Raw genomic sequence first — 139,426 nt, forward strand, 5'->3', positions numbered from 1 at the left:
TGCAAAGTAATAAAAATGAGGAGGCTACTAAAGTGGTTCAAATGCAAAGCCTCCAGAAATGTGGCAGTGTCAATTTAGCACATTTATTCTGTATCTCTAGATAGCAGATTAGAAACCCATGAGGTTTACTTCCGGGGACTTACAAACCACGAATAAATAGCTGGAGTCTCTTTCCAGGCTGTTTCTCTTGAGGCGGGACAGGAGTTTGGGAAGAGCACCCCTGGTGAGCAGATTGCTGGAGGCTGTTCCTCTGCTCCTTAGCTCAGGTCCTTAGAGAAGCTGGCAGTCATCAGGACTAAAGTCTGTGCGAGGATTTGTAGAATGTCACTCAAAATCCTTTGCATTTAATTTTGCACACAGCAGAAGTCGTAAATGAACGTTGCCTTTTATTAACACTGAAATCCGTGCAAGGAATTTTCACGCTAAATATGTGAATACATTGCATTTAGAACAGCTAGTGTGCCCTCAGATCCCAGATCCTTCGAATTGTGCTGTAAGTTCAGGTGGCTTTTTATTGGGGGTGGGGTAGGGTGGAGATGGTGAGAGAGAGAGGCTGATTTTATTTGTGACTCCACCTGGCGTAGGGAGTCTGGGTGTGGCCCCTGATCAGTGTTTCATGCAAATCTCTTATCTGTTCCTGTACCCAGAGAAGAGAGTCTTAGCTCTGCCCACAACGAAATAAGTGATCAGCTCTGGTGGTGAACACTCTTCTTTTCACACAGTGTGGTTGGCTGGCAGCTTTTGCCACTGTCTTAATATAACACAACAAGCTACAGGCTGAGCACAGCTACAAGCCTCATCCAATGTTTTTAGCAATAATCTATCTATCTAGCTATAAATATAGATAGATACCTAAATATATACATACAAGAATACACGACACAGGCAAGCCCTGGCAAAACACACAAATTTTAAAGATTGTTTCCATAGGCCCATCGAGAACCTCTAACAGTGACAAAAGGACATTTTCAACCTCAGGCTCCAGGCTGAGACCTGAAGACCTGAAGAGGCAGTTTCCAGAGTCAGGGGCCAGCTGGGGTGAGAGGGTGCTGATACCTGATTATGGCGGAAGGGAGACGGCCGGTTAGTCAAGCTTGAAAACCCCATCTGCTCTTCCTGGGGCACTTCTGGGTACTGGGGTTGGTGGCTGGGCTTATATGCACTCATGTTCTAGAATCAGAAACCCCAGGGACCTGACTGGACAAATCCACAAATCTAGGGGCAGCTGATTAAAGGGGAACTAAACTGTGCTCACAGCCTGATCCAGGGGTCTCCTCTCACACTTGGCCTCTGCATTCTTCTTCTTCTTCTCATTTTCTTGTCGGCTCTCTTAAGAGTTCTGGTGTAAAACAGAGCCTCCCTGAGAGCTTCTGATTTCTGGGTACAACACAGACAGCTGTTTCAAGGGGTTGAAGCTTCCTGTCACAGTGACGAGCTTTCATGGACCCATCCACCCCCCTCCAGTGGGATCACTGTGACGATGCCCAAAGGCACCAGGTAGGGAAGGAAGGACCTGCTGACCACCTGCTCTCCTTGGTAATTGTATCTGCCTGTGGGGTGGAGGGGACTGGAAGTTTGCAAGCTCTCTGCGGTTGATTGTGCACGGCACAGCACAGAAGTTCCACTTTGCTGGTTGACCATGAAACCCCTGTCTCCTTCTGGTCACTCACCGTGCAGGTGAGTCACTCTCTATAGTTACCCAAAGAACCCGCTCTAAACCTTGGAGTAAAACTCCTGGGTCTAAGAGATGCTTGATCTTGTGAGAGAGCCTAAGGATACCTGGGAACCAGTGTTAACTCTGCGAGTTGCTGGCTGTTTCTTGGGAGCACTTCGTTTTGGCTTGAGGGACTCTTAATGTCCAGGGACCTCTCTGAGGGACACATCTTTAGTTCTTTTTTGCTGTTAACAAACCAGGCTACCTGCTGCCAAACAGCTCCACTGCCCTCACCACTGTCATCCCAGGCGCCAGCTAGGCTTGCTCTGACTGGCCCGAGCTAGCTCATGCTTTCTCTCTCTACCTGCAGTGTTACCGGCAGAGACCTCAGGACATCACCGCCCGTTTCTTCACTCTTGTGTGCTTCCCCTCCAGGAATCAGAACAATCGGAAGAGCTCCCATTGGGAAGAAGTGCGCTGGAGTTTGGGAGTGGGATCCATGGTGCTGTGCACTGCATTTGGCCACAATGGGGACTGCCCCACTGGCCATTTTAGACACACAAAGGTCATAGATGCTCTGCTGGTCAGGCAAGGGCAAAAATCACCCTCCTACCAGCCAGCAGTGCTGGGAGCCCAGAGTATTTCAGTGCCTGGCTGTAATTTTCCCATTAAGAGAGTTCTGTTTCAGACCTTTCTGTCCTTCAGAAGCTTGAAAAGAACCCTATTCTCTTTGCTGCATTATCTTTTTACTTTCTCAAATTCTGATACGATTTCTCAAAACCATAGCTATTCCTTGCCTTGTTTATGAAGAATACATATAGATAGCCGAGGTCCAGCATGTTTCCCACTTTGATTGTTACCATCCTCACCAAGGATAAACCATGAAACATCTGGAAAACCTTCAGCCCAGTGTTTGGATGTGCCTGGTTATTTGCAGACTCCCTACCCCCACCTCAGGAGGCCTTGTGTTTAAACTAACTTCTTTCTTCGGCAGCATCCCGGTGACATGCATAAAAGGATGTGACTAAGTGGAGACTGTGATTTAATATTTATTTGCTGATGATGTTTTTCACTTTGAATGAGGGTAAACTATAGGTTTTCACTTGAAATGCTCTTCAGAAGCAACCCCAACTCATCCCTGGGACAGAACTCCCTTAAAACCAGATTAAGTTTGGGAGCCTAAACTCTCTGCCCCAAGAACTTCCGGCAGAGCTGGGGAGATGCAAGCAACTTTCCAGGTCAAGGTCTTACGCATAAAGTCCCTCTCTCCCACACCAGCTTCCTCTATCCCAATCCTTCTGGAGGCTTTGCTTTTCAACAGAATCCAACTGAAGTTCCCTGCTGGGTATGTTTCAAGAAGCCCTCTCTCCACCTTGTTTCTCTTTAATGGCTATAAAAATTCCAGCTCAGAGGAGGAAAAATATTAATCAGGCAGGCCCAGCCTTTGGAGGTACTTACTGGCACTGACAGAAGACCAGGCCAGTGAATACAGTGGACACGAAACGTGCCATTGGAATGAAGAGCCCGCAGGGTAGACGTGGCCATGCACAGCACAGCTCGCCAGGCCCAGGCTGGGCCGCAGTTGGATAAAGCCCGCAACACGGGCAACACACGTGTTTGTTGCAGAAGTACTGGTTCTCAGCAGAAAGGTCAAGCTTGGGTAGTGAAGCCTAAAAATACGATCTTCCCACAAGTTCTTTCTTGTCTCATTTGGCTTTCTTCTGATGCCAGCATGCCAGTCAGTGGCTTGCCAAAAGGGCTGGGAGCAGCCAAAGCTGTGTTTTAACAGATGGACAGAACTCCTTCTTCAGACTTCCAGAACACAGAAGCTGGGGCAAAATATGCTGAATCCATAGCCTTGAGGACCAGCTCTTGAGTCTATGGACCCTGGAATACAGCAGCCCCAATCTAGAGCTGGGTTCTCTTGTGTCATATGCAGGGGCGCTAGGTGACCAGAGTAGGGCATCTGGCTGTCTCCAGGTGGGAGGGGACCTCTGAGGCAGCTACAGAGTAGACCGTTGAGAGACTCAGAAGGGGAGACCCCTGGCGTCAAAACAGGATGAAATTAGGTTATTGCTCCTTAAAAATTCAATGTGGTTGCTTCTCTGCCTCCTGCTTCAATATTTGGGATGTGATGGCCAAACTATAGCTCTGGCACCACAGACCATGGGCTCATCTTCCCAGCCAGGGTGTGTTCAGAGGAGGCCAAGGAAAGTCACTCCTCTGCTTTGCTTTGACTCATGTTTTCCGAGGTCCCCGGGTCTTCCTTCCAAGGGAGACCTGGCGCTCTCAGCACTGCTCGGCCTCCACGAAGCCCTCCTTCTCGTGGCCTGAGGGCTCAACTTCTGTGTAGGTGGAGTGGTTGAGGTGGTTGCGGAACTTCATGGCCGGCCAGTGGCGAGGTCTCCGCTGCGGGGACACAGACGCGGAGTCAGCGGGCGCAATCCCACCCCCGGGACCCTCCCCACCCTCTCCCCCTCCCCCCGGCGGACGGCTCTGAGCACTTTCCAAAGGTGCCGGGGGAGGGTGAAGTTTAGGGCCCTCTCCCCCAGAAGGCTCCCGGCTGTGATCCTTCGCCCCCTGGGAAACCTGCTGGGAGCCCCAGGAGTTGGGAAGGAGGAGGTCATTTTCTTCCTCGCCGCGTGGACTGCAGGACGCAAGGTGAAAAGCTCAGCACAACACTGAGTAGAGTCCTGAGACTGTGGAAAGTGAGGGAGCGGGTAAGGGATGGAACGATCTGGGAGGCTCTGGAAATGCTAAGATAACCCTCCAGACAGTACAGGTCCTGCATCAGAGCTGGGGAGCTGAAGAAAATGCAGATTCCCAGGCCTGCATCCGACCTCTGGTCAGCAACCCTGTGGCTGGGGATCTGCAGGTTCCCCGGGTGAAACAAGGGTGGCCTTAGCCTCAGTAGGTCTTAATCTTAACCTAAGAATGACTGGTTAGAATTCATAAGAAACAGGGGGCATCTAAACAGAGAGGAGGGAACGACCCAGGCCTCTGGGTGATGAGGTCGGGGGATTGTGACCCATGTGGAGGATTGCAGTCCCAGAGGCCCCATCACTGTAGGATTCAGAGAGCTGGTCAGATGCCGAGAGTGGGGGGCTGGGGCAGAGGCTGCTGAGCTCTGTGGCCCAGAGTGAAGGGGCCCAGGCCTTACTTCCCATGCTGCACCTCAGGCTGGCTCTTCTGAATCCTGAGATGTTCCAAACTGCAGCATCCTCAACAAAAGCTCCCAGACAGAGCAACTCTTATGATTACTATGGACTGTCAAATCTAATCGAAAATCCCACACAGCAGGCCAAGAGGCAGAGACCTCAGTTCCATTATGGCTTTGAATAAGCACCAGGCCTGGAATTTGGGTGTGAGAGACCATAAATCATTAGGGATGGTTGCACAACACTCAAGGGGCATGTGAGGCATTTTTGGCCTCTTTCTTTCCTCTGGGGACTGTTCTGATTTCACAAATGGGAGCTCAAAACCAGAGGCTGTTCAACAGGACAAGAGGGCCGGAGGAGTCCTGAGGGGTCAAGCCCTGGGGGGTTAGGGACTCAGAGGGTGCCCGCCAGTGCAAGATGTGCCTGGATGGAGTCGATGAAGTCCCTCAGGTGGAAACAGGAGGCTGGCATGTGGCGGGTGAGGGATGAGATGGGGAGAGGCAGGTACTGAAAGGCTGGGGAAACAACTGATGCAGATGCAGACGCCAGAGAGGCGGCCCAATCCTGCACTGACCTCGATGAAGAAGAGCGCAGCGTTGGAGGTGGGGTGGCCATTGATATAGATCCCGGCCAGGATGATGGCCGCCAAGAGGAGGATGGCCAGCACGATGCCCACGATGGTGCCCAGGTGCAAGGGGGGGCCCTTTGTCTTGGGCGACAGGTTGTTCTGAAGGCCTGTGGAGAGACCATTAGGTCAGGGGAGCAAGGAAGGTGGGGTCATGGGGTCCTGGGTTCTGACAAAGTCTCAGAGATGAAAGCCGACTGAACCTTCAGGTCTACTTATCAAATACATGAAAAGGTGGAGTCGGTGGGACCATTATGAGTATGACATTAACTTTGTTCTTAGCACGGTTCAGGTGGTTTTCCAAAATCACTTAAAAGTTGCCCAAATGTCTACTAAGGATCATAAAAGTTCTCTCCAGTACCCATCCCATATAAGTTCTTTTAAGGAATTCACAAAGGGCATGTGATGGTTAAGAGCTGGGATCTGGAGTCTGGCTGCCTGGATTCAAATCCAGGCTCTGCTACTTAATGAGCTGTGTGACCTTGGGCAAATTATTTAACTTCTCTGTGTCTCGGTTATCATTTCTGTAGCACAAGGATAATAATGTTAAGTACCTGGTAGGGTTATTGAGAGGGTGAAAATGAGATAATTCATGTCAACTGCTGAGGATCACGGCTGGTATCTTGGACAACTTTACTAAGTGTTAGCTATTATGATAGCAAAATGACCACATTTTTATCTGTCACTGCCCACTACCAGATTGTGACCTCCTGTAGGGCAAGGACAGTGTCTTATTCATCTCTGTGCTTTCAACTCTTAGAAAAAATGGCAGACCCATCAGAGGAACTCAATAAAAGAAATGAACTAGACACTCTGAGGGCTAATAAACCAGCAGACACTCTTTGAGAACATTCCAAGCATTTGAAATACATTCCCCAGGAGAAGACTGGGTATTTTCCATAGACTGTCGAGCTGGAAGCTCATCCAGTCCAACCCCTTTCTCGTACGGCTGAAGGAATGGAAATGCAGAGAGATGAAGTGATTTGTCCAAGGACACAGTTAGTGCCAGCCACCAAGAAACCTAGTTCCCTGATATTACCTGGGGTGGGCTTTTGCTCCTTCTCCCTACCCTAAAAGGATGTGGAGATCACGACATAGAGAAGACAGATGAGCATGTAAGCAACACAAATACTGAATCCATTTTACATCGCTGGTGGGTGGAATGGGAGTCAACAGGGGGTAGAGATTTTTAATAAGATGTTGTGTGCATCCAAAATCATTATGTTCCCTATCCCCTTTTCTCTGTCAGCAAAAAAAAAACCCAGGAGAGAAACTATCCTGGGGCACTCCTGTGCATGGTTCATGCCTCTATCTGCCAAGAGCTGGGGGAGCTGCGATGACACGCCCCAAGCTGGCCTCTCCTGAGCTGGCCATTAGACCTCTGCCTTCAGTGACCCTATGATCTGAGGGGCAGAGCTTGGGCTGATGAGCACATGGTGCAGAGTAAGGGGAACGTGGCCCAGGGCCCCCTGCTTCCCCCCAGCCCAACAGACACATGTGTACACTCACACCCACAGCCCACAGAGCAGCAATGGTTCCGTCTCCGGTGGGAGACCCCATCAAGATGTGCTGCGTTAATAGCCCCTCCTCTCCTGCTGGAGCCCAGGTAACAGTCTCCCAGCCCCTGGGGCTGGAAGGCTCTTCCATCTCCCCTTTGTGGTAGTTGCAGCAAGGGCTTGAGCTGGCTCTGGGCAAAGGGCAGGGGAGGTGGGGTCACCCCATGTTCCCGGAGAGGAGGTTATCCCCCAGGCAGTCCTGGGGAAAGGGGACCCCACCTTCTGGCCCCCTGTAAAAATTGTGGTGGGCAACGTTTATGTACTCTCTGCCAAGCCAGGTTGGGAATCAAATGCCACTTGAGTGAGAGAAGCTGCTCTCCACCCCTCACTGGCTGGGAGGCCCCTGGGGACAGAAGCCAGGGCCACAGGCCCACACAGCCATGCCTGCCCTAGCTTAGCCCTCACTTCCTCCTCTCACTCCTATCAGGGAAGCAGATACTCAAGGGCACAGAGGCCGGGAGAAGAACCACAGGAGGTTCCTGGCTGAGATGAGAAATGTCTAGATGTCGATTTGCTCCTTCAGTCTAGGGGGTCTCTTCCCAGAAGCCCCCTGCCTTCCCACCCAGCAGGAAGTCTGGGAAGCACAGGCTGCTGTTGTTTCCCCCTCCCCCACTCAGAGTAAAAGCAAAGAGGCCAGGTGACGGCTGCACCCTCTTCCGGGTTGGGTCCAAGAGGCAGTGGTGTGATGAAGAGGGGCAGGCAGTTCTGTACTCACCCTCTCCTTCTGCATAGGGATTCAACTTGGTGTCATCTTCAAAGGGAAAGGAGAGAAGGCACAAGATTAGTGGAATCATGATGGCCTCTGTCACTAGGTCTGGATGAGACTTTAAGGAGGTTCAAGTCCAACCCTTCATTTTGAAGGCTGGGAAACTGAAGCACAGAGAGGGGAGGTGACTTGCTCAAAGTCACACAGCAGTGTAAAGGTAGAAGGCCACAGACAAGCCAACTTTTCATAGTGTTCATTCGTTCAACAAATATTTACTGAGTGTTCACTAGGAGTTGACTCCGACTGGGGGCCTCGCCCAGACAAAGGGAGTCAAGAAGGAGTGATGAGCTATGGGGCTGGGAGAAAAGGTCCCAGACAGAGGAGAGAGCGGGGGCAAAGGCTGGAGTCAGCAAGAACTTGGCCATTTGAGACAAAAAAAGCAGTTCAGTGCAGCTGGAGGGTAGGGAGGATGTGAATGAAGGGTGGTGAGAGTGAAGCGGGGGGTGGGGGGATCAGCTGTCTGGAAAGGCAAGTTGAGGGCCTAAGGGGCAGTCTCCTAAGGGGCAGCGGGAAGCTGGGGAAGGATTTGAGGAGAGGTGTGTGTGTCACAAGATCGAATCTGCTTGGAGACCTCCCAGGGTACAACACACTCCCTCTACACCTCAAGGAGTGTATCTTGCAGCCTCTTAAATAAGTTCCAATGGTTGACCCTTCCTGTGGTTCTTCCCCACAGATTCCTATGGGGAAAGGACAGCAAGAATTCCATGTCAGGAGAATGTTCTAGATCACTGGAGATTACTGCTTCAAGCATCAGAACGTTAAACCACAATGTAGGGCCTGCAACATGCACTTCGTTCCTCCTTCCCCTCTAGCACCTCCACCATCCTCCTCATTTTAAAGGCTTTCACTGGCTCCCCTTTGTTCACAGATGTTCAAGGCCCTTCTCAGTGTGTCCCAATCTTCTTTTCTCCTGCCACTGGCCACAACTCAACAGCATGTCAGTGTCTGTGACAAGCTACCCAAGGCTCTCCAGACCTTGGAGCCCTCTCAGATCTCTGAGCTGCTGCATATACTGTTCCTCCTGCAGGGGATGCCCTTCCTCCCCTTCTCTTTCAAAAGTCCCACCCCTGAAATGCCCCCTGCAGGGCTGGGGCTGGGGTGATACATGTGACACAGGGTCTGATCCTGTCTTTTTAGAATTTTTTGAAAGTTTGTTTATTATGGAATTTTTGGCATTAATTTTGATTTTTACAAATATTGCAAGAAAAGATTATTATCTTAATTACTGGTTTTTTTTTTTTTTTTTTTTTTTTGGTGCCTCCTTAAACTTGATACCTGCACGGAGTGCCTCACTTGCCTCACCCTAGTCCTGGTCCAGGCCCGTCACTTCCCGGAGGACAGATGGGTGTGTCCTCCCCTGTGTCCCATTGCATTTGGTATCTGTTTCTGTGGCATCTTGGGTCCCATTGATTCCATAGACTGTGAGCCTCTCAATACCCAGCTATTTACACTCCCAGTGCCTGGATGTGGCATCCTGCTCTGCTATACATTTCCAATAAATCTTCAAGTATCAAAAAATCACATTAGATAATGAAAGAATAAACCATAAGAAAATTTTTAAATGGTCCCTCATAGAGGAAAGAGGGAATAGGGTGGAGGGGAGAAAACTAGAAACTAATCTTCTTTGAATATAACTACTTTTGTAGATTTGACTTTGGAACCATGTTATCATTTAACTGTTACATAATTTATAAAAAAGTTAAATTTAAAAGGCACCCCTCGGGACTTCCCTGGTGGCTCAGTGGTTAAGAATCCGCCTGCCAATTCAGGGGACACGGGTTCGAGCCCTGGTCTGGGAAGATCCCACATGCCGCGGAGCAACTAACCCCGTGAGCCACAACTACTGAGCCTGCGCTCTAGAGCCCACGAGCCCGCGTGCCACAACTACTGAAGACGGCGTGCCTAGGGCCCATGCTCTGCAACAAGAGACGCCATCACAATGAGAAGCCCATGCACTGCAACGAAGAGTAGCCCCTGCTCACTGCAACTAGACAAAGCCTGCACACAGCAGCGAAGACCCAACGCAGCCAAAAATAAAGAAATAAATTTTTAAAAAATAATAATAATAGAATAAAATAATAAAAAGCACCCCTAAAAATTCAAAGTAAAACAAAACAAATAGAGAGTTGTAGGCATATAATAGAAAGATACGTTCTCTTCAGGAATTTCAGTACACAAGGTATTTATGTATGCCTCTGAGTCTATTTCGTTACTACAAGTTGAAATGAATTGGTTACTCAGCACTAACCAAAGTAACCCTAAACATCATTGGACAAATTAACTTGATTGGAATCAACTTGTTTTGAATCTAGACCATTGGAAATCCATCGTAGCCAGTCCACATCTACCCTTGGCAGACAAAAGGACACCTACAGCCAGTCCCTCCCACAAGGTGACTGAAGGTGACCACGCTGTGCCCGCAGCAGCTTTTCTCCCACTCACCCAGGGCTGGTTACCACCTGCCACCTTGTTGGGGGTCCACAGAATGCAAACTGATTCCCTCGTTACTGGATTGTTGCCCAGGCCCATGAAAACTCACAGAGAGAAGAAATGTATGTGACGTCTAGTGAATGAGTGGTCATTTTCTGTAGTTAGTGGTCACTTCTGGCTGCTACTAACGTGTTCTGTTCAGCTGCTCATCAGATGAGCCCTTATGTTGCACACAGTTATTCCGGGTCAGCGCCTGTCTGTCCTTATAATAAAACGCATGGGCTTTGTGGCAGCTGCTTGCCACGCTGAGGTCATTCTGGTTCACTTAAGTGGGCAGCATTTAAGCAAGTGAACAACTCTTACAATCCAGCCCCCATACCTCCTGCTCCCCTGGTCCTCTCCGCTCCTCTGGCTGGCTGGTGACAGAGGGCTCCACACACCCTCCAGCAGCTGCTCTCACTAACTTCTCTGCTCTCCACCTCTGCTCTGGCCAGGTGGGTCCCCCTGGCTGAAGTGCTGTATCCCCTTCATTCACAACATCTTCCTGGACCCCGAGATATACTCTGCCTCCAGTAAGTCTCCCTGTGTGGGCTATAATTGCACAGGCAGTGGGTGACCCAAACCTGTCCCTCCAGACACCTTGAGAGTTTGGGGTGGGGGGAAGTCTTTATCAATTTTTCTTTTCTTTCTTTCTTTTTTTGGCTGCACCACGTGGCTTGCAGGATCTTAGTTCCCTGATAGGGATCGAACCTGTGCCCCCTGCAGTGGAAGCGTGGAGTCCTAACCACTGGACCACCAGGGAAGTCCCCCCAGTTTTTTTCTTATAGAGGTAACCTAACAATCTCTACCACCCCCTCCAGGGCTGGAAGGACATATGTTTTTCTTTTGGGGACTATTACACAGCAAACAGAAATGACACATTCCTGGGCTGATAGAAGACAAACACATGATAAAACTGATAAGCAGAACACGCTGCCTCTATGTAGGGACAGATCATCAGGGCAATAACCCGGGAGAAATGGAGAATACTTCCAAGTCAAGATTTGAATCCAGCCCCCAGATGCCATGCACTGGGCTCTCCACGCCCACACAGCCATCCTTCTGGCCTCAGGCACTGTGCCTCATGCAGACGTAAACCTCTGAGGGAAAGGCTGGGTTCTGACCTGGAGGACGGGGTGTGCAGCCCCCAGCCCAACTCTGGGCTCAGACTGTGCCCTCAGTAGCACATAGGGTTAACTCAGGAGTGACTGGCCAGGGGTTCTTCGTTTTAAGTAGAGTTTCCTTTAACTGGAAGGTCACCCCTGGACTCACTTATTAACTCCCTGAGGGCAAGATCTCCTCCTGCTCTTTTTTCATTTGATTTATTGAATCTCCCTCAGCACTAGCCCAGTCTCTGCTCTCAATACCTGAGCTTTAACCAGTTTCTTGTTATTCCTGGGCAACTTCAGAGTGTTGGGACCCGTCTGAATCTGCCCATTTCTTCACCCTTCCCTATTTTTCCACCCATTGAATCCATGAAAGCCCTTTTCTATTTTTTTTCAGCACTGAGAAAGGCAGTGGGGTCGAGGGGCAAGATTGCTGCCTTTGGAGCTAGATGAGACCTGACTCCACCTCTTCCTGGCTGTGTGACCTTGGGCAAGCCATCAACCTCTCTGAGCCATAGTGTCTCCTCTGTAAAATGGGGATCAAACAGCATCAATGTACAGGATTGTTAGGAAGACTAAGTGAATATTAATGGGTACACAATGTTACCACCCTACGTGGCACATGGTCAGTCCCCTTAAATATTTGCTCTTTCTATCAACTGTTCACTTCCCTCCAGCCAGTTCCATGGGTTCCTGCTCTCCAGTCCTCTAGGCTGCATTTTAAAAGTCAGGGGGGCACCACAAAAAGAACATTCCACCACTGAGCAAACTACTTTGCTCCTTATGAGCCCATTTCCTTGTCTATAAAATGGGATTGTGGATGAATAATGTTTAAAAATATTAACTTTTTTCTCCTTTCCTGCTTTCCATTTGCCCCTTTCAAACAGGTAATCTCGCCCAGGGGAAGTGGTAAGAGCCCATAAGTCTTTCAGTCTTAGACTTAGGGCAAGGGTCTAAAACCTAGATGCCACGTACTGAAAAAGGATGAGGGAGGAATTTCTCAGAGATAGCCAAAGAATCCGAGGAGCCTGCACGGGGTTCCCCACAGGGTGGCTGGACCTCTAGCAGCTTCAATAAGAGCTCAGGCCTGGGTGAAACGGAGCAGGACCCTATGGTCCTTGCCCCCCATGTCCTCAGCCTACCTTTTGTCTGTGGAAAAACTTTAGCCAAAGAGTAAGTTTAATCAGAGATGTGAGAAGATGCAGAAACAAGGGAAAATAGTCCAATAAGACTGAATAATAATAGTCTAGGCATTAAGCATAGTCAAGGACCTTTAGTTCCTCTTCAAGGGCTATAGATAATATTCTGAGCCATATCATTTGAGCTGTCTTATAGATACTGAAACCCCCATCAGGTGGAAGAAGTTAACTACATGATGACCAGACTGTAGCCATGACATAAGCTGCCACAATTCTGAGAACTGGCCTCAAGGAAATGGGAAGAAACGGACCGTGGAACTAAAGACTGTGTTAGATAGCTAGTCAAACGTGAGTGGGTCCCGTCCCATCCTGGATGGGGTCATCTTTCCCTCCCCACCTGGACACTGGTGACCAGAACATGCCCAGAGATCCTCCCTTTTTGTGGTTAAGGAACGCTAAGTTTCCAGCTTTATCAGGACCAAGCAAGATATTGAAAACCCAACAGGGTTTTCCAAACCACCAGCACCGGTTGGCGCAGGTGCACCCAGACCTAAGAGGTGACTCAGACTAACCTGGGGTTCATTATGCGCTATTTATAATAAATTAGCATTGTGGTTCCCCACCCCCACCCCCATTTCCGATTGGGTGCTTATGGGTAAGTGCCTGCATACAAGGAGAAAAGTTGTATAACCTAAAGCTGTCAATCAACTTGTCAATCCAATGATGCAGGACACAGGGAGGGACTTTCCACGATTTTGAAAAACCCAACCCTACCCTCACCGCGGGGCTGCTTCTGGTGCCTCGACAGCTCACTGTCCTCCCTTCTTGAGGGTGTACTTTTGCTTTGCTTCATAAAACTCCTGCTCCTTAAAACTACTCTATGTCTCTCAGTTGAATTCTTTCCCTCGAGAGGACAAGAACCCAGGAGTCACCGTTCCACCGGTAACATGGGGATGGCAGAGAAGGCCCCAGGGACAACCAGGCCTGAAGGAGCAGAGACGGATCGGCAGCAACCCAAGATGGTCAGAGCTGCCCCACCCTACCCTCTGCCCACTGGATGGCACAGGACTGGGTAGCCAAGCCCCAGGACAGCAGGGGTGGAAACTCCCCACCAGGCCAGCTCGGCGAGGGGTGGGAGCTAGAGGGGGAGTCAGAAAAATTAGGCAATCTTTCCCTGACGTCTGAGTGTGTGGCCTGAGTTCATACCTGCTACAGGGCTGCTAAGACCGCACAGGTTCTCTAAGGATCGCTATTAAGATGAACCGAAATATTATATAAAATACCTGGCAGTGTGCTGGGACAGTAATCGTTCCCCTCGCCACAGTGAATTCCGTCCCACAGCCCTGATACGGGCGTGGAGTCTACTCGCTCTAAACCTGGCTTCTGCCACTCTTGGAGCCTCAGGTGTGAAAGGATGGAGCAACCCTATTCCCTGAGATAATCCCCATCAGGGGCAGTTGATGCTCCAGGGCGGTGGTTCCTCCCCACCCTTACCTTCCGTGGTGAGGCTGTCGACGAAGAGGGAAGAGGAGGTGGTGGTGAGGTCTCCGTCAAAGGGGCTGAAGGAGCTGTCGGGGGAGGACGAGAAGGAGTCCTCGTCCCGGAAGTCCTCACACGTCCTGCCCTCTGCCTGCAAGAGAGACCCGGTGCTGCCCTGGACAGAGGCCTTGCCGGCGGCTAAGCTGCACACAGGAGGATGGTGGGGCGCCTGCATCCCTCAGCGGCCAGAAGATTTAAGATTCCAGTGCGTGGCCCAAGCATGGTAATCTAACCAAAGCTGGGCTCTGAACACATTTAAGCTTTCCACTTTATCCTGAAAGCGTCTTATCTTACAGGGCAATTTATCTGTCAGCTGCTTCGAAGCCTTCCTGAAAGAAGGAGCTGAGATGCCACTCTTATATAAAGCGAATCTGTACGTTCACCAACAGCCAACGTCAGAAGTAGGCTTCTGGATGGACAAAGTTTTTTTTTTTAAGGCCAGAAACAGCTCACCCAGCCTTATTGATAAAACAGATGGTGGTGAGCACATAGCAGTAATTCTGGGGGTTCGCATTTAAATGCTGGGCCTGGCACCTTCACCACCACACCAGCTGTGAGCTGCAGGCCAAATCACTAAACCTCTCTGAGCCTCAGTTTCCCGCTCCGGTCAGTGGGGGCACTGGCCTCCAGCTCCCGGGGACCGTGTTAGGATTAAATCAGAGCAAGTGCAGGGCAGCACGCGGTGAAGTGCTGGGCACATGCGCTGTGCTTGCGCTGCAATGGAGGGAGGAAGGGAGGGGGCAAGGATGCATGGATGAAAGGGTCTGTGTCAGTATAAGGTGTGAGAATTGGGTGCTCCCCACCCAGAGTCAAAGTGTTGAGCATTCTGGAAAATTCCAGCAGTGAGAGGCAACCTGCATGGGATTCTAAATGGGAGGTGCCAGGAACAACCCTCCTCGTTCCCAGAACCACTGCCTTCCTCAAATGCCGGAGGGCTGGAGCCAGGTAGTCGCTTTTTGAACATCACCAGGTGCACAGCCTCCCGGAGGATTCCGCTGTGGCCAAGGCCACGCCCAACGTACCCTCTGTAAGGACCAAAAGAGCCCCTGGAGAGCTGCCGCTCCAGGCCAAGTCACCAGAAGTGCTTGTCTCAGGGACCCATCGAGCCCTCAGAAACCTCCCATGTGGGTCTAATTGGCTCAGAGCAGACAGGGAGACAAGCCCCAGGTGGAGGGGAGAATTTCACCAAGAGCCAGAGATGCCTTGAGAAGAGCTACCCGAGCTAGTAGCCCTGCTCCTCCCCACACCTGGCTCACTTAAGCCTCTCACCTCCTGGGCACAGCCGTAGGACAGCCACTCCTGGCGGTAGCGGTCAAAGCCACTGGAGCATCTGCAGGGGGAACCAAAAGGCCAGAGGTGTGATGGGATTGACAGAGAAGCCCTCCCCTTCACCTCCCCCTATGCAGTAACAGCTCTCCGATGATAGCAAGGAGGGGGCGTACCTCCCCAAGACCACTGGGCAGGTGCCGTGGGAGCGAGAGTCAGACCCTCCTGTCCCCTCTACTCCTTTCCCCAAAAGGAGGGGAAGCTATTTGTGGCATCTTCTCCCTGCTCCTGACCAAGCTCCCCAGGACAAAGGCCACATCTGCCCAGATGTGGTGTGTGTAGGGAGCTGACAGATTGCATGACCTCTGATGACCTTTAAGGTCCTCCTGACTCTGGGCGGCCATGAAATTGCTGAGAATCCAGGGAATTCACACACATGTTCTCATCTGGGGAAAGTCTTACTCGTTCACCAAGCCCCCTTTCTTTGTGCAGGAGCCTAAACCTGTCAAGGAGGGGCGGGGCTGAGGGTGGGCATCAGCCAATCTGGCCAACACCCCCTGTGTGATCACTGAAGGGCAGAAGTCAGGGTCCTGCCAGAGACTGGGAGAGATTAAACACTGGTTGACAAGGGTTTCCGGAGGACAATGAGAGCTCAGCTGGGCTGGAAGATGTCAAGTGCTTCCCTAGGGAAGGGGTGTGGTGCGAGGATGAACCAGAGAATGCTCTCCATGGCATCATGCTCAAAGTTCCGTTCTGCGCTCTTTGGTGCCAGGAGAATCCACCAAGCCCTACTTAAGCTCAGGAACCTCCGCATGGGAAGATAATATCCCAAGCCACCAGTGCTGCGAAAGGATTCGTGGCTGGTGAACTCTGCACCAGCAACTGCCTGCCCATCTATCCGAGACCTGGTGAGGCTGAGGCTTCCAGGCGCTGTCAGTCTTTCCTTCTGAAAATGCCTCTGAGCTGCTCCTCCTGCAGCAGGGGCAGCTGAGCTGAGCCATCCACACCCCCTCTGTCAGGTCCTCCGTGCCCCCTACCTTGAGGGATGGAAGATTAGGGGCATTGTTGGGGGCTGGAGACTAAAGTTTCTTTTAGGCCAAACTAACTGGTTCTTTCAAGGACTGAGCCTTTGATAAATGTCTAAGAGCACCCCTTTCCAAGCTCGGGGCCAACCAACCCAGATGCAAAGGAGAAGGGCATGAGAAATGGCCATTGTTTGAGTGCCTCCTGAATGCCAGGTGCTGCCCCGGTCACATGCTGCTCCGGCACTATCTCATGGGACCCTCATGACAACACTGTAAGACAAGGGTTATGTATGACCCTCATTTCCAGAGCCAAATCCTGGAGTCAAAGTCACCCATAGACTTCAGAGTGGGTCACTGGGGGGCAGTAGGGATGAAAGGAAAATACCTGCATGATATAAGTGAAATAATCTAAATCAGATCTGGCCCCAGCACGGGGAGGGGAAGCTCTGGGAGGCTGCGGAGGGCAGAGTAGGTGGAGGGGAAGCCGAGAAGCCATGTGGTGGTTTCAAGCAGCTGTTGGTGGGAGAGACCATGGTGGCCGGCCCCCTGCACCAGCTCTGACCTCTGGCTTTTTAGGAACCTGAAGTCAGCTCTCAGTTGAAGCTGAGGCTCCAGAGATCTGTCAAGAAGGGGCCCGTGCTCGGTGAGCCCAGGCCCACGGACATCCGGGAACAGGATCCCTGATGGAGCTTCTTTGTCCCGTAGTTGACATAACCCAGCAAAGGCAGTGTCCACACCCAAGGCCCTGCCCTCCCCCTGACCAACCCTTATTAAACTGTCATAGTTTTCTGGGTTTGGGCGTATGCATTAAGTGGGGGTGTATCAAGCCAGGGTTTTGCTTTCATCTGACCCATTTTGCAGTTCTCATGGCTCAGCTGTTGGTGGACACTGAGTCATGCGGTGGCAGCCAGCCCCAGCATTCCAGGGCTCCTCTGCAGTCATCTGGATTATCTCCCTACGCTCAGACAGTGACTCTCAAACTCGAAAGTGCACAAGATGGACCACACCGCAAAGCTCCACGCCAGGAAGAACCAACCTGGGGTGTACCCTGTGTACTCTCTCTGAGGCTCTCTGTGCCTTTCATGTGAAGGGCCCTGAACACTTTGCAAAAATACTATCTGGTATTTGAGGAGTTAAAATAACAGGCATGTTCCTCACCCACATCTCCCCAAATCACATAACCCCAGCCCATTTTACAGGGAGAACAAACTGAGGCCCCAAGAGAGTGAATAAGAGCACAGCTGTTGGGAAGAACACCTGGGAGGCCTGACGAGGACCCCTCTCTCCTCCCGGCCCAGAGCTGTGTCTTGTGTGCTAGGCAGGCTGCCTATAAAGGCAATGGCTTCTATTTCTGCACCAGGAGACTGGAAAGGAGCAAAGGAAACACTGACAGATTCAGGACAGCTGCAGAGAACTCAGAGCCTCTATAATTTGCAAATTTTCAAGATTGCCTTAAAGGCTCTTGTAGTTCATAGGTTTTCCCACTCTCATGGGAGCCCTAGTCCCCAAAGAAATTCTTTTTTTTCCCCCCTGCCTTTTATTTATCTTGGACAGGAGAACAGGGCTCAGATTCTGAGTCTAATCTGTGAGGGAATGATTTCAGAACAAGGAGAGGAAGATGACTTGGATTTAAGAACTTTATGCCTGAACCTGAATCTCATCCAGAATTTTCCCTGCTTCCAAAACCAAGCAAACACAGCTTTGTCACTTGTTCCAACTTTCCACAGACGCCTGCAATTTCCACACCCGTGGTTTTCAGGAAACCCTTCTGCAGCCTGAGAAAGATCTTGAGGTGCTAATTTGGGGTCATGGGGTTCTCTTTCAATGGCAATGGGTCTTAGGCTCATCCCGTCTCTGAGCCGGCGGATCTCACACTTGTTTGCAGATGAGGTACCGTGTTAAAATGCAGGCTCCTGGGCTTCTCTCCCAGAGACCTGATGCAGGGGTCCAGGGGTGGGCCCCGGGAATCTGCATGTTTAGCGCAAGCCCTAGGTGATTCTGGGATGCTCACAGCTGTGGACCACTCTTTGAGAAGGCCTGCCAGAGGATGAACCAACCCTCCCAGGTGTGAGGAGGGAGCTGCAGTAGCTGGAATCTCTGAATGGTCTTGCAGAAGTCTAGTGTCACCACAGGGTGACACATAGTCACCTTGATGGGTCACAAGCCTCAGGGAGACACTCACTTTCATGATATTCTTGTCCTACATGGCACAGTAGCGCTGGCCAGAGATACCCTCATGTTGGTAATGAGGCCTGAGGCAGGGAGTGGGGCCGTGCCACCATCTGCCCCCCTGCACAGTCTGCCTGTGGGAATAAGAGGGTGAGCCTGGTACAAACCTCTGGAGGACATGGCACCAGCTGCAGTTGAAGATCAGGTCTGAGGACATGCAAGTGTCGCAGCTCCGATGCTGCAGGCAGGCTGCAAGAGAGAAGGCAGCGGCCCCTCAGTACCAGCCCCTCCACAGGCCTCCAAAAGGTGCAAGTTTCCTGAATGCTGGGTCCTTACAGAACTCTGGAGGCTCTGACCAGCAGGGACCCTAGAAGTTTTTAATGCCACCCTCACTTGAGTCCAGCCTTGATTCTCTAATTCTCCCTCTCTACCCTCCCTCACTCCCACCCTTCTTTCCTCCCTCCCTCCCTCCCTTCCTTCCTTCCTTCCTTCCTTCGTTCCCTCCTTCCTTCCTTCCTTCCTTCTCTCCATCCTTCTTTCCTTCTGTCACCAGGGGGTCAGGCCCTGAGCTGGTGCTGGTGATTCAGCAGTAAGACCTGGTACTTTCTTGGGCCTTACAGTCATATGGAAAGACAGACCCTAAGCAGATCATCAAACAAAAATAACTACATAATTATCATTGTGATGAGGTTTACGAAGGAAAACTACAGGGCGCCATAAGCACGTACAAAGGGATTGCACCTAGTCTGGAAAGTTATACTTCTGGCCTATTGCCTACAATTACAGGGTTGCAAAGGATTTTTTTAAATCGAGATATATTTGACATATAACATCATGTAAGTTTAAGGTGTACAACATATGGATTTGATCCATTTATATCGCTGTATGATCGCCACTGTAGCATTTGCTAACGCCACCATCACTTCACATCAGTATCATTTCTTCCAGTGCTGGGAACAATTAAGATCGAGTCCCTCGGCAAATTTAGTGTTTACAGTTGTGTTGTCTACAATCACTGGAAAGGATTTAAGATGTCCTGGTTTGACCAGCTAGCACTCCCTGCTCCTAGGGACTGTTTGTGTGGCTGGATTGCCGTCAGAGGCCCGCTCTTGGCCTCTCCAGCTCCTCCCAGGGAAGTCTGGGAGCTGAGTTTTTGAGAGTAAACCAGGCCAGGCATACGGAATTCCATTCCTTTCCTCTCCCTCTCCTCTTGGAAGTGAGCTCTTCCCAGGGGGTGTGCTGACCTCTGCTCATCCAAGCTTAAATCTTCCCTGGAGAGTTACCTGACCTCTTGGTGCCTTGGTACCTCACTTGTAAAAGAGGGATCGAGATGCTGTCTGTGTGGCAGGCCAGCTGTGAGAGGGTTTATAACAGTGCCGGCCACACGGTGAGCCAGTGAATGCTATTTGTTATCGACTCTGGTCCATCATTCCCCTCAATATACCTATCAGGTGCTCATTCACTCATTTATTCTTTCAACAAATATTTATTGAGGGTCTACCACAGGCCCGGCACTGTCCCAATGCTGGAGATGCAGTGTGAACAGGAAAAGACAGAAGCATTGCCCACATGGAACCTGCAGTCCAGTGGAGGAGACAGCCAACAAATACACAGACAAACAGATCCACCCTAGGGTTGCCAGTGGTGAGAAGGGCTGGGAGAAAAGCGCATCAGATCAGGGAGGTGGAAGGACGGTGGGAGATGTGTTTTACTCAGGGAGGTTGGGGAAGGCCTCTCAGGAGACTGAGAGAGCGAGGAAGCCAGCCTGGCAGCCCTCCTGGGAGAGAAGTCCAAGCAGAGGGGCCTCTGTGTGCAGAGGCCCGGGAGGAACACATCCCAGGGGTGCTCCCAACAGCAGTCAGAACGCTAGCCGGCTCAGCAGAGTGGAGAGCTGGAAGGTGGTGGGAATGGGGAGGGGGGGCAGCTGGGGCCTAGACGGGCAGGACAAGGGTGGAGCGCAGGGAAGTTAGTGGGAGCAGCTGCTGGAGGGTGCATGGACCCCTAGCAGAGAGGGCCCGGGGAGCAGGAGGTATGGGGGCTGGATTGTAAGAGTTGTTCACGTGCTTAAATGCTGCCCACTTAAGTGAACCAGAATGACCTCAGCGTGGCAAGCAGCTGCCACAAAGCCCATGCGTTTTATTATAAGGACAGACAGGCGCTGACCCGGAATAACTGTGTGCAACATAAGGGCTCATCTGATGAGCAGCTGAACAGAACACGTTAGTAGCAGCCAGAAGTGACCACTAACTACAGAAAGTGACCACTCATTCACTAGACGTCACATACATTTCTTCTCTCTGTGAGTTTTCATGGGCCTGGGCCACAGTCCATTAACGAGGGAATCAGTTTGCATCCTGTGGACCCCCAACAAGGTGGCAGGTGGTAACCAGCCCTGGGTGAGTGGGAGAAAAGCTGCTGTGGGCACAGCGTGGTCACCTTCAGTCACCTTGTGGGAGGGACTGGCTGTAGGTGGCACTGTGTTCTTTTGTCTACCAGGGCTCTGCAGGCTTTGGAAGGGTGGAGGGAAAACCGTCGGCAGAAAATAAGCAGGGACCGACTTGGCCCAAGAATGAGAGCGCTCTGGCTGTTTTGTTCTCTGGTGCATCCAGAGGGTCTAGAACAGTGCCCAGCATGTGGTAGGCAGTTAACAAAAGTTTATGGAATTGATGAATAGTTGCTTTTGTTATCCCCATTTTACAGAGGAGGAAACTGAGGCTTGGAGAGAGTCACAGAGCTAAGAGTGGCAGGTCTGGGTTTGAACCAAGGTCTGTCTGAGCCGAGAGCCTGAGCTCCTAGTCTCGAGGTCCCGCTGTGGGAATCCCCCTCCCCAGCTCCCACCTTCACCCCAGGCCACCTTTTCATGAGTCTCTTCTAGAAGAGGGACCAGCCATGGAGTGCTATGGCTTGAAGCCAGTCCAGCCACACCTCTGGAAGAATTTTGGCTAAAAGTCCTCACCTACCCAAAGGTAAGGGAGAAAGCCTGGGGCTGTGGGGTGCAGAGTTCTCTGAGGACAAAGCAAACCGGCCTCCCGGGGGTTCAAATCACAGTCTTGGTAACACTGTCCCTTCCCCTACATGGGAGCCCATGATCATTCCCAGGGACTCTGGAGACCCCTTAAATGGCTCCAGTCAAACTGAGAAAAAACCCTGGGAGCCTCGTGGGATATTCATAAAACCCACTGACCTTTATTTCTCATCTGCATTTCAGATGTCCTGTGTGCTATTAAATGCTCACAAAATTCACTGGAGGGGTGGGAAGTGGCTTAAATGTACAGACAGTGTCCCAGAAACGCATTCCCAGGATGTTTCACTTCTTCTGCCGCAGCAGTTAGCCCTGCCCTTGGATGTCCTTGTTCCCAAATGCAGTTTATCCATTCCTGGGTTTGCTCTCACCAGTCCTTGAGGAAGCCCTGCCTAGGGGGAGGGCCACTAGGGTGGGGGCGGGGCTGGAACCGCAGGTGTCCTTGTCCTGTGACTAGGTGTCAGGGACCGTCCTCTTTTCCGGGGGAGGACACCTGCGGGGACATGGCCTAGCATTCTAGAAGACCCTTCCACCTCCTCTTCTTTCTTCACACCCTGCTCCCAGAACCTCCAGGGAAAAGGAAGTGGGGGAAAGAGAGGCAAGAAATGCCCCGGAAGGCAGGGAGAAGGCCGTGGCTTCAGAGGGAAGCTGGGAGGTACCATGAAACAGGAGAGGAGATTAAAACTTTCTTTAAAAATAGAACGAGAGTGCTGTCCTTCCCTCACTCTCCCCAGCTGCCCTGACCATATCCTGAAGAACATCCAACCCCGATCCTGCGGGGTCCGCAGCAGCCGCTGGGGCCCCAGCCATGGTGTGCCTTCAACGGCAGGTGAGTGGGGTACAGAAGAGGGACAGGACCAGGCCCCCTGGATCTCGGAGGCTTACTGGCTAAATCCCTCTACTGCCTCCTGCCTGTGGATGACAGCATCATGCCTCCTCTAAGGAAAATACAATGATAAACTTATGGACCCATTCAGTTCCTGGATTATCTTTTCTGGGAGCTCAGTCTAAGTTCTCAGAGGTACCTCTTTCCTGGGTTTCAATCATGTGTTAACAACAATAGCTGTCATGTATCAAGCACAAGCCACGCCCTGGGCCTGGGATGTGCCAGTTAATGTCTGAGCTTTCATTTACATCCTCAGCTCTACCTACTGTAGTTCTAACCCTTACTGTAGCCCTGGGAGGGAGGTGGTGTTAGGCCCATGTTACAAATGAGAAATGGAGGCCCAGAGAAGTTAGGTGGTGGTACCCAGACAGGCGACAGTGGTGGGCCTGGGATGGAGCTCAGTCTGACTCCAGAGCTCTTTCCAAGACGGTGGAATGCCTCCCCCCCATCAGTGGGAACAACCCTTAATTACTTGGTAATGGGGTGAACTCCACGGCAGATGTGCTGGTGACCTTGCTGGGGTCCAGCTCCACGCGGTGGTATTCGAAGATGGTCCTTCGCCGAGATTCTGAAACATAGGCAGAGCCTGTCATCAGGAGCAGCTCGTGGCCAGAGGGCTTCAGGGCCTGGAGCTGGAGCCTGACAGGTGGGCAAGAGATTGTAGTGAGTGGATCCGGGAGTTAGTGTGCAACCACTGAGGGCAGGAAGTAAACCCATCATCCTGGGATAATGGCGTTGAAACTGTGGGGAGACAGGAGAACAGGAGTTGGCCTTGAGGGGAGAGCTTTGTGTTATAAGCAGGTTAATAACGCAGAGGCCCAGCTGTTCCCGGGGTCAGGACACAGGGGGTCCACACTTTCCCATGCCTCTGTGACTTCACAGCTGCTGTTCCCTTGATCCATAATGTTCTTCCACCCTTTCTCTTCTTCTCCAGCTCACCCTTCCAGATCCAGCTCAGGGCCACTTCCTCCGAGCAGCCACTCTAGACCAGCTGCCTCTTATTACCCCCTCTGCCCTGTGCCCTCCTCTCACTGCACTTACGTTGTGTGGTCATTAGGGTTGATTTGGAGAGTGGGGACCATTCAACTATGATCATCTATCTGGTCCCAAACCTGACCCACAGTGAGCACTCTGCAAATGTCTGCAGATGGACAGGCTGACCTTGGAGAACCTCTCCCCTCCTTGATGGAGGGGAGAGCAAGGTTCAGGGCCTGGAGCCAGGCTTATGTCCTGCCTCGGTCCCTGCAGAAACTTCCTACAGGACCTCAGAGTCAAGAGCCCTGAGTTCTGAGTCGAGATCTGCTCCTGACAAGCAGGATAACCTTAGGGCCTCGGTTTTTTGTCTGTGAGGTGGAAAGACATTAACACCTGCCCCAACACCCTTGGGAGGAAAAAGCTGGAGTTGTAGATGAAATGACTTCTCCTAAAATGGCAGTCTGAGATGCTCTGATATTTCCCACCAAACCCCCATGTCCACCTAAGAACCGTGACTTGGGGTTGGTTTCCTTCAGCTCCAAAAGGCAGGCCGTCAGCCGCTGAGCTGCGTGAATGAGTTTTCCCATGAGGGGAAAGGGCCACTTAGTATTTGGTCTGCCCAGCACCCCTTCTTCCTTCTGGAAACAGAAAGAACTGCCCCCAGCCCCTTCCTACATGTGGTCTGTGCTGCATCTTCTTTCATGACCCTGCCTCCCTGGCCACACAGTGATTGGTCCAGGGCTGGGCATCTGATGAAGTCAGACCAATCAGAGACCTTCCCTGGGACTTTTAAACTATATCCAGAAGGCCCTTTGCTCTCCAGTAATACTGCTAAGACGATGCAAGCTCGGCGTCCGTGAATGGCCATGGTTCCAGTCTCATGGGGAAAGCCAGAGGATGAAGCCACCTCGTGGAGAGAAACTGGCGGCATTCCAGGCTCTGGAGTCCCCGGACCTGCCCTGGTCCTATCTTCCCAGCTGTTGGCTCTTCCTTAGGTTCTTTGGGCTACTTTAGTATCCCCAGTGCACTCCTTTTCACTTAAGCTAGTTTCAGTTGGGTTTTTGTCACTAGAAGCCCAGAGTAGGCGGGCTAAGTTTCTCACTCAGCTGAAGGTGATTTGGAGAAAAGTTTCCCGAGGTGGTAGCAAAACTCAGTGGGGGCATCCATGAAAAGGAGGGTGTCCTGTGCAACCGCTGGGTGGCCCATCCTGAATGAAGAATCTAGGGGAGCATCCACTGCTCAAAAGAACATCTCAGCTACGTTTCTGTCATTTATTTATCCTCAATTTTGGAACCGTTCCCTCCTACTTAACCCAGGATTGAACCCCAGGTGGTCTGACCCAAAGCGTGCTCTCTTCGCACCACACCCCACTGTCCTGCTGCAGAGCCTGGGGACACCTCAGCCCCTGAAGCATCTGCGACCACAAAATATCCTTGAAACATTCTGTGCAATGAAAAGGAAACTGCTCCGGCGCTGGTGGCCGCAGCGCTACCCCGGAACTAAACAGGAATCTGCAGTTCACCTCAGAGGCCTGTGCTTGAAATGCAAGCACTACCCACTCACAGGTGTGCGTGCGCGCGCACACACACACACACGCGCGCACACACACACACACACACACACACACACACACAGATTTTTTCTAATACAAGAAAGGCCCTTTGCCAAGCAGGGGTGGGTCTGAAGGAGATTGGGGTGAGGAAGGGCACTTTTCCATAATTCAGCTGCCCAGAAGAGGCACCAATTTTCAATTCACCAAAGGCCTATATGTGCTGCAGGGCCCTCCCTGTGTGACACCAACTGCTCTGTGAAGGTGGAGTGGGCTTTGAGTGAGCCTGCAGGATGTGAGACATTAGGTGGGGGATGGGGAAGTTCCAGGCAGCCCTTCACAGCTCCATCCCACCCACTACCCCCAGAAGCCATCTCTCCTAAAGAATTATCCCTTTTAACACTGAAATGGAATAGGATAAAAAATAAAGGTGAAACATCAGGTCTTCCGAGGTGCCTGAGGCCATGGGGTCTAGACTCTGCGTAAACATTTCTTTCTTAATCTGCCTTGTCTTTCCAGGCTCAGTTCAAATGACAGGCCCCCCTTGAAGACATCCCCCACCCTCGGGTGCAGTTAGTGGCCCCTCCTCTGAGCTCCACAACCTCCTGTGCACTGTCCAGTGTCACCTGTTTCACAACCATTTACTTTGCTGGTCACCTCCCCCAAGGCTATGAGCTCCCCGAGAGCAGAGCCTACAAGTTATATGTCTCTGTCCCCCAGCCCCTCGCGCCAGGCCCTGCACAGAACAGGGTCTCAAGAGATGACTGTGAATGAATGAATGGCTTACAAATAGTCAGGAAAATCCCAGCAACTTATTATAACTTCAGCCCACAGCACAAAGGAAGAATGCCCTTCCTCCTCAGCCCACCACAGATCATGGCCTTTCTCAAAAGGGCAGCTGCCAACGGGTCACAAAAAGCCAGACCCTCATGAAGTTAGAGCTCAAAGGAGGAGGAGAATTGGCTTTCAGGATTTCTCCACCTGCAAGGATACAGGGGAGAGCCTGCCCTCGGTCAGAAGGCAGGTGAAATAGGAGGACAAAGGGGGTCAGGGTTGGGGCATGATAGAGACACAGACTTGTCAAGGGAGTCGAATTCATGGATAGAGACACACGAACAGCAGCTGGGGAAGGTGGGGTTCCCAGCAAACCCCACACCAGAATGTAGGAATGGGTCTCCCCACCAGCCCACTGGGGAGCAGAGGTGGGGACGTGCCTCAAGTGAGTGTGCAGCCAGAGATGATCAGATATCCTCCAAAAAGCAACACAGCCCTACCAGCAAGGGTGGGGGAGATGTGTGTGGTAGGAAGTGGGAGGAGGGTGGGCGGGCAGAAACATATCTCTGATTAAAAATAGTTGCTCACGGGCTTCCCTGGTGGTGCAGTGGTTAAGAATCCGCCTGCCAATGCAGGGGACATGGGTTCAAGCCCTGGGCCGGGAAGATCCCACATGCCGCGGAGCAACTAAGCCCGTGAGCCACAACTACTGAGCCCATGTGCCACAACTACTGAAGCCTGCGTGCCTAGAGCCTGTGCTCTGCAACAAGAGAAGCCACCTTAATGAGAAGCCCGTGCACCGCAACGAAGAGTAGCCTCCTCAGCTCGCTACCACTAAAAAGAAAGCCTGTGCGCAGCAACGAAGACCCAAGGCAGACAAAAATAAATAAATAGATAAATAAATTTATTAAAAAAAAAATAGTTGCTCACTTCAACTGCCAACTTGTACTTTTTTAAGTGTCTGGTTTGGTAATACTTTTATTTCTTGATAAACAGATCCCTTAATATCCCCGCCTGTGTTATTTGCTTTTGGATTATCTCTCCAACATCTGGGGCTTGCCCAAGGACGATGATGTCCATCTGCATGACCAACAGATCCCTGCCGGAACCAAGACAGTGACCACCCCAGTGCCACATTTCTGGAAGTTTGAGACATGTTTTATCTCTGCTTCCATTCATCAAAGATTCAGAAACACTAAGATCCAGACATGGAAAGCCCTGCCATGCAATCAAGAGATGTTCATGGCTCAAAAGCAAGGTTGGCATGTCCTGTTCTGTTTCCACACCAGACACCAGCAGGGAGAGGGTTGGTTTGGTCAGAAGAAATCAGACTGACAGGTCCAGCCACAAACTTCCCTCCAAAACGGTGGTTACGATATAAAAAAATCTAAGATGGTGGCTCAGGAAAAAGTTTTCATTTACGCATTCACATCTTCCTTTGCTCATTTGGTTATTCTTTTAATAATCATGAATTGAGCCCCAGCAGGGGACCCCAGAGATAAACACAATGAGGGTCCTGTACCCCAAGGAGCTTTCAGCCCAGGAGGGGAGGGAGGAGAGACCTCCTCAGCACAGATGCAATGTAGAAAAGGGCAGAGGGAGGAGAGGAGGTGAGAAACGGCAGGGCTCAGGGAGCAGAGTAGAGGGAAAAACAGAAAAGAAAAAAAAAAGAAAAGTGAAAAACGGGGTGGGGGAGGGGGAGGGGAGGGGAGGGAGGGGAGGGGAGGGGAGGGAGGGAGGGGGGGGGAGGGGGAGGGGAGGAGAGGGAGAGGGGAGGGGGAGGGGGGAGGGCCCCAGGATGGATAAAAAGCTACAGTGAAGAGCACTGTAAAGGATCCTTTATCAGGAGCAGGGAGAAGACAAACCGGGCCTGATCTGGTGATGACACCCCCCCACCCCCACTTGGCTGCTCCTTCTCACTCCTCCGCAGCCAGTTCTGGGGCCTCCCCCTTCCCCACCCAGCTGCCCAGCACCAAGGTACAGCACAGGCCTCTGCCACATTTCTCAAGCCTGCTTTTGAAAGGAAAGGAAAGTTCTGGTAAAGGAGAAGGCCCAAGTGTTCAGGCCGTCCAAGGCCATTCTGGGGTCAGCCAAGGGGTGGGCTACAATTAATTAATGAATTAATACAATTCCATTAATTCAGAATCTCTGTCAGTTTTGACGCTGGCTGCCCTAAAGTTGCTTTTATACTGTCCATGAAAGAAAGGGTTTCTTAAACAAATGAATAGAGGAAATTATATTGACTTCTGGGGCCCCCTCCAGTCAAATAAAGAGTGTATCAGCTACCCTCTATGTTTTGCGTGCTTCTGCAAACAGACGCTGCTAATCTGAATCTTTTCTCTGCATCAAAGCGTGCTCTGCAGACTCTCTGCTCCAAAGCCTGCAGAGCAGATTCTGCAAGGAAGTAATGGTAAGAGAAACTCTGGTTGTTTTCAGCATTTTCTTCCCTCAACCCCAGGAATGAGACTGTGCAGAATTCCCTCCACCCTCAGACAGGGGTGGGAGGAAAGTGTTTGGAGCCTGGGGGGAAGAGAGAGTCCCCCAGACAGGGTTCAGGGACTGGGGGATTCTTGAATAGTGGGGAGAAAACTCCACTCCTCACAGGGCCGCAGGCAGGGAGGAGCCGAGCTTGGGTACAAGGGCAGTGACATCACTCATTCTGTAGGACAGATGGGTTGGGACAATGGGAATATTCGAGGTGAATATCCCGGTGATAGGGTCTGCGGACCAGAGGCCTCTACCTGAACTTCTATCATGGTTTTTTGGGATTTACTGTTATTTGCAGCTCAGCCAAATTCAAACAAATTCCCTGCTTGCTGGGTTGAATATCAGACCCAGAGGAATCTGATCTCTCAGCCACATAAAAGCCATCACTCTGAAAAGCAGAGGTTGTAGCCCATTTTAAAACCCAATGGAGGCCACGGATGCTGCCCCAGAAAAATGCATGCACGTGATATGCTCCACCCGTACCTCTATGTTCCTTCTAAAGTCCCTGCCTGCACCCCCAAGCTAAAAAATATCTGACAAAAAGAGATGCGATTATCAAAGCACTCACCCCCCAAACTCAGATGTCAGGTCCTGTTCTCACTTAGTGTCACCACAGGGCAGAGGACAGGGTCTCTGCTCCGCCCATTCCCGTCAGCACTCACTCTCGAGCTGCTACTCATTTTTTGAGCACCTGCCCTGCTGCAGGCACTGGGCTAAGTGCTGGGGCCACGGCCAGCCCCCAAGGAGCTCACAGCCAGTTGGGGAGAAGATGAATGAGCCGGACAGTGTCATGAGTTCTATATTAAAGCTTTTAACAAAGTGCCGGGGGGATGGAGGAGGAAGCCGTGAATTCTGCTGCATGGAGGAGGCAACATCTGAGCTGGACCAGTGAATGAGTAGGATTTGCCAAGTGGTAAAAGGACTTCAGGTGGGGGACATCTCATACGAGGAACTGCATCAGAAAGGTGCAGATAGCCCTTGGCATGTTTGGGGAACCCCGGGCATGCAGACCAGTGCTGCCTGGACAGAGTGGTGGGTGACAGGAGGGTCTGGAGATGAGCCTATAAAGGTGGGCTGTGACCATAACACACATGAGAAATATAATGAACACTGTTGTCTGTTACATACGGAAGTTGTTAAGAGAGTAAATCCTAAGAGTTTTCATCACGAAGGAAAAAATCTATTTTTTTCTATGTCTTTAATTTTGCATCTATATGAGATGGTGGATGTTCACTAAGCTCATTGTAATCATTTCGTGACGTATGTAAGTCAACTCATTATGCTGGACACCTGAAAGTTACACAGTGCTGTATGTCAATTACATCTCAATAAAACTGAAAGGAAAAAAAAAAAAAAAAAGGTGGGCTGTGCCCAGCATCAAAGGACTTTGAATTGATGCTTTGGGCAACAAGGAGCCAGAAAATGACATGACCAGATCTGTCTGGCAGTGACAAGAAGGAATGGGGGACAGAGGGCAGGGAGACTGGAGGCCGGGAGCCGCTGGGCAGAGTTTGGGAGTCAGGCGTGGGTTTCGCTTGGCGGGTGGACCCAGCACCTCCGAGAACAGCAGCTGGAGTCACAGAATCCAGCGGCTCCCACAACAGAGCCCTTGCGTCTCCTCCTGGTCTCACAGGACAGGTGCAGCTGCCCTCCTGTTATTTCAGGTGGGCTCTGCTTACTCCCCCGCCCCTCGTTACCCCACCTCCTCACATCTCCCTGGCTTGCTCTAAAACAGCCTTTCATTCCAGAATCACAGAGTAGCCTCAGATGCACACACTCCTGGGGGATCTGACTTCCTCTAATCCACCCTCATTCAACAGCTGGATCCAACACACATTTCCTGAGACTCTCCCACTGGGCACAGAGAGAGCCCTGTGAGCTGTGAGGGAGGCACAGACCCCGCCCCGATGATGCATTAATGCACGGGGAGGGGGGTGGCATGGACACCAAGAATGGTCCTTCCTGCAAAGCAGCCTGGGTGTGTGCACACAGGGCTGTGGGTGTTTGGGGAACTGAGGAGGAAAGGAGTCACCCCTCTGGGTGGAATGGGAGTGGGTCAGATTTACAAAGTCTCAATAGTGGACCCCAGGGTTTAAAAAACAGAAGATTTGGGTTTCAGTTCTACCTTTCATAGCTGTGTGAAAGCAAGTCAGGCCACCTCTCTGAGCCTCCGTGTCCTCATTTAGAAAGAAACAAATGTACAGACTTCATTTACAATGTTGCGAGGATGATCCAATAAGATACTGTAAAGCTCGGTGTCTAGGGATGGGATTGTAATCGTGTGGTAAGCAGCCTCTAAAAGGGCCCCAAGGGCTTCCCTGGTGGTGCAGTGGTTAAGAATCCACCTGCCAATGCAGGAGACACGGGTTCGAGCCCTGGTCCAGGAAGATCCCATATGCCACAGAGCAACAAAGCCTGTGTGCCACAACTACTGAGCCTGCGCTCTAGAGCCCGTGAGCCACAACTACTGAAGCCCAGGAGCCTAGAGCCCGTGCTCCACAAGAAGAGAAGCCACCGCAATGAGAAGCCCACGCACCGCGACAAAGAGTAGCCGCGGCTCGCCGCAACTAGAGAAAGCCCGCGCGCAGCAACGAAGATCCAACACAGCCAAAAATAAATAAATAAATAAATTTTTAAAAATTAAAAAAATAAAATAAAATGGCCCCCAATGATCCCTGCCTCCTGGTGTTCACACCCTGTGTAATCCTATCCTGGGTGTGGGCTGGACCTAGTGACTTGCTTCCAACCAGCAGAATATGGCAAAAGCGATAGGACCGCACTTCTAAGATGAGGTTACAAAAAGACTCTCGCTTCCATCTTGCTCACACTCTACCGCTGTCTTCCTTGCCTGCTCTGATGGAAGCCAGCTGCCACGTTGTGAGCTGTCCTATGTGGAGGTCCACGTGGCAGGAACTGAGGGGGACACTGAATCTTGCCACAACCACATGAAAGCTCTTAAAAATGGATCTCCCCCCAACAGTCACTGAGGTAACCCTGGGAAACACCTTGAGAACAGCCTGTGAAAGACTCTGAACCAGAGGACCCAGCTAAGTCATACTTTGTTTCCTGATCCACAGAAACCCTGAGATAATGTGTTTGTTGTTTTAAGCCTCTAAGTTTTGGCATAATTTGTTATGCAGCAGTAGCTAACTCATACAATCAGGGTGATACTGAAACTCTTTAGTAACCAGCTCAGTACAGGCATTAACCAATCAGAGCAGATGCTGACTGCAGCAACGGAGCAGGGTCTGAGCCACTCGCTAGAGCACTGGGAGGGAGTTCAGGGCGGGGACAGTGGAGGGGCAAGTGAAGTGGTGGGAATTAGTCTTATGGAAATACTCACACAAGGGCATAAAAGTACCTATTTGCAAGAATATTCACTGCAGTGTTATTTGGTGTAGTGAAAGATTGAAACAACTGAAAAGTCTATGCACAGGGGACTGGTTCAATTAAGGTACAGCCACACAATGGGCTATCACACAGCCTTTAGGAAGAATGAGACGTGTGCTGATACAGAATGATGGGCAAGATATACTTTGTTCAGGACCAGAACAGAGGACATCATATGACATCATTGGTGTTAAATATACGTACGTATACTTACCTGAAGGCTTGTAGCCCTAGAAATACCCTGGTAGCCCTGGTTGCCTCCAGGAAGGGGAATTGGAAGATGGGATCAGGGACAGGAGAGAAACCTAATTTTCCTGTCTCCTGAAACCCCCTGGGATGCTCCTTCTATCGTCTGGGGGTGGGGAAGCAATTATGGTTGTGTTCTGGGAGGACTCGTAAACCCTAATTTGGTGTCTTTGGAGATTTTCTAAATAGAGGGTGTGCTGAGTGGAAGGGCCCTGGTTCCCCTCCCCCTCCTCCACCAGAGCAGTGCCTCCCCCTGGAGATTTTATTGGAAAAAACGGTTCCTCTGCTTGAACGAAGAAAAGTTGGAACTCATTCTGCCCCTTTTCTTCCCTCAGTTCCCACTCAACTCTCCACCACCCCTCCACTCCCTGCCACTGCCATTGCCCCTGCCAGCCTGGCTCAATCCGAGCTGAGTCCAGCCCCATCCAGGGATCTCTGTGGATCCCTGGGGACTCACCTGGTACGTCCGGGGATGGATTGAGAATCATGAAGGCATCTGACAGGCCTGCTTTGACGGGGTGCTGGGACGAGCTGATTTCCAGGACGGGCACAGGGATCTGCAGCGGGAAGAAGAGGCTCAGTCTACCCCGCAAACGCTCTTGGGCCAGCTTAGACTTCCCCTCCGAGCTCCAGACCCATCTGCCTGCTGGGCCTTGCCTCTTGGAGGACTCAGACATCTCAAACCCAATGGGGCCCCATCCAAATTCCAAGTCTTCCCCACACTGTCTCCAAACACATTTCCTTTTTCTTTTCTCCCTCTTTGTGAATGGCACCTCCATGCAGGCCAGAGACCTGGGAGTCACCCTCAGTTCGCACCCCCCTTCATTTCCCTCCTTCTCTGTCTAATACATCTCCAGTCCTGTTAATTAGCTTGCTAACTGGCTCGCAAATCTATCCAGGTCTCTCCACTGCCCCCTCCCTACCCCAAGCTGGCATCACCTCTCTTCCACATCATCTCCCAGCATCCCCTCTGAGCCCCAGCCCTCTGCTCTCCACTCTGAAACAAGAGCGTCCTTTCCAAAGGCAAATCCGGTTGTCCCCCTGCGCCCCCCTTCTTGCCCTCACTCTCTCCCCTCCGGCCAGGCTGCCTTCTTGCAGAGCTTTGTACCGGCCATGCTCTGTCCTGCCACAGAGCCTTTGCATGTGTTTTCTCGCTCCTGGAGCACACTTCATTTCTTTGCTTCCTTAACCCCTACGCATTCCACAGATTTCAATTCTTTTCCTCGGGAGAGCCTTCCCTGACCCCTGTTCAGGTAAAGAGCCCCGTGAAAGGCTTTCCTGGCATCTCAATTTAGGAGCACTTGTCACAGTGGCAATTCTATACTTGTCCCCACAATTAACATCTATCCCTCCAGCCAGACTCTCAGCTCCACAAAGGTAGGGCCGTCAGCCATCTTAGGAACTGCTGTATCCCTGGCACCACACCCCATGTCTGGCACATCCCGGGCACCACACCCCATGTCTGGCACATCCCGGGCACCACACCCCATGTCTGGCACATCCCGGGCACCACACCCCATGTCTGGCACATCCCGGGCACCACACCCCATGTCTGGCACATCCCGGGCACCACACCCCATGTCTGGCACATCCCCGGCACCACACCCCATGTCTGGCACATCCCGGGCACCACACCCCATGTCTGGCACATCCCGGGCACCACACCCCATGTCTGGCACACTGGAGGATCTCGGCAGATAATTGCTGAATGAAAGAAAGGCCGTCTCTGCAGCTGGACCCCCTCACCTCTTTGTAGCCGAATACAATGCGGCCGTCTTGGTGCAGAGCTGCCTGGAAGGTGAAGCTGCCCCTGTCCTCCCGGTCCTGGAGGTAGACGTGGTCCCACTGAACAACAAAGACTGTCCCTGGTGAGGAGAGCAGAGACCTGGCTGGACAGGGAGACAGTGAGGGGAGCAGGGCCCTGCGGAAACGGTGGCCAATGTGGATGGGCCACAGCTTGGCTTCCTTAGGGATGATGGGGCAGTTTGCAAATTTGACAGGAGGCGGGAGCTGGGCAGCCCACAAACAGTCTGACTTTCAAGCTGAAGAGGAACCAGAAAACCCTTCTTCAGCTTCCCCATCCCCAACCAGGTACTGTGATTGACCATCTCCAACCCCAAGCACGCCCCTTCCTTCTTGCCTATCCCGACCCCTTGAGATGAAAAGGAGGAGAAATAGGAGAAACATCTGTTCTCCCGGGGTGGAAGGTAGGTGTTCAAGGGACAACCTGGTGAGAATAAGAAACAGTAAATATCTCTGATATTTATTTCACCTCTACTAAGAGCCAAGCGCTTTCATTTCATTATCTCATCAGGTAGCAGGCATTTTTGCCCCCATCTTACAGGTGAGGAAAAGGAACACAGAAAGGTAGGGTGGCTGTCTTGCTGTGTGACTGTGGGCAAGTCCCTTGCCCTCTCTGGGACTTGGGATCCTCTAAAGGGGCTGGACCAAGGGAGCCCTGGAGCTGGGTGACTTAAACTCTGAGCTCTGATCTCACCATTGTCGAAGTAAGCAACCGTAGAGTTGTCGGAGCAGCCAGGGTTGAAGTTGGCCATCAGAGGAGCCACATACTGAGTAGCCGTGAGCATCCGATGGACCACATCACCCATGAAGATGAAGCCTGGGGTGGGAAGAAGTGTAGACAAATCATCAGAGATGGCCCAGAAGGGTTGCTTCCTCGTGCAGGAAAGAGCAGTGTAGACGGGGCTGGAAGTGAGTCTTGGACCTCTGTCCACCAGCCTCACATAGTGGGCATGGGTCTGGCATGTATGGAGCTAAAGGGCCCCAGACCAGAAGGTTCTCTCTGCGCCTCCCACCTCTCTCTGCCCCTTGGAAAGTGCACAGGAATCAAAGACAGGCTGCTCATATCAACTGGAAGCCTGGTCCCAGGAAGCAGGCTCTCAGTGCAGTCTCCTCGCTCTCATTTACAGACTCAGAAGCACAGGGGCCAAGGGACTGCCCACAGTGGCCTGCACAGACCCAGAGCGAGAGAAACACACACACACACAGACACACACACACACACACACACAAGCAGGTCAGTCGATGTGAGGAAGCTGGGCTGAAACACTGATGACCTCTCTCCTGAGAGTGGGGTCCCAAGAGAGCCACATGTGGGACCCTCCCCAGTCCATCTGTAAAACCCTGTCTCCAGGGAACCTTCCTAGATAGGTCCCAAGTTCTGGCTGAAATCTCCACACCCTCTCCCAGTCCCACGGACAAGGCCTTACCTCCGGTTGCTATGGTGATCTGCCGCAGAGGATGCCCGTAGAAAGGGAAATCAAAGGACAAGACCACTCTCTGCAGGGGATGGGAGAGAGTCAGCATGGGCCAACCTTCAGGCCAGAGGGCTGGGTATCTACACTGCCCCATGCTTATCTGGATGGGATTGGTGGGGGGGGGGCACAGGCATGTCCAGGGCAGTACCACAGGAGGACACTCCAACTCTGGCAAAGCCCCCCAGGGTCCCCTGGAAGGCACTTCCCAGACCACAGACCTCAGGCCACAAGCCATGCCCACTGACCAGGTGTGGTGGGCTGGCCCCCAGCCTCCCAGCCCAGGGCAGCTCTGCCGGGGACTGGGGCACTCACCGAAGCCTGCCGGTGGGTGTTGGAGAGGATTCGGTGAACTTTCACTTGGCTCTGGTTGGCCTTGGCCACGTCCACCCACAACTCCCGGCTGCGGGGCTCGCTGGGACCATAGACACGGGACACGTAGTAGCTGTGGTTGTCCTCCTGTCGTTATCCAAGACAGAGCCCACAGGAGGCATGAGGAATCAGGATGCCAAGAACCACAGAGTCTGGATGCAAGAATTCATGGCCCTCCCAGGGGGCCAGGGTCTGGATGCAAGAATTCATGGCCCTCCCAGGGGGCCAGACCGTGGCTCAGAGCTGGTTTAGGCCTGGGAGCCCTTTGGCCCCAGATAGCTCAGTACCTGCTCCCTAGCCACGCCCCCAACAGCTCTGGCCCCCAGCTAAATCCATACCTGCTGTAGCCATGCTCCGCCCTGCCATCCCCAAGACAGGCCAGGAGGCTTTTCCTACAGCCCCTGAGTCCCCCGCAGAGCACACCCAAGGCAGAGCTCAACTTGGGAGGTGAGGGAGCAACAGGCAAGGCAGCCCCAAACACAGCCCTTGTCTTCAGGGAGCTCCCAGACTGAGGGGGAGACATAGCCCCCTTCCCTGGGGAGTACCCAGTTTAGGGGAGAAGAAAAAACTGGCTCTCAGAAGCCACCGGTCTAAAGATGAAGGCACACCCTTGATCTTGGGGCATTGCTAGTCTGATGGAGCAGGTGGGACTTATACAAACAGAATGCACAGACACAGACCCTCCAGCAGAGAGATAAGACAGGGCCCATATTAGTCACTAAAGGGTTGAGAGACGGGAGAGAAGCAGCAACGATGCCTTCAAGACATATTTTTAAGCTTTCCTCTGTGCCTGATGGGGACAAAGTAAAAGAACAAGCCCGAACCCAGAGGGCTGGGGGTTAACTCTGTAAAGCCTCTCCTGTACAGGAGCATTTAGGGGCAGGATTTAAAGGAGGCTGGAAATGGTCAGCAGAAAGTGTGGAAGAGCCCGGGGAGGAGGCAATGTCAAAACATTTCAGCCCATCTGGGAGCACCAGCCACCAGCCGTAGGAGGAGAAGAGGCAGAGTGGGCAGGTCCACTTGGCCGCTGCCACAGAAATGGAGCCGCTGACTCGTGCGGAGCCCTGGGCGTCGCGGGTCATTAATCGGGCTGTCCGGCAGCAGTGGCCGCAGACACAGCAGAGCCGACCATGTTCTCCCTGCCAAGCTGCCAGCTGCCCAGCCAGCCCTTGCCCTGGGCCCAGCATGAGCAGGGCCGAGGGATGCCTGCTCTCTCCACCCGCCCGGAGACAGACTCTGCTCTCCTGACAAGTGACACACTCTGGGGACCTGGGGTCGGGGCAGGGCTGGGGGGAAGATGAGCAGGAGAAACATGGGGTTGGGGGTAGATTTCCCACTGCCACTGCCTGGTTCCTCCCCTCCAGACTCTAGACTGCCGGCCCCTCCACCCATCCTTAGCACGGACGTCAAACAAATCTAAACAAATCTAAAACACATACGAGGCCACAGGCCTCTGCTCACAAGCCATCGGGGGCTCCCACTGCCCTCGAGACAAAATCCAAACTGCAGCCTCACATACGAGGTCTCACCGTGAGCCAGCCCCACCTTCTCTCTAGCTTCACTTCTCTCTCCCTCTCTCCTTCGCCTGTGCACCCTGGTGCACCCACTCACCAGACTGACTCCCCGACAGTCTGAGGCCACCAGTGGTCACTCATGCCTTTGCACACACTGGTCCTCCTGCCTAGAATGACCTCGCTTTCTCCCCCTGGCAGATTCCTACTTCTTCAGTGCACAGCTTAAACATCACCTTCTTATTGATCTTCTCCCCCAACTTGCCCAATGAGGACCTCCACCGTTCACAGAAGTCCTCAAGGGCTGACTCATGGGTACAGTTTGTGAATGTCATATGGGCCCATGCTTGTTGGCTTTCTGATTTTACTCATGAAGCCACCTGAGGGGGTCACCCTGATGCTACCACCTCTGGGGTGCCCATGCCAAGGATGCTGCCTCCCATTGCTGTCACTGTCATTTACCCTGGGGTCCCAGAAGATGCCCAGAGGAGGAACCGCTGCCCCCCACTTTGCCCATGGGCACCGGGGAAGCTGTGCTTATGCCCTGAGCTCACAGCTTCCCTCTGGAAAGCAGTCCCTTCAGCTTCTGCTTCTCCCCCACCCCTCAAGAGACCAGATGCCACGTCTTTTCTCCCTGGGTATCCATCTCTCCTATCTCCATCCATCTCTGCTGGGGTCCCCACCTTGACGGAAAAAAAAAAAAAACAACCAAAAAAATTACCTGCCACCACTATGGAAAACAGTATGGAGGTCCCTCAGAAAACTAAAACCAGAATTACCATATGATCCAGCAATCCCATTCCTGGGCATATATCCAGACAAAACTATACTTCAAAAAGATACACGCACCCTTATGTTCATAGCAGCACTATTCACAATAGCCAAGACATGGAAACAACCTAAATGTCCATCGACAGATGAATGGATAAAGATGTGGTACATATATACAATGGAATACTACTCAGCCATAAAAAAGCATGAAATAATGCCATTTGCAGCAACATGGATGCAACTAGAGATTATCATACCAAGTGAAGTAAGTCAGAAAGAGAAAGACAGGGCTTCCCTGGTGGCGCAGTGGTTAAAAATCTGCCTGCCAATGCAGGGAACACGGGTTCGAGCCCTGGTCCGGGAAGATCCCACATGCCACGGAGCAACAAAGCCCACGAGCCACAACTACTGAGCCCGCGCACCTAGAGTCTGTGCTCCCCAACAAGGGAAGCCACTGCAATGAGAAGCCCGCGCACTGCAACGAAGAGTAGCCCCCGCTCGTCGCAACTAGAGAAAGCCAGCGCACAGCAGTGAAGACCCAACGCAGCCAAAAATAAATAAGTATATTTTAAAAAAAGAGAAAGACAAATACCATATTATATCACTAATATATGGAATCTAAAATATGACACAAATGAACCCGTCTACAAAACAGAAACAGACTCACAGACATAGAGAACAGACTTGTGGTTGCCAAGGGGGAGGGGAGGTGTGGGAGGGATGCACTGGGAGTTTGTGATTAGCAGATACAAACTATTATATATAGAATGGATAAACAACAAGGTCCTACTGTATAGCACAGGAAACTCTATTCAATATCCTGAGATAAACCGTAATGGAAAAGAATATAAAAAAGAATGTACATATATGAATAACTGAATCACTTTGCTGCACAGCAGAAATTAACACAACCTTGTAAATCAACTGTACTTCAATTAAAAAAAGAAAAAATCACCAGCCAAGAAACAAAGCCCCTTGCACACAAACTCATGCAAAGACATGTGAACAAAGGTGCCCAAGAGAAGAGTCTGAGGGCCCCCAGCCTACTTCCTGGGAGTCACATGGTGAGCGGTTTTTATTCCACCTCAAAGCAAGAACAACAGGGCGCCCTGACCAACACTGTGCATCTGACAGTCTGCAGGACTCCAGCGCTGAAGCCAGTTTAGGTTCAGCTGCAACCACTTGCCACAGCCATGACTACAGCTCAACTCTTCTCTCCACTAGCTCCAACAAAGGAGTGGTTTATTAAAGGGCATCCGTTAGCCTAAAATTTTGCCTGAAGAAAGGAAACCAAGTTTAGATGCTATTCAGCCCGTCATTTAAATGTCTACTCCCACGGCCACCCCCAACCCCCAACTCTGAGCCTGTGACACATAGGGACAGGCAAGATCACCTCTGCACCCATGGCTCAAGGTCCCTGAATCCTTGATGCCTGAGAAGTGTTTGCCAAGGTGAGGCGAGGCCTGTTCTAGGAGCCCAGAACCTTCGTTTTGTCCTTTTATAGGAGAAGAAAGAGGGACCAGTGCCTGGCACAGTCAAAATTTTGTAAGTAAACCTGCCTCTCTAATTCCTAGGCTGTCTTATTATGACCTTGTGGGGGGGCGGGGGGGACACATGAGTGACCAACAGAGCAAAGCAGCGTCTAGGTGGCACTCTAGTCCTTTTGAACGCACAGAAGGTTTAACTGTGTCCTGCATAAAGCTATGTTCAAGTCCTAACCCCGGTACCTTGAATGTGACCTTATATGGAAATAGAGTCTTTGCAAATGTAATTAAGATGCGGTCATACTGGATTAGGGTGGGCCCTAAATCCAACTACAGGTGTTCTAATAAACGAAAGGAGAGGGAGATTTAGATACAGAGACACAGAGGGGACAACAGGGAAGAAGGCCATGTGACAATAGAGGCAGCGATTGGAGTGATGCAATTTACAAACCATGAAACACCAAGGATTGCCAGGGGCCACCAGAAACTAGGAATAGTCAAGGAAGGATTCTTCCCTAGCCTTCAGAGTGAGCGTGGCCTTGCTGACACCTTGATTCAGACTTCTGGCCTCCAAAACTGTGAGACAATAAATTTCTACTGTTTTAAGCCACCAAGTTTGTGACATTTTGTTATGGCAGCCCTAGGAGGCTAATACAGAGGTGTGTGTTGCTCTGCCTCAAGTGGGGCAACCCTGAATGTCTCCCCTTCCACGTCACCACCATGTTTAGAACATTCTGCGGCTTCCCAGCTGTACTCAAATTGAAGGCCACACTCCTCACCATGACCTACAAGGCCCTGTGGGGCAAACTCTAGACACTGCCTATCCAATATTCATTACCCCTCTTTTTTATTAATAGCACATTGATTTTGTAGCAAGCAAATTTGACTGCTTGTCCCTCTTGCCTTTGCCCTTCACCTTATTCCTGCCTGGAATGCAGATGTGATGACTGCAGCTTCAACAGCCATCTTGTGAGCATAAGGACAAGAGCCCCATCCTAAGGCTAGTGGAGTGGAGAGTTAGACAGAACCTGGGTCCCTGGAGGGATGCTTATTAAGTCCTCGGATTCAGCACTCTATTATACGCAAACATGAATTCTTCCTGATGCATGGTAGTCTGGCCCCAACCCACCACCTCTAACTTCCCCCTTGCTCTCCATGCTCCAGACCCGTTGGGCTTCTCTCAGTTCCTGAAATCACCAAGTGCTTGTCTGTCTCAGGACCTTGGTACTTCCTGTATCTCCAAACCTCTTTCTCATTCAGTTCAGAAGCTGACTCCTCTCTGTCCTTCAGACCTCAGCTCAGTGGTCACTTCTTCAGGAGTACTTTCCTGATGCCCCCGTTACACTCTCATTGCACCTCAGGCTTCTCCCTCTCAATGTGTTGTACACTTGTGATGACTGACTTGACTTTTTTTTTTTTTTTTTGGCTGCGCTGTGCAGCTTGTGGGATCTTGATTCCCCAACCAGGGATTGAACCCAGGCCCTCGGCAGTGAAAGCGCAGAGTCCTAACCACTGGACTGCCAGGGAATTCCCTTGACTTGACTTTTAGATTTGTTATCTCCACACTTGCCTTTCCTGTAAGACCATAACTTCCCCACGGGTAAGGTCAGCTTTTACCTATGGTGTTTAAATGATAATAAATGAATGACCATTCATAGTTTCAGAGAAGGACCATTCAAAGCACAGTTTGTTGAAAGCCTTCTCAGCCTTTGTTTTATTGCTACCACCATGCATTCTAGTGACCAGGATGGGACGGTATTACCAAACAAAGCAGGACAGCAGCTCATGGGGAACACGTACTGTCAGGTACAGTGGGAGTCAGTACAGCTCCCACCTAGGAACCTGAGAGGCCTATGCTTAAAACTGCTGCTTGGAGGCTTGGAAAGGGGTCCTGTTTCCATCACCTGATTCGTGGGACGCACCTGGTCAGAGCGTTCACCAAACCTCCAAGCGCTGGAAATGAGGGCCCCTGCACAGAAGCCACGCTCTGCAGTTGTGAAGCCCAAACAGACGTTAACACGTCTCTTGCTGCCTCATCTAAGAGGCAAAGGGTGGGGTGACTGGGGACGTTTAGCCCGTTGCTCTGAGTCCTTGGTCCCTGAAGGACAAACAGTCCACCGCCCCAGCCGGTGCCGCTCCGCTGAGGAGCCAGGCTGTGTGCTGTTGGGGGATCCTGGGACAGACCTGTCTCATTCTTTGGGTTCCCAAGGAGCCCTCCAATGGCGCCTCTTAACTGACAAAAAGTCTGCAACCGTGTTGACTCAAGGAGAGTCAGAAACTAAAAGAGCTGCTGCCTCTTAACTCCCAGGCACACGCTCTCTCCAAAGTGTCAGCAGATCCCCGGGTGAGTACGGGCCTCCGTACCTGTGGGTCCCCTGCTCAGGCCAGGTGGGCGAGGCTGAGGCTCTGCTTCTGGCCTCAAAAGTGCCAGGTGCAGCTGGCCTGCCAGGGGAAGGACTGCCTCAGAGGGCAGCGCCATGCAGAACTGGCCACAGGTCCCCAGCAGGCCCCAACAGACCACCTCTCCTGGCACGGGGTGACTCTGATTATCCCCAGGACAGTGAAGCCGGGAGCGGTATCTATTCCAAGCCCCGGCCTACGGAGGCTCCATGGTGATGGGTGAGGCCAAACTGCAGCTTACAGAGGAGGGGACAACTTGGAGCTGGGGTCACTCCTGGGCAGAGCCAAGAACGAAGCCCTCAGGGGTTGGGGGGGTGGTGAGGTGCTTGGGAAAATGGGAGGAAAGAGAAGGGAAGCTGGCCTTTGCAGATCTGCGACGGTTGTGCGTGACAACCCTGGGAGATGAGTGCTAAAATTAGTCCCATTTTATAAGTGGGGAAACTGAGGCCCACATAACTCTCTGAAACCAGGTCAGTCTCACTCAAAGGCAGTGACTTTTCCTCTGTCCACTGTTTCTCGGGTCTTTCAGTGACTGCCCCACTGGAAGGCGACTTGGGCTGCTTATTAGTGATTAGTTAAAATGTCTCACATCAGAAGAACCAGAGTGGAGCCTTTCTGGAGCACAGAGTTCAGGGACCGTGTCCCAATCCTCTCCTCACCCCTAGCACCTTCCCAGCACAGGGCTGGCACCTGGCACATGGTACGTGTTAGGGATCTGCTGTTGAATGAGTTCAATCACCAGGACCCCACGGCTGATGGTGCCAGAGACTGAGCTGAGAATGTGCAGTGTGACGCCAATAAGGACAGCATCCTCCCCCATCACTGATGGCAGGTGACACAAAAGCCATGTGTGAAGGAAGCAGCTGCCTCCTCTGGGAATCCAAGTCCGTGGAAATCATTCCCATAGCTGGGACATCCTGCCCAAAGGAATGCACCTCCAACGCCCTGTCTTCTTTTCCTGAAATGCTCGTATCATCCCCTTAGGAGGTCCTTCCAGTCAGAAGACCTGAATTGCTACAGTTGAGACTTGAAGCATGTCAGTTGCGCTGTATTCCTGTCCCGAGAGGGGCAGAGTAGGAGGAGTTTGGGATGCAGGGAAGGGGAAAGAAAAACAGTTCTCTGTCAAAGGAGGAAGGAAGGAAGGAGGGAGGGAGGGAAGGAGGAGGAAGAAGGAGGAAGTGTTAGCTTCACTTCTCCGAGGAAGTGAAGCTAACACGGGAGATGCTTTCAGGCCATGGAAGGAAACCCTGGCTCCACCTGCTCGGAGGAAGAGTACTCGATCGTGTGACTGAGAGTCCAGCAGGGCAGCAAGTGTGGAACACGGGGCCTCTGGTGTCATCAGGGCCTTGTCCTAAGTGTGACTGCTGGTCCACAGAAAGGAGAAGGAAGCCAGCCCTCACATCCGGCTTCAATAAATATATGCTGGGGACTTCCCTGGTGGTGCAGTGGTTAAAAATCTGCCTGCCAATACAGGGGACATGGGTTCGAGCCCTGGTCGGGGAAGATCCCACATACCATGGAGCAACTAAGCCCATGCGCTACAACTACTAAGCCTGCACTCTAGAGCCCACAAGCCACAACTACTGAAGCCTGCGTGCCTAGAGCCTGTGCTCCGCAACAAGAGAAGCCACCGCAATGAGAAGCCCACGCACCCCAACAAAGAGCAGCCCCCTCGCTTGCTGCAACTAGAGAAAGCCCACGCGCAGCAAGGAAGACCCAATGCAGCCAAAAATAAATTAATTAATTAATAATTTTTGAAAAGACCCAACGCAGCCAAAAATAAATAAATAAATTTATAATAAATAAATAAATAAATGCTGGGTAAGTAAAAAAGAGACAGAATTGAGGAGGGTGTCGAAAGACAGAGAAAGCAACCCTGGTTCCTGACAGCTTTCCAGGTCCCTGAGGTCAGGCTGTCCTTCATCTCCAGCCCTTCGATCCTGTGACAGGTCTCTGCACCCTCTCTATAAATCTTTCCCCTGAGACAGTTGGAATGGCTCCTTGGAACCAAAAGAGCCCTAATGAGTGTTTCTCACGGGGTGATCAGAGGAAGTACCTCCAGGGATACCACAGATAGTCCTTCACCAGCACAGACAGTGAGAATCTGCATGGGAAGAGAGAAATGAGAAACCAAATTTCTGGAAGAGTTTTTCCCTGGCAACACACTGGCCACCATGTTTTTTCTTCTGCAAAGTCAATCACCACTGGCTTCTTGACTTGGTGGTGGCTTGGAATTCACCACCAAGGGGGTGCTTGGGGGTGCTTCCCGTCTGCCACTGCAGGTCTCTGATCATGCTGCTACTGGCACCCGCAGTTTTGAAGGCGAAGTCCACACACAGCAGAGACTGATAACTGTCTCCCGATAACCACTCTCCCCTTCTTCCTTTAGTAGCAGAATCTTCCAGCTTTAGTTAGGCACGTGGGCACCGAGCTAGACTACGTTTCCCAGCCCTCCTTACAGCTAGGAGACATGACTATGTCTGGCCAGTGGAAGATGAGCAGAATGACTGTCCTCAGTAGGAACTGGGGGACTCTCACCTTGCCCAGTTCTCATTGGTTGGGACGCAGATGTGATGGTGGGAGCAGAAACAGCCATTTTGGACCCCAACATGCGAGGCACATGTTGAAGAGGGAAGCTGGCTCCCTAACACCATAGAGACACTACATCAACTCCTGCTTACTTATGCTCACACTATTACATGTGAGAGAAGAATAAACCTCCTTCATGTCTAAGTACCTTGTCAGTTGGGCATTTTTTTACAACAGCTGAATCTGTATCCTAAGCCCAGTCAATACGAAGACTTCTTCACATATTCCATATAGATATGTCTCTTGAAAAGGATTTAGAGGCCGTGCCTGGCAGTGAACTTGCCTGAGGAATTCACCCAATTCACAGATGCCACTGCATTTGACCTGCTGTCTGTGGGGCAGTCCTGATAACCCAGAGGGCAGCCCTCCAGGCACTGTGGACTGGAGGCTAGAAGCTGAGATGGGGTGACCTGACATTACAGAGGGTCAGGGAGCTTAGCACGAGCCAGACCATTTGGCAAGTCCGACAAAGGGAACTATGTTTCCCTGAAATGCCTGCAAGAAACCCCAGTCGATAAACCACATTCATTTTGGGAGGCAGCATGGTGTGGCTTTCAAACATTTTTGACCATGAAATCCTTTCTTCCAATTAAACTTCCATGGAGGTGCAATACATAAATTACATCAAAGTAAGGCCACTCTGTGGGAAGGAAAGAGAAGGGCCTGGAGCCCAGCCTGCTGTGCTACTTCCTTCCCCACCACCCTCCATCCTACAGCAGCCCATGGAGCACCTCTGGGAACCCTTAGGGTTCCGTGGAGTGCAACTTGAAAACCACCGCTTTAGGATCAAGGGCAGGGGCTGTGGAGTTAGCAGACCCAAGTTCAAAAACTAGCTCCACTGCATAATAGTTTGTGCAAAACATCCCTCTCCTCTCTGAGCATCAGTTCCCTCATCAGTAACCTTTCTTGCAGAGCTCTTGAAAGGATTAGACAAAACATAACAACATAAAGCTCTTAGCCCAGTGCCTGGTCCGCAGTAGGTGTTTGAAAAGTGGGAGCTATTAGGATGATTCTGTTGGACCTTTCCAGGAAAGGTCTTGACTGTGGAGGCTGCCTCCTCAAAACCATCCCCAGCCCCCTCTTCAGCACCTGCTGTTACAATGTCTTTTCTGCCTCAATTATTCATGCCCGGAGCCTGCCAGGCACTTCATTTCTGACAGCAGGGCAGCATTTACCTTGGCTGGGCTCAAGATGTTTCTAGACAGACACTCTGGCTAAGCTGTCACCATCAGCCCATCACCTGCCAGCCAACTGGCAAGTGGAAATGCCAGGGCAAGCAACCAAGGGCAACCTGCAGGGCCTATTGGAGATGTCTGGCCGGCCATGCTGGTTAGGATGGCATGCCAGGCAGCTGAATCCAACCCAGGACATGCTGAGGGGATTACTGGAGGAACGGGCATCCTATTCCCTGCCTCCACCGTTCTAGGAGGCTTCACAAGGCCAATAGGAATGTTTCCTAGATCCCTGCTACTCAAAGTCTGGCCCAGGGACCAGCAGTATCAGCATCACCTGGGAGCTCAGTAGAAATGCAGAATCCAGGGCCCAACCCCAAACCTGCTGGATCAAAATCCGCATCGGAACAAGCTTCCCAGGGGATTATTTTGCACAGTAAAGCTTGAAGAGCGCTGGTTAAGAAGCACCCTCTGTCTGGACCAACGCCATCACTCATTTTTGTTTCTGAGGACTCCAAGGACAGAAAGACCTGGGTTCTTGTCCTGGCTCTGCCACTCACTAGCTGTGCAACCTTGGGCAAGCACTTCACCTCTCTGTTCCCGGATAGTATTAGAAACACCTGCCTCCTGGGGTAGTTGGGTGGATGAAATATAAGGCCACAGAGTGAGGCCAGTGCTCAAGGAGGGCTCCTTTAGTTCCCTTACCTCATGCATCCACATAATGACCTCCATCTGCCCTCTGGAGGTATTTAAGCCTCAGGCTGAAATAAACCACCTGGAACACTTGTCATCACAGAAGTGCAGAAAACAGGTCCCCTGGACTAACCCGGGAAGTGAGGGACCCAGCCTAGACAAAGGGGTATTTGCATGGTGCTGAGGGCCTGGGGTAAAGAGGTGTCAGGGTGGGTGAGGCTGACCTGAGAAGGTCCTGGAAGTGGGGATTTGGACCAGGCTTGGAAAAAGGGTGTGAGCTGGCTTTCTAGACAAAGCATTTTTTAATACCCCTCACGCTTCATGGAAATGAAAGAAGCATCTTATCCTGACACTGATTCTACGTGTGGGCTTTTGGAGGATATCAGTCAACCAGAGATTTTGATAGCATCAATATATATCATATAACCACAGAGAATTAGGAAATAAGGAAAAACAAAAACAGGCCTCCCCCATCTCTCACCTCGTCCTGTCCTGCCATATTTCCTTCTAGTCTTTTTCATATGAATGTAATTTCACGTGGTTATAATCCTGCTGACTATCCAGTTGTGTGGACTGCTCCTGTCATGTTTCATGATATCTGAGGCGGTTTTTGATGTTGAACATGGTCTTTTAACCATCATTTGTAAAGGTGTCATGGCCATCTACTCAGAAGAAAACCCACAATTTTGTTAACTTTTTCCTTACTGTTGGACACTTAGGTAGTTTCCAGTTTTTTTTTTGTTTTTTTTGTTTTTAAACCTCCCCAAAGGAATCTTTTTGTTTTGTTTTGTTTTGTTTTTTAAATGTGATGATCCATTTATTTATTTTTGGCTGTGTTGGGTCTTCGTTTCTGTGCGAGGGCTTTCTCTAGTTGCGGCAAGTGGGAGCCACTCTTCATCGCGGTGTGCCGGCCTCTCACTATTGCGGCCTCTCTTGTTGCGGAGCACAGGCTCCAGACACGCAGGCTCAGTAATTGTGGCTCACGGGCCCAGCTGCTCCGCGGCATGTGGGATCTTCCCAGACCAGGGCTCGAACCCGTGTCCCCTGCATTGGCAGGCAGACTCTCAACCACTGCGCCACCAGGGAAGCCCCTAGTTGCCAGTTTTTATGCTCTATTTTTCTATTTTTAAACACTACTGTGATAAATTTGTTGATACACTTTCCATATCCCGGATTATTGGCCCTGCTTCAAAGCCTCTGATATAAAGCAGAACTTCTCAAACTTTAATGTGCGTACAAATCACCTGGGAATTAGATTCTGATGCTGCAGGTCTGAGGGGCCTGACCTGCATTTCTAACAAGCTCCCACCATACGTTGAGGAGTCGTGAGGATATGAAGGGTAGCCCCTGAAGCTTCAAGGCCAGGAAATCCTCTTTTGTTGCTGGGATCCCATTTTTGTACTTCCAGCTAAGATCTGGGGGAAAAAACACTACCCTTTTTTCCGAGACCTTTCTGGTTAACTTTTCAACCAATTAGCTCAACCGATTTTTATAACAACTCTATGAGGCATTCTCAGTCCCACCTTACAGATGAGGAAACTGAGGTTTAGAGTGATGATATGGCAAAGATACACACTATCTACCGTATTGGGACCAGAGTAAGATAACCAACTGTCCCGATGTACCTGAGACTGAGGGCTTCAGTGCCAAAATCAGGACCATCCTGGGAAAACCAAGATGGTTGGTCACCTTGACCAGAGCCTAATTCAGAGTCAGCTAATGTTAATCATTTCCAACACTGGGTGCCTTTATGTAGATTACTGTATGACACCTTTGCAAGTACACTTGGGCAATATAGCATCGCCATTTGACAATGAAGAAATGAGCTCAGAGGGGTTAAGAAATTTTCCCAAGACAAGGGAATTCCCTGGGGGTCTAGTAGTTAGGACTCCATGCTTCCACTGCAAGGAGGCACGTGTTTGACACCTGGTCGGGGAACTAAGATCCTGCAAGCAGCATGGTGTGGGCAAAAAATTTAAAAAAAAAAAGAAAGAAAAGAAAATTTCCCAGGACTTCCCTGGTGGTCCAGTGGTAAAGAATCCACCTTCCAATGCAGGGGATGCGGGTTCAATCCCTGGTCGGGAACTAAGATCCCACATGCTGCGGGGCAACTAAACCCACGCACCACCACTAGGGAGAAGCCCGAGCGCCGCAACGAAGATCCCGCATGCCTCAACGGAGAAAGATCCCGTGTGCTGCAACGAAGACCCGACTCAGGCAAAAAAATAAGGGAAAAAAAATTATAAAAAAAAAGAAAGAAAGAAATTTTCCCAAGACAAACAGTCCAATTTTTTAAATGGGCAAAGGACTTAAGTAGACATTTCTCCAAAGAAGATATACAAATGGCCGACAAGCACATGAAAAGATGCTCAACATCATTAGTGATTAGGGAAACACAAAGCAAAACCATAATGAGATACCAGCTCACATCCACCAGGATGCTATAATTAAAAAAAAAAAAAAAAGGAAAATAACAAGTGTTGGCAAAGATGTGGCAAAATGGGAACCCTCATACATTGCTGGTGGGAATGTAATATGGTTCAGTCACTGTGGAAAACAGTTTGGCAGTTCCTCAGGGTTAAACATAGAATTACCCTATGACTCAGCAATTCCACTCCTAGGTATACCCCAAAGAGCTGAAAATATGTACTCAAACATATACACATATACATGTTCACAGTAGCACTATTCACAAGAACCAACAGGAAGAAACTCAGATGTCTATCAACAAATGAATAGATGAACAAAGCTGTGGTATATCCGTATAATGGAAAATATTATTCAGCCATAAAATGGATGAGCCTTGAAAACATTATGCCAGGTGAAAGAAACCAGACACAAAAGATCATATATGATATTTCATTTATATATGAACTATCCAGAACAGGTAAATTCATAGAAATAGAACACAGATTGGTGATAACCGGGGACTGAAGGGGATGAGGGACGGGGAGCAACGGCCTAAAAGGTCCAAGATTTCCTCTTGAGGTGGTGAAAATGTTTTGGAACTAGATAGAGGTGATGGTTGCACAACATTGTGGGTATATTAAATGCACTTCACTTTCAAATGGTTAATTTTTTGTTACGTGAATCTCACCTCAACAAGAAAGAAAACCAACCAACCAACCAAACAACCAGCCTGCGCAAGGAAAAGGGTCAACAAAAGGGTCCTGTGTGGGAGACAGACCGCCTGGGCCTGAGCAGCCAGCAGAGGGCGCTGTGGCACTCTTACCGAGCCGGGCAAGGGAGACCCCCGGGACTGAGAACCCATCCCGTGCCGCGCATTTTGCTATGAGTCTCAACCCAGGAAGATCAGTACCTACCCTCCCCTATTTGGGAAATCTGAAGCTAGTAGGGGCTTGAAACGCCAGGTTCATTAACTGAGGGTTTAAGTGTCCAGCCCAAGGTCAGCAGCTGGTAGTGCCACATGGAAGGCCAAGACTGCGGGACTCTTTCCACAGCGCTGAAGACTGGACGTCTGGACTCCACCTCGCACCTCCCTGGACACCCATTCTTCTCACAAAATCTCTTATCGTCTGTCACTTCAGAATTCAGCTCACGACTTTCCCTCCACCCATCTCACCCTCAACCCCCAGGAGTCTTCCCCTAAGAGCCTGCTCACCTCATGCTTTCCCCTCAGCGCCAGCACTGGCACGGCCGGGTTCTTCCATGAGCAGCGCCTGGGGCTCTTCACGTGTCAAGGCTACAAGTCTGTCTGTCCCGTCTCCCCTAGGCCCTTCTGAAGGTCTCCTTTTGGGAACTGCCTCCTTTGGGAGGGTGTAGAAACCACGAGGGTATTGCACTCACTTGTTCCTCTTGCTGCCCAACTGTCTTGGATGATGTGGTCCCTACCCCACCGTGTGGTCCCTCAGCATCCCTGGGCCTGCCGTGGCGGTTGCATGAGCTGGGAAGTTCTGCTCGGGCCAGAGAGGAGAGGAATTCAGGGAAGCTGGGCCAGGAGGAAGACTGGGGTAAGAGGAGGGGAGTCAGAATTTTCTATTAGGTGTGTGACCCTGTTCTATTACAGGGGGAACCTCCAAATCTGACTGCTCTTAAACTTGGTTCCTCCCAAACTGTGACCCAGACATGAACCACAGAACCAAGAAAACCTTTAATTTGGATTTGGAAATCCCCAGGCTTGACGACATCCCCCTTCAGCCTCTTGGAGAATAAATTGTGGTTCTTCCCGGATTTCTGACTTAGCACTATGGCTCTCCCCAATCCCTCCCTCGCCCACAAAGTTTCCAGTGTCCCCAGGAACTCAGGATTGGTCTTGGTGGAAAAATCTCTGGAAAGCTCAAGTCCGGACAAGAATCCTATTTCCACAGGGATGTGGTTGTAGAGTGAGCATGGGAATAACATCCAAGGAGATGGCTCTGACCAGGGGCCTTGGAGCTGCCAGCTCATCCTGGGAGCTCAGGCTGGATGCCTTAAGGCCTCCAAAGCAAGAGCGTCTGAGTTGGAAGGAGCACTGTGGTGAGGTCGCCAGGAGGAAGTGCCGGGCAGAAGGGACTAGGAAGATGGGGTTGGGCCAGAGGGGGGAGAAGGGAAGATGGTCAGAGGGGGCTGGGCCAGAGAAGGCCTGGGATGGGGGCTGGGCAGAGGGGCTGAGGTGAGGGAGCCGGGCCAGAAGGGAAGCTGGGGCCAGGAGGGTAGACTGAGGAACAATGAAGGAAGATGATGGGGCTCCGGGGTGGGCGGGGGCGGGGGAGAGGCAAAGGGGATGGCAGCCCACCTGCCAGGACCTAAGCCCCTCGATAACGGCCCCAGAGCAGGGGGAACTAAAGCCTGGTTCCTGCTGGCATAGATTAGACTGTGATATGGATAAACAGTTGAAAGCCAAGAAAACTTTATGAAACAGACCAAATCAAACTTGCTGAAATGTCCCCTTCCTTCCACTTCCCTCTTGCTCAGCCCTCTGCTGCCAAGATCGGGGTTTCCTTCGGCCAGAGAGACCCCAGCTCTCAGAGACGCTGACCAGAGACACGGGAGAAGCAGTTGTCTCTGGGCCCCTTCCCGGGGCACGTGCAGGGACCAAGAGGGCCCACCATCCAGGGTAGGGTGAGCGCGCAGCCCAGGTGGTGTGGAGGTCTGGCTGTGCTGAAGGGGGCGATCGTCACCATCCCCCATTGAGTGCAGCTCAGTGCAAGGCCTAATGGGTTCAAGGCGGGGTAGGAATGGAGCACAGGCCCCTCTGAGGATTCTGGCACGAGACACCCCACCCCCGGGCTGCAGTGTGTGCGCACACGTTCCAGCATCTATGGCATGTATAAGCACTGACATTCTCTTACGTGTGTGAGAACCCGGGAGTCAGTAGAGTTTGGTCCTTTGAGGCCACTAAGTCCAACAACTCACCCCAGGCACAACCTCTTCTCTTCAACAACCCTGTGTTTCAAGGCCTCTGGAGATGGGGAAATCCCTACTTCCTTTGTTCCTTCAAAAGAGGAACACCCATCATGCACCAGGCACTGGCTACAGAGTGATAAGACAGTCTTGGGTCTCATGGTGCCTCGGTTTCAGGGGAAGACAGGCAATAAAAACAAATAAATAGATAATTCAGGACAGGAAGGGATATGAGCTATGGAGGAAAATAGTCTATTCCCTCTGCCCCAGTCACAGCCCTGCAGCTATTAGAAAGCAGCCACATCTAGAAGCTTCTCTATACCAGGTTAAATACCCCAAGCTCCTTCAACCATTTTGGACTACTCTGGTTTCTAGAAAGCCATTTGAAAGGGGGTTCAAACCCCTCAGCTATGGTCAGGACAAGAAAAACCCCACAGGATCCCCAGAGCCCCAGCCCTGGTTCCCGGGTTTCTGTGGGTTTCTGTGGGTTTCCATGAACACAGCTGGCTTTCCCACCTCCGTCCTTGGCAGCCACTCCACACTCCTGACTCATCCCAGCCCACAGGCAGTGAGGAGCCCCAAGTGTTTTCCTCATGAACCGCTGCTAAGTCACATCTCTCCCACCTTATTCTAAACGGAAGTGCCAGGATTTATAATGATCCCAATAGTTTCATCTGGCCTGAGGCCAACTATCAACCAGCCTGCCAAGGAAGCCTTCCGGTTCCTAATCTGACATCTGAACTCTCTTCCAGCTAAGGGAGAAGCCTGGTCTAGAAGTCTGATCCTCCAATCTCCTGGGCAGGGCTGGGGACACCCCTAGCGCAGTCAGAGGGGCCTCCTGCCAGGGTGGCCTTGCTTCTTCACGTGCACTCTTCACGTGTGGCTACTGAGGGGGCCACAAAGCCCCCAGGATGGTGGAAGTCTTGTGGTCAAGTACAGCCACGTGGTGCCTGAGAAAGCCTCAGCTTCCAGTGTTCAATTTGGCAACCGATTTTAAAATTGGTTTGAAAGGTTACAGCTCAGAAGTTCCCACACCTAGAGAACCATCAGGATCACATGGGGGGACTTTTAAAGAAACAAATTCCCAGGCTCCAGTGTTTCTCACCCAATCAGTCCAGGGTGGAGCCCGAGAATTTGAGCTGTTTTTTAAGCTCTGGGGTTATTGAATCCATACTGGCTCTTAATGATCCCCACTGCCCTTTCTGAACACCCACAGACAATTGCTTCCAGAAGGCCACGTCTCTGTGGCTCTCTTCTGCAGCGGCCTCTCTGCACAGACAGGACCATGGCCCTCTGACCATGGTGTCTGGCCCAGAGCAAATACCAGTTCTTTAACCGGTAGCCCAGCAAAGCTGGGGGTTGGGGACAGGGTGAGTTTCCAAGTGTTCCCTTACTTGGGGTACCTGTCCTGCCCTGGCCCTCTATTCCATCATCCCACCATGGCTCCTTGATTCTGCAGGATGGAGAAGACAGGGCAGGATGGGAAGTGAATGGCTCCCCTTCAGGGCCGGGATTAGGGTGAGGCGAGGGAGGCACTGACCTCGGGTGTAACATGTAAAGTGGCACCAACAAAAAGAACTTATTTATAAAACAGAAACAGACTCACAGATTTCGAAAACAAGTTTATGGTGACCAAAGGGGAAACGTGGGGGGGGAGGGATAAATTAGGAGGTTGGGATTAACATACACACACTACTATATATAAAATAGATAACCAACAAGGACCTACTGTATAGTACTCAATATTCTGTAATAACCTATATAGGAAACGAATCTGAAAAAGAATGAATATAGGTATATGTATAACTGAATCCCTATGTTGTACACCTAAAACTAACACAACATTGTAGATCAACGATACTCCAATAAAATTTTTTAAAAATAAAAACATTTAAAAAGCGGCACCTACAAACTCAGTCATCAAGAGAATATTTTAATGCCATATATTTTTAAATCAAATTAGTTAAATTGATGCAGAAAAATCCATGATGAACAAAAGATCAACATTTTAAATAAAGACAGGATCAGTAATGGGGCCAAGCCACGTCTGAGGATGAGGTAAAAGGAAAGATAAGTCACAGAAATGATGCAGAAAGAGAGAGAGTTCAGAGAATGTATTACCTTGCTCCCTCCGCACCAGGCTGCAGGCTGGCCCTGGTCCGTCTCCCGCCCCCACTGGTACAGCCCCTGCCGGGCACCCCTCCTGCAGAGGCATCGCAGTTCTTGCTGCTTTGGGCAACAACCCTCCCTGCCAGCTCAGGCTCACGTGTAGGGTCTTAGCTGCTCCCTGCTGCAGCTTTTCCTAATGTCTTCTCTTCCTTCACCCTGCCCACACCTGGCCCTCCTGTGTATACTGTCCCTGCATTAAACAGAAAGAAAGAAAGAGAGAGAGAGAGAGAGAGAGAGAGAAAGGAAGGAAGGAAGGAAGGAAGGAAGGAGGAAAGAGGAAGGAAGGAAGGAAGGGAAGAAATGATGCAGGAAAAAATATTAAAATTCTAAAAATATCCTTAGAGAGAGAAGCTATTACATCCATGACACAAGAACAATAGGAGGCTATTTTTTTTAAAGAAATGATCAGAAGTGCTCACTTCGGCAGCACATATACTAAAATTGGAACGATACAGAGAAGATTAGCATGGCCCCTGCGCAAGGATGACACGCAAAGTCGTGAAGCGTTCCATATTTAAAAAAAAAAAAAAAAGAAATGATCAGAAAAGAATAAACAGCTCTTGGAAATGAAAAATATGATAGTAGAAAAAAAATCAGTAACATGAAGAAAATAAGGTTGAGAAAATCTCCCAGAAAGTGGATCAACAACAACAATTACAAGCAAACTAACAAATAGACAACAAACAATGCAAAGGGATAGAAGCAGAAGAGAGAAGAAAGTTTGGGGATCAATCCCCGAGATGGACATCTAATTGAGGGGTCTGGTAGAAAGAAGAGAGTACGTAGAGAGAAGATGATCAAAGCAATAAAACAAGAAGACTTTCCAGAACTGGTGAATATAAGTCTCTGGGTTGAAACAGTCCATCAAGTGTCCGGCGCGGTGAGAGAGAAAGAGCCAGAACAGGCACCTGCAGAATGCTGGGGTTAAGGGAACATCCCTGAAAGCTTCCAGAGGAGGGGAAAGCAGGCATCTACAAAGACCGGGCATAAGCACATCAGACCTCTCAATGGTGACATCAGAAACCAGAAGACCATGTGAGATGCCTGCAAACTTGTGAAGGAAAATTATTTTTAATCTAGAATTCTATATTCAGCCAAACCATCAATCAAGTGTGAGGATACAATAAAGGCATTTTCAGATGTGCAAGTTCTCCTCTTCTGTAACCTTTCTCAGAAAGCTAAACAAACAAGGGAATGAAGCGGGAAAGAAAAGACACAGGGTCAAGAGAACAGGGTGCCTAGCAAGGAGAGAGATAAGGGAGTTCCAGGATGAAGGAGAGGGAGGTCCCAGGATGGCTGTGGGCAGGCAGGCGAGCACCCGGCCAGGTTGGAGAAGGATGACAATGGCTGAGAGGTTTCCAAAGAAAAGAAGAAAAAAAAAACTGACAGGTTTGACCACACCAAAAATTATATTTGAGGCCAATGGATGTTTAAGAATATAGAGCAGTGGACTTCCCTGGTGGCTCAGTGGTTAAGAATCCGCCTGCCAGCACAGGGGACACAGGTTTGAGACCTGGTCCAGGAAGATCCCACATGCTGCAGAGCAACTAAGCCCGTGCGCCACAACTACTGAGCCTGCGCTCTAGAGCCCACGAGCCACAGCTACTAAACCTGCGTGCCACAACTACTGAGCCCACGTGCCACAACTACTGAAGCTCGCACGCCTAGAGCCTGTGCTTCGCAACAAGAGAAGCCACTGCAATGAGAAGCCCGTACACCACAACGAAGAGTAGCCCTCGCTCCCCGCAACTAGATAAAGCCCGCACGCAGCAACGGAGACCCAATGCAGCCAAAAATTAATTAATTAAGAAAAAAAAGAATATATAGCCATGGTAAGTACAAAAAACTAAGAAAGTAGGTGGGGATTGGGGGCAGGAAAAGCAAAAATGATGCAAGAAAGTAAACAATGATATTACCCTGATTGGATTAGTGGTGAACAACATTTACCTGATTATGATAAAAAGCAGAGCATATGGATTTAACAGTTATATTGAGAGCGTTAAACCACGCTTGGGGGAGTATATAAAAGGCATATAAAAGGCACTCTTCATCTACACAACAGGCAATCAACAGATAATGTCTAAACGGATTTATCGACAGGCAGCAGTGTGAGCAAATTACTTAGAAATACGGAGATGACCGCCAGGAGAAAGTGCCCAAAGTGACACCTTCTGAGAGAGGGGTGGGCAGGTCCGGAGGAGAGGGGCGGACTGATGTGTTTTGTTTTCTGATTTAAGCACTACTTGGCCTTTTTGACTTCCTGCGCTTCTTGGATTTAAAAAATTAGTTACTAAACATAAAATAAAGAAATGCCAAGAAGCCCATCCTCTTGTTGCTTCTCCTTTCATAGTTTTTCTGCATCCTGAGAATCCACCCTCTTCCCCGGCAGCCATGGGCACCTCCACACACAGCCATGGGCACATTCACACTCACACGGTCTCACACACACACACACCCACACACACACACAGTCATCTCAGACACAGCAGCTCATGGTGACAGACACACAGGCAAATGTACATAATACACAATAACCCTCAGACACACACATGATTACAGATTCTCCCACAGACACAGAGGCCCCCATGAGCCTCCCAGGTAGCCAGCTGGCGAGCAGGGCCAGCTCTACAAGGGGCCAGTTCCTCCCTGCATTGCCACCCCCAGAACTGCCCCAGGCAGAGGAGGTTTTCTCCTGCAGCATCACCCTAATTGCTTCCTCCACTCAGAGTGCGCTGCTCTGAGGCTGAGCAGCCAGAGCCTCGGCACCATTAACCCTTTGGAGCCACATGGTCTGTAGATGGTGCAGAAATGAGGTCGGGGTGGGGCCAGAGCTGGCAGCCGGATGTGACTAATAATGTCACCTTCATTCAGCTCCTAGTGGAGGCCCTAAGAAGTGGAAGAGTCCAGTGTCAGGAACCCTGTGGACATGCTGTGCATCCTTGAGCAAGTCACTTCACCTCTCTGGGTCCACAAGGAGGTAGGCAAGCCTATGAAGCTCTGAGATGCTAAGATTTTATGACCCAGGCTTGACCCCGCTTCCATCCCGTCTCCCGGGAGCCCTCTCTCCACACCGACGTCCAGGGCCAACCCCAAAGGATACACTTGTGTGTCTGACAAGTGTACATGGGGCACCTGGGGGCTCCCCCACTGCCAATTCCCTCCCCGTCCATGTCCCTCCAGCACTTACCACCACCCTGGTCCCGTTATCCGGCAGTGTGTCAATGGCCAGGGTGCCCCCACCCAGGTCCTGGCTCAGCTGAGTCCTGTCCGGCTCCGACACCTGGCCAGGGATCTCTCGGGCTCTCCGATTCCAGCCCTGCATGGTGGTCCCCTGGACGGCCCCTCCAGAGTCTCGGCCTGCATCCTGACCTGGGAGAAGGGGACAGAAAGCTGAGTCCTGACAGTCAGAGTGAGGGCCCTGGAGGAGGACCAGCCCGCTCACTCTGCAGAAGCCCTGATTCCCATGCCATCATTGACTCTGGGGAAAGTGATTATCAGGGCAGGAGATACCCAACATGCACTGAGCTCCACGCCACACACTTTGCACAGGTAACACTTGCAGCCCTCACTCCAGCCCTCCACTGTAGATATGATGCTCTCCATTTTGCAGACAGGAATCAGCAGCTCACAGAGTTTAAAGAAGGTCATACAGCAGGTAGGGATGGAGGTAAGTTTCCCTTATCTGCCCCCAAAGGGGTGATTATTCTCAACCTCACTGGAATCATCTGGGGAGTTTTAAAAATTCCTGGTGTCTGGGTTCCACCCCAGAGATTCTGATATAATTGGTCTGTGGTGTGGACTGTGCATGAGGATTCTTAAATGATCCCCCGGGGAGCTTTTGAGAAGACCTGGACCTAACACGGCAGACAAGGGTGAGAACAATTGTTCTGGAACATTCCAAACCAGTTCCCTATTTCTCTACCAGAAATGGCACATAATCTTACCTTCCAGGGGACTCCAGGGACTAGAAGGCAGAGAGCAGAGTTTTTTTAGTTCAGGGCTTCTCATCCTTGGTACTACTGACATTTTGGACCGGATAATTCTGTGTTGTGGAGGACTGTCCTATGCATTGCAGGATTTTTTAGCAGCATCCCTGGCCTCTACCCTCTAGATGCCAGTAGCACCTCCTCCCAGGTTGTGACAGTCGAAGATGTCTCCATAGTGGGGACCACTGTTTAGTCTCATCGCTACCTTCAAACACCTTGGGCAAGTCACTTTCGCCATGAAACAAGGAGCTTAGACACCATCAATGATGGCATATAGGTTTCATCTCAAAAGCCATCTCCAATCGATTAGTGACAGCCACGAGCACTCTAATTGTGAAGAATTCTGAGGTTCCATTTGTGTTTAGCAGGAAAGGTTGTCATGATCAATTAGCAATGTCTGCTGCGGGCACAGGATTGGAGAGTGGCTGCTCACAGGCCATCTAGCAGCCGTTCCTCGACTTGATGCTCTCTCCAGTTCCCTCTAGGTCATTAAATTTATTCCAAATGACACAGAAACCAGGCTTTTCCATTTCAGAAAGATTTATGCCCCCAAAGATGTGTCTTATACGGTCTCTCCAATTGCCACACCTACTATGGACGTGTATATGGGACACAGACCACCAAGACGGGTGGAGGTGACATTCCCTGTGATCTCCATCAGTTTCAGGCCTGCACTGTGCCAGATGCCCTTCTCCACCTCGACCTGCCCCAAACCCTCCCCAGAGCTCCTGGATGTAGCCCTCTCTCCTAGAGCATCTGCTGGTGGTCTAACTGTGCCTGTCTCCCTGGTAGACTTGAGTTCCCACAGGACCCTCCCACCTTCCGCAAATGTGTATCCTCGGTGCCTCGCAAACAGTAGGTGCTCAATCACTGCATAATTGAGGACACTATACTGGAGGTAACTTAGGAGCCATCAAGAACAGAGGTTGAGAAAAGGCTTGCCCAGGACCAGGCCTGGGACTGGGGCCAGGACCCTGTTGTGGGGCTCTGGTTTGTCATTAGACATTTTATCCAATTAAGTCATTCTTGGCTGCTGGCGCCTGCTGGATCCTTGCCGGCCCCCTCTCACTCCCCTGCCCCTAATCGCAACCAGATGCTCTGGAAAAGATGGAGAGAGGGTGGTCTCCAGACCCCTTCCCCAAGATGCCCACTGGCTGAGATGGACCTGAGCCCAGTGCTGGGAAGGCAGCCTGCCTGTAGCCCAGACCGCAAGCCAGCGCTGTCTTGCCGCTCTCGGGTGGGGCCCACAGCTGCCCCTGGTGGCAGAACTATTTGTGCTGGGCTGGTCTGCCCAGCTCCCTGGGTCCTCCTGCAAGCAGCCCTCAGGCCTGGGCAGGAGCCAAAACAGGAAAGGAGCATGTGCAGAGCAAGTAGAGGAGCTCAGCTGGCCCAGAAAGGGATGCTGGAGATCTGCAGGCATCACCGTCCTGCAACCGAGAGAGGAGGGAGCCTGGATGGTGGGGGCCTGAGGCCTGGGGAGAGGGCAGGGAGAGGGGCCCAGCCAGAGCTGGGGCCAGGGAGGGCACGCCTGCCACCACAACCTGTGTGACCTTGGACCCATCAGTTTACCTCTCTAAGCCTCAGTTTCCTCATCACAAACATGGGGATGACAATCATGCCTATGGCACAGGCCACCATGAGCATCAAGGAAGAAACATAAATGAGACGGTTTTTTAAACAGGGAGGGGCTTCCCTGGTGGCGCAGTGGTTAAGAATCCACCTGCCAATGCAGGGGACATGGGTTTGAGCCCTGGTCCGGGAAGATCCCACATGCCGCGGAGCAAGTAAGCCCGTGCGCCTATCCAACCCTCAGCGACCCCCTGCTCTGCCTTCTGCCTTGCACTGGAGAGCTCCCTCTTCCCAGCAAGAAGCTTCCAGAGCATACGCTAGTCATGTATTCATCCATTCCACCACCCATGGCCCTAAGTAGCATACAGTCTAGTGGGATGTCACAATAGTGACAGTAATGATAAAAATAACAGCTGACTTTTAGAGAATGCTTATTCTGTGCTGGTACTATTCCAAAGGCTTTAAACCCACTAACTCATTTAATCCCCACAGTCACCCCATGAGAGAGGTGCTAGTTTTAGATCTATTTTACAAATTGGGAAACTGAGCCACGAGGACATTAAGGAATCTCCCCAGGTCACACAACTAGTCCAGGACAGGATTTGCACTCAGGCACAGAAAAAAATGCAGGCTCTGCTCAGACCACAGAAAGTACAAGAGGTGACCAGCAATGCCAGGCTGTGTCCTAAGGTGCAGGGGCAGCCCCAGGGCAGAATGCACGGGGTGCCATTGGGTCCGAACCTGGGAGCTTCTCTGGCAGACTGTAGCCCCTGGAATGCAGGGGGACGGCCCAGTGGTAGTGCCCCAACCCTCTTCTGGTGCCCCTGCCCTGCTCCAGGGCAAGAAGCAACAGGCTGACTTCACGAGGCCTGGTCACGCAATCCCAGCGTCTGGGCCAAGCCACCTTCATCCCACACATCACACAAGCTTGCCATTCCAGCCTCATGGCCACCACTCAGTCCTGGCCACCGTCACCTCTTTCCTGGTGGCAACTTCAGCCCCCACCCTAATGCCCTTGGGCCAGTCTCCCACACGCCTGCCAGAGCATCCTGCCCAGAGGACAAACTGCATTCCATCTCTCCCATGCTCCCCTCTCGCCATGACCCTTCGGCTGAAAGCCCAGCCCCTCCACTCAGCACTTGAGCCCCTTCATGACAGGATCCCTGCTGGTTTCTCCAGCCTCCCATCTTCCTACAGCCCTTTGCAGGACGCAGCCCTACTCTCTCTGGCCACGAGGCTTCACACATGCAATTTTCTCATCCTAGATCACTCTGCTCCATAAATAAATCTTTCTCCTGATGAGCTCTTGCTCATCCTTCAAGTCTCATGAGATGTCACTTCTTCCCAGTGCCTCCTCTGACATTTCTGCCCCTCACCCCAAATGCTACATGCACCGTCCCAGCCCTGATCCTGACATATTGCTGCTACCTGTGCCACCACAGGCTCTAGGTGCCTGACATAGAGCAGATGCTCATCAAGCACACATGGATGATGGAAGGAAGGAAGGGAGGAAGGGAGGGAGGAAGGAAGGGAGGAAGGAGGGAGGAAGGAAGGAGAGAAGGAGGGAGGGAGGAAGGAAGGAGGGAGCGAGGGAGGGAGGAAGGAGGGGGGGAAGGAGGGAGAGGGGAAGGAAGGAAGGAAGGAGGGAAGAAGGGAGGGAGGGAGGAAGGGAGGGAGGAAGGGAGGAAGGGAGGGAGGGAGGAAGGGAGGGAGGAAGCGGGGAAGGGAGAAGGGAAGAGAGGAAGGAAGGGAGGAAGGAAGGAAGGGAGGAAGGAAGGGAGGGAGGGAGGGAGGAAGAGGAGAAGGAAGAAAGGAAGAGAGGAAGGAAGGGAGGAAGGAAGGGAGGAAGGAAGGGAGGGAGGGAGGGAGGAAGAGGGGAAGGAAGAAAGGAAGAGAGGAAGGAAGGGAGGAAGGAAGGAAGGCATCCTTAAATGTCCTGAGTACCTGCAACCCACAGGGTTGAAAAGACCCTCCCCTCATGGCACAGCCTCACCAGAAACCCTCGCTGTAGTATCACAGCAATAAAAGCACAGGTTTGGAATCAGACAAGCTTGAGATTGAACTTTGAATCTATCACCTACTGACTATGACTTCGGACAAATTGCATAATCTCTCTAAGCCTCAGTTTCCTCCTCTGGAAAGTGGAAGTGATAAAACCTACATCGGGCGAGTCATTTTGAGTCTTAAATAAAATAATGTGCACAAAGCACCCAGCAGAGTCCTCCTGCCTTTCCTGGGTTTCACATGAGGACCAACTTTCTGAGGGGCCCGGGGAAGGCTCCAGACCCTGAGCTGAAATCCTGCCCCTCAGTTACAAAGCCCCCAACTGCACCCTCTCCCCTCCTGCTGGCAGGCAGAAACGCACTGAGGACCCTGAGCTGGGGAGAGAGAGGGAGGCATGAGGAAGGGGCAGGGAGGGATGGCCAGTAGCTCATAAGAAAAGAGGGGAGGAGAGGAGAAAAGAAGAGTTTGCCTCTCTGAGTTTCTCTCAAAGGGACAGACTGGGGTCTGTGACCCCTCTGATTCATTCACTCACTCAGTACATGTTTATTGAGACCCTACTGTGTGCCAGGCACCATGCTGGGTGCTGAGGCAGCAACAGGGAACAGGCAGACACAACCCCCGTGCCCATGAAGATTCTAGTCGGGAAAGACACACACAAAATGAGTAATTCAGCAAATGAGACAACGTGAGGTAGCGAGAAGGGCTGTGAGGGAAACAGAAGGGCGAGAGGGTTGGGGATTGTTGCTACTCTGGACAGAGCCCTCAGGGTGACCCTCTCTGAGAGGCGGCCCTTGAGCTGATGGACACCTGGACAAAGAGAAGCCCGATACCTGCAGATCCCAGGGGACAGCAGCCGGAGGGTTATGGGGGATGGCCGCAGGCAGAGTGAGAGCAGGGGTGGAGGTGGGGAGGGGCTGTCCGACGGCCACTGTGAGAAATCTGGATTTCAGTCTCGCTCTGCTTGGAGGTCCCTGGTGAGCAAGGAGGAGACCGGAAGCAGAGTCATAGCTTCAAGGGGCCCTAGAGGCAATCTGGTCCAAACCTCATTTTATGGATGGGGAAACCAAGGGTCAGAGAAAGGAGGAAGTTGCCAGGGTCACCAGGGGTCGGTGCTGGCCCTGGTCTCCTGACAGCCAGGAAGTCACGTCCAGCTGCCTTTTCCTTCTCTGTCTGCTGTAGGCACTTCCGGTTTCCCCTGGACCAGACCCTGAGTGCCACCACCCCCACGCTCCCCCTGTGCACCCCAGTATCTTCCTGTCTGTCCATCTGTCTGTCTATCAGCCTCTGCTGGCCTCGCCCACCACCTGACTATATCTTTGGGTCACTCATCTTTCTCCTGCTCCCATTTTAATGATAGACGAAGTTTCAAGGCTCCACTAAACAAGCCAATTCATCAAGCGGGAGGGGAGATCTCAGCTCCCTCCTGAGCCCATCCCCACCGCAGCGCGGAGGACTTGGAGCCTTGGGGCTGGATGGCAGCGCCTCTCAGGTCCAGCTCCCAGCTGCCCTTTCACCGGCACCAGGGCTCCACCACCAATCGGAGCAACCCTCCCCCAGAATGTCCCACCCCACATCTCTTCTCCCCAGAAGACATCCCTCTGCCTCCACACAGGGCCCCCCTCAAATCCAGCCTTCCCTTGTGAAAAAAGCACAGCACTGGGAGTAACAGCTGCCCCCGCTGGCTTCTTAGAGCTTCCTTAGGTCTAACCAATCTCTCCTGCTACAGAGAAAGTCCATTTCTCCTGGTTGAATCTCTGTCAAAGCTGAGGAGACAGGGTGTCCTCTACTGAGAGATGTGATTGAAGTCTCTGTCTGCCCCCTCTTTCTGACCTCCCAGGGTATCTACTCTTCCAACCCAACTCTGAAGAGGCAGCCCTCAGCCAGGCCTGGGTCTGGCCCCCATGGCCCAGCACATCCTTGTTTCCTCCCAATGCCCCCTTCCCCAACCCACTCCATGGTTCTCCCAACTCAGTCAGCTTCAGAGCCATCTCTCATCCACCCAGTCACATCCTAAGTTCAGAGGATCCCACCAGGTTGGGTTTGCAAAGGACCTCAAAAATTGACCTGTCCAACCCATTCCTTTTTATATTGAGATCTAAAAGATTGCTTTCAATTACCCCATACACATCCTAACAAATCTGAAAAGGAAAGACAAACATTAAAAAAGAAAAAAGATCTCTCATAATCCCACCACCAAGAGTTAAAAATTTTGCCCACAGCCTCACTTTATAAGGGAGGAAATAGGCCCAGAGAGGGAAAGTAACTTGCTCAAGGTCACACAGCAAGTGAGATGCTGGGACTAGAAACCAAGTCTCTGGCCACTCTCTGCGTGGTCTCTCTGAAAACTGGTGTTTCTTCACCAGCAGCCTCTTGCCATATCAGCTTCCACTGTCCTCTGCCCACACCCTCCTTCTCAACAGGGACCCAGGCCTGTCTCAGCTACATTCAGGGATCATTAAAGTCAAGCACACTGTCACTGACGCTTTGCCTGATGCCAGCACATCCCTGAGACACAGCAGCCCACCTACAGCATCCCCCTCGCCAAACCCTCCACCTGCTCCATCCATCTGGGGGACACGTATGCCAGTGAGGCATGGAGCACTATCTTCCCAATTCTCTCTCTCAAGAGGCTTGACTGCAATTACTCACCTCCCCAACCCCAGAGAAGTTCTATGTACATGAGGAGGAAAGAGGAGAATGTAAAATTACTTGTTGAAAAATGGTTCTCCTTTTATAACAGGAGGGACTCAAGGTAGATCTCAGAAAGGACTTCCAGGTGAGAGCGATGATTGTAGAGAACTGCTGTGTGGAAGAGGAGTGTGCAAGATAGGACACCCCCACCCCCCAATCTAGAGCCAGAGAAGCTAAAGGCCAAGGACCACCAGGGCAGAGCAGCGCAGGAGTGACAGGAGGACCCTGGAGGCTGGGGGTGGGGGAGTGGCAAGTTGCTTCTTTCTGGGCCCTGCTCTCCAAGTACCAAACGGAGAGAGGAAGGCGTTTGGCCCCTACTGCCCTTGTTGGAGGAAAGATGCTGGGTCTCCTCCATCCTCCTGGCTGCTCCCACCCAGCGCCCAGCCTGGGTCAGCTTGGGAGTGGGGGCAGGGAAAAGAAAAAGGAGGCAAAACTGGGACAGGAGGCACCCCAGACTCCGCATCTCATCAGAATTCAGCCTCATCCGGTGTGACCAGGGGTCCCTATGTCTCTCCCACTGCCCCCTTTGGGGCCAGAGCCCACTGCCTTATAGATCCCCCTCTACCAGGGTCCCTCCAGTGTCCTCCCAGGAGGGAAGGAGAGATCGGGGAATCAGTGTCTGACGCTTCCTCCCTCACTCATACACCCTGTGTGTTTAGAAAAGTGGGGTCCCTGTCCACCTGCCACAGTCCACAGGGCGCCCGGCCTCCCGCGGACACGACCCCCGGCGCCCCAAACATCGCCAGCCTGCCGGTACCTGCCCATGCCCACGCCCGCCTACCTGCCCCCCGACCCCCGCCCCGATCCACCCCAGCCAACTCCGGCCAGTCCTACCTGCTCCGGGCTGGGGGCTCAGCCCCCGGGCAGCCTCCCTGAGCACCAGCACGAGGAGCCAGAGCTCGGCCCGCATGGTGGGGGCCAGGGCCCGCCCCCGGCCCGCAGCTGCCCCGGCCGGGCTCTGGCGGCGCGGTCCCCCGGGCTGGCAGGCGGAGGGGTGGGCGGCGGAGCGGCGGGCGGAGCGCGGGAGCGGCGAGAGCGGCGAGAGCGGCGAGAGCGGCGAGAGCGGCGAGAGCGGCGAGAGCGGCGAGAGCGGCGAGAGCGGCGAGAGCGGCGAGAGCGGCGGAGCGCCAGCGGGCGGCGAGAGCGGCGGAGTGCCAGCGGGCGGCGAGCGAGCAGAGCGGCCTCCCGGAGCGGGGACCGGGGAGGGGGCGGGGCGGGGGGGGGGCGCGGCGCCTCCAGAGCTCGCCCCGAGGCTCCCCCAGCCCTCCCAGCCCTGCCCGAGCGCTCCCCGAGAGCTCCCGCGGCCGCTCCCAAAGCGGGGGGAGGGGGGGCAGCGGACGCAGGAGGGGGACAGGGCGGGGGACCCTCGGGCTGAAGGAACCCCCGAAGAGCATCAGCTACCCCCACACCGCACCTTAGCTCCTGCCTCCCTTCCCCTCCTGACTCCCCGGGGGAAAGCGGTGGAGAGAAGGCTCGAGAGGCCAGACCTCTTCCTCGGACCATGAGCTCCTACCACCCACCCCCCAACCCAGCTCCACCAGGCTTCCCGACTTTCTGGGCTGTTCCATGGAGTTGTGTGGGTTTCTGATGCCCACCCCCACCCCAGAATCTCCCCTTGCAGCAGAGGCCTGAATTCCACGCCCTCCCGTGGCTCCTCTCCACTTTATCCCACCCCCATCCCCCATTGCCAGCAGACAATTGTCTTGTCCCCATTGTCTTGCCCCCCAGCCCAGCAGACATGGAGGTGGAGGGGGCCTGGCTCACCCCTACTTTGAAATAACCTGGACCCCTTCCCACCCCCAGAAGGTAACCGAGGCCACCCTCCTCTCCGGGGACCCCAGGCCTCTTCAGGGCCCGACCCAGTCAATCTTCAGCCAGTCCCAGAGCAAGGAAATGTCTCACCCCAACTGCCACCACCTTATAGCAGGCTCTGGGGATAGATCCCCTCCCCCTTTTTTTTCCTACCACAACAGAATAAAATACCTGCAATTTAGGAGATTTAATAGACGGCAGGGAATCAGGTCAGGACACGGAGGTGCCTCTTCCCTCCCCGACCTACTTCGTACGACGGCAAGAAACTCGAGCGCTGGATGGAGGGAGATAGAGGGGCGAGGGGGGCGCCCTGACATATACGGGGCTGGGGTCCTAAAGACTCTCTAATCTTTCAGAATCCCAGTTCCTCCTGCCTCAGGACCCAGGGTCCCAGAAGCAACCTCCTCCAGTCCTAAGCCCTCTATTCAATCACAATGGGACAAGACAAGGCCTATCTGTAAGTTCTTCTTGTTGTCTTATTTAAATTGCTATTTTGCCGACTCAGGATCAAAAAGACTGCTGCTTCCAGCTGTAGCTTCTTGCTGCCCTCTAGTGGGCACATGACGAGCCGCATCGCGCCTGTTCTGCGGTTTTCCTCACTTTTCCGGTCCTGGCTTGGAGCTGCCCGCGACCTCCTACTCCAGCCGGGCAGGTTCACAAGTCTTTGCCCCTACCTTCCGAGAGGTCAAGGTGAGAGGTCCCAGGACGAAATTCCAGCTCCGGCACTGATTTCTTTGTACATTCCCCCGTCCGGGATGCCCCGCGGTCTGTTTTAAAAGGTCTCTTAATAAGAACTCAGGCTGAAACAGCAACTTGGAAATAATTAGAAGCAAACGACCTGTCATTTTTTTTAATGTAAACTTCTAGAACTTGAGTATACATCAGAATCACCTGGAGGGCTTATTAAAACACAGATTTCTGGGCGCCACCCCCAAGCTCAATAGAGATAGGGACGAGAATCCTCATTTCTAACACGTTCCCAGGTGGTGGTGCTGTTCTCGGTACCACATTTTGCGAGCCACTGCTTTAGAATTCCTGTATTTTGTACTCTCGCCGCTCCTCATCCGCCCAAAATAGAGGTGGCGAAGGAAATGTCAACACAAAATTGTGGAAGAAAAAAAAAAAGCTGTAAAGAAAATTGTTGGAGAATCGGAGTTCGGTGCCTTAAAAAGGCCACTGAGGGGGCACCCGGATTTGAACCGGGGACCTCTTGATCTGCAGTCAAATGCTCTACCACTGAGCTATACCCCCTCTGCTGGGAAACCACACGGATGACTTATTAGTGCTTCTCTGGCGCAGGCGCTGTGCCGGGCGCAAGAACAGAAGGGAGGGCCAATGTTTACAAGAGACGAAGAGAAAATGAATCTCAAGAGATTACTCATCTGGGTGCAGGGTTTGTTTCCTGAAGCTCTGAACTAAAGAATTCTAATGATGTAAGAAACTTGCAGTTTGGGAATGTGGGAGGGGAAGTCCCTAGAGATTCCTCACTTCAGGGGCCTTCCTTTGGGCCTGGGTCCCCCTTTCCTGCCCTGCTAGAGTTCCCTTAGCGTTTCGCTTGGCGCCCATTTCTCCATCCTACACGCTCTCGTAGACTCCTCTCGGCCTTCCTTCCCCAGCCCGAGCCCGGCCCTTAGAGACTCAGCTTCTCTTGCTCTCAACAGCAATTGGGGTCCGTGGGCAAGGCCACCTGCGGGTGCTACCGCCTCCGCCCTACCATTACGAGAGTGGGTCTTTGTACAATCCACCAACAGACTGAGGGCGCGGTCTGGCCGGGCCGGGGACTCCACCCTCGCCCGACTGCAAAACGGGTCAGCAGTGCTTGAGGATCCTTTCCCTCGCGTTTGTAAGGGAACTTCAACATGTGCATTGCCAAGACTAAGAAAACGCGAAAAGTCTTGGTGAGAGAGGGGGCACCCGGATTTGAACCGGGGACCTCTTGATCTGCAGTCAAATGCTCTACCACTGAGCTATACCCCCATCCTCCTGCTCCTTACCAGTGAGGATGAGTTTCCGTGGAATAAGGGGATGATATTACCTTTGAACTATTGTGTTTCTCTTTGAAAATAATCTAATGGAAGGAACATAGAATCTGAACGGCGATGTTTACAATTCCTGAGTTCTTTCTCCACAATCACGCCTTATGGAAACCACAAGGTTAAAAAAATCCTGAGCCCTCTATATCTGTGTCCAGCCTCTCACAGAGATGTCACTACCTGACTTGGGAAGGGAAGAGACCCACTGACCTCAGGACCATCCCAGGTCGTCTGGGGTAATAGCACTGCTCCCTGTACACAGATGGGTAGCCTGGGTTTCCATCCTGTTTCCAGCTCTGCTTTGATAGGACCCCTGGGCGTTTCCAACCCCGAAGGGCCCCTCCTCCCCTCCTCCATGAGTTAGCATCAAACCACTCTTTCCCCTAGGCCCAGGCAGAGCCCAGAGCTCTGAATCCTGGCAAGGACGGTATCAGTCACCTGGCAGAGAGCCGTAGAGCCCAGGACCAACGAGCCAGTCCCCTAGGCAGATAGACCCTTGAGGCAGCCCCCCTCCATTTCCAAGGTGGATTTCCCCTGCCTGAGAGCTTTGTATGAAAACCAAAAGCCAGTTTGAGGCACAAGCAGAAGAAGCAGGCAGAAATAAGAGGTGAGCAGTTTTCAATGACATTTATTACACCTTCATAAAATTCCTAATACAGTGTGAAAAAAATCACTACAAAAAGACAAGAAAAGCAAATGCTCTAGGAATCTGAGACATTTGGGAGGAGTAGGATTCACACTGGAAAGACACTGGGAGTGAAGGTGCGGCGTAAAGCTCAAAAGCTGTGGTCAGAGGGAATGGGAGGGTGAGCGAGGAGTAGAACTCCCTGCAGTGTGAGGGACTGTCCCTGGCCAGAAGGTCCTGTCCTCTGCCCTCTCCCCTCCCAGCTTTTGGCTCTGCTCTCCTTCTCCTGAGCCGACCCCTTCACCTTTCTGGAATCTCCTTTGATCAAAGGGTAGGGGACAAAGATGTCTAAGGGGCCAGAAAGCTGGAGTGGGGGTGAGGGGGTTAGGGTTAGGGTTCTAAGAAATAAAGAAAAATTCCAGGGTTTCTTACTCTGTCCTACAGAGAGGTTGAGGGCTGAGGGGAGGGGGCTCCACTTCCTAATCCCCCAGCACATCCAACAGCTTCCCTGGTGTCTCCAAGAAGGACACCTGCTCCCATGGAGTGAAGGGCAGCTTTTACTGTTGTCCTGTCTGCAGCAATTCACGGTGCTCAGTCTAGCTCCTCAGTGGGGGTTGGGTGGATAGCGGCAATCTCACTGTCCATAGCTGCCCCTGGTCCCACCAGAGAATCACAGAAAAATAACAAATAGTCACTTGGGTTTTCCACCCACATAGTCCATGCAAAACCCTCAAAGTTTCTGGTTGGCCTCAGGCTGGGACATCAGTTGACAGTGGCCCAAGACTGCATCCACTGAAGCCCGGCAGGCAGCCTGCAGGGACAGAGGAACAGGGCAAGGATCAGCATGTCCCATGAGGATGATGGCCTTCCCAGCCCCCAGCCCCTGCCCAGAGCTGACTGATGGAGCGACCAAATTTATAACCAATTTTGTGTTCAGTTAACAAATATGAACGGACTGTGTACCTACCATGTATCAGGTTACTGGTGCTAGGGGTTACTGGTGAAAAAACAGACATGCCCTCTAGGGCTTACAGTCTAGCAGAGGAGATAGATATTAAACAAATGATCAAACAATTCTGTAACTACGTACTGTGATGAAGGTTAGAAAGGAGATGTACAGAGGCCTCTGGATGTCTGGGAGTGGGAGTCAGGGAGGGCTTCTTTGAGGAAGAGGTCTGGAGACCCACCTTAGCAGTGTCTTTGGGCAAGGCTCCAGTGCCCCCTTCCCACCCGCTCCATCACTGGGTCAGTACCAGGGTGGCTTCAAAGGCCTGGGAGGAGGCTCCATGAGCAAGTTCTTCCATTACACTGTGAGCAACCCCAGAGAAGGAGTAGAGTCTTGGTCACGTCTGTATCACTTGGCACAGTGTCTGGCACATGGGGGTTACTTAGGAAATGCCGCTTGAATTGAACCAACTGTGGTTTGGGGGAGGGGGGGTCCTCCTGACCCAGGAGTTGGCAAGGACACTGCCAGAAATGTGTGGTTCCTTGGGCTGGCCTGCTTAAAGTCTCCCCTTCTTCAACTGGGCATCCAGGCCCCCAGCCTGCTGTGACTCCACTTGAGAGGGAAGAGGAAAGGGAATTCTCCAGGCCTGATTCGAGGTCCTTTCTGTAGGGCCATGACCTAGCTCTCTCACATCCTTCAGGTGTTTAAGCAGCTACCTTCTCAGCAGCCCCTCCCTGGACACCTTATCTAAAACTGCAACATCCCCCACGACAGACATCCAACTCCCCTTTCCTATTGATTTTTCCCCTTTACACTTATCACTTTTTAACTTACCATGTATTTTTCTTATTTTTATTGTTTATTGTCTCTTTCCCACCCCCCCACCCCACCCCCACTGGAAAATAAGCTCCACAAGGGCAGGGATTTTTGTCTGCTTTGTTCACTGCTGTTTCTCAGGTGCCTAGAACAGTGCTTGGCACAAAGTATAATCACTTCTCCATATCCATGGGGGATTGGTTCCAGGATCCTCAAAGACACCAAAATTCTCGGATACTCAAGTCCCTTATATAAAGTAGCATATATTTGCATATAACCTAGGCATATCCTCCTATATACTGTAAATCAACTCTAGATTACTTATAATACCTAATATAATGTAAATGCTATGTAAATAGTTGTAAATACAATATAAATGCTATGTAAATCATTGCTGGAACACGGCAAATTCAAATTTTGCTTTTTGGAATTTTCTGGCATTTTCTTTTTCAAATATTTTCCATCTGCAGTTGGTTGAATCTGAGGATGTGGAACCCATGGATATGGAGGATGGACTGTAGGTGCCCAATGAATGTTAAATGAATGATATCATTTATTCTCTATAGGAACTCTGGGAGGGAACAGGTATAATCACCCTCCTCTGTACAGGTAAGGAAACTCAAGGCCAAAAGGACTTGAGAGAGATTCCTGCCTGGAAGGCTTGTCCCCCAGGTCTTCCCATGGCTGTCTCCTCATTCAGGTCTCAGCTCAGAAGTCACCTCCTAGTAGAGATGGTCCCTGACGACCAGAGCTAAAGCAAACCCATCCCTGTTATTCAATTTCACTTTCTTCAAGCACTTCTCAGTACCTAAAATGTTTGTGTTTAGGTGGAGTGTCACCTCTCTCCCCACTAGAACAAACCCCTAGAGAGCAGGGACCCTGTCTTGCTCACTGCTTACCCACAGCATCTTAACCATGGGTAGATGCTCAGCTGTCTTGACCCAGGAGCTAACTGTGAGCCAGATTCTGACAACAGAGAGCCAGGAGAAGGTTCTGATGGTCAGCACCACTGGTTAGGCCAAGCCCTGGAGGTCCAGGTGGGACAGCCATTAACCTTTCCCCGGTGAGGGCACAGCAGCCCTGTATGTGCCATGTGCCACGGGTGGTCTTTGATGGCACTAAGGGTGAGGAATTGGGAGATCTCCACAGTGGTCATGGAGTCCTTCATGTCCTGCTTATTGGCAAAGATCAGGACGGAAGCATCTCATAGAGCCTGTGGACAGAGGAACCCAGCCCCAGTCAGCCTGCCAGGACCCAGCCCCCCTTCTCATTGCCCCATGAGTCCTCCCTACCTCCCCTGCTTCCCCAGGTGGGGTGGGGATGGAGGTCCTGCACAACACTAACAACCACATCCAGTGACACCGACAGCTCCTGGAATGCCTCCCAGCCAGCTCATAGAATCCTTACAATGATCTCAGGAGGTAGGAATTTGATGATCCTCCCCGTTTATACTTGGGGAAATTGAGGATTAGAGAGGTGAAGTAACTTGTCTGGGGTCCCACAATGAGTGAGAAGTGGGGTCAGAACCTGAACTTGCAACTCTGGCTTCTGTGATCAGCTGTGCTGAGGATGTTACTGCCCTTCATCTGGGATAATCTCGCCCTGCCCAAGCTGCTGGGATAGAGGTTCTCAGAGACTGGGGCATTAGGAATAACGCTCAGAGAGGCTAAGTGAGTAGACTGAGGTCACAGAGCTAGTACACCGGGTCCTCTCCCAACTGCAGGGGTCTTACCTCATGGGCCAGCATCTTATACAGCTCCTACAGAGCGGTCAGCAGTTGATCCCGGTCCATGCTGTCAATCGCAAGGATGATGAACTGGCCAGCAAAGGCGAGTTGTGAGTGATGGGCTTTCTCTTCAATGAACGTGTCTCCTTGCTCACTGTACTCTGCCCTGATGTAAGTCCCACAGAAAACAAACTGTGCATTCTCAAGACCTCACTGCCCTAGTCCCATTTGAATTCCCTTTTCTACCCAGACCCAGGGTGGACTGAGCACAACTTCTGATTGTGTGCCAGAGGTTATGCCAAGCACTGGGCCTTCATGACTCCGTTTAGGTCTCACCACAACCCTGTGGAACTGGAACTATTACGATGCCTACAGACTACGAGACTGAGGGTCAGGGAGGTGATGTATCTTGCCCTTGGCCACACAGCCTATGAATAGCAGTACTGGAGCTTGAAATCAGCTCCCACTCCAGGAATGAAACCACTGGATTCTGCTGCTGCCAGAATGAGAAAGTAAGGCCCCCAGAGACAAAGGGCCTACCCCATCCAAGGCATCAAACAGAAAGCTGACAGCAAGCAGACAAAGCTGCCAGGAAGCATTCAAAAATTTTAACGGGCTATGTGCTGCATTAAGTATTTGACACATCTGAATTAGCTCTTGTTTTATTATTTAATTTTCACAACCCAGAGAGGTCATTATTATGGTCTCCATCTCACAATGGGGGAACCAAGGCTCAGAGAGGTTAAGTGACTGGCTAATATCACACAGCTCCTCCAAGCCCAGGCACCCTCCTCACCTCAGCACTGGAGTAGTATGTGTTCCAAGAGGAGCGCAGAGCCTCCTCTCCTCCTATGTCCCACATGAAGAAGTGGGTCTTTTGCCAAACAATCTTCTCCACGTTGCTACGGATGGTGGGACATGTAGGGACCACCTCATTTGTCAGGCTGGGGAGGCAGGAGAGGGTACCAAGTGTTCAGCCCAGTCCACTCCCAGCTCTGGCCCCCACCTTAAGTCAGGCTGAATCTAACTTAGAACAATTCAGCCCAGGTTGACGGAGCCTCTGCTGGGCATGAGGGAATGCAGACAGGAGTGAGACCAAGTCCTGCCTGGCTTGGACCCCAGAGAGGGGAGACTTATTAGAGCAGTCTCCCCAAACTTTAATATGCAGCTGAATCACCTGGGAGTCTTGCTAAAGTGCAGATTGTGATCCAGTGGGTCTGGGCTAGGGCCCAGCATTTTGCATTTCTAACAAGCTTCCAGATGATGCCAACACTGCCGGTCTGTGGACCACACTTTGAGTAGCAAGGGATCGGAAAAAGGAGACATAAGTTGAGGGCCATCAGAAAGGGGCTTTGTTTAAAGTGACTTAGAAAACACACACGTTTTTATATGTAGGGAATGCCTCTGGAAAATCTGGGAAGTGAAACTGGGAGTTAGGGTTGAGAGGGAAACTTACTTTTCACCATATATGCTTGTATTGTTTGAATTTCCCTTTTCTTCTAATTAAATATATATATATATATTACTTTTTCAGGGGAAAATTTTCCTAACTGAATAGGATCCAAACAGGAGAGATGCCATCCAGAGTGAATATCGGGAAAAGCTCCGATGGATAATTACTCAGCACTTGTGCCAGACTCTGCTAGACCAGGAGCTACAGAGACCAGGCCGGCCCAAAGCTGGCCCTACCTTTTGGGTTTGAAGAAGGGGGAGAAAATGAAGACACAAGACTGGGGTGCAGGAGTTAGAAGGAGAGACCTGACGCTAGGGGGAGCGAAGAGCACGGAGACCATCGGGCAGGTTCGGCCAGCTGCAAGCCCGCAACCGGGTTTGGCAGGGGCCGGGGGTAGACGGAGGGGAGCAGTGGGGTTGCTCATACCGAGCACGATTCGAAGGCCTGGCCGAGAAGTCACTGAACTGAGCGGCCACTATACCAGGAAGGTCACACCAGGTTCCTCCAGTCAATCCTCCTGACTACAGGGGAACCCGAGAACGCAGGGAAGGGCTCCGGTGATTGGTCCAAATGCTTGTCAGTCTGGTGGGAAGGCCCAGCCCCGCCCCCCATCCGAGAGTCGGTTTCAACTGGTAGAGAATGGAGGTCTTTCCTGCATTGTCCAGTCCCACGATGATAACCTTGTGTTCTGGAGGCATCCGGGGGAAGGGCAGGGTCAGGGCCAAACCCGATGACCAGGGGACTGTGTGCTCCCCCAGGCCTCCCAGGAAGGAGACAAGTGTTTCCAGCAGGTTGGGGGGGCCTGTCCCCTCCTTACTACTTCTGCTCCCCCGCCCCCTTCCCCCACAAAAAAACAACAGGGCAGGTTTCTTTCCCACCGGGCCGAGACACCTGCGCCACTCCTGAACAGTGGAAATGGGAGCTAAGCCCCACATTCCCCGCTCCACATTTCCAGAAAAGCGATTGTGCCAAAGATCGGGGGCGCTCAGGGCTTGCCAAGAGAAGGGGTCTGAGGAAAGAGCCGAGCGTGAAGTCACAATCGCAGGAAACCGGCGACAGCGCTGAGCCGGAGGAAGGAGGCTCGCCCAGCCCTGCGCCCCTGGGCGCACCGAAGCGCGCGACCGCCGAGGAGTGGGCGGGGAGGGGGCAGGGGAGACTGCGGAGCAGGCGGGGAGGCCCCACTCAGGACCCTCCGAGCCCGAGGTCCCCCATCACATCCGCCCAGACGACCCCAGATCGGGGGGATGGGGGGACAAGTGGGAGCCGGATCAAAGCGGCCGCTTGGATGTCCTGTGCGCCCCTTAACCCTGTTTCCGGAAGGTGCTCATCAACTTGCCGATCAGTTGTCTCATGGCACGTCCCGGGTCAGACAGGGATAGGACTCGGGGGCTTTCGGGTGCCCGGGTCGAGTCCCCGAGCTTGGAGCCCCGCCCCCACACACACACCCCGGGAGGGCCGGGCAAGATTTACCTACGAGGTTGCGGACGCCCCATGAGTCCGTCCCCTAAGGGGCCTGGGAATCCCCTGGGACGCTGGCCCCTCGAGGGCGCTATGAACCTCACAGTGACAATGAGCTACGTGTCCAGAGCCCTGGAGGTGTAAGGAAAATGGGGTCCAGACTTCACATCCTCCCCCTCGCCCTGAGAAAACCCCAAGAGTTCTCTGGGCGGACTACTCCCCACTGCAAATCAAAGAGACCTAGCCCAGGGGCCCACATCGGATGCCAGCTCTGCCTTCTCCGAGTGCCATGTCTGAGGCACTAGACAAGCAAAACCCTAGGCCACCCACCTTCTGTACTTACTAGCTGTGTGAGGCAGACAGAGCCCACCGATCCTCTCTGAGCTGGGAGAACATTCCAACCCCCTACAGGTCTCTAGTTGTTTCACCAGTGTGGGTCCCGTAGGCCTACTCAGAGTGAGTTCCCTTGGGGAAGGGCAAGGTGTCCCCTCCTTTTGCAGGCCCCTTGGTGATGGGCAACTTCTAGGAGTAGAGCAGTGCTGCTTCTATGGTTCACTGACAAAACAACTGCTCCAGCACAGCTTTCTGATTCCCAGGGGTGGGCATCTGAAGACAGTGACGGAGCAAAAAGAGAGATCTCTCAGCCGGAGACCCTGCAAAGGGGTCCAGGATACTAAGACCCAGCCAAGCAGAGCCTGGGCCAAGAGAGAGCCAGGCTGGAAGAGGGAGCTGCTTGTGGCTGTTTGTGAATTTCCTTCTTTGCTTAAACTGGGAAAAACCAGAAGACAAAAAGAGAAATGGGGAAGGCAAACCAAACTCAGGCTGAGGGGGCGGCTAAGAGAGACCAGTCACCACACAGGAGACTCGACTCCTTCTAGCCCTCTGCCACTGCCCTCTTACAGCCCATGAGTGCTCCCCTTCCCCGAGGGAACAACACTGTAACTGGTCTCCCTGCCTCCCCTCCACTCAGAGCATCCGCCTCACATCCCTACTGACCTTCCTAAAGCACAGCTCAGAGTCTGTTACTCCACAGCTCATATACCTTCAATGGCTCCCTATTGCCCACTGGAGTCAGATCAGTCTCCTCACCTGACATTGAAGAGCCTCCATGAACAACCCTCACCTGCGTCCGCAGGTTATCCCCCCTTGCTCTGCATCCATGGTCCTTGCCCACACAGGCCCAACTATGATTTTGCTTCTGTATTTCCTCCACCTGAATGTCTTTCACCTTCTCAGAAAGGTGGGTTCCTCTGTCCCTTTAGGTGCCCGCCATAGAAGCCACCTACTTCCCAAGCCCTGGCCTGGTTCTCCAACTAAATGGGGCTTCTTTCTACGCTGAGATGATAACTGGCATGTCTGCTTTCTCCAGTCAACTGTGAGTCCTAGGGAATTCCCTGGCAGTCCAGCGGTTAGGGATCCGCACTCTCACTGCCAAGGGCCTGGGCTCGATCCCTGGTCGGGGATCTAAAATCCCATGAGGTGTGGCCATAAAAAACAAAAAAACCCAAAAACTGTGAGTCTCAGAGGGCGGGGTCATGTCATGCTCATCTGTGTACCCCACCCCCACTCCCTGCCCGAGCCAGCACCTGGCATACAGTGAGGATGTGTTGTTATTGGACTGAAGGGCCATAAGTTAAGTTACAGCCTGAGAAATGGTCTTTGGAGTATTAAAAAAAAGGAGTATGAGCACAAGTTGAAGAGGATTGAGGAAGGCTGGGAAGTTTGTGGAGAGAAGAAGGAACAGCTCACAAAATACAGAAATTTCATCCCACCCAGGGTGGTGCCCAGAGTTAGAAGGAAGGAGAACTGACTACCAGAGCCCATCTGGGCTGATTCCATTTCAGCCCTAGTTAAAAAGGAGCTGGGGCTGCGGCTGGGTGGAGTAGGATAGGGGCGCAGAGGGTGCTAGGGGAAGCAGAAATGTTTAAAGTATTTTTACCATCTGTTTCCTGGAGGGGAGGCGGGAAGGAACCTCTTAGTGCACCCTGACCCCACCATCAATAGCAGAATTGAAAGTGATGTTCTGCTCGCTGGAGCACGTTCAGTAAACAGACAAGAGCTGCCTCTGCTGTGAGGCCCAGAGTCTGGATCCTAGGGGGTACTCATTCATTTATTCATTCATTTGACAGATGTGAGTCAGGAATTAGGAACATGCCAAGCAGACAAAACAGACCCTGTCCGGGTCTTGTGGAGCTTGCCATCTAGTTAGGCAGACAAATACACGCACCAAAACCCAACACACAACCAAAAAAAAAACCCTGAGAGACAGTAGGCTGGAAGGCCTGATTTAGAAGGGAGCCAAGGCACACTTCTCTGAGGATGTGATTACTGGGGCTAAGAAAAGATTTTTGTCAAGGGTACTGGGCTGGAAACCACCCTACTCTCCACCCCGCTCCCAGGCCCTGGTGGCCTCAACTCAGCTCACTTGTAGGATGGTGGAAACATTCAGTCTCTCCGACCTCAGCTCACTCTAGGGTAGAACCTACTCAAAAGACAGAAGCAACTGGTCAGGGAGGGAGATAGGAGGGGTCCCCAGCATCTCGGTTCCTGAGTCCCTGAGGTGGCTGCGGTCATAGCACCAGCCTCCCTGGGCCTAGTCCCAGCCGACTTCACGGTTGTTGAAATCCTCACATGTTGACAACCACCAACGTGCTTATTGTGTGCTGGTTGAGGTCTTATGGTTACCAGGAGACAAGAGCCTCTCTCTCTTCAGGGACTTCCCTGGTGGTCCAGTGGCCAAGACTCTGAGCTCCCAACGCAGGGGGCCTGGGTTCGATCCCTGGTCAGGGAACTAGATCCCACATGCCGCCACTGAAAATCCCACATGCCACAGCTAAGACCCAGCACAGCCAAATAAATAAGTAAATAAATAAATATTAAAAAAAAAAAAAAAGTCTCTCCTCATCTCTCAATATCTCTAAGCCACCTAGAAATGCCTCTGCCAGCAAGTTCTGGGCAAATGCAATTTCAGGCAGAAGACACGTGGAGAGAAGACAGAAACATACTCAGACACCTGCCTTCTCCTCCCCTGCACCCCTTCCCTTGCAGAAGCTAGGGCATCCTGGGCCAGGGGAATTAGCACGAGACTTGGGTGTCACGGACACCACAGAACTTGAAATCCGATCTCAGTTCATGTCCTTGCTTGACGGCTGTGTTACTATGGACAGACTGCTTAACCTCACTGAGCTTTATCTGTAAACTGAAGCTAATGAGTCCTGCCTTTGATTTAAAGTACCAGGGTCCACTGCAGATGGACGTTCTCCCACATGCACCTTAAACCCACCTTGTCCAAAGCTAAGTATCATTTCTGCCTCTGACCTGTTTTTTCATCTGCTTCCTCTATGTCTGGGAAGACCCTCACCCACAGTCACCCCAGATGCCTCCCTTTTTCTCACTAGCTGCCTCCAATCACTCTCCAAGAGCTCTCAATCGTAACTGCTAGATGTCTCTGGCAGCCACCACCTCCTTCTCCATTCCACTGCAAACCCTCCTCATTTTTCACCTGGAGCACTGCAGCTGTTTCCAAGCTAGGCCCCCCTCCAATCTATGCTCCAAACTGCAACCGAGGCAATCTTACCATCGCTGCTTACAGTTCTTCAATTTCTGCACACAAACTTGAGGACAAAGCCCAAACTCCCTGTGACTCAAGGCCCCTGTGACCTGCTCCTGCTGACCCTTCTCTTACCACCACCTTGAGAGCACACTTTGCTAGCAAAGTGCCAAGAACATGTCATGCGTGTCACCTATTTCCTCTGCCTTGAACACTTCCCCTCCTTCTCTGCCCAGGTTAATTCCTAACCAGCCTTCTAGGCTCCACTCAAGCCTCACCTCCTCCACAAAGCCCACCCTGATCTCCCCAGGTTAAGGCAGGGACCCCTTTTCCAGGTTCCCCCAGGACCCACTGCTTCCCACATCAGAGAGCTCATTGTGCTGCCCTGAATTGTCTGTAGCTCCCACTTAGACTTGTGCCTGGTACATAGTAGATGCTCAATAAATGTTTGCTCAATGACTAAACACAGGAAAGAAAGATTGATTCCATTGAAAGGCAGTGGGAGGAGCACTACCATGGCAGGCAGACTGGGCTCCAGTCCCAGCAGTGCTGGCTTTGCCATCACCTCCCTGTTGACCATGGGCCAGTCACTCGACCTGTGGGCCTCCCCAGTTCCTCTTTCCCTGGGTTTGCTAACCCCTCATCTGGAGGGTCTGGACGTCTGTTGCCCTCTACACACACATTTTGCGCAGGAGCATTCAGGTCCACCACCCCAAAAACAAGAACCATGAGAGTGGAGAAATGGTTTGTGCGTGCTGGGTGAGGCAGGATACAGGCGACAGCAGGAAGGATCAACCGTCACAAGTCCACATCCGGCCAGCTGATGGTGGCAGGAACGGGCACTGTCACCTGCTGACTTTCCTCCTGGCTTTTGATCTTTCTGTCAGTCTGGGACTGGGATGGGGGTTCCTGATTCTCTGCCCTTCCCCACAAACAGACCTCTTCCCCTCCCACCAGGTTGGTTAGCAGGGGCTGGGGTGGGTAGTTGTGGAGGCATCAGTGGAGGGAGCCGGAAGCTCAGCCCATCCCTCCCTGGGGAGTTGGGGAGCAGCTGAGGCCACAGGAGCAGAGAAACAAGCACCAGCCTCTAGGACAGCGTGCCAGTGGCTCTGGATCTGACCCCCTGAACGAAACCCGGGGCACCCCACTTCCTGTCTCAGCTTCCAGTTTTCCCTGGCTCTACTTATGGGGAGACAGACCGGACAGGCATGGGGCTTGGGGCTGAGCAGAGCTGAGACTGGCCACAGCTTTATTCCTGCACCCACCCCTTCACTCTCCCTCCCTGCACATCAGCAGCTCCTACACACCTAGGCTGGCAACCATGCGGCGGGAACAAAGAAGCAGGCTCAGGAGGTGGCCGCAAAGGACAGGACGGCGGTTTTATATGTGGCAAAATACTTCTCCTAGGGGAGTACAGACGAACAGACAGACAGATGGGGGCACAGGACACCAGACAGGAAGGGGAAAGGTTGGGCAGTGGTCTCTTCTAACCAGTAAGTGGAAGCTGCGCCCCACCCCAGGGTGGGGGTGGGGGGTGGGGGGGACAACATTGGCACAGGAGGTGGCGAGACAGGCATGAGGCGCCCATCCCTGAGGCGGGTAGCCGGGCAGGGCCCAGTCCTCGTTGGCACAATCGGCTCTCTCTGGCCCAGCTGGGTGCTGGTGGGGGTGGGGGGCAGGGCTGCTGGGCTACGGGATGCTAGGCAGAGAGGGACGATCCAGGGCAGAGGGGGTACCAAGGCCTCTCCTGGGGGCCGTGGACGTGGGTAAAGGACGGGATCACAAGAGGCAGATACAGAGCAGCAGCGGCAGCAGCAGCAGCCAAGCCCCCCGGGGGAGATCCGAGGTCCTGAGGCAACCCCTGGGGTGACGATTACCTCTGGGGCACCAACCCACAGGGCCTCTCCCCTGGGGCCTCAGGGTGAAAGTGAAGCAGTTTTTTGGTTTCAAAATGAGCTGGACCAGAGTGTTGCATGGGCTCCACACCCAGGTGACAAGGGGATGGGGGGGCTCAGATGCAGAGGGGCCCCCTCTTCTGATGGCTGCAGGCAAGGGATGTTGTAGGCAAAGCTCATTCGTGGGGTAGGCAAAGCCTTGAGGCATGGAGGTGGTGGGGTGGGTAGCAGCATCACAGGTTGCCCCCTCCTCAGGGTTCTAGGTCCTGGGCAGGCACAGGGCACTACATCTGATGCCTGCCAGCTTCTACCCAGACCACTCCCGAAGACGAGATCCCGGTGGGGCTTCCAATGCTGTAGCTTTCACCTCCCAGACAATGCTGCCAGGAAGCTAGGGGGAGGGGTGGGCATGGTGAAGGACCCTGGATCTGGGGCTTGGGGAAGACAGACCTCATGGGAGAGAGTCTGTGGTCTCCCTCTCCAGGAAAAGCCCCCCTACCCTTCCCAAATACTCCAGGTTGGAAAAAGAAAGGGCCACCCCATTTTAGGACACTCATTTAGAGCCTGGAGTAGAAGGAGTTAAGGAACTGCACCTTTTCTCTGGGTGAGGGGAGAGAGCCCCCTGAGGTGGGGGAGGGGATACTGCAGGAAGGTTGTCATCCCCCCATGCACCCACAGCATGTAGGTAAAAACCTACCGCTGAGGCTTAAGGGAGTCCCAGGAGCTGGTTGGAATGCTACCACCAAAGAAACCCCAAACATTGAGCAAAGGCATCTGAAAGGAGGGAGACAGCGCCCCCTGCAGGCAAGATACATCCGCAGTGGTGAGCCCCTCTGTCCCCACCCCCTCCTCTGGGCTCAGAGCCCTTCCTCCCACTGTGTGGCCCCTGCCTCTCAGCGGATGTAGACACCCCGCCCCCAACCCTGCAGCTCATTCTTGTTGCGCCCCAGAACTGGACCCCCGCCCTCTGCGCAATAGCGCGCCTTATTCCGGCCGCGGTTCCGGTTGTTGGTCAGCTCCTCTTCATAGTCTTCCTCATCCTCCCAGGATCCCTGTCGGGCTGGTGGGGTGCTGCCCCCTGCAGGGTCTCCAAGCCCTGGCCCCTCGGAGGGGTCAGTCTCCATGTCCACACACGAGTCTCCCAGCTCCGTGTAGGCAGAGTTTCGGTTGCCAGGGGTGTCGGCATCAAACGTGTCTTGGCGGGACAGTGCCCGCAGGGTGCCCGCCCGGCCTGGCGGCTGGCTGCTGGGGTAAAGGCCTGGGGGCTGGCCCAGCTCTCCCGGGTACTCGTGCACGCTGGCGTGCTCCCCGGTGGCCCGTTCCAGCGACTGGTCCCCGGAAGCAAGGTATGGTCCCTGGTTAGCAGGCAGACGGCACACACCATGCAGATCAGGCAGGAGTGAGAGAAACACAACAAAGCAAGGCAGGTTAGTGAGGGCACCAAGACACCCAGCCTGGCTGAAGGAGAGGAGGGTGCTGACCCTAGGGGATGGGCAGCCGGCAAACGGCTCTGGAGCCCAGCCAGAGAGTCAGAGGACAGAATTCAAGGCATTTGCTCCTCCACTAGGAGAGGGGGCACCGGACCTTCCTAAGGTGGGTGAAGGCATGAACTCTCCTGGTAACCATGGTAGAGAGCCCACGAACAATTAGTCATCAATTCCTCAAGGCACACATTAATGCTGTCTTGGGCTAAATCATCATTAACAGCTCATTAGTATTGCCACTCGTTAGTGGTTGATTGGGTTAGTCATTGCCCCAGTTTCCCAAATATACTAAGGGGGGATTTCAGCCAGCTCCTTCAGCCTAACCAGACCCTAATCACAGGCTTCCGGAACCCCACACTTCCCCCCACCCCATTGCCTAGTCAGATGACAAAGTCTCCAAGGTTGATAGGATTCCTCCCCTGCCCCCAACAAAGACTCAAAGCTGCAGGCTGGGGAAGGCTGATGGGTCTCTATCCCCCACTGGCAACAATGAGATGGCCCAATGTCCTCAGCACCAAATGCCACATGAAGATGGCCATAGAGGCTGCTGGGTGGGGTGCAAAGAGGCCTGGGTTCTAGCCCCATTCCCTGCTACTTCAAGCTGTGTGACCCTGAGCAAGTGACTCCTGTCTCAGTGGCCCAGTGTCTGTCTCTGTGGTGGTGTGACGGGGATTAGACAAGAGCAGCAATTTCCAAACTATTCCCTGGAGATCTGGGGTGGCTGGACAGGGCACAGAGTGCTTCAGGGGTCCCCGTGGAAGTGAAATGGAGGCCAAGCCACTAGCTCCCTCTGAGCAGAGCAAGGATGCTTTGTCTACATACTGAGCTTCCACAAAAGATTCAGTGAACAAATGGGCTCTGGTGCTGAAAACAAATTTGAAAAGCAATGGTCTAGAATGATTTCATGGGTTTCTTCTGGTTCTAATCTAGAACCCAATACTTAATGGTTTGACCTCAGAGATAGGCCTTGGCTCCCATGGGAGGAGACCAAGGCAGGGTGGAGAACCCACAGGAGGGTCTTTCCTGGAATCTGTTTAACTGGGAGAAGGATGGAAGGTTCAACTCATGGAAGATGCTTCATTTTGGGTCCCTACTGAGAAGTCTCCTGAGATTAGGGCTCTGGAGGAGGGGGCAGTTTCTCTGGTTTGAATGGCCCTGCTCTGTGGGATTCCCTGCGTCTGAGGGCCCTTGGTCTGTTGCGTCTAAAATGCTGTGACCTCTGTTGGGTCTAAAATGGGTGTAGAGTCCAGCAAACATATGTTGATTTTCCTCTGTTTCTTCCTAGTCACTTATCCTACGAGGCCCCCAAGGCAAAAGCCCCCAGGGCAGCAGATATGGTCCTATGGGACCAGGCCCAGGGAGGCCCCACCAGCCAGCCCCAATCCCATCAAAAACCACAGACACCAGAAGCTGCCACTCATCACTGTTTTTTACAAAATAAAACTCTTCCCTTCCTTGCCCGTGTTCACTGTGCTCAGTTCCTCAGTTCCGAGCCCTGGGCGGGAGGGGACATGGGCGGGGCACCTACACGGTGTGCTCCTGCTGCTGGGGCGCCGCCCTGGCCCTCTGCGAGGCCTCCAGCCCTCCCCAGAAGCTGAGATTTCTCCTGAGTGAGGTGAGCACCTGTACCTGGAGGTTGGAGACAGGGGCAGGGCTGGCAGCAAGGGCTGCAGTAGCAATGGTGCGGTTCAGCAGCGGATTGGGCGGAGTGCTGCTGGGCGGGTGTGTGGCCTTCCAATAGGCTTCCAAGTACTCGGCCAAATGCTCGCAGGCATCCTCCAATTGATTCTCATCCAGGATGATGTCAAACATTTCCTGTGGAGGCGGGGTTAAGGGCAGGGCTGGGATGAGCTGGGCATGACCAAGGGGTGAGGGTGTGGTCTGGGGCAGTGGGTGGAGTCAAGGGGTTGAAGGACAAAGTTAAAAAGAAACCTCTGGATGTCCAGGAAGAGGAGGGCTCTTAGATAGATAAATCGACAGAACTACAAGAGGTCTTGGTACCCCAATACTCCAACTCCCTCATTCTAGATATAAGGCAACCAAGGCGTGGAGAGGGGCTTAACTCCCCACAGAGAAGTGGTGCTTCTGGGACTTGAATGTCCAGCACCCTTTTCCCAGAAAACCCGCCTGCATCTCTGGACCCCGCCCAGGCGTCCCCGGTCACTCTCTCATGCAGGCCAGAGGACACCCGGAGAACCCAAACGTTGCCCCTTCCCTTCCCCTGGGTCTGAGCACTCACGGGGGGACACTGCGCGAGCTTCTCCGAGGCTGCTATTTGCACATTGAGGTGTTTGGACTGAGACTTCCCTCGAGACTTGATGAGCCTCTGAAGAACCTGGTTTGTGGGGGGAGAAGAGGAGCTAGAGGGACCATGCAATGCACCAAGCCGGAGAGGCAGGTCCTGGTTGCAGCCAGTGTGGAGAGACAGTATCGGGGCCAGGGGATGTTCCATGACTCTCAGCCCTGGCCGCCTCTTCAGAAATGACCTCACCAGTCCTGTGTCCATCCTACACAGCGCTCAGGCTCTCTCCTGGGTCTCATGCCAGCCTGTCCTGGGAAGTTCCAGCAGTGGCTGTATGAAGGGCGGTGATTCTCCTTCCCAACCCCTGTAACCTTTATAGGCTTCATTCTCTGGGCCAACTTCCCCTCCACGTAAACAGCAGTAGCCATCCTTTATAGGGATATGTGCTATGTACTGGCACTATTCTGTGCTTTTTACACAATCAATTTATTTAGTCCTGACAATAATGCCATTATGCAGCCACTATTATTATTCTCATCTCAGTGATAACAGTAATAATGTTGATAATAGCTAAACATAAAGCTACAACCTTAACTAAGTGATCAAAGTTAACAGCACCAATGATACAACAAACCGACATCCTGTGCTTCCTGATGCAACGCACTCAGAAGGACACATCGCTTTGGTGATGTTCCTACCTGAAACGTAAAACCTAAATCTAGTCATGGGGAAACATCAGACAAACCCACACCGAGGAACAATCTACAAAATAAGTGATCTGTACTCTTAAAAAAATGTCAGTGTCATGAAAATCCAAGAAAGGCTGAGGAAATTTTTCAGCTTAAAGACTATAAAGAGATATAACAACTAATGCAAACACAATGATCCTGGATTGAAGGGAAATTGCTATAAGGGCATTATTGGGACAACTGGTGAAAACTGAAGATGGACAGTATTTTAGATAAGATTTCTTAAATTTGACAATTGTACTGTGGTTATGTAAGTTAATGTCCTTTGTTCTTAAGAAATACATGTTGAAATATTTAGGGATAAAGGCATACAATATCTACAACTTACTCTCAAATAGTTCAGGAAAAAGATACACATATATAAGCGCACATATACATAATACATACATACATAAAGTAAATGTGGCAAAATGTTCAAAATTAGTGAGTCTGAAAAAAATTAAATTGTATACTTTAAATGGCTGAATTGAATGGCATGTGAATTTTATTTCAATAAAGCTGTTTAAAAAAGTAGTGAATCTGAGTGAAGGGTATTCAAAGATAGTCCCTACTATTCTTACAACTCTTCCGTAAATTTGAAATTATTTCAGATAAAAATCTAAAAAAAAAAAAAAAAAAGAATAGATACAGTGCTTAGTAGGTTACCAGCACTTTGCGTTGGGTTAATTTGTTTATTTAATCTTCACAAGCACCATTTGAGGATTCGTATTTTGCAGATGAGGAAACTGAAGCATAGAGAAGTTAGGTGACTTGCCAAAAGAGCACAGAGCCGGTAAGTGGTAGCACTGGTACCTAAACTCAGGCAGTCTGATTCCGGAGTCCCCACCCTTAACCTCAGTCAGTGCTCAGTGGGGGCAATGGAAGTGTCTGTTAACTTTCTAGTTCACAAAGTGTTTTTGCAGCCATTGTCTCATTTGATCCTTTCAACCACCCCAGGAAGTACTTAAATCTCATCACCCCCTTTATGCTCATTAGAAACTTAGGACTCAGAAAGATTAAGAAACTGGGTGCTCAGGGACTTCCCTGGTGGTCCAGTGGCTAAGACTCTCAACGCAGGGGACCAGGGTTCGATCCCTGGTCGGGGAACTAGATCCCGCATGCCGCAATTAAAAGATCCCGTGTGCTGCAACGAAGATCCCGCAGGTGGCAATGACGATTCCGTGTGCCGCAACTAAGATCCAGAGCGGCCAAATAAATAAATATTAAAAAAAAAAAAAAAGAAACTGGGTGCTAGCATGAGATGTTAACAGTTACCACCTCTGGTTGCCTTCATCAGTCAGACAGAACTCTGGGCTCTTCACATCATTACTTCCAACCCTCTCAATAATAACATATGAGAATGATTATAATTCCCATTTTGTAGGTAAAGAAATTGAGGTGCAAAGACTAAATAATCCCCCCAAGATCACAAGCTCAATAAAATACAACCCAAAAAACCAAAACCAAGATTTAATTAATTAAATAAAAATAAGCCAATCAGAGCTAGGATTTGAACCCCATGCTGTCTTCTCATTTCAAATCCTTCACCTAAGCTCACCTTCCATGTTTCTCAAACCCCTACTAATGTCTAGGAGGGAAAACTAATGGAGCCGCTATATGACCAGGAAGTAAATCAGCCTTCCTACCAATTTCATCTCTATCAAGGCCTACATGAAGGCAGTGCAGCAAAAAGGGTTGAAATCGAAAGACAGGAAAGGTCTTTACCCAGCCGCCAAGTAGCTGGGTGACACTGGGACAGAAAGCACAGAATTCTTTCTGTTTTCTGGACTAAGGAGAAGAAGTCAACAAAGTAGAGACAGGGGACTGGCCTGCATGACCCTAATAATAATATTTAAAATAGTTAATACATGACAAGGGGGACTTCCCTGGTGGCGCAGTGGTTAAGAGTCCGCCTGCCAATGCAGGGGACATGGGTTCTATCCCTGGTCTGGGAAGATCCCACATACCACGGAGCAAGTAAGCCCGTGCACCACAACTACTGAGCCTGCGCTCTAGAGCCCGCGAGCCACAACTACTGAGCCCATGTGTCACAACTACTGAAGCCCGTGCGACTAGAGCCCGTGCTCCGCAATAAGAGAAGCCACTGCAATGAGAAGCCCGTGCAACGCAACGAAGAGTAGCCCCCGATCGCCGCAACTAGAGAAAGCCCACGCACAGCAACGAAGACCCAACACAGCCAAAAATAAATAAATAAATAAATAAATGAGTTTAAAAAAAAAAAAAAAACATGACCAGGTATATTATACCAGACCCTTTCTAAGTGCTAAGTATTCACATTAGGTTGAATCTTCACAATATCCAGACAATGGAGTTCGACAGAGCAGGGAATCTGGGCTCGAGGAGATTAAGTCACACAGTTAGTAAGCAGTGCCTGGGGTTTATACACAGGCAGCCCAACCAGAGCACTCCTGTCTCCAATAGGGTCAGACTCCTGCACCCACCTTGGAGAGGTGATCTTGATGTAAACAATGATGGGGGCCAGTGAGGTCTTGGAGAGCTGGGCTGGGTGGTTGATGGTGTCGCGTCCAGAGCAACCAACTGAAAGCTCCGGGCTAGCTCGAAGATTCGCTCGATCTCGCCTCTGAAACCTCAGCTGGGAGAATGGAGTCATGGGGCAGGGGGAAATGTAAGGGGGCCTCCCAGGATGCCATGGGCAAATAGAGCATTTCTGGAGATTCCCCCCCTCCCCCCCTCCCACATCTGGCCCCAGAGCAGGGGTGGGGGTGGAGTTAAAGGGGTGGGCTCACCCAGGCTGGAGCGTGTGTTTGAAACGCTCGATGATGATGTGGTTTGCTGGGGTTGTTGAGGACTGAGCGCTTAGCCAGGAAATGTCCGCTGTCCACACGAGTGATGGAAGATCCTGGGGGATGGGGCAAGAGGAGCCAGGGGTCAGGGTGGCCTAGAATGCCCTGCCTACTCCCCAGGCTGCAGGACAGCCTCTTATCCCTCAATCCTAGAGTTCCAGGATTGTCATTCAAGCCATCCTGCCCATCCCCAGCAGCAGAGAACCATGGTGGGAGTGGAGAGCCAGCTCCCAGGGTCTTACCTGCCATCAAACCGATGCTTCAAGAAGTCAAATAAAGCTTTCTGCATCATGTCTGTAACCTGAGGTTGCGGGGAGTGGGGTAGGGGGGAGGAGAAGTCAGGTGTTTAAAGCCCCTCAGGGAGGGTGGACTGCTAGGTATTTGCCCCCTGACATTCCATTTTCTTCTTAAATCCCTGAGATGAGTAAGTCCCTGTTGGGGGGAGGGGGCAGTTCTTTTGAGCCTGAGGGGCCTCCACTGGGGTCTCTGATTGCAAAGATCCTTTTAGGTGGGATCTCTGGGAGGACTTTTCTGGGGTTTTTTTGAGAGGACTAGACCCTTCTGGGGACTCCCTGGGGGTTGGGCCCCCCATGGAGGGGGCTGTCTCTGAAGGTCTGTAGCCCTCTGGGGAGGAAACCCTGGGAGGGCCCTGCTGGGGGATCTCTCTGGGGTCTGAAGACCTTTCTATGGAGTCTTTCTGGAGGTCTGGGCCCCTCTGGGTCCACTCGCCTCTAGGGGCTCCTACCTCATAGCCCTTGAGCGACGGTCCCACCAGGATGATGGGCCTCATGGAAGGTACCACGTCATAGGGGGGCACATGCTCTGTCTGGGGGGGAAGCAGGGAGGGGAAACCCCAGAGTGGAGATGGCATTAGCCCCTCTTCCCCCACCTCCAGGCTCCCCCATGCATCCTTTCCTCCCCCTGGTCCCAAAGTCCAGATGTGGGGATCGGGGTGGGGTGGGGAGGTATGGCAAGGGAGAACCAGGAAGGGTTGGGGAAAAGGGGGGCAGATATGGGAATGGGTGTTAGAAGGTCCCCCTAGCTCATCCCAGGGGGTGGGGAGGGGGACACAGAAAGCTGTGATACTCACCAACTTCTGCTTCTGTTTGGCTGGGTCCAGAGATTGCCAAGAGGAGGGAGGGGGAGGAAAAAGGGGAAGGTACCCAGGCAGGGGCAGAGGGCAAGGGAGGAGCCAGGACAAGAGAGGGAGGGAGAGCGGGCAGACGAGGAGAGATAACAGGGCATGCGTGTTAGTGACAGACAGAGCCAGAGAGAGGGGATGGGACCCCGTGCCAAGGGGGAGCCAGAGATGGCCCTGGATCAGGGCTGGGAGCAGGACTGACAGCCAGTCCAGTGAACTTGGGAATATTCAGACATCCTGTACCCCCTTTCTGGGTCTTGGAAAAAAGCTGGGAAGAGTGACAGCCTCTAATTTGGTGCCCATCTCCTGGCCCCAGGGCAGGCCAAACTGCCTATTTTAAGGGTACGTTAACTGTCCTGCTCTGCAGCCAGGAGATCCCCGTGTGCCCACCCTAGCCCCATGGAGTCCGAAAAGGGCCAAGAAGGGTCACCATTCCACTTTCCCCTTCACATGTGGGAGTGGGGGTAAACATGGACTATCCCACTGGCAGTGACGGGGAAAGGTCAGGTCTCATTACCCAGACCCTGCTTTCAGCTGAGGGGCGGGGGCAGCCTTCCCAGAGAAAGGGTGCTTCCACTGCAAGAACCATCCCTTCCGGGGAAGTGGGCCAGGGTGGAGTTGTGGGTGGAGACAGACATGCCCATTCTTGGTGCCATTCTACCCTTCCCTCCTCCTTGGCAGGAAGGCCTGATTCCCACAGAATCAGGCTGATACCACATCGGAATCCATTCCAGCCCCCCTCCCCCGCCAAAGCGCTGGGCTCTGACCTCCCCTATCGCAAGAACCCAGCAGGAATTACCTTCTTGAAGAAGGGGATGCGCTTGCCGTGGGGTGGCGGGGTGGTGACACTGCTAACGCTAGTCTTGGCAGAGGCACTATGCTCACCGAGCTCTGCCTCCTCATCCTCTAACTCTAAGGGGTCTAGTTCAAAGGCTAAGTTAGTCATTTCATTACCTGGACCGGAGAGTCAGGATGAGGGAGGAAGGAGGCGAGGTGGGGAGGAGTGAGATGGACATGGAGACACAAGTACAAAACGCAGGGATGGGATGGGGAAAAAAGAAAGAAGAAGAGGTGAATGGAACAGGGCTGGGAGAAATGAATGGGGGCAGGGGCAGGGCAGTCAGGCAGAGAGATGGAGCTACCAAAGAAATGGGAGAGTAGAGACGTGACAGAATGGGCGCTGATGGACAGGCCCAGCTTGTGGGGTGTCCTGCTCTTCATGGAGGGGGTACCACCAGATGTGTCTGGAGGACTCAGGATTGGGGTACCCCCAACTGCAGGGAAAGGAGGGGACAGGCAGTGGGGAGACCACCCCACCCAGGAGCTCCACCCGACCCCGTGGCGTGGCGGCAGCTCTTACCACTGGCAGGGGGCGTGGGGCGGCGGGTGCCAGTCACCACGTCTCCCAGACTGGAGCTGGAGTTGTCACCTGATTTGCTGTGTGGGCAGAGAGGCAAATGGAGCCGTGAGCAAAGGAGGTGGGCGTGAGGGTGGGGGATCTGTTCTCTCACAGGCTGGCCCCTGCTCCCCGCCCTCATTTGCCAGCCCCACTGGTGATGCCACAGACAGTTTTGTGTCCTCAGGGCAACACGTCAACCCTTAGGGCCTGCTCCTGGCTGGCTGGCTGGCCTCTCCCGGAGGTGCCCTGCCCCCAGCCAAACACCTGGAGCTGAGGCGGTTCTGGCGCAGCTTCTGTTCCTGCAGCAGGCGCAGGCTGTCCAGTTTGACAGGGCTGGGGATGAAGCCAACCTCACAGCCCTCCTTCACCAGTCGCCCAATCCACCAGTCATTATTGTATTTCTGCAAACGACAACGGCAGGTGGGGTGGGGGAGACCAAGAGGGAGATTAGAGGTACAAGCCAGCAGCCAGCTCCAGGGGACACCACCCCCAGACTTGCCTACCCCGCCCAGGGGGCGGCACCCTCAAACAGCCCTGGCACCAGCCTCTGATTACAGCCCCCAATTCTCAGGACTCTCCGGAACCAGCATCCTCTTGTACCATGGACCACCCACACCCCCGAGCACATCCCCGTTCTGAGAGTCCTTCCTCCCCCATGTGCCAGCCCTACCCTGGAAAGGCAGGGAGAGAAGTAAATGCTGGCACCTCCACGTGCCTGGCACACTGCCACCCCACTGACGGGCCTCATCACAAACCTTCCCAACAACCTTGTGACCTAGGCATTACCATCCCATTTTACCAATGAAAAATGCGAAGCTCAGAGAGGTGGAAAGATTTGCCTAAGGTCACACAGCAGATTTAGCCCAGCTCTGCTTGGCTCAGAAGTCTTTTCCACTAGAGCTCTGACAGCCCCTCTCCTGGCACCCACTACCCTGCCCTCCCTCCAGATGCCAACACATCCCCACCTCTTTGATGTGCAGGAAGTCCTTGGGCTCGAAGGTGATGGCCACTCCCTGAACAGGCACCTCATCCCCTGGAGATGGGTTGTAGCCGACATTTGTCCGCACAGCAAATGCCACTGGCTTGGTCTAGAGGAAGAGGAAAACCAGAGGGTTAAATCACAATGGGACGTACAACTTCCTGACTGGGGTGGTGATTATGGAGAGGTTGGTTTTGTAAATTGTTTATTAAAACATATACTGTACACACTACTATACATTAAGATAGATGAACAACAAGGACCTACTGTATAGCACAGGGAACTATATTCAAAATCTTGTAATAACCTATAATGAAAAAGAATCTGAAAAAGAATATACACATATATGTATAACTGAATCACTTTGCTGTACACCTGAAACTAACACAACATTGTAAATCAACTATACTTCAAAAAAAATTTTTTTTAAATAAAAGCATATACTGAATGGCTTATGCAGTTTTTTAATGCATATATTAAATTTCACAATAAAAAAAAAAAGCAAACCATAGAACTCAGTCCTCTCAGGGTGGAGGGGGGCATCAGGGAATGGAGAGCCCAGAATAACACCAAGAAGGAATAATAATAATAGCAACAACAACAATAAGAGCAAATAATAGTAATAATAATGATAGCAGCTACTGTGTAGTGTAACATGTACTGTGTTATATGTTTCACACCCATTATCTCATTTATTCATTACAAAAACCCAATGAAGTTAAGTACTATTACCGTATTCATTTTTTGGTTTTTTTTCTTTTCTTTTTTTTTTTGCTGCACCACGTGGCTTGTGGGATCATAGTTCCCCGACGACCAGGGATTGAACTCGGGGCCACGGCAGTGAAAGTGCTGAGTCCTGACCACTGGACCTCCGGGGAACTCCCACCATATTCATTTTAATGAATGAGGAGACTAAAGTTCAGAAAGGTTAAGTGACTTGCCTAAGATCACACAGCTAATAAGAGCCCAGAAAATTTGACTCCAGAAATGAGTGGAAATGTTTAGCTCCTATTATGTGTAGAAATTAGGCACTTATTGTACTTTATAAGGAGGCAGGTATTATAGCTTACACTTTCCAGGTGAAAGACAGAGGCACATCAGAGGGGTACATGAGCTAGGAAGTGGCTGGGCCAAGACTTGACCCTGGGTCTGTCCAGGCTGTCTCTGAGGCCTGGGGTAAGGGAAATAATGCCAGCACAGCCCTTCCCATCTTTCTCACCTTGGCTTTCTCGAGCTGGGCTAATGCCTGGCGCTCTGCCTCCTTCCTTAAGGCTTCCCGGTCCTCCTCCAGAGACACATCGGAGTCTGACGGACGGCTGGTATAGGACTCTGCTGATCCCTGAAAACAGACAGGGCCAGCTCAGGGCCAACGCTGCCTCCCCAGCTCCTGGGCCTTGGAAGGCACCCGTCGTGGATGCCCCAAGCCCCAGCCAGCCCGGCATGATACCACAAGGGCTAGGAGGAGGCGGTATAAGATGGAAAGAGCCGGAGAATGAGGTCTGCAGGCCCCTGGAAAGAGTGTGGCCCTAGGAAGGGTGACAGCAGCAAGCAGGGGATTACGGCAGGTCCAAGGACAGCTGCTTGGGGCCCAGGGAGGGGTAGGAACCTGATAGGGGCACAGCGCAGGGGTGGAGTGCAGTCTCCTCCTCCACTCCCTGCTCCTCCTTCCCTCCCCTGCCCCCAGGCCTGGGGTTGAGAGTTAGAACAGAGATGAGAACAGCATCTTCCTGATGGGAGAACAGAAAACCCCAGAAAGCACCAGCTGAGATAGACTCAGCACAGGCCCAGTGAGTCCTTCCAGGGGCTGTAGCCACCAGCTTAGGCCTGAGCTCTCGGCACTGGCGGCAATGGGCAGCCTGCTCCATGGGCTAGGGCCACACAAAAGTTTGCCATTTTCTACTCAAGGGTGAGGAAAGATAGAATCCTACCTCCTCTTCCAGAAGCTGGGGAGCCCCAGCCCTCAGGCTCTCATAAGATACAAAAAAGAACCCAAGATTCCTGGGGTGGTGCAAGAAGAGGCAAGTTAAGAGGACACGAGCAGGCCTTTCCTCAGTACTAGGGCTGCCGGCTGCCAGGGTTAAGGCAGGCTTAGAAGTCTGGGTGTGCCAGGAAGCAGGCCTTGATCACACCGACCATCCCAGAGCACAAGGAACTCCCTCAGTGATGCAGGCACATGCGTAAGACACGCATAGCCTGTCCAGACCCAGGGCGTGAATGAACATGCTAATTCACGGATGTGCTTGGATGTGCAACTTCAAGGGTATGTTCTATGGTATGTCCTGGTGTGTATGACTGAATGCAAACAGGTACACGTGTGTGCATATGGGGCGGAACGGGGGGACGCCCTCAGTGTCTGTGTCCCTGAGGGCATGTGAGGGCAGGAGCCAGGAGGTGTGGATTTGTGTGACCGTGCAGCGGTGGCGTTGCTACAAAGGGCAGGAGGGGACCTGAAGAAAGAACAAGACTGCAGAGGTGAGGGGGTTCTTTCCTGAAGACAGGAGAGGGTCACCTGGCCAGGAATGCCCATTAGCTTCGTATGGAGGGAAGCTGGGAAAGAGAGAAGACCAATTCCCACCTCCCCAGAGCGCCCTGGTGCATCAGTGAGTGCAGCTGCCCATCAAATCATGAAAATGGGAGAGTGGAGCGGGGAAAGGTGGGGGGTGGGTGGGGTACTAAAAGAAGCTGGAAAAGAGATGCAAAGGAAAGAGAGTGAAAACCAGTTAATCTACCACTCTCCACCCCTCCTGACGGGAGCACTCAGAGTCAGAAAGACAGATGCCAGGAGAGCCAGGGGAACAGACCCAGAGATGGAGTGGCAGAGAGACACTTACTGACCCCAACACACACACAAACACACATACACACACACACACACACCCAAAAATGGCGGGAGACAAGGAAACAGTGAGGCAAGGAGACAGGCTGGAGTGAAGGCCTCCCACCAGCTTTCCTGAGGGGCTGCTCCCACCTCCCCCCACCTTCACTCTATCCCCAGCTCACCACTACGAGGGTCCGGTTGGGCGCCTCCATCCCGGCGCCCTCAGTGCCTGGCCCTGCTGGCCTAGGGGGTGGCCCAAACTGCCCGTTCCCCCAGGGGGCTCAGGTTACAAGCAGAGTTGCTACATGTGCAAACTGCTAGGGTATATTTAGCTCAGAGATGTGGCAAGGACTGCCCCCCCACTCCCTGCCACCTACAGGGGGTCAGAGCTGGAGAGCTAAGAGGAGGAAGGATTGGAGACTGGGGTCTGATCCCCTGGGTCGGCAAACACTGAAGGAATGAGGCCCTTTTCTGTCAAGAGGGGCTCCACTGAGCACAGTGTCATTCTTCCTAGCCCCGGCCCCGGCCCAGTCCTGCAACACGGGGGATGAGGGAAAGATCAAAGAAAGGACTTCGTGTTTGTATGGAGATGCTGGGATGAAGAGCCCCTTTCCTGACCCTCTCAAGTCAGGCCCGGGCTCACATGTGCCAAGTGTCGTGGAGACAGAAGAAGTGAAGAGAAGGGCCTCTCTCCAATCTGTAGTGGATCTGCCTGGCATCACCCTCTCTCTCCTGGCCCGGCGGTGGGGGGGCGGGCGGGGATGGGGGCTGACTTCCCTACTGTCCTCTGCCCTCACATGCTGCCCATTTTTTCTTCAGTGTACTCCTTTCCTTGTCTGATCCTAAGCCCCTCTTGCCTTTTTTGGGTACCAGGCTTTGTTGAGATGCTCTGTAGTCATAGCAACTACATAGCTCTCTCTCACTGCTTCTCCCTGAGCCTGAGATGGCCTGGGGTTGAGAGTTAGAACAGAGATGAGAACAGCATCTTCCTGATGGGAGAACAGAAAACCCCAGAAAGCCATTCAGCTACACTACCCCCCTTCATTCAGGGATGCTGGGCTAAAGTCCTCTCTAATATCAACTTCCTCCTGCCTCTCCTCCACCTCCCTCAACACACTTTCTCTCTCTGCGTATTAAAGAACAGTCACATCTGGATGTGAGGAGGGCGTTTCCCTGATCCATACCTAATCAGGGCTCCAGGGACCCAAATGTCCTGGCTCCTCATTTCTTAGGACCTGCCTCTACCCCATGCTGTCACAGATTCTGGGGGAGGACATGGAAGGAGACAGCCGGCAGGGGGAGTGGGTGACAGCCTGAAGCCAGCTAGAAGGAGGCAGGCCAGGCTGTCCCTGAATGAGGTGACGCAGGCAGGCAGGCAGCAGGGGCTGGTGTCTGGTGCTGGGGGAGGGATTGGGTGGGGGCTGAGGGAGTGGGTACAGCTGACAGTATATGCAGAGGAGGTCATGGGGTGTAAGGGTATGGGGTGGTTCTAGGCAGGTGACAAATGACATGGGGGAGGGTGCCTGGAGAAAGCCTCTGACCCAGCTCACCAATCCTGGTCTCCACCAACCAGCCACCTCCCTCCTCTCAGCCCAGCCTACCCATTACCTGGCGGACAAAGCTGTTGGATGTTGTATCCGAGGATGTGCTCCCATCCGACCTTTTGAACCGCCCTTTCCTCTTGCTGTATTTGCCCTGGAGAAGCCAGGAAGGGACAAGAGTAGAATCAAAAAGGCCCTTTCCCAGCCCTCATCCCATCAGGCCCAGAACCACAGCCAAGCCTTGGAAATATCATTCCCTGATCTCAATAGCCCGCCCCTCTATCTTCTTCCTGAGATGGTACAGCCCGAGCGGGAGGGAGAACCCAGACCACAGCCACGGGGTGGGGGACAGTGAAAGAGAGCCCTAGGAAGCACACACAGAAACTCCCAAACCAAGCCAGAGAGGCTGGGAAGGGGGAGGCACTGAGAAGCTGGAGGCTCATTAGGCAGCAAAGCTAATTGAGACGCTGGGCAGGCTGCAGAGGCCTCAGGGGGGAGGGAGAGGCTGCCTGCAGTGCTGGGGGTGCGGAGAGAGCCCCTGGGAAAGTCTCCCTCCCTCTCTACCTCAGCTGGAGCAGAGCGGGGCTGAGTGTGCCTGTGGCCCCCAGAGAGAAGAGGAATCGCCAACCCAGGCCCAGCTTGGCTTTCCCCATGCCCAACTCTTGCCTTGTTTTTTGCAGAGTGGGGAGGGGAGTTGCAGTTCTCAGCTCTTGGAGACCTAAAACTAGATTCCCAGGGAGGGGTAGGGGGCGTGGAACTGTATTTGGAAAGTAAACATCTAACCCCAACCCTGACCCATGGGGGCAGATTTAGCACCCCGCCTCCATCCTGGTAGGACTTTTTCTCAGCCCCTCGTCATGGTCACAGTGATCATACCTCTCCCCAAGGGGGCAAGAGGGATCAAGCCCTCTAACCCTCAGCTGCCAATGCTCACGTCCTGTCCCCATGATATCCACCAGGCTGCATCAATCTAAATGTCCCTTGGCCCTGCCCCGAGATGAGTCTAGGACACAGCCCCCTGCAGGGCCTCGGAGAAGAATTGCTCAGTCCCACTGGCTGGGCTCCTGGCTTGGGTGGGTGGACACTGCCTGACCTCTCACGCAGCCACCCATTCAGGTATTTCCAGGCCTCCTGTAAAGGGGGCTACTTCTTTGCTCTCCCCCAATTCAAATATACACATTGGCCCCAGCCTGTCTAGAGTGTGGGTGGGGGGGGAATCATTGAGGGTTCAGGCCCTCCAAACCCCTGCCCCCAGCCTCCATCCTAGAGTTTATTCTTTGCCAAAGAAGCTAGGTAAGCCATGACAAGACTAGAGGCTCTGGTTCCTTGGGCCTGAGTACAAGGAGGAGGATGGATAGATGGGGAGAGAAGGGCACCTGGGAACCCTTCGAGAATCCTCCCTCCCATCACCTTCTTCTCCAGCAAGACATATCTCCAACCTCGAGGACTGAGGATCCCTATGAACTTAAGAGGATTCCCCCAGTGAGCCCCAGACTCTTTCAGACCACCACCACTATCCCAGGCAAGGAAAGGGAGTGGCACCCAGAGGGACAAGGGACAGCTGAAAGGAAGGCCCCAGTCAGCTGCCTCCCAGGCTCCAAGGGGCCTGGGGTGGAGAAGGGAGGTATTTTTAGGTCTGACCCTGACCCCCACACCCCACGTGCCCACATTATCATGGTGGTTACAGTTTGCTCCAGGCTGGCCACAGCAAGAAAAAGAGTTAATGCTATCCTAGCCGTATTGGTGTTGCCAGGTTGGATAAGGACACATCCCAGAGAAATCCCCCTGGCACGACCACCCCAGACCTTGCTGGTCACTCCATGGGCACCCTCCCCACCCAAGAATACCCCTTTCTGGGGGTAACCTGGGGGCACAGGAGAAGTGTGAGTGGGGGGGGGGCGGCAGACCACCCCCATCCCCACGCCCCCCAGGTAACACAGTTTCTTCCCCTCCAGGACAGTGAGTTGGCATCCATTCAACTTTCCAAACTTTGGAGGCATTTTCTGGGGCTGGGGGGATGGGGTGGAGGAGGGTTAACGTGGGTGTTTGTTGGGGGAGGGGAGGTGGTCCAATATAGGGGCGGAGCTGAAGTGGCTGGGACGGGGGCCTGGCCCGGAGCTGGCCCCTTCCCCACCCTCGAGGGCCAGTGTCATGTCAGCTCTGAAGGCCTGCTGGCACCGCCCTCTGACCACCCGCCTCGGCCACCCCCGCCCCACCCACACCCGCCCAGCGCCCCCTGAGCGTGCTCTGCGTCCCCGCTTTGCCTGAGCTCGCTCTCTAGCCTCCTTCAACCCCCGCCGTCCCCGCCAGCACCACACACTCTCAACCCACTGGAGCCGGTACCCGAGCAGCAGAGACCCTGACGCGTGGGAGAGGAGGAGGAGGCGAGGGTGACAGGCGGCCCGACCGCCCGCCCTCCCCGCTCAGCCAAACCGCAGCACAACTCCCGGCCAAGCGCCCATCAATCATTCACCGCAGAGCTGGGGGGCGCACAGCCCTCTCCCCCCGGGCGCCGGGCATATAACCCCTTTTTCCCCGGCCCCCTCGATCCGACCCCACAAGGTCCGCGGGACCGGTCCCCTTCCCTCGATCCCGGCCACCACGCCTCACCTGTGGGCTGGGTCGAAGACCTTCCATGGGGATCTCCTGGGAGGATGGGTAAGGGCCCCGGGACATGCTGGTCTTCTGGACCATGGAGAGGAGCCTCCCCTACGGCCGCCGGTCCGGCCCAGCCGGGCGCCCTCAACGCATGAGAGAGGCCGTCGGAACCGAGAGCAGCGCAGCCAGCACCCGGTCGAAGCCACCTGCCCTGCCTTCGGTTGCCCTCTTCCTGCCTTCCCTCCCTCCTCCCGCTGTCTCCTCTGCTGCCGCCGCCTCCTCGGTCCCTGAAGGCTCAACATCTCCCCCCGCCCCCCTCCGCTCCCACCCGCCCCTCCCTCCCTCCCTCCCTCCCTCCCTTCCTTCTCCGGCCCCGGCCCCGCCCCTCGCAGCCCCTCCGCTGGCTCCGCACAGACAATGGGAGGACGGCGGAAGGGACGCATGTTCCTCCCGGCTGGCGCTAGCCTCTGACTGGCCTAGGGTGAGGGTGGCCCACTATGGGGGAGATTAGAAACCCGCCAAGGGGCTGAGAGCGGGGTGGGGTGGGGGGTGCCGTATACCAGTGGATGGCAGGCGCGGATGGAGCTGAAGCGCGGATTAGCATGGCTGGCACCGCCCCCCTCTTCCGTCCCAAATCGCTCTTCCTAGCTGGTCTCCCCATTCCACTCCAGCTTGGGCCACCGGAACTTCACGGCCCTGGTGATCCTGGGACCCGGCTTTTAACTCCTTTCTCCCCACTGTGGTCCCAGGCCGACTTGAACCAAACGGAAAGTCCCCTCCCTCGCCAGTATGGTGGTGCTGGCCGGCTGGAGGCTGAAGCTGGGGTGGAGAGGGTGTCCAAAAGGAGTCTCAGCAGAGACAGCAACAAGAAATCCTAGGGACTCAGGAGTCCTATTGCCCTAGTGCTAACATCCCCCAAGCCCTTCCAAAAGGCCAGGGGTGGGCCTGGGTGAGGTCTGTGTTCCTCGAAAGAGAGGAAAAAGGAAGAAATGTGGAGTTGAGACAGGAGAGACTGGCAAAAATCAGATCTATGACCTTTTTTTTTTCTTTTCCCTGTATTTTGGCCTTGCTGTTCGGTATGCAGGACGGTTCCCCGACCAGGGATCCAACCCGGGCCTCCGCAGTGAAAGCTCTGAATCCTAACCACTAGGCCAACAGGAAACTCCCAGGTCTAATGACTTTTGACCTAGAATTGCTCCCCCTTCATCCTTGAACTGGGGACAGATACCCAAGGCCTGAACCCCACCCACCATGATCTATGGAGAGAAAAAGAGTAGGGGATCCTGGCAAGAGACCTTAGTGCCAACTTGGTTCAGGCTCTTTCTGGTGGTGGCCCTGGACAGATCAGTACACCTCTCCTGTAAAATGGGTTTGCTGGTACTGTGGTGTCTTTGTCACCTGGGATTACTGGGAAGAAGAGGGAAATGAAATTAAATGATGGATTGCTGGGGTGTTTGGAGATGCTGTAAGGTGCTGTGCAGGGGTTAATCATGACAGGAGAACCTGTTACCTCCTTGTTTGACCCCTTCCAGGGCTCCACAAAGAGGAGAGATGAGACGTAGAATGAAGAAGATTTGTGCAGGTTCAAAGACCCTAAAGTAAGCCAACCTGGGAATTCCCTGGCAGTCCAGTGATTAGGACTCCGCCCTTTCACTGCCTAGGGCCTGGGTTCAATCCCTGGTCTGGGGAACTAAAATCCCGTTAAGCCAGTGCGGCCAAAAGTAAAAAAAAATAAGCCAACCTGCTATGTTCTGCTGGAGGGGAGACTGTGGAACACACTGACTCCTTTTCACCCTGGGTTTTGCAACAAGTGATGGCCAGCCCCAAGAGCCAATACTGAGCAGGGCTCCCATCTTCCCCTTGGGCACAACAAAGCCTGGCGTGACAGAGAAGCCATGGGTTTTATAGTCAGAAAGACCTAGATTTTCAATTTCTGCTACCTCAGCTGGAAAATGGCGATGACACTACTTGTGTTGTGAGGAAGTGGCATAAATTTTGCATCCCTTCCTCTTTTTAATTTTATTTGGGGGGGGGTGGAGGGGCGCCGCGCGACTTGTGGGATCTTAGTTCCCCTGAGAAGAGATCGAACCCGGGCCCTTGGCAGTGAAAGCACGGAGTCCTAACCATTGGACCGCCAGGGAATTCCCTTCCCTTCCTCTTTTTGACCTTCTCAGCTCTATTTAGCAGCCAGGAAAAGTTCAGATGATAGATACGGGATTATTAGCTGGAGCAAAGCAAGGAGCTGGACCCAGAACTCAGATCAATGTTTCTTGGACCCTGGAATGTTCTCCTTAGTTTTTTGCCTTGGATGCTCCAGAGCAAGAGGAAATAACTATGAGAGGGCCTGTCATTCGATTTTTCTTTTTTAGACTTTCACAACTATTCATTCACTCACTCGCTATTTCTCAAGTGCTTACTACGTGCAAAGCTCCATGGCCGCTGGAATACAGTGTGAGCCAAACCAAAGACTGGTTCCCGCCATCAAGGAGCTTGTCCTAATGCCTTCTTTTGCAAGTTGCAAACGTTAACTCATGTGATTTTCACAACTAGACGACGTATATATTAGAACTAGGTACACTATACACAAGAGGAAACTGAGGCACTGAGAGATTTAGAGCCCCAGTGGCTCAAAAACATATACTAATGTCTTTGGTGATCTATTCTGCGCTCCAGGGGCTGCCAATTACCGGGAGAGTGAATAAAAGGTTGCTTTTGTCTGATATCTGCCCTCATTACTCTCTCTTGCTTCATTTTTTTCTCGCTGACAAAACATCCTTCCACAGAACCCAGTATGCCTGGGAGGAGTGGGCCGCTCTAGTAAAACTACTTTATCCCGCCTGCGCAATCCAGCTGACTTCCGGCTTCCACTGCCCACGTGATCAGGTACCCTTGCTGCGCATGCTTAATAGGAAGTCGGACTATACCATTTTGCCATACCGAAGGGAGATATTTTCTATGTTTTAAAGTTTAAAACCGATTCCTGATATTATACTTCTATTATCCCGGGTCTTTACAGAATATATAAGTAAGTTTAGGGTGGCGGAAGATTAAAGGACCGGAGGGGAATACGGGTGAAAGCGGAGCGGGGGGTGGGCTCTCCCCTTCACAGATAATGGGAGGAGCCTGGCGAGAGCAAGTTCTTTCCTTTGGCCGCTGCGGTCGCAGCCATGAGGTAAGGGCTCTCCGGTCTCTGATATTGATTGATTCTGGCTGCGGCCGCACTGCGGGGCTCGGTACCGCAGCCCATGCTGGAAGAGACGGGGTGGAGGCGGCCCTGAAGCGGCGCGTCCCGGAGCTTGGAATAGGCCGGAGCACACTAGCTCCCAGCCTCGAGAGGAGGGGGTGGGGGAGCGTTCCCGGAGCTCTAGGACGGGGCAAAGGCGGGCTTCGCGTCCCACACGTGTCTGAGGAGACCCACGCGGGCAGAGGAAAGGCGGCGGCGGGGACTGGGCTGTGGCCCCCTTACTCGCTGGGTCGATCTATGGCTCCGAGCCAATCTCTGTTTCCATGTGACGTAAGACAGGTTGCGAGTAGGCCCCAAGCCTCCGACTGCCGAGAGTGAAACGATCCCTAGGACCTTGATGCCTTCTACCCCGTACACCCGTCATAAGAAAAATTTTAAGGCTAGTTTATTACTGGGCTAAGAAAGGGAAAACGAGCCCAGGAAGCAAAGGACTAGATTAACTAGCAAATCAGGCCCACTGGCCTCGGATTCTTCACGTTAAACACTTGTCTTTAGTGCTGGGTACCAGAAAGGGCATAGGCCCGCTCTTCATTCCAATTGTATCCGTTAATCTCATTTTCCAGAGGAGAAAACAGACACAGAGAATAAGACATAACCTAGAGGTTGTCGACATCCCAGGGTGGGCTGTTGTCCCTTACAGGAACGCACAGGCAAAGCTTTACAAAGGTCTTGGTATAGGGAAGATTATTAACCTGGGGCTGCATCGTGGGTGGCAAAAGTCTGGGGAGACATGTTTGTCTTTAGTACTAAATGCATATACACATGTATCTCCCCCCCACTTATGTTTCACAACATTAGAAGACTTTGAAGGGCAGGTCTTGTTGGGGATGCTCATTCTTGCCCAGGAATGGTTTCCAGGACCTGATAGTGTTTTCTGTTTGTCACAGTATGCTCAGGCTTCAGAAGAGGCTTGCCTCCAGTGTCCTCCGCTGTGGCAAAAAGAAGGTCTGGTTGGACCCCAATGAGACTAATGAAATCGCCAATGCCAACTCCCGTGAGTTCTTGGGGTCTAAGTTCCTTCTTCATCCTACCCCTTTCTCATCCTTTGTGCAATGAAGGGTGACACGACTGTGTTAACTGTTAACAAACCTAGGAGAGCTCATAGTTGGGGGGGGGGTTATAAAATGGAGGAGTCACAGAAGTATGGAATGCCAGAGGTTCTCTTCCTGCCACTTGCCAGAATGACAGGATGGAAGTTAATGGAACCACCCAATGTTATATTAATAAATATCGCTAGAGTGGATGTTCTGTTTTATAGCTGTGAGAAGGATTTGTGAAGAGACAGTACAAGGACTGGGACGGGGTAGAGATGGCCGATGAGATGATGAATTGGAAAGACCTGGGGCCTCAGACTTTATTAGAGGACTGTTTGCATATAATTCAAAGTAGTAAGACAGTGTCGGTCCTGCAGATAACATCAACATGCCCACATTACTTCAACATAATATTGTTACAGGGAAAAGTATTCAATGACATTGTTTAAAATTGTAAGGCAGACTTTATTCAGAATAATTGCAATAGTTACAGGGACCAATGGGATTTTACTTTGGGGGAGAGAGATTGAGCTCAAATCAGAATATAGCATGGGCAAGTAGGAATTTATAGCCAAGGAGCATGGTGTAGGGGATAAGTGGATGGAAAATTACTAAGAGGGCGATAAACTATAATGGGAAAGAATGAATATATATATAAAGAATGTATATATGTGTATAACTGAATCACTGTGCTGTACAGCAGAAATTAACACAACATTGTCTTAATTGTTTCTTTTTAAAAAAAGAAAGAAAATTACTAGGGAAACAGAGGTAAGGGGGATTCTGGCCTGGGTGGTCAGATATCAAGGGTAGGGGTTTCTGCTTAACTAACTTAAGCAGAGTTTTTATTAAAACTAGAATTTACAAGGAAGTGTACAGATGGGCCTAAGAGAAGCTTCAGGAACCTGAAGTTTGGTCAAGGAAAGTTCAAAGTTTGAAACTTTGGTCAAACTTCAGGGAAAGCCTTTACCTGTTTGGGTTTGTGGTGTTGTACTGTGTGCTCAAAAAATCCTTATTTTAGACTGGTAGCTAATAGGTGAAACAGGATCTGAAGGACTAGGCCGTATTTGTATACTATTTTGATCACATATCCCCAAATGTGTATATTTTGAGTGTGCTGTAAAACATCTAAAAGGGTGGAGGTTTTTTGTTGTTGTTGCTGTGTTTTGTTTTTTAAGAAAGAAATAGAAGTTCTCCAATTTCCACCATTTTTGAAAACCAGGGATGTGAGCAGCGTCTCTGGCATGTCCTGTTTGGACTCTGGGTTGTGACGGGTGTACTTGGGGCTAGGCCCCAACTGACTGACCAGGTGCATTGTGGTTTCCCAGGTCAGCAGATCCGGAAACTGATCAAAGATGGGCTGATTATCCGGAAGCCTGTGACGGTCCATTCCCGGGCTCGATGCCGAAAAAACACCTTGGCTCGCCGGAAGGGCAGGCATATGGGCATAGGTAAGTACATTCTTCCCTTTACTCCAAGACTTTGGGAATGATAAATGATTAAGTCTAGACTAGGATATATTCAGAAACCTTTCGCATTCTGACTCATTTTGAGCCCTTTTCCTACTCCATGATACTTGGTGTGTTTTCTCTCTGCAAATCAGAAAGTTGGCACTGGTGTTGGAGTTGAAGGTATCGGTAGAAAGAGGTCACATTTATTGAGCACCTATACCCTGGTACCCTACCCATCCATTCTACTGGGTGCTTGGGAAATGTCCAATAAATCCTAAAACCGCTTCCTAGGGTCAGGATGACCTAGGGAGATGAAGGTCACATCACCTTTTTAAAGCCCTCCCAGCTTGCCATACTGCCTTGGTGCATGCCCTGTCATATCCACATTCTGCGGAGTGAATGGGGAATAATTGCTTTGTTTGTGCTTCCTTAAAAATTGAGTAAATGAAAGAAATTAAATACTTGGGATCATCATCTGTAAAGTGGAAATAAAGCTACTTAAAGTGAGGTACAACTCTTGGCACATGACCCAAAGAGTTTCAGAAATTGGTAGCTATTGTTGTGACTAGTCAGCTGGCTCTGGTAACCCAGATGCACTACAGTGGGCCTGACTCATCTTCCTCGTAGGTAAGCGAAAGGGTACTGCCAATGCTCGAATGCCCGAGAAGGTAACCTGGATGAGGAGGATGAGAATTCTGCGCCGGCTGCTCAGAAGATACCGTGAATCTAAGAAGATTGACCGCCACATGTAAGTACCTTCTCTCGGGCCCACCAAGACCCATTGCTGGTTCAATGGCTTGTTCTTTGCACAGATACAAGCTCTGTCTCATTGGCCTTGGGGAGAGAGCCATGTGTCTTGGTATCTTCTAAGAAAGTTCTTCTATTTTGTCCTGTTCTCCTGCCCACATACACCATCAGGACAGCCCAAGAATTAAGTTTATCTGCCAGGTGAGCTCTTCTGTCTAGAAATTGCACAAAAAGTCCTGGTTTGGGCGAAAGACATCCCTGCAGCAAGAAGAGAGAAAAGGAACCCTGCATGCTTAGGGGCCTTGTGTAGAGGAGCAGATCACAGGCCAACCTCTGTGTTGATCCCATTGCTGACCAGAACCTCTAATCCTTGTACCCTACAGGTATCACAGCCTGTACCTGAAAGTGAAGGGTAATGTGTTCAAAAACAAGCGGATTCTCATGGAACATATCCACAAGCTGAAGGCAGACAAGGCTCGCAAGAAGCTTCTGGCGTAAGTTTCTTTAGGAATTGGTGTCTGTCACAGGGGCAAGTTCTGAGACATTTAAAATGTGCTGATGTCTAATCTTGATTTACATGCAGTCTGTCCAGAATACAGTTGTTGTGTTAGAGGTATATGCTGCTCTGCCGTGTACATACCCACATACCACCTACCATCAATGTCAGGGTAGTGTGGGGACTATTGGCTAGTTGAAGCAGGAGCTCTTGGTGTCCCCAGCAGCTCACCCGTCTTCTCTCTTCCATTACCCAGGGACCAGGCTGAGGCCCGCAGGTCTAAGACCAAGGAAGCCCGCAAGCGCCGTGAAGAGCGGCTCCAGGCCAAGAAGGAGGAAATCATCAAGACTCTGTCCAAGGAGGAAGAGACCAAGAAATAAAGTTCTCCTTTTCTTCTCTGTACATAGTGGCCTCAGCAATTACATGCATCACTCATTCAATAAAAAAACAAGGCTTTATCTGCCTACCTCTCTGCTTCCAGTTTCTGGCTGCTTGGTGGGTCTTCACTGTTTACAGGGCCAGAACTGAGGAATGAGATACAGGCCCTTCCCTGGGTTCCTGCTTCATTTCTTCCTTGGCTCCTGGCCTCTGGTCAGGCTCATGCCCCCTCCATCCATGGGGTGTGGGGCCTACTTTGAAGGGAGGAGAGGAATGGCTTCTACCCAAGCCTCAAAGACTGTGCCTCAAAACTGCCCTTTTCAGCAGAGCATGAGTGGCACCTCAGACATGGTCTCAAATGTTGGTTGGGAACCAGTATTCAGTTGTGACATGAGTTGTCACATTATTTTAAAACAACAGAAAATAATATGCTTGCACTGCTCAACTGCACTGAGGTTCAAGGTTGTGGTCTACTGCCTTGGAACTCCAGGACAGTGGGAATTTGAACCACCACCAGTCCAGAAGGTATGATCTGGACTTGAACTGCTGACTACTGCCTAAGCTGTCTTTAGACAGCCTTATTGAGATAGAACTGAAGCTGTCATCTTGAGCATCCCAATTTCTATTTCTAAACTTTTTTTCTTTCCTGTCCTTAAAAGTATTGTTTCCTGTTTTGTTTTTTGGTTTATAACCATCAAAAATGGCCCAAAGAAAAAAGGCTTTCTCAGCAGAAATTGGAATAAAGGCATACATACAACATACACACTTGTCACAGCAATTTTGAGTGACTTAATTCATATCCCTTTTTACAAATGAGAAGTAGGTTTTATTTTGCCTATTAACTGGTAGTAGTAACCACCAATGAATTTTTCAGTGAAGTATCTGCTCTGTGAGCCAAGTACTGAGGCACTTTACACTGACTTGTATTGATTCTATAATCTTCACAACATTGTAGAGTAGGGTATTAGCTTCTCCATTTTGCAGATGAGAAAAGAGGTGAAGCCACATGTTGGATTCACCTGTTAAGATGGCCTGAATGGGAAAAAATGGATTCAAGATGGAGTAAGACAGGACTTCTTTATAGACTGATTACGGAGGCCTCAGGAAGAAGGCTGGCTTGGTCCCCAGGCCTTGAGCTTTGGAGGACTGGGCAGGAGATGCCTTTGGTGATCAGGAGAAGAAACTAGTTGTGGGGAGACTCCCTGGAAGAGCCGAGTTGAATATTTTGAGTGGGTGGCAGTTTGAGTGACAGGTGTCCAGGTGGAAGGGGTCAGTCAGCCAGTTAAATACAGGAGTGTCAGCTCAGGTGAGGAGTCTGGGGAGGAAAGCTGGGCACAGCTATGACTGGTGTGCCCGTCCTGGTTACCTCCCTGCGGTCTACCGGTCTCTGAGGAACTCTTGCTTGTGGGGAGTAATGCGAAGGCCAATGAGGGGTCTTCAGGATGTGTACTGGGCACATGTTTCCATCTGCACTTGCGTGGGAAAGGCAGGGCTGAAGCGATCCTGGGGGCAGCAGACCTATCCCCAGCTCTGCCTGCAGTGTCCTCGTCCAGTCTGGACAGGTGGGGATGTGGGTAGCCCAAGGCAGGGAGGCCCTGACAGAATAGTCCAGACAACGTCCATCACCACCCACGTGCATCAGAGCCCCAGCTGAGAGGACACTGATTTTTGGTCTGCCTGTTGCCACCATAGCAGCCTGTGCATAATGTATCCTTAGGCTTGCTCTAAGCCTGTCATTCCATGTGGGGAAGCTGTGGCCTGGAAGAAGGGCCTCGGCTAAGCTACTTGGAGCATGAGATGCCTTCTTGCCAGAGGAGGAAGGGCATTGAAGGCTGCCCACCTCCACTTCCTCCAGGCAGTAGAGGGATGACAGGAAGGAGAATAAGGACCTTTACTGAGGCTCCTGAGCCTGCAGCACAGAAAAGGTTTCCACCATGGACCAGGAGATGGTGCTGTTCTCTCACAGGTCACTGAAGGTGTAGGAAACTGCCTCACTTTTGGCAGCCTTCCCCCGTAGGAAGAATCAGGTTGTAGGAGCCTATCTCTTGGGAAGCCTTGCATGTAGAAGACACTTCTTTCTGAAGCTCACCCCAGGCCTAAGCTTACCTCTTTCCACCACAGGCCTCTAAGCCCTTCCCAGGGCAGTACCTGGGAGGGCCCCCTTAGCAGGCAGACCCCTTAAAGTAACCGCTGGGTCTCTTCCAGGTCCTGGAGCCTTGTGAAATTCTGATGAAAAGACATGTCCATTCTCTCAAGAGTTTGCAACTGGTCCCATCATATAATTTTACCCTTTAAAGGGGCTCATGGCCCTCAGGTAAAGACTCCATGAGCAAGTCCAACTCCATTTCTGGAGGAGGAAACTGAGGCCTGGAAGGGCCAATGACTCCCCAGAATACCGGTGTGGCTTGAACACTAGCACCCACCTTTGAGTCCTCCAGACCGGACGTGGGAGGGGGTGGCTCGGAGCGGGCTGCAGCTGAGAGGTACGGGGCACAGCTGCTGCTGCAGGGCCACAAGCTGGAGGAGGGGTACAAGGTACAGTGGGTGCTCTCTCTGAGGCTGAGACAGACCACCTAGGCTGGCTCCCCAAAGCACAGGGAGGGCCGGGGCCGGAGGTACACACTGGCTGGTCGCACTCTCCAGCAGGTGCCTCCAATGTCCTAAGCATTGGGGAGGGGGTGTTAAGAATTGGGGGGGGGGCTAAAAAGAAGGCTGAAGGGGCCAAAGGGAGTGGTGCTAGCAAGATGGGTGGGGTTGCACAGAGGGGACCTGTCTGTCTCCCCACACACTGCCTCGTATCCATCTCTCTGCCCTTTTAGGCCTCTTGTCTCTTGCCCCCAGACTGCCCCTCTTTTTGTGTCTCCCCTAAACCTTAATCCCCACAGGGTACATGCCAGCTTAAGCTCAGGCTGAGGTGGGGGGATGGAGGGCACTTGTGGGTCAGACAACAGAGCCAAATGGTGGGTTGGCACCACCAGCAGGTTGCTTGACATCCTCTGCCCCAGGCCAATGGTGTTGCTGGTCCTGCTACCCCCAGAGTGGGCACGGAGGAGGGCAGAGGCTACAGTGGGGGCACCAGCTGTTCCCAGCCCCAGGCGGTGAGCATACTGTTAGTGGTCCAGCCACCGGAAGAAGCTGCTGTGCTCAGCAGCACAGCAGATGAGCTGGGGAGGAGGCAGGGGTCCAGGCCAGCTGCTGGCCAGTGCAGACACAAGTGGGGGTGCAGAAGGTTTGGCTGAAAGGCTCTGACCCTCTCCAGTGGAGTGGGGTCTTGATCCCTGGAGCCTCCAGCCCAGCATTTCAAGGTGTCTTTGTTTCCATCGTGCTGGTTTAAGCCACTGAGGGACCCAGGGTCAGGTGGGGGAAGAGCTGAACTGAGAGGCCAGAGAGAGAATTTCTGAGACCAGCTTGACCGTTAATTTGCTGGGTGACCTTGGGCAAGTTTCTAGTCTGCTCTGGGCCTCAGTTGCTCCAAGTATAAAAGGGGAAAGGTTGGGCTGGTTAATTTGTATGACCATGGGCAAGCCACCTAATATCTCTGGGCCTCAGTTTCATCATCTGTGAAAAGGGGACACCACCACTTTCCTCACTGGGTCCTTAGAGGATAAAATAAAATTAAGTTCCTGGCATAGTTTCCCCGGCACAGTAGGTGCCTGTTTGCGTGAGTTCCCCTCTTTTTAAGACTCTGGACTGGGTTTGTGACCCCTTTATCCAGTCCCATCATCAGGGGTCCTAGGAAGGTGGGTCAACCTCCTTCTCCTGCTCCCCCTACCACCCCCAAGCTCTAGAGTCATCCCTGAAGCAGCCCAAAGAAAGCGGTTGGGGACCCAGGGTCTGGCTCCACGGGGCCTACCTTGATTTGGGGGGGCTGGAAGGCAGAGCCGGATGGGTGACTATCCGGGGGAGCAGGCCCCCCCCCCCCCGCATTCTGGCAGCACGGCGTTGCCCTGGCACCGCCGCAGCCCGCCTCTCCCTCTCTCGGCGCTCCCCTCTGCCTATAAATAGCACAGGACGTGCTCGCCTGGGCGATGACGCGGCCGGGCGTGCGGACGGGAAAGAGGCGGCTCAGCCGGAGCAGGTGGGCGGCGGGCACCGCTGCGGGCGGGGCGCCACCGCGGCCCCCTGGCGCCAGGCTCCCGATGAGTCATCTCAGGGCCCCACCGTCCGCTGCTGTCCTCGCCGCCAACGTATCTGCCTCGGGTTTAGGGGGCTGCGGGGGCAAGGCTGATCCCGGGCGGGTATTGAGCCCCCCTGCCTCCGACCCTGGGTACGGCTGGTCTCCGAGGGCATCTCTGACTGGGCAGGAACGGTCCAGACGCAGAGGTGTGTGCCCGCCCCCTGCGCGAGGCAGGAGCGCCTCGAACCAGAAAGTGGCCGCAGTCCCACCCTCTCTCTCTCTCCGGCGTCCCCCAAACCTCCTGCCCCACTTCCTCAGATCCCGCCTGGCTCAGGCTGCTTGGGTGGAAGGGAGTGAGGAGGCTTGGGGACCCTCACTGTCAGGGCCAGCTCAGTCCCCACACCCCTCCTCTCGGAGATGAACACATTCTCCGACCTTCAGGCAGTCCCCTTTTCGTACCTCCACCACCGCCCCCCCCCCCCGACCCCTTCCCCCTTCCCTTCCTCTAGCCCAAGCAGATAGAGCAGACAGGTTGGGACAAGAACATTTAATTAGGAGTCTGGGGGCTCAGCAATGCCCCAGCAGACGCCTCATGCAGCCTCATGTACAGTGGGCATTGGGCCCGCCCCTGGGACATTGCTGGAGGGGGGGGGGCCCTCATGGCAGCAAACAGGGCAGTGTGGCTTGAGTACCCCCGCTCTGCGAGGGAGAGGTGGGGCAGGGGCCAGTGGGTAGGAGGATGTGTCCCTCCCACTGCATGGGAGGGTGTGACTGTGCCTAGGATGGGGGGTGGCATTGGCTGGCACGATCAAGGGCACAAGAGGAGGCTCTGAGCTTGGGGGGAGAGGGGAGTTGGCACCAGAGAAAAGCAACCTGCAAGGGAGGGGTCCTCTTTGCGTGTCCCCACCCCACCCCCAGGATGCCTACCCCCTTCCCCTCCTGGTGCTCAAACAGAATCCTTTGTCTGTCTCCCACTCCCTCTTCCTCCCAGGGCTCTGTGTCCTGGACAAGGGAGCAGATGCAACCAGAAAAGGGACCCCTGCAACGGCAGCCCTGTCCCCTGCAGAGCCTGGAGAGAGGGGGTGAGGGAGGGTCACTGCGGGGTCAGCCCTGAAGGTTGGGCTCCTGGGGTGGGCCTGGAGAGGCCTGGGGCAGGAACTGAGCTTTTAGAGTCCTGACACTGAACTGGGGGTTATTCTGAGCAGGCGTGGGCCAGTCTTTTGTTCTTGATCGGGTTTCTGTGTCCAGGCCGCTCTTGGGTGCCCTTTCCCGGTGCACAAGGGTGGGATGAGGCTGCCCTGCGGTGACTGTGCTACTCGAGGGGACAGTCTCTGATTTACCACAACTTCCCCAGACCTCAGCCCTCCCCTCCTCTGTCCACCCAGGTTTCAAGTAATGGGAGAGATAACCGCAGAACTTTCCTGAGAATTGATGGAGTGACAGAGGTGGTGAGACCAGGATCCTCCTGCAGCCCTGAATTCCCTCCCTACCCAGAGCTGGGGCTAAGGGACCCGGGAAGGCACCTTCCCAAGGCCCCACTTCCAAAGGGGCAGCTGCAGGGGCACACACACAAAGACCCAAGCAGAGGCTCTGTGAGGAGAGGGGCGCTGTCAGGCAGGCAAAGATGCTGTGGGCAGGGGAAGGTCTCTGGAAGAGGCAGCAGGGAAGTTCCCCAGGAACTTCCTCTCAGGGCTGGACTCAGCATGGCAACTGGCTTTGGGAGCGCCTGGGCACCAGGGGGACCCACCTGGAGCTTTCCCATCCCCTCCCACTTTCTCCTCCTCCCCACCTCCAAGTCTCAGGGCAGCCTCCTCAGGGCACCCCAGGACCCATGAAATAAAACCCTCCTCAGTGCAGTCACCCCAAGCCATGGTGACTGGCCCCTAGGAGAAGGGCAGAGGGAGAGAGATTGTGGGCAGATGCCTGCTCCCCTCCTGGGGCCAGAAGCAAGGGCCGGGCACAGGCAGGGGTGGCTTCTGGGTTCTCTTGGCTCTTCTCAGATCTCGGTCAGGACGTTGGCTGGCACCAGACCCCGCTTCTTGCCGCTGCTGACGCGGATGAAGCCATCAGCATCCTTGCTCCTGCCCACGCCCACACAGATCTGAGCGGAGAGACATGAAGCTGAGGCTTGGCACTGCCTGCATCCCTGGCCCCAAGTCCTGCTGATGGCTCCCAGGCGGTCCATCCCAGGGGATGACGGGACCAGCATCAGATGTGGTTGGAGCCCGGGTGATGGGAGCAGATCCCATGAGAGTACAGGGTGCAAGAATAGGCAGTCAGCAGACACAGAACATCACTTCGGGTCTGACCTTTGAGATGAGCTGGTCTCATGCCCCTGACACACTACCATTTCACAGAGGAGGTAACAGGGGGAAAAGGACTTGCCCATGGTTAACAAGAACCCAAAGGCAGAGCCAGCATTCAAACCCAAGCCTCTAGACTCCTAATCCAGTGCTCCTCCCCCGACTGTCTCTAACATAACTCAGCCCTCTGCCTGTGTTAGCTGCCAGCCCCAATTCCCAGAGGGGAGGACGGGAGAGCCCTGCAGTCCCACTGCTGCTTTTTTTTTTTTTTTTTTTTTAACGGGAATTTCAGTTCCCGGACTAGGGATTGAACCCGGCCACGGTAGTGAAAGCCCAGAATCCTAATCACTAGGCCACCAGGGAACTTCCCAGCCCCACTGCTTCTAGCCTGCCTTCCCTCCTGCTGCCAAGCTGCAAGTGTCCTCCTCCAGGGCCCTCGCCCACACCCCTGCCGCCTCTCTCCCATGCCCACCTCTCCAGCCATGCAGGGCCCAGGCCCTCACCTGGCTCTCCTTGAGGCTCATGTAGCCCTGTTCCTTGTTCCCGGAGAAGGGTTGGCAGCAGCGCCAAACGTTCTCGCCTGGCCTCACCCGCTGCACAAAATTGGCTGGGAAGAAGCCAACCCGGTCGCCGATCTTGCCCTGGGGATGAGGCTGGCAATAAGCACTCGTGCCACCACCTCGACCCCCACTGCTTTCTCTAGACCTAATGCCCACTCAGAGCCAATGCTGTCATCCTCCGGATTTGGGTTGTCTGTATTTGAGCCCCTAGTCGGGTGGTTTCTGGGCTGGAAAGGGCACAAGGTGGGCAGAGGGGCAAGGCTGGGGCAGGGAGGGGCAAAGTGAGAGTAAGACCTGAGGGTGGGCCTAGGCCTGGCTAGGGCCGGTGGCAGAAGGAGAGCAGGTCTCTGGGGCAGTGCTCTCTGAGGGTGCGGGTTAGTGACGTACCTACCGCCCCCCACCCCCCGCTCCCCACCCGGCCAAGTCACCTTCCACCAGTCCTCGTTAGAGTCATCCACCAGCATGATCCGGTCTCCAGGTCTGGGATGAGAGAGCGGGGGTAGCACATGGGGCAGGAGGGGCCCTCCCACTCTGCATCCCAACGGTCCTAGGCCCCCAGATCCCCTGCATGCCCCCCTCAGCTGGGGGAGAGTTCTCGATGCCCTCGGAGGATGCTGCGTGACTACAGGTATGGCAGACACTCTCCAGGACAGAGGCCGGGCAGGGGGCAGGAAACGTGACATTAGCACCAATCCCTCTTGGACTCTGGCACCTCCATCTCCTCTTTGGGCTCAGTAGCCTCAAGTGTGCCAGGAGAAGGTTCCTGAAGGTCTCCCTCACACTCATGTTCCAAGGTCTGGGAGCAAAGAGCCCTGAGGTTGGGGCCAGGCAGGTGCCCGGGGCGGGGACTGGGACGATGGAGGACTTACTGCAAAGCCAGGTCGTTGTTTTCCTGGGGCAGAAACTTGTAGAGCGCGACGTAGGAGTACATGGGCCCCACATCCTTCCGTAGAAGGGGCCTGGGGGCCTGTGGAAAAGCTCTGGGTCATTGATGGGAGGGGGACACCTTTCTTTTTCCACCCACTCTCCCCTTGCCCTGACCTTGCCTACCCTGGGGGCTAGGAGATGGGGCACAGTGCTCCTGGGTCAATGACAGGGGAGGTGAAGACTATCCTATCTGCTGTGCTTACACACCCCTGAAGGGACTGGGCCAGGGATGGAGAAGAGGGATTCTCTTCTGCCTGCTGCGCCCTAGAACTGCCCACCCTTGGGGGAATAGGAGTGGGCGCAGTAGGCATTGGGTCAGTGGTGGGAGTGGTAACACCCCTGCCTCCCGGGCCTGCTCACCCTGGCATTGCCCATCCCGGTAGACTGAGGATAAATGATGGAGCGGGGATACTCCCACTCAGCACGCTGTCACCCACCTAGGGATCAGTGACAAGGAGAAGGACATCCCCTTCCCACCTGGCCTGCCGGGGGCTCACTGCCAGCCCAGCCTCACCTGCTGTCCAGGGCTCTTCTCCTCTGGTCCTGACCCTTCGCTCTCGGCCGGGGCTGTGAATACTGGAGATGCCAGGGTGGGGCAAGGGTGTGAGGCAGCAGGCAGTGGCCCGCGCTGTGCTCCATTCCTGCCCCTCGTCCCCAATCCCACTCACCGCTGTCGCCAGGGCCCTCCTCTGAGCTGCGGATGCTGCCTTCCCCATCCTCAATCAGCTCATCCCGCTCGCTCTAAGGACACAGAGAGGGGAGGGCTCAACCCCTGGACCCCCCACCCTCTGAGACCTCTGCCCCCGAGGCTCCCCTTTGGTGCTCCCCATACCAAGCTCCGTGTGGGGGACTCAGAGTTGCTGCTGAAGCTGGAGCGGTTCATCAGGGCCAAGGAGGTTCCATAGCGCAGGGTCTCATAGACGGGGTCCACCTTCCCGCTGGCCCCTACTGAGGAGTCACCATCAAGGCCGGGCACCCTGCTGCCAGGCTCGCTCTGCCCCGAAATCCTGCATCTCAGCCCCGGCTGCCCTGCTGGCTGTCCTGCTCAGCCAGCCCTAAACTGAAATCTGCACTCCCCTCCCCTTCCCCTCCCAGGTCTCCCTTACAGCAGTGAGAGCTCCGTGTCCTCCCACGGTGCCCAGGCACAAACCTGGAGCATCCTGGACCCCTTGCCCACCTCACTGCCTGTGTTCACTCCATCACCTCGTCCTACCTCCCAAACATTTCTAGAATCTGCTCACTTCTCTCCATCGCCACTGCTACCAGCCTGGTCCCAGCTACCAAACTCTTTCCTGGCAACCATCATGGCCTCCCAACTGGTCTCCCTGCTTTCAGTCCAGCCCCTCCAACCCACACAGTAGCCAGAATGCTCTTGTAAAAACACAAAAATTGACCTTATAATAAAGTCCAAAGACCTGTCGTTACCAAGGGGGAGGCGGGGTGGGGGAGGGATGGATTGGGAGTTTGGGATTAGCAGGTGCAAACTGTTTATACACAGAATGGATAAACACCAAGGTCCTACTGTAGAGCACAGGGAACTATATTCAATATCCTGTGATAAACCATAATGGAAAAGAATATGAAAAATAATATATATATATAAAACTGAATCACTTTCCTGTACAGCAGAAATTAACACAACATTGTAAATCAACTATACTTCAATTAAAAAAAAAAAAAAAGAATAAAGTCCAAAGAACACTCGTAAAATGGACCCCGAGGCCCTGCACCCAGGGTCCCATCTCACCCTTTTACTCTGACTTCCTCAGTCCCAGCCTCATTATCCTTTCTTTAACTCTCTGCCCCTTCCTACCTCTGGCCTGCCTTCTGTCCACATTGGTCTTCCCCAGATCCTCAGACTAATTCCCTATCCTTCAAGTCTCCTGGATGCCTTCTTTGCCTCTGTGGATGAGGTCGGTGCCGACTTTATCCTCTCTTTATTCCCTATCCTTCTGTTTCAGGCATTCACCAAATGATGGTTAATTGATGATTTGTGTGATTATTTATTTCATGTCTAGCTCCCTTACTAGACCATGAGCTCCACCTTCTTCAGGGCTGTGTTCCCATGTCTAGCACAGTGCCTGGCACTTAGTAGGTGTTCAATAAAGTGTTTGTTGAAGGATGGATGAATGAATGAATGAACTCTACATTCAGGACAGGAGCATCCAAAGAAGGGAAGTGTGGAAAAAAACCAAAACAAACAAACAAAAAGAAGAAGAAGAAGTCTAAAAAAATAAAAAAGAAGGAAGTGGTAGTAGTGCCAAGAACGGGCAGTGCCAGGGTGACTCAGGTGCTCATCTGAGGAGTGCGTGGGTCTCTCATCACACCACCGTGGGATCAAGGGCAACAGTGGACACTCACCAGTGGGTGGGGACTCCTTGCTCATGGCACAGGCTGGTGGCGGCTCATGCACCAGGAGTGGGGAGCTGAAGTTGCGGCGGAAGGAGGAGGACTGTGGCGGGGGGTGGGGGTGGGGCAGAGAGAGGGCACAGGGAGGTCACAGCCCCTTGAGAGTTTGGCCTTCCCCAAGCCCAAGCACCACCCCACATGAGGAACCAGCCCTGCGGGGCACTCATTCCCCCACATGCCAGGCCTGGGAGCATCAGCCAGCCGTCTCCGTGTGGTGCCCACTCACCGTCTTGCCTGGGCATTGCTGGTGGGAGATCTCCTCGGAGCACCAGAGGTGGACGCTGACTTTGCATGTCTTACACCGCAAACCCTGCTTGGAGTTTCCTGGGAAGAATGTGGGTTTGGCAAGAGGGGGTGGTCAAGAGAGGTTACATCCAAGGGCAAGGAGCAAAGGAGGCAGGTTAGGGCATGAGGAAGCAAGGGACTGGGCATCGTCATGCCAGCCTGGGGCTTACCTCCGACCTCCACACAGTAGGGTGGAACCTGAGCTGTTAGTAAACACAGCAACACTGGGCCCCCACCCACCCCAAGGGTGCTTATGTCCTCCCAGAGGGAGGGGCACCGTTAGGATTAGCAGGAGCCCAACATCAGGCAGTCAGGTCCATGGGCCCCCTCCCACACCCACCCCGACCCCTTCTGTTGCCACCCAGGCACCTACCCACAATGAACTGGTGGCACAGCTCACAGGGGCTGGCTCGCTTGAAGACATGTTCCTGGAAGCTGTGCAGCCTCACTGGTTTGAGTGGTGCCAGGGGGCGTGGGGTCGGGCAGGGGGACAGGGCTGGGGTGGGTAGGCCCCTGTCTGCAGATGCTGGTGGTGGGGAGGGAGGCGGCAGCGGGGTCGGGGGCGTCAGCAGCACCTCGGTGGGGCATTTGAGCTCAGACCCCGAGCGAAAGAAGAAGTTCTCCATGCTCTTACTTCGGAGGATGTTCTTGAGGGAAAGTGAGCGCTTGAACCTCTGGAGCTGAGAGAGGAAAAGGGGCTGTGAGCCTGGAGGGGACTGGCTCCCCGGGATCTCTCCTTGGCCAGCGGCAGCCTGAAGGCTGAGAGCCAGAGGTGAGATGAAGTACTGAGAAAGAGGCTGCCAAGTTCCAGAAGGCAGGTCACCATCCCAGGTGCCCACAAGAGCCAGGCAGGGAACCTCCTCGAGCAGAGGAGTTCTGGCTGGACAGGCACCTGATTAGGAGTGGCTGAGCTAGTCTGTAGGGGCAGCCCAGCGTTGCCAGGTTTCTCAATTTTCAAAAAGAAATCTAGACTTTGTTTTTTTTAAATATTTATTTATTTATTTGGTTGCATCGGGTCTTAGTTGTGGCAGGCGGTTTCCTTAGTTGCAGCTCACCAGCTCCTTAGTTGCGGCACATGGGCTCCTTAGTTGTAGCGTGTGAACTCTTAGTTGCGGCATGCATGTGGGATCTAGTTCCCTGACAAGGGATCGAACCGGGCCCCCTGCATTGGGAGCGCGGAACCTCAACCACTGAGCCACGTGGGAAGTCCCTAGACTTTTTTTTTTTTTAACATCTTTATTGGAGTATAATTGCTTTACAATGGTGTGTTAGTTTCTGCTGTATAACAAAGTGAATCAGCTATACATATACATATATCCCCATATCTCCTCCCACTTGCATCTCCCTCCCACCCTTCCTATCCCACCCCTAGACTTTTTTTTATAAAAGTAATTTTTTAATGAAAAATATTAATCCATTTCATGAACTTATGAAATTTAAAGTCAGTTAAGAGGGACTCCCTGGTGGTTCAGTGGTTAAGACTCTGTGCTTCCATTGCAGGGGGCACAGGAAGATCCGCATGCTGTGTGCAGCCAAAAGAAAAAAAAAAGTCAGTTAAGAAATCTAGAACTTTATGTGAAATTGGATAGAAACAAATTCAAGAGGTTTTATTTCCTTTTTTCTTTGCAGAAATGGTAGTATACTATCTCTCCCGTGCCTTGCTTTTTTCTTGGAAATCATTCCATACAAATACACAAAGAGTTTCACGATTCTTTTTTTATGGCTACACAGGAATTTCATTGAATGGGTGTACCATTTACTCGACTTAACAAAATAATACTTTGGGGGCCAAAACACACCAGGTCCTTGGTCCTTGAACAGGGAGTGGGGGAGTGGTCACCCTGGACCCTCATTCTCAGGGCTGATTCTCCCTCCAAAACACCTCTCCAGTTCATCCCCTGCAACACCTCAGCACCCCCAGAGCCCTGCCCTGCTTCAGGTTCCAGCACCCTGTCGGGTTCAGGGCCATAGCTCTTTGCCTCCACCTTGCCCATCCCCACCTGTTCTCCATGCAGCTGTCAGGGAGGTGATCCCTGACCCTGCAAAAAACCTTTCATGGCTCCTCAGGACCCAGCCAAGGCCCCTGTCCCAGCCATGAAACTGCAACTTGGCCAAACCTGCCCTTCCACCCCAGGCCTTCCTTCCACCTGAGCCCAAATGTGAGGACTTGAACTCATCCGTGTTTTATGCCTCTGAGCTTTTTACATGTTTGTCCTCTTCTCTGCCTTATCCAGTTTTTTCCCGCTTTCTTCTTCAGGGTTTCCTGTGATTCTTCCTTCTCTGGGAAGCTGTCTCTTCTTCTGCAGGAATTCCTTTCAGTGGGCCCACTCCCTCCTCTGGTTGGCTGCATCTGGATGGGCTTCCATGATAGCTCCCATCAGGTTTATGTTGTCATTTACTTCTCACTCCTTCGGGAGGCTGTGAGCCCCTGGAGGGCAGGGAAAGTTGCTTGAAATCCCCATAATGGGCCTCAGCACATAGTAGGTGCTCCGTCAATGTTTGTGGAATAAATGATGAGCAAGTGGCTGGAATCCTAAACGGAGCATGTGTTCTGGAGTGCAGGGTGGATTCTACGGTGAGGCCAGAGTTATTTCCATCGCTCACCCAAACACACCCTTATTCTACCCAGAGTGAGATCTGGACCTCTCTACCCAGACCCTTGCCCTACTCCCCTCCTGTTGAAAGCCCTTACTCCTCCCATTCCTTTCTACCAGTTAAAAAAAGAAAAGGGTGGAGGTGGGGGGCAGAGGCCTGGCTCTAGGCAGAGAGACTCGGCCAGGGTTCCCAGCTGGGACACCAGGCAGCCTGTGTGCCATGGATGCCAGCTTGGCAACCATGCCAAGGGAATGGAAGTGGTGGCCCCTCTAGCCCTAGGGAGGCCAGCAGGCCACATGACAGAGGGGGAAGCAGAGGGGGAAATGTTTGGGCAAAAGGCGGGCCCCGGTATGCCAGCTGAAAGGCCAGAGCCCTAGGGGAACTGGCATGCTGAGTTGCTCAGCTCCTTCCAAATCCAGCTTCCTGGCCAGCACTGTGGGCTTCTTTGTGTGTCTCTGAGAAGCAAGGCCCCAGGCCCCAGCTGCCTGGGCATTGGGGCAGAGGTCGAATCCCAGAGGGACAATTAATTAGAACACGAATATGTTCTATGTGGCTCTGGGGGCTCTGACAGGCCCAGAGGGGCGGGTGAACCACCCACTGCTCTGTGCAGGGGCCATGGGCACAGAGCACAGTAGGTCTCTGGGAGGATGTGCTGGGGGGGTGGGGGCAGAACGCAATCTGCTGCCTGAAGGCAAGTCACTTCACTTCCTCTCTCTCTAAGCTTCAGTTTCCCTACCTCCAAGTCAGGGTTAGATGCTCTCTCAGCAATACAGGCTCAAGTCCCCAAAGCAAAAACCTGAACTTATGAACTTAATGAGGGGCTGTCGTTGTCAGAGTCCTGGAATTGATATGCAGCATCTCATTAACCCTGGCACTATCCACTGAGGTGGTGACAATTATTGGCCCACTTTTCAGATGAGGAACTGAGGGGGTTAAGTCATTCACTCATCATGAGTCCGCAGCTGCTAAGTAGCAGAGCCGGGACTTGAACCAGTGGCTTTGGCTATTGAGCCCAAGTGACCAGGAGCACCCTGCCCTGGCCCTCACCTCTGGCCCTCAGTTGTGCCATGGGCTTGTCATGAAATGTAGGGTTAGAAGGAACTTGAAAGGCTGGGCACATAGAGCAGTCCCCACCCCGCACTGCTCTGGCCATGTCCCCTCTGAATTGTTGTCTGACTCTGTTGGTCACCTCTTGTGACGGCAAGCACATCCTCTCTTGGGACAGTCATTCCATCTTTGGGCAGCTGCAATCGCTGGAAAGTGCTTCCCTATTTAGAGCTGAAACCTGCCTCCCTGCCTATCGGCGCTTGTTCCTCCCTTGGCTCCAGGAAGGGCTACTCCCGCTTACACACATCAGTTCTTCAAATATTTGAAGACATCAATCATGTTCCCCCCTCCTGAGGCCATTATTTCCAAAGTAATCCTCACAGGATGAGATTTCAAGCCTCCCTACTCTCCAGCCTGTGCCCTTTCCTGGTCCCCGCCTGGCCTCAGTGCCAAGAGCCACCTCTGCAGGGTACCAAAAGCCTCTGGAACAGAATGTTCCCCACCACCAGGGCAGCCCCAACTCTGCCCCAGATCCCAGGAGGGTGGAGAAGTGGGAAGGAATGCCACCTGGGGTGGCTGGCAGATGTCAAGGGCTGTGGCTGGAGGGCAGATGATGGCATCTCTGCCAAATGGCTTAATGCCTGCCCACACCAGAGACATCTGGCTTGGCCACCCAAACCTCATTTGGGCTCAGCCTGGCCAGGTATTTCCACTCCTGGGACTCCTAGTTTCCAGAGAAGACCTTTCTCTACCTCCCCACCCTCTATCTTTTTGGTGCCCCCACTGTCCCAGGACCCATTCCCCGGCATGAGAAGAAGTCGCCATATATCCTGGCAAACTGGCCCACTTGGACCCCATTCCCTCCCAAAGCACCAGGAGCTTGTCTGGCTTGGAGCCTGGGCCATCAGACCTGTTATTCTGAATCCCCTGCTGGAGGCAGGACCTGGCCTGCCTGCCTCCTCCCCACCTCTCCACACCCTGGACAGTCCCTTCCTTCCTCAGTTCCTGCCAGCTCCTGAAATGGCACTAGGCAGCTGGCAGAGGGTGGTGGCAGATGTGACACAAGCTGACTCAGATGGTAGAGCTGGCATGGCAGGGTCTTTCCAAAGATGGCACCAAAGGGGGTGATGGCAGGCCCTATGTAGTAGGATGGGATGGGGACCCAGAGAGGGCGACGCTGACACTAGGAGGGTGGCTGAGTAGCTTGGGTGCCGGAGTGATACCCGACTTTAGGGTGAGCGGGAGGCTGGACTTGGGCTGGCAAGAAATCCCCAGGGGGCCCCAAACACTGACGAATAGGTCTGGAATGTTGACTTCACTGCCTAATGAAGACAAGTACACCAGCCACCTCTGTTGTACCTGCCTCAAATTGAGCACTGACCCTCTCCCTTCTTTCTCCTCCACCTCTACAGTCTGAAGACAGAAGCTACTTTGGGACAAGTTGAGGTGGGGGGATGGAAGGAGGCTGGCAAGTGTTCTGAATTCTCTCTCTGCCCACTCCTGCCCTCCTGAGTACCTTCCCCCAGACCTGCAATCCAGCCTGTGTTGTTATTACTGAGTCCTTCATAAATGAGGTACAGGGGAGGGCGGCAAAGGGGCAGGGCTCCAACTGGCCTGGCACAGAGGGACCAGGTCAGGTGTACACTCCCCTTCCTTCCCTGCTCCACAGATCTCCATGGCTCAGACCCAGAGGTGATGGCATGGGACAGTCCTCGGGCTGGGAGGAAGGAGGTACAGACCTGCCAGGCCCTGACCACCCCTCCCCACACAGCTGAGCCTGCAGCCTGCTGACTGCTGAGGCAGCACTGCCCAGCCCTCCTGCCTGCTCTCGGAGAACTCTCAAGGAGGGGGCTGAGTGGCCAGGCCGTGGTGTGGGAATCAGGGCAGGACCTGGGAGGCCCTCAATCCCCTGGGAAGCAAGCAAGGGGTTTATATGTGTCTGTCCAGGGTGACTAGAAGGCAGCTGTGAAGCTCAGGGGCACTGGAACTCAGGATGGGGCTCAGTTCACTCAGGATGGGGATCTTCTGCTTGAAAGGAGCTGTCACAAATATTCCAAGCAATATTCTGCCCCCCAACACCTCATTCCTTTCCCAGTAGACTTGGCTCTCTGAGGGGGAGGTAACTCTGTGGGCTGAGAGCCCAAGATCTAGTTCTCAGAAGGGAGCAGGAGAAGGTCAAGTGTGAATCTGAAGACTTGGCTGTGGAGACCCACCGGGTCCCTTTGGTTTAGGGATGGGGAGCCTACCTGGGGTGCCTCAGCCTGACACCATCCACTCTGGTCCTACTCATCTTCCCTTGATCACTCCCTTGATGACCTTGACCTTGAATTAACCTCATATCCTGGGGGGCGGTCAAGACAGAATTAGGAGGAAGATGGGCATTGGAAAGAGCTATAGATGAGCTAGTGATACCAGGGGGAGCCAAAGACCCCACCCATTTCTGGTCCTGGCTGCCCCCCTCCTCATCTGGGTAACAGAAGCTGGGTGGGAACAATTTACCAGGGTGGAAAGCGACAGAGTAGTCTTGGCCTGAAATCTGGGGGGGGGGGGAGGGGGGGCGGGGCAGAGAGAGCACTGCCCCTTCTTCTCTCCCCATCCCCAGGTCCCCTGCTCAGGTCGCTTCCGCAGAACTTCTTGCGGGTCAGCACCTAGAACTTGGGGAGGGAGCAGGCAGAGTAGAGGCGTGTGGGGGGGGGGGGCGGTGAATGTGAGCAGTGTTCTCCCCCACCCCACCGCCTTCAGCGCCAGGAGTCTGGGCTCCGCCTGACTTCACTGGGGAATAATTTATTCATTGTGACTCCCGCAGGAGTAGCAATCATACATAATTAGGGGTAATTATGACATTCATTAATTATGATGACTTCCCTTTTTGCTTCTACCAGCTCCCTGCCCCCCTCCCCGGCCCACGGCCCGCTGGCGTGGGCTGCCTGTCTTTCTCATCCGGAGCCGCAACAACAGTCCCCGGGTCCCCGCCAGTGATGGCCCGCGCCGCAGCAGCCCCCAGCGCGAACTCAGAAGCTGCGCAGCCCCGGGCCGCGGCCTCACGTCCCCGAGCCTAACCCGGTTGGGAGGGGGGGGAGTGCAGAACTGCGGCGGGTCAGAGAGAGACATCTAGAGAGACTCAGAAATAAACACACAGAGACGCCGAGAGGACCCGAGAGAGACGCACACAGAGAGATACCAAGACAGAGACAAACAGAGTTGTAGAGACATTTCAGAGAGATACAGGCAAAGAGAGAGGGACAGACAGACCCTGGCGGACACGGGAGGGTGCGCTCTCGCACGCACACGCGGGCGAGTATACCAGCCCACACCGCTACACATCGCTACACACTGCCTCCGCCTTCGCCGCGCCGACTCCCTCCAACAAAGCCCGAGTTACATACAACCTCCCTGGAGGGTCGCGGTGGAGCGTCCGCTCATCACGCGCGCAAGAGCGTGTCGTGCTATGTGTGATGGGGGCTCTTGTGCCCCTCGTCACGAACCCACTGCCCACTGGGTCGTCCGCGCGGAGCGTTAGGGACCACACAGGTCCCGCTACTGCGACCCCAGGGCACCCGAGGCCACAGTGGCAACCGCATCGGAAGGAGGGCGCCGGGCTGGGGGCGCACTGGGCAGGGGTCCAGGCCTCGCGCCTCCCCGAGTTACCTTGGTTTCCTGGAGGGCAGAGACGGTCCCGGGGGGCTGTGGGTGGCCGCGTCATCCGGTTCGTTCTCCTTCTCGCTCATTTCGGTCATGGTTAGGCGAGAGGGGAAGAGAGGGTGCCGAGGACCCGAACGGCCGCCCGGCTGGAGGCAGGCTGAGGGCGGCAGGCGTCTCTCTGGGACCCTGAAGCCCTTCTCTAGAGACTGCCCCCCAACGAACCCAGGAGAAACCCGCCCAGGGCAAAGCAACCCCCCCACTCCCGGGTGCGGGCGGAGAAAGTTTCCCGGGTTGGTGGGTGATAGGAGGTAATTACACGGAGCCGCGGGAGCAGGACGACCCCAGGAGTGAGGACCAAGGATGCTGCTCCGAGCGAGGGGAGGAGGTAAGTGGGGCAACTCGGGGATGAGCCGAGGGAGGAGCGATGGAGGCTGTCAGTGTCCGGCAGGCTTTCGCCGTCCTCTGCGCCCGCCCCCCACCCCCTCCCCTTCCCCTTCCCCTTCCCCTCCCCCCGCCGGCCCCAGCCGGGCACCCCCTCCGCCCAGTCCTCGCCTCCCAACTTTGATTTAGGAGGTCGCCTGGTCCCTCCCCTTTCCCTCCGCAGCTCCCCAGCGCCGCTATGCAAATCAGGTTCTCAGCTATTGGCTGCCGCGGTGGCCAGGAGGGCGAGCTGGGCGGAGCCTGGGGGGGGGCTTGACAAGATGGGGAGGGGCTTGGAGGGTAAAGAAGTGGAGGGAGCAGTTTTACCTGAAAAACCCGGAATTGGGGGCGTGACAAGGTTGAAGGAAGCCTCAGGAGATCATATTCAAGTCTGGAAGGGTTGGGGGGAATAGAAATAGGTTGGATCTGCAGAAAGATAGCTGAAAGTGAGTTAAAGGTAGGACTTCCTGATAGCGACGTGAAGATATGGGGACACTTTCCGCCCAATTAACTGGATGTCTCTCTGCCCTGGAGACACTGTCCCCAAATGTGTCTCTCCTCGGACTATGTAGGGGTTCCTCAGCAGAGAATGGACAAATGAACATCATGTGTCAAAGGCCAGCCCTGTCTGGAAAGCAGGACAACGTATATTGCTTTCCAGTCTTGTCGTCTGGACTTCAGCAGAGAATGAGGCCTCAGTCCCCACACTTGAGTCCCCCAACCCTCTCCAAGACATGCCCCCTCCTAAAGATCCTACCACAAATGGAGTTAGATGTGGGTAGGGAGAGGTGAGGGGGAAGAGGTTTCTTACCCTCCAATGTGTCCTCTGTCCACTTGGCCTGAAGGCTAAGTGAAGCTAATGCATGTCACCTTACCTGCTAGTTCCCCGAACTTCCCTCCCTCTCCTCCTGCCCCCTTCTGGCCCTGATCAAAAGGTCTAGCTTCATCTCTGGGCCTATCCAAGAAAATGGAAGTAGGTTGGAGGTTGAGAGAATCCTTCCCTGGGTGTGGGTGGAGAGACTTCTGGGTCTAAGTCTCCTTCCTCCTCAACTGCTGTGGGTGATGAGATGAGGGGTGGGTGGCACTCAAGAGGGTCCTGCCTTTATGCCAGCCCTGGAGGAGGGGCTGAACCTAGTGTTCCCTCCCCCGCCCCCCCCCCCATGCACATAGCCATTCATGCCATCTATCTCCTTCTGAGGATGAGCTCACCGGTGGAGCACTGCTCAGGTTACTGCGTCCAGGAATAGAGATTTATTTGCCACTGGCAGAATTAGGACAAGGGCGGATGGGAGGGTTTGTGGTAGTGGGGGCTTAGTCTCCTCCCCCTCCAGATCCACACACTGAGTGCTAGCTTTCCTGAAAGGAGTTTGAATAGAACCTGGCCTCAGCCCTCAGACCAGTTTCCCCAAAGGCCCATTCATTACCAACTGCTCCCCTCTGAGGGCCACCCTCCTCCCTCCTGCCCAGCACAGGTCAGCCCAATGACCCCTCCTAGGCAACCTCAGACTTAGAAATGCTTGGAACACCCTGAGATGGGGTCATCAGCCCTCTATCTCTACCTGTCCTGGGCTGGAGCAAACAGGGGCTTCGTCTGTGTTTGTGAGGCTCCTGGGGTGAGGTTACCCCTGTTCCCCTCCAAAGAGAAGAGGCTCTGGGTTCCTTCAAGTCCAGTAACCTGTGTAGTCACTAATTCACTTGACCTTGGTAGGTAACTTTTAAAGCCTTGATTTCTTCATCAGCAGAATGGAGATTGTGCCTACCTCACTCCTGGGAGAATGAATGAGACAGTGTAGTACACACTTAGCCCAGAGAAGACAGGCACAGAAAGTTCATTTTCTTCTTTCTCTCCTTTCTCTGGGAGATTTGTCTCTTCCTAGGTCTTTTTCTGAGGCAGAGAGAAGGAACAGCTTCCTTCCCTCACTTTCCTCGGCTGTTTGGAGCCTGTTATTTCATGGAGAACTGACCCAGGAGACTCTGACTAGACGTGGGAAAGAACTCCCAGGGGAATCAGTGGGGAAAGGCAGGGAAGTTCGGTGGGCCCTGGGGCCCATCTGGTCTTGGGCGTTAGAAATCTGAGGTGGGGCAGCTGTGGAGGAGGTAGGGGACTGGATCCCATGACCTCTGGATGTCCTTTCTGGCCTGTGGCCTTCCTGTTGCAGAGCAGTCTTTAATGATCTAAGTCTGAGTCACTGTCTCAGTGCCAACAATTCCCACTGCAGTGGCTCGGAGATGGGGCAGGAGCAACTGGGCTAGCTTCTTGAGGAGGAACACTGTCCATCTTAGATTTGGAGGGCAGAAAGGAGGGGTTGTCAGAGCAAGCGGCAAGGTGGTCCAGGAGGAGGAGTGGCAGCCGTACTCTCAGAAGCTCTCTCAGACCAGAAGTCATAATAGAACTACCAGGGGGCCTCTTACTGGGAGAGCTGAGTGAATGAGCATGGGCTCTGGGCTCTCGGGAGCCTGGGGACAGAGGGATGGGTGGAGGCATGGACAGATGGCTTCAAATCTGCATATGGCACAATGTCCAGCACATTAAGAGCACCTGGTCTTCATCCTGGTCTACCCTTTTTTCCTGCTCGTGACCTTGGGCAGAGAGCTATCATCTCTGGAGGGTCTTGGTTTCCTTCTCTTCTGATTGGCAGAACTGGACTAGATTAGTTTGAAATGGAGTTGGATTAAATGGGGGCAATAATTGTATATCTCTTAGTGTTCTTTTGAGGATTAAATGAGTTAACATATGTAAAGAGCTGGACAGAGTAAGTGCATGATAAATAGTTATTATTATTATTTTATTTTTTTAAAATATTAAGGATTCTTAGGACTTCCCTGGTGGTCCAGTAGATAAGACTCTGCACTCCCAATGCAGGGGGCCCGGGTTCGATCTCCGGATGGGGAACTAGATCCCGCATGCATGCAGCAACTAAGAGCCTGCGTGCTGCAGCGAAGATCCCTCGTTCCGCAACTAAGACCCGGCGCAGCCAAAATAAGTATATAAATAAATAAATATTTAAAAAAAATTTTTTTAAGGATCCTTAACCTTGGGCTTGTAGGTAAGTTGCAGGGAGTTCGTGAACCGCTTGAAGCTGTATAAAATTTTGGAGGATAAGCGTTTTCTGAGGGAGAGTCCAGAGCTATCATCTGCTCCTCAGAGAATCTTAGATCCCCGAAAGATTAAGAACCAGTGGCCTAAATGACCCAGGGCCCCTCCACTAAGGTGTTTAGATTCTCTAATGTGAGGGATTGCCTCTGCCATAACGGACTGACCTATTTTCTCCACAAACACCTTCAGTTCAAGCCCTTCCCTGCTGTGGCCTCTGCGCCCATGGTTACCAAGACAGCCCAAGCTGGCTCCTAGGGTAGGGGGGCTCATCATGGTTGAGGCCAAGTCTGGGTTCTCATCTCCCAGCTGGGGAGAGGAAGAGGACCCAGCTTCAGTGGGGCTGGGATGCCGAGAACACAGTGCGAGGTCTGGCCTTGCCCAGTCTCCCCTACGTCCCTCTGCCAGCCCACCCCAGGGCCTCAGAGGCAGATACCGTTCTAATGAGCTAAGGCCCATGGCAGGCATCGGTAATTATGATTTTGCAGAAATATAGAAGGCTCTATGCAAGTGCCTGACATACTTCCCGGCTGTGGCATCTGCGACAGCCAGGGTCCCCAGAGGCTGGAGAAGGGCCCCTCCACCCCCTGCTGCCAACAAACCCTTGGAGCTTGGGACACTGGCATAGAGCCGCCTTCCCACTGCCTGTGGCGCTGTCCCTAACACGCCCTGGGTGAGCTGTTCCCTCTCTCTGTGCCCCAGGCTCCCTGGAGGGGAACAACATGGGCTCCAGTGTGTGCACCCCTCTCCCTCCCCCGCCAAGTCGAGGCTGTCCAGGAGAACTGTTTCCATGGGAGGGGGATGATGGTTTGGGGGATGTTTCCCTTTCTCTCAGTAAGAAAACCTCTCTTTCCACAAAGATATCCCCTTCTATTCTGTTTCTTTTCCCCTTGAGGCTGGGGACATAGGGCTGACAGCAGCCTGTGGTGGGGGTCACAGCCCCTGGCTGCCCCTCCCCAGGCCCTATGCCAGTTTGCCCACCACCATCTCCCATGCTTCTGATAGTGTCCTGAAGCCACCCCTTTCTTTCCCTGGTCCATTCCCCATACCCACCCACAAAGCATCTGTTACCAAGGTAACAGCAATGTCATCACTTTGGGGTGAGCAAGGAGGTGGAGCCCAGTGGATGGGATGGGGCTGTTAGGGGTTAGAATTTTAGAGCTATGAGCACTGAGGGCCCCCAAACTCTTAAAAGAGGATCTTTGGCTGCCGAGGGACCCTGGGCACAGACTGGGCTGCAGGGTGCTGCTGAGAGCTGGTGGAAAAGAGGGAGGATGAAGTCTGGAAGCAACTGGATCTGGGTGTTAGGGGTGAGGGTGACTGGCTTACTAAGTGGGAGAAGCGTGAGGGTGACGATGCCAAAGAGATGTTGAGGCAAGGAGGATGGAGCCTGCCTGTAACTCCTCCTTTGGGATTCAGCTTGTTAACTCCTCCTGGGGAGCGGTTTTCTGGCTGGGAGAGTCTAGACCCAGTGGAAAGAGCAGCTGGGGATCCTGGGGCCAGCCTGGGCCCACACTGCCCCCTGCAGACTACACAGAAAACAACGTTGGATGTCTTCCAGGGAGGAGTGGGTAGGTGGGGCCTTCGAGGGTCCACATTTGAGACATCTAAACCATGTGGCCCTACTAAGTGCCTAGAGAGGCTCTGGGCACCCGGGGTGCCAGTTTCCTGCATTTGAGGCCCTCCGGTAAATCCTGACCCAGAGAGTGCCCTCCTGCCCAGAGGATCCCTCCGAGCGGACTTGGGGGTAGGAAGCAGCGGGGACAGAGATTCGCCTTGAGCTGAGTTGACAGAGGCCGTCAAGAGGACTAGAAGGCAGAGGGGCCAGAGTATTCTAGGCAGATGCAACAACCTGGGCAACGGCACAGAGGTGTGAAACAGAACAGACTGTTCTGGAAGTTGCTGGTAAGCAAGGGAGAGAGGGAGTGGTGACAGGGAAAGGCAGAAAAAGGTGGACAAATGGCCTTGGATGCTGGACCAGGAAGATGCGTTTTCCTGCACAAACGGGCTTCTCAAACTCGCTCATTGGAACCCAGGTGAACAATCCAGGGGTACCATGGAGGCATGGGGGGCGGGGGGCAGGTAGGCAAAGTGGTTCACTCAGAACTTGAAAGGAATTTAAAAACATGTCTCTATATTAAATGTTTGTGCAAGCCTTGCGTTTGAGTCCAAGAATATCTGTGTTGGTTTTCCTACCAAAAAATGATTTTAAGCACTAACTATGGTGTGCCACAGATGCCCTGGAAGATGGGTGTGGTTACCCAGGTGTTTCCATAGCCCAGCTTGAGAATAACGCTGAGAGTGATTATGGTATGGTCATTCCTGTGTCTTAGGAAGATCCCTCTGGCTCCGAAGGGCAGCCACATGGAAACAGAGCCAGAGTAGTGGCCTCAGGGTCTTCTGGCCAAAGGCTTCATTGCAGGGATGGCCTGGAAGGAGTCCTGTGTCTTGGTCTGGGTGCATGGCAGTGAGGTGACTCAGGTTCCAGCCCACCCTCACTAGCTAATAACATTGGACAAATTGCATAGACTGTAATTGGGGACCTCCTTACTTCAAGGGGTGGTTGTAACGTGCAGTGGGACCTGGAGGATCTCACACCCCTGAAAAGCTGCTTCCCTTGCCTGCAATGCCTTTTTTTTTTTTGCCACGCGGCTTGTGGGATCTTATTTCCCCGACCAGGGATTGAACCCGGGACCTCGGCAGTAAAAGCGCAGAGTCCTAACCACTGGACCACCAGGGAATTCCCTCCTGCAGCCTCTGCTGCTGATCATCCCAAGGGAATTGTCAAGTCATAGCCATTCCTGCTCCTCCTGCCATTATTAATACCCCCCCCACCCCCATCTATCAAAACCACAGCAGTCCAGCCACTGTTATTCATATTTACTCATCCTCAGGGCTCACAGCCCAGGACTGGAACAGAAAGTATTTTTCCCCATTTTGCAGCTGAAGAGGTCGAAGCTCAGAAAGGCCAGGGGTCCCTGCCATCCAGGTTCCGGGGTCTGATACTTCTTTGCGAGCTGTTAAATAAATGAATGCATGAACGATGAACACTGCCCCCCATCAGCCCCTCTTTCTTTGGGGGAGGGGTGGTAGACCTCATTCTCCAGCTCCCCAGGTTGGACTGTTGCCTGGTTAATTTCAGAATTCCACACACATTTGTCCGGCAGAGTGGTCATAGTACAGTCATTAGGAGCAAGAACTGTAACCCGGTGGCCTGGGTTCAAACCCTGGCTGTGTCTTCTCTTAGCTGTGTGACCTTGAGATAGTTACTTAACCTCTCGGAGCCTCAGTTTCACCATCTGTATAATGAGGGGGGCGGTGATAATAGAATAATAGAAAAAAAATAGCATCTGTCTTAGAAGATAGACTGAAAAGCACTCTGGAGTCATACTGAGCACTGAAGAACACTTTGCTAAATAAGCAGACCCTCTACATTTATGTGTTATATAAATAAACCTACACTTTTAAGTGTTAAATAAATAAACCTGTATGATGTACTAGGCACTGGAGATATGTAGAGAAAAAGACACCTACATTTACTGACGGCTCAATTGTTATCTCATTCATTATTATCCAGCCCTGTGGGATAGAGGTTCCCACCATCCCCTTTTAATAGTTGCAGCACGAAGCTCAGAAATGTTGTTACTTGCCTAAATCCACCTAGTTGCGCTTGCACTCAGGGTCTGTCTAGAGGTATGTTTACCTCTTAGTCCCTACCCTCTAGGGGCTTCCACTCTGATGGGAAAACAAACATTAGACAAAGTACCTTAAGAATAAACTGCACATTAGGGCTTCCCTGGTGGCGCAGTTGTTGAGAGTCTGCCTGCCAATGCAGGGGACACGGGTTCGAGCCCTGGTCTGGGAAGATCCCACATGCCGCGGAGCAGCTAGGCCCGTGAGCCACAACTACTGAGCCTGCGCGTTTGGAGCCTGTGCTCCGCAACAAGAGAGGCCGCAATAGTGAGAGGCCCACGCACCGCGATGAAGAGTGGCCCCCGCTTGCCGCAACTAGAGAGAGCCCTCGCACAGAAACGAAGACCCAACACAGCCAAAAATAAATAAATAAATAATTAAAAAAAAAAAAAAAAGAATAAACTGCACATCAGACGACTGCTGTGAAGGAATTTGGTGAAGGGCAGAGGAGGGACATGGGGAACATAAATGCCAACTGGCTGGGTTGCAGGAAGGGTTTTAAGAAGGAGGCAGTAAGTTTGAAGCGTGAACAGAGAACATTTCCAAGGCGAGACTTACTGGTGGTGAGAGGGACTCTCAGGAATAAAAGATTGGAGACTTAGAGCCAGGCCTGTGCATCCTCGGACTCTAGGGGGGGCGCTGTTTAGCATGGTGCCCTGTGGAGCTGCACACCCAGAAACCTCAGAGACAGTTTGCTGGAAAAAAGGACCACCCTCCTAGGGTGGGGGCATTCGTGTACACAGACACACAGAGCACACAGGGATTGCCATATGGTATTGCCAGCTTCCTGCGTGTGTGCATGTGTGTCTGAAAAATCGTGCTCTCATCCATTCCTTTTAGGGAAGGGGAGGGTGGGACGAATTGGGAGATTAGGATTGACATGTATACACTACCATGTGTAAAATAGATAGCTAGTGGGAACCTGCTGTATAGCACAGGGATCCCAGCTCGGAGCTCTGTGATGACCTAGATGGGTGGGAAGGGCCGGGGGTGGGGTGGGAGGGAGATCCAGGAGGGAGGGGATATACGTATACATATAGTAGCTGATTCACTTCATTGTACAGCAGAAACTAACATAACATTGTAAAGCAATTATACTCCAATTTTAAAAAGATAAAAAAATAAAAATCATTTCCCTGGAACTCAGTGCCCAGACCTTTTGACCACTAATGTAGGGGTAACAGTGGTGCCTGAGCCCTGGATAGGTTAGGATTCCACCCACCCAGGTACCCTGCCCCAGGTCGCACACACTAGTGTGAGGGAGGGAGGGAGAGAGAGCCTGGTACACAGTAGGCACTCATAACATTTTGTTGAATGAATGAATGAATGAGGAACACTCCCCTCAGCCTCAGTTTCTCTGAGGGAGTGGTTGGCTTCACTCTCCAACTCGCCAGGTTGGAATGTTGCCTGGGATAGAAGACAAAACGAAACAATACATTTTGGTTAGAGGAGGACACTGACTTATCTCTCAGCAATTTTGACAGATAAAAAGTTACTTCCTTGGCTTAGGGAACCCCAAGGGTATTATTAGGATCGTGTTATGCCATGGCCTAGAAAATGATAGAGCATTTGGGGTATGAAATTCATCTGTGTTGGGGGAAGTTTCTGGGACAGTCATGTCTGTACCCCCAGAACCAGCGAGGGACACCGCCAAGGAGACTGGGGTCCTTAGTGGTGTCCCTCGCTACCCCAAAGGAAGCTCCTGAGGGTTAAACACTGGGATAAGCTGCAACTCCACAGAATTTCCTTGGGTCCTCACTGCCACACTGAGTGGGAGGGAGGCCTTGCTCCTATTTTACCCATGAGGAAAGTAGGTTCAGAAATGTGTCCCTGCCTCGTGGGGGCCTCAGACCACCCAGAGCCTGAGACTCCTCTGAGAGTGGCGAGCCTGGACCAGAAATTTCCTGAGGCCTCTCTGGGCCTGAGGATGGGCTCTTTATACCCTGTGCTGTGCTGGCCCAGGAGGTACGGTGAATGGGTGGGGTGGGGGCTCTGAGTGACCAGGTTCTGTCTGCCTCAAGGCTGGCTTCTTTCCTTGGAGAGACAGAGCCAAGGAAAACCAGCAACAGGCCCAGCAACATCTCTCTGGGGACAGGAGCCCAGAGACTCTGAGATGGGCGGAAGGAGGGAGTAGCAGCAAGAGTAAGGGAGAGGTGGGACTTCCCTGGTGGTCCAGTGGCTAAGATTCCGTGATCCCAGTGCAGCAGGCCCGGGTTTGATCCCTGGTCAGGGAACTAGATCCCACGTGCCGCAGGTAAGAGTTCGCATGCCGCAACTAAAGATCCTGCCTGCCAGCAACGAAGATCCCGCACGCCACAACTAAGACCCGGTGCAGCCAAATAAATAAATAAATATTAAAAAAAAAAAAATGAGTAGGGGAGAGGGGGTGCTCAGAGGGGGCAGGGGGAGGGTACAGACGGCTTTGGAGGTAGAGGACATGTTGGGGGGTGGTGGAGGGGGTGGGACTGGGTTATGCAGCTGGAGTCCCCTCCACTGGTGTCCTCGAAGGGGACCCGCGCCAGCCTCCACCTTTTCCACCTCCATCCTCCACAGGAAGCATAACAAGCCTCTCCCTCCACCTGCTCATCCCCTCTGCCCCACTGCCACCCCTACACCCTGCTCCCCCTAGGCCAGGGCCAAGCCCTCCCTCTGGACCCCTCCTACACCCCTTCCCCTGGCCTTCCTGGGATCTTGCTCTGTCCAACCTTGCAGGGTCCCATGGGGGGCCTCCTGACCTTGGATCCAGCTTTGGGCAACTGGTGAGTCTTGAAGTCTTGGGGGTCTTACTGCGGATCTTGGGGACTCAGGTTTCTTGGAAGGTTCCCATCCCCTTTTTCTCCTTTTGTCTGGCTTCATGAGAGAAGACCAAGGGCCAAGGTACCTGGAGGTACCCTGCCCATTGTGTGTGTGGGCATACTCTTTGGTTTTCCCTCTCCCCTCAAGGAAGGGCCCCCAGAATCACAAAGCCTAGATAGTTAGGTTCACATGAGGTCAAGCCACATCTTTAGAGCCCCGTCTGTGCTCTCTGCAAGGCCCTTATCTATTTACACCCAACACAGTAGTGGGGGGTGGGGGCAGGGGGCCCCCTGAGCTGACTGTGTACAGTGACAACAGGGGCTGAGCCTGGGGAAGGCGGCCGTGCCCCAGGCAGACTGTATTTGTCCATAAACACAGTGCACCGCAAGCCCCAGGGCAGAGGAGGGGCAGAGAAACCAGCCCAGCTGCAGCTCCTCTCCTTCTACCTCCCTGGGAGGGGGGCTCTCCCGGGCCCACCCCTCCTCCTCACAGGCACGCTCTCTCTCCCAGCACCACCCCCGAGTTGTTTCCACAGCAAGCTGGACTATGTTCTGTAAACTCCAGTCCCCTAGCCAGGTAGCCCCCAGCGACAGGACAGGTGTCAGGCCATCACTGCACCTGTGTGTATGGGGGGTGGGTAGAGACAAGGAAGGAGGCCAGGGGGAGCAAAGGCCCTTTGTCGGTCCATGTGATGTTGTTTGTCGCTCTTTCCATCCCCTGGAGTGGTCAGGCTCCACCCCCCCCCCCCACGGGGTCCTGTGAGGGGTCTGGGCCCGTGGGTCTCCAGGTCTCTACATGGCTTATGGATCTGGGGCCCATCTTTTAGCCTGAGGGTGCCCCTCGTTGTTCTGGGCCTCTGGGGGAATGGTGGGGCAGTGGATGTCCGTCCCGGTGACTTGTTTTGCTGCACCACCATTTCCCCTTTGAGTTAATGATTGGTGGGGAGCCCTAGGGATGCCATTTCTTGATTTCCCCCAGGTTGGGCTGCCTAATAGGTCCTGAGTTTCCTAGAGCCCCGGTTGCTCAGCCAATAAGAGGCTGAGGCCTTGCCCCACCCTTTTGGGGCTATGCTCTTGTATATAAAGCCCGAGGCCCCGGGTGGATGGCCCAGTGGGTCCAGCCCAACCCAGTGCTGAGTTTTCTGTGACACAGCTGGTCCTGCTCTTTTTCCAAGATGCTGTTTTGGCACAGCCAGCCGGAGCACCTGTGGCCCAGCCCCGGGGAACTGTACCCCGGGCCACCAAGCAGCTTGCTCAGGTAAGGGCCACACCCCCTTCCCACAGTCCCCGAGGAAGGCCCTGCTCGGAGTTGAGATGGACCATCTGTTTCAAGCCAAAGGCTGTGGGCCTCCTGCTCTTGCCTTCCTTTGGGGGTGGGGAAGTGGTCAAATGTACCTGGAGTTCAGTGGGTCCCAGGACATCTCAAAACATCCTGACCACCCACCCACTCAGGACACTTGTGGTGGGCATTCACTGGGTGTCAGGCAAGCCCTGAGGGTGCAAACAAGTAATTGATAGCAGATGTTTGCAAATGTTTGGTAGTATCTGGGATTTGTACCTTAAGGGAGGTCTGCTGGAGGCCAGAGGAGCTGAATAGGGGCCCCTTAGGCCCCCTGCTACAGCAAACTGTGGGCTCCCTGAAGGGAGAACCTGGCAGAAAGAGTCAAAACTTCTTAGAGGATGGGGTGGACAGGGCAGAAAGCCAGCAGTGCCCTCCTCTCCCTGGCAGGGAGGCCTTGCCCTTGCCCTACCTGAAGCAGGAAGAGCTGCCCAACATCCCCCGTGCGGAACCGCCCTGCCCCGCCTTCCAGTACGTGCTCTGTGCAGCTACCTCGCCAGCTGTGAAGCAGCAGGAGGAGACCCTCACCTACCTGAACCAGGGTGAGCTGGGCCTGGGGAAGGAGAGGGGCTAGTGAGGCAGCAAGCTCTGGAGGCTGGGCCCAGGGCAGGCTGGGGGTGGCAGGCAGCATCTCTGCCCCTCAGAGTGGGGCTCACACATCCCCTTAATCTCTCCCAGGCCAGTCCTATGAGGTGAGGATGCTCTGCAACCCCAGACTGGGCGATGCCACCCAGGGGCCCCGGCTGCTGAAGGTAGGCGCATCCCTTCCAGAACTGGCAAAAGCTGGCTATGACTATCCCTCTGGGCAGGAAGCCAATGTCATCACTGTGATGTCATTGTCAAGTAGAACCCTCTCAAGTCCACCTTTCAATTTGACCTTCACAACAGCTCAGTGGTGGGCAGGAATTGTTGAGGAAACAGGCACAGTGAGGTTAAGTATTCTCTCAAGGACACAGAGCCAGTAAGTAGCAGAACCAGGATTTAGAAATACATTTACATAGCATTATTCACACACATGATTCCTTCTTTCTCAAAAAAAAAAAAAAAAAAAAAGTATTTAGCTCCCATTCTTTGCCAGAAACTGTTCGATGAGCTAGAGATTCAGGGGTAAAGAGACAGATGCAGTTTCCTTCCTCAGGGGGCTTGCATTCTGCTGAGTGAGACAAACATGTAATTACACAAATTATTAATATATGCAGTTACAAATTGATTTACAAATCGCAAACTGATAAATGCAGCGGAGAAAAGAAACGGGTAGAGTGACTACGAGTGGGAAGGGATTAACTCCTCCATTTTACAGATGAGGAAACTGAGGCTCTAGGTTACTTCCTCAGTTTCACTGCTTGTGAGTGGCAGGTGGCATCTGGACACGGATCTAGTGATTCTAAGTCCTTCTGCCCCTGGAGGGTGGGAAGCAAGGTGGGGGAGAGGCTGGAAAGGTTGGCCTGCTCCAGGTGTGGGAACTGGTTCCCAAATGCCCAGGCGCCCTCCTCTGCCCGCAGAGTGTGGTGCGTGTGGTTTTCCACGACCGGCGCCTGCAGTACACAGAGCAGCAGCAGCTGGATGGGTGGAGGTGGAGCCGGCCTGGGGACCGCATCCTGGACATAGGTGAATGGGGAGGGACCAGGGACCCTTTAGGGCTGCTTTCTGTCTTAGAGGCCCTTGCGGATGGGGAGGGCTGAGCCCGACTCCCTGCCTGCAACCCTGTGCCTGCAGATGTGCCACTGTCCGTGGGGGTGATAGAACCCCAAGTGCTACCCTCACAACTCAACACGGTGGAGTTTTATTGGGACCCGACCAAGCGGACCTCCCTCTTTCTGCAGGTGAGTCTGAAGCTGGGACAGGGAGGAGGCTGGAGGTCAGATGTGGGTGGCAGCAGCCTAGGTGGGAAAGGAAGGTGAGTTTGGGTGGTGGTGGTGGGCGTGATAAGAATGAACCACTTCCAGAAACACCTTGAGGAAAAAAAGATGGATAAATGTTGATCAAATCTCACCAAAGGCAAGGACTTGTTAAACATTAAGGCAAAGGAAGAAATTACAAAACATAGGACAGAATTTAGCTTCATAAAAAGTAACGGTCTGCAATACACAGGCAAAATTAAAAGGAGACATCAAATGGGAAAAATAGTTGCCACATATGACATATAATGTGTTATATAAAATGCTAATAATGCTAATAAAAATTATATATATATATGTGTGTGTATATATATATATATATATATATACACATATATATGACAGGCAAAGACTTTTTAAAAACTGTTATTGGTAAGGTTTGGAGAAACAGACACCCTCATATCCTGAGAATGCAAATTGGTGCACCCATTCTGTAGGTATGTGGCACGTGGGCAAATTTTATTAAATTTAATGTTCACACTCATTTACCCAGTAGTTCTGCTTCAAGAAATGTATCCTATCGCAGTGTTCAATAAGTACACAGAGATATATTTACCAGCTATTCATGCCAGTGTCGTTTTTTATATTAAGAGATTTTAAATAATCAAAATGTCCATCAGAAGAGGATTGACTTTGAAATAAGTGTTTAGTACAGGTTTATAATGGAAATTGTGTAGCCATTAAAATGATGTCTCTGAGAAATATTTCATGACAAGAGAAACTGCTTTCCCATAAGTAAAGGCAGAATACAGACTCGTATTTAAAGTTTGATTTCTATTTTGTAAAAATAAAAGTGTGTGTGTGTACAAAAGTTGTGGGTTTTTTTTCCCTTGCCCAGAGAAAAGATAGGAAGAAACAATACTTGAATGTTAACAGTACTATCTCTGAGAGGTGGGGTGATGGGAAATGCTTGTATTCTTCTTTATACTTTTTCAGTGTTCTCCATATTTTCTATGCTGAAAGATTTCCTTTTATAATCAAACAATATTGTCAAAACTCACCTGTAAGTCCCTTTTTTGAGTGTCCACTATAGTCTAAGCATCCGGACTAGGAGTCAGGTGGATGTGGCACAATTTCAGTTCCACCACTTCCTGGCGTGGACCTTGCCCAGGTCACATAATCTCTGTGAGCCTCAGCTTCCCTACCTTCAGCTGTTCTCCACAAGATTTTGGGAGGGCTACAGTGGGTGTGCAGGTCAGGAAGGCTTCCTGGAGTAGACTGCTTGAGTTAGCAAAAAAAATACAGGACACTCAGTTAAATTTGAATTTTAGATGAAGAATTTTTTTTTTTTTTTTTTTTTTTTTTAGTATCAGTATGTCCCATGCAATACTTGAGACATACTGATACTAAAAAATTATTTGTTTCTTATCAGAAATTCAGATTTAACTGGGCATCCTGTATCTTAACTGGCAACCCTACTCTGGAATGGGATGTACTGGTTCAGATGTGAGCAGGGAGAGCTTTCCCGGTAGAGGAAAAGCTGTGCAGGTGTACTGAGGTGATGATTAGGCTGGGTGGTAGGTCAGTGGGTTCATTGATGGGGGAGAGAGAGCAGCCGAGCAGAAAAGCTTGATGCTTGAATGCCAGCCAGGGTCAGGGACTTTGCTTCTCATCTCATAACCTTGGGGAGCTGCTGAGGGATTTTGAACAAGGGAAAAGACCTAACAAAGTTATATTTTAAGAAGAAAGTAGATCTTAAATGATCTCACCACCAAAAAAAGGTTAATTATGTGATGGGGTGTTTCTGTGGTGGAGGTGTTAGCAGCTAATGCTATGGTGGGTGGTAATCATTTTCCAATATATAAATGTATCATATCAACACACTGCAAACCTTAAACATACACAATTTATATGTCAAATACATCTCAGTAAAGCTGGAAAACATTGTTCCTCTTAAAAAAAAAAGTTATGCTTTAAGAATAGACACTAGTTGGGGGTGGGAAGTTGCTGTGACTAATGGCTGACAGGTGACAGACAGGTAACAGGTTTCAGGTGAGATCCCTTGAATGTGGGTGGGACCTGGAGTCACCCTTCTTTTCCACCTCAGGTTCACTGCATCAGCACTGAGTTCACTCCTAGGAAAAAAGGTGGAGAGAAAGGCGTTCCCTTCCGCCTTCAGATCGACACTTTCAAGCCCAGTGACAAGGAGCTTTCGCCGGAGCACCTGCATTCAGCTGGCTGCCTCATCAAGGTGTTTAAGGTGCGTGCAGCACGGGGGCCCCGTCCCCTCCCTTTCAGGGCCGTCACCCCGCCTTGCTGGCTGTGTGGATCTGGCTCTGCTTTGCGGCGGACCCTCAGCCTGTGGTTCCCCTCTTTGGGACTGTTTCATTCTCCGTGCACAGAGGGATGGGGCTTGGTCTCTTTCTCAGAGCCCCTCCTGTAATGAGAAGCGGGCAGGTAAAGAGGGCCTCTGAGGTTCCCTTGTCACCCTCCCGTAGCCCAAAGGAGCTGACCGGAAACTGAAAACTGACCGGGAGAAGATTGAGAAACAGCCCGTGCATGAGAGAGACAAGTATCAGACCGCCTGTGAGAGCACAGTCTTCATGGAGGTGTGTGTGCTGGGTGCAGGGGCGGGAGGGGAGGTCCGGAGAAAAGACCCTCGTTGTACACGCTGGGAAACTGAGGCCTCAGGGGCTGCGACTGCTCCAGGATCATCACAGCCTCCCAGTGATTCCACCTGTTTCCCGCGAGGACAAAGCGCACTGCCTGTTGTTCAAGACTCCGGGGGAGCTGACGCCTTGCAGGCTGCCTCTCCTTGCCCTGCCGTGGCCGCCCCTCACTTCCGCTGCCTCTGCCTGGAGCATCTCCCTTCCGGCTGTAGCTCCTCCAGGAAGCCTTCCCCAAATCCCCCAGAGCTGCAGGCTTGTTTACTCTCTTCTTTGTGTGGGAACTTGATCTACTTGTCAGGGACTCCTGGGGCAGGGGCCAAGTTTGGCCCAAGGCAGGCCAACAGCCACCACTGCCCCCCCCCACCCCCCCTCCCAAATGTCCAGGCTAACCTCGCTGTTTGTCTACCTGCAGTGTTCACCGTGGCCAGAGCCCAGTTCGGGACC

At 52.7% G+C, this 139,426-nt stretch overlaps 6 protein-coding genes and 4 non-coding genes across 15 annotated transcripts in view; 3 read left to right on the forward strand and 7 right to left on the reverse strand.

Moving 5' to 3' along the window:
* Window positions 1-2,687: 2,687 nt before the first annotated feature.
* On the reverse strand, window positions 2,688-64,818 carry PLXDC1 (plexin domain containing 1). Of its 3 annotated transcripts, none has more exons than XM_036838351.1 (14): window positions 64,665-64,818; window positions 56,768-56,949; window positions 35,392-35,535; window positions 35,032-35,101; window positions 34,299-34,421; window positions 33,548-33,666; window positions 32,259-32,358; window positions 22,853-22,948; window positions 18,640-18,721; window positions 15,282-15,342; window positions 13,968-14,103; window positions 7,709-7,744; window positions 5,387-5,547; window positions 2,688-4,063 (listed from the first exon to the last, which is right to left on the reverse strand). In XM_036838351.1, the coding sequence occupies exons 1-14, from the start codon at window positions 64,738-64,740 to the stop codon at window positions 3,944-3,946; spliced, it is 1,506 nt and encodes a 501-aa protein (XP_036694246.1). In that variant the 5' UTR covers window positions 64,741-64,818; the 3' UTR covers window positions 2,688-3,943. The 3 variants fall into 3 exon arrangements, with proteins under 3 accessions (XP_036694246.1, XP_036694248.1, XP_036694247.1); XM_036838353.1 differs by lacking the exon at window positions 64,665-64,818 and adding an exon at window positions 63,849-63,934; XM_036838352.1 differs by lacking the exon at window positions 7,709-7,744.
* Window positions 53,992-54,098, forward strand: LOC118887617. Its single transcript, XR_005018092.1, has one exon. It is a non-coding gene; the product is annotated as a U6 spliceosomal RNA (small nuclear RNA).
* A 2,003-nt stretch (window positions 64,819-66,821) lies between the features above and the next one.
* On the reverse strand, window positions 66,822-66,893 carry TRNAC-GCA. The gene has a single exon. It is a non-coding gene; the product is annotated as a tRNA-Cys (tRNA).
* Window positions 66,894-67,547: 654 nt separating this feature from the next.
* Window positions 67,548-67,619, reverse strand: TRNAC-GCA. The gene has a single exon. It is a non-coding gene; the product is annotated as a tRNA-Cys (tRNA).
* A 1,443-nt stretch (window positions 67,620-69,062) lies between these two features.
* On the reverse strand, window positions 69,063-74,593 carry ARL5C (ADP ribosylation factor like GTPase 5C). Its single transcript, XM_036838236.1, is given in 7 exon segments — window positions 69,063-69,111; window positions 71,117-71,154; window positions 71,156-71,275; window positions 71,795-71,878; window positions 72,585-72,732; window positions 73,869-73,929; window positions 74,548-74,593. Coding segments are annotated over 7 exon segments (546 nt in total).
* A 5,010-nt stretch (window positions 74,594-79,603) lies between these two features.
* CACNB1 (calcium voltage-gated channel auxiliary subunit beta 1) lies at window positions 79,604-98,170 on the reverse strand. Its single transcript, XM_036837761.1, is given in 17 exon segments — window positions 79,604-81,499; window positions 83,258-83,443; window positions 83,868-83,963; window positions 87,057-87,142; window positions 87,145-87,207; window positions 87,367-87,388; window positions 87,390-87,407; window positions 87,409-87,475; window positions 87,663-87,724; window positions 88,169-88,249; window positions 88,514-88,533; window positions 89,925-90,001; window positions 90,228-90,364; window positions 90,929-91,051; window positions 92,162-92,281; window positions 95,369-95,455; window positions 97,912-98,170. Coding segments are annotated over 17 exon segments (1,791 nt in total). The 5' UTR covers window positions 97,996-98,170; the 3' UTR covers window positions 79,604-81,037.
* Window positions 98,171-100,956: 2,786 nt separating this feature from the next.
* RPL19 (ribosomal protein L19) lies at window positions 100,957-105,337 on the forward strand. The gene is made up of 6 exons (XM_036837754.1): window positions 100,957-101,071; window positions 102,031-102,137; window positions 103,506-103,628; window positions 104,256-104,376; window positions 104,759-104,869; window positions 105,128-105,337. Exons 1-6 carry the CDS (start codon window positions 101,067-101,069, stop codon window positions 105,249-105,251), a joined length of 591 nt encoding a protein of 196 aa, XP_036693649.1. The 5' UTR covers window positions 100,957-101,066; the 3' UTR covers window positions 105,252-105,337.
* Window positions 105,338-110,311: 4,974 nt separating this feature from the next.
* Window positions 110,312-123,596, reverse strand: STAC2 (SH3 and cysteine rich domain 2). The gene is given in 12 exon segments (XM_036835408.1): window positions 110,312-111,467; window positions 112,173-112,310; window positions 112,658-112,709; window positions 113,099-113,196; window positions 113,671-113,732; window positions 113,825-113,897; window positions 113,989-114,101; window positions 115,518-115,608; window positions 115,792-115,889; window positions 116,224-116,530; window positions 123,141-123,178; window positions 123,181-123,596. Coding segments are annotated over 12 exon segments (1,224 nt in total). The 5' UTR covers window positions 123,230-123,596; the 3' UTR covers window positions 110,312-111,362.
* A 5,719-nt stretch (window positions 123,597-129,315) lies between these two features.
* TRNAK-UUU lies at window positions 129,316-129,388 on the reverse strand. The gene has a single exon. It is a non-coding gene; the product is annotated as a tRNA-Lys (tRNA).
* Window positions 129,389-134,262: 4,874 nt separating this feature from the next.
* The window catches only part of LOC118886096 (transcription factor CP2-like protein 1), a 9,198-nt gene continuing 4,034 nt past the window's right edge, over window positions 134,263-139,426 (forward strand). For all 4 annotated transcript variants that reach the window (XR_005017660.1, XM_036835287.1, XM_036835290.1 and 1 more), the window contains exons 1-8: window positions 134,263-134,394; window positions 134,866-135,017; window positions 135,154-135,227; window positions 135,978-136,083; window positions 136,192-136,298; window positions 138,421-138,573; window positions 138,812-138,922; window positions 139,395-139,426. The exon at window positions 139,395-139,426 is cut by the window's right edge and continues 66 nt beyond it. Coding sequence is in view for 3 of the 4 variants with exons in the window: in XM_036835287.1 (XP_036691182.1) it covers window positions 134,312-134,394; window positions 134,866-135,017; window positions 135,154-135,227; window positions 135,978-136,083; window positions 136,192-136,298; window positions 138,421-138,573; window positions 138,812-138,922; window positions 139,395-139,426 (818 nt within the window). In the remaining variant the exon portion in view is untranslated. The remainder of the gene's footprint in view (window positions 134,395-134,865; window positions 135,018-135,153; window positions 135,228-135,977; window positions 136,084-136,191; window positions 136,299-138,420; window positions 138,574-138,811; window positions 138,923-139,394) is intronic.

This window comes from Balaenoptera musculus, chromosome 20, assembly GCF_009873245.2.
Source record: "Balaenoptera musculus isolate JJ_BM4_2016_0621 chromosome 20, mBalMus1.pri.v3, whole genome shotgun sequence".
Taxonomy (NCBI): domain Eukaryota; kingdom Metazoa; phylum Chordata; class Mammalia; order Artiodactyla; family Balaenopteridae; genus Balaenoptera; species Balaenoptera musculus.

What these genes read in the sequence shown, in the direction of transcription:
- PLXDC1 (XM_036838351.1), bottom strand. Translation starts at nt 64,740, where the DNA reads ATGCGGGCCGAGCTCTGGCTCCTCGTGCTGGTGCTCAGGGAGGCTGCC. An exon ending in GATCACCATAGCAACCGGAG is followed by an intron (nt 34,422 to 35,031) that starts GTAAGGCCTTGT and finishes TTCCCACCCCAG; the next exon opens with GCTTCATCTTCATGGGTGAT. An exon ending in GGAGTTCACCCCATTACCAA is followed by an intron (nt 18,722 to 22,852) that starts GTAATTAAGGGT and finishes TCTCTCTTGCAG; the next exon opens with CCTGCCTGCAGCATCGGAGC.
- RPL19 (XM_036837754.1), top strand. An exon ending in AATCGCCAATGCCAACTCCC is followed by an intron (nt 102,138 to 103,505) that starts GTGAGTTCTTGG and finishes GTGGTTTCCCAG; the next exon opens with GTCAGCAGATCCGGAAACTG. An exon ending in AAGAAGATTGACCGCCACAT is followed by an intron (nt 104,377 to 104,758) that starts GTAAGTACCTTC and finishes TGTACCCTACAG; the next exon opens with GTATCACAGCCTGTACCTGA.